General features: G+C 55.8%; 2 protein-coding genes across 9 annotated transcripts; both read right to left on the bottom strand.

Moving 5' to 3' along the window:
• Positions 1-3,831: 3,831 nt before the first annotated feature.
• KIF25 (kinesin family member 25) lies at positions 3,832-23,642 on the bottom strand. The gene is made up of 15 exons (XM_028132909.2): positions 23,536-23,642; positions 22,215-22,280; positions 21,655-21,747; positions 20,802-20,937; positions 20,263-20,366; positions 19,909-19,997; positions 19,689-19,725; positions 14,314-14,381; positions 10,520-10,594; positions 8,559-8,690; positions 7,273-7,449; positions 6,591-6,742; positions 5,140-5,340; positions 4,673-4,828; positions 3,832-4,082 (listed from the first exon to the last, which is right to left on the bottom strand). Exons 1-15 carry the CDS (start codon positions 23,608-23,610, stop codon positions 3,931-3,933), a joined length of 1,713 nt encoding a protein of 570 aa, XP_027988710.2. The 5' UTR covers positions 23,611-23,642; the 3' UTR covers positions 3,832-3,930.
• A 3,266-nt stretch (positions 23,643-26,908) lies between these two features.
• On the bottom strand, positions 26,909-129,681 carry AFDN (afadin, adherens junction formation factor). Of its 8 annotated transcripts, XM_054722575.1 has the most exons (35): positions 129,314-129,681; positions 97,080-97,275; positions 93,871-93,986; positions 92,825-92,988; positions 91,789-91,949; positions 90,032-90,189; positions 89,508-89,619; positions 88,690-88,857; positions 85,536-85,580; positions 81,573-81,667; positions 80,540-80,799; positions 77,999-78,068; positions 71,872-71,987; positions 68,294-68,355; positions 67,983-68,188; positions 65,898-65,918; positions 65,031-65,176; positions 64,631-64,725; positions 63,276-63,541; positions 61,891-62,034; positions 60,530-60,728; positions 59,001-59,104; positions 58,544-58,630; positions 48,333-48,398; positions 48,065-48,138; positions 47,535-47,653; positions 46,038-46,232; positions 45,557-45,648; positions 45,088-45,279; positions 41,484-42,479; positions 39,904-39,939; positions 35,070-35,198; positions 32,177-32,459; positions 29,192-29,276; positions 26,909-28,528 (listed from the first exon to the last, which is right to left on the bottom strand). In XM_054722575.1, exons 1-35 carry the CDS (start codon positions 129,416-129,418, stop codon positions 28,375-28,377), a joined length of 5,517 nt encoding a protein of 1,838 aa, XP_054578550.1. In that variant the 5' UTR covers positions 129,419-129,681; the 3' UTR covers positions 26,909-28,374. The 8 variants fall into 8 exon arrangements, with proteins under 8 accessions (XP_054578550.1, XP_054578552.1, XP_054578551.1 ...); XM_054722577.1 differs by lacking the exon at positions 85,536-85,580 and having other exon boundaries at positions 35,070-35,204; XM_054722576.1 differs by lacking the exon at positions 39,904-39,939 and having other exon boundaries at positions 35,070-35,204; positions 93,871-93,983.
• Positions 129,682-141,931: the final 12,250 nt, after the last annotated feature.

Genomic DNA, 141,931 nt, shown 5'->3' with positions numbered 1-141,931 from the left:
AGCTCACTGATCCCCACAGGAAGCTGGCACAGCGGAGTGGACCCCTGGTCCCCAGAGCTCACTGATCCCCGCAGGAAGCTCGAACAGTGGTGTGGGACTGGTACCCCGAGCTCACTGATCCCCGCAGGAGGCTGGCACAGCGGTGTGGATCCTGGTCCCCCGAGCTCACTGATCCCCGCAGGAAGCTCGAACAGCGGTGTGGGCCCCTGGTACCCCGAGCTCACTGATCCCCGCAGGAGGCTGGCACAGCGGTGTGGATCCTGGTCCCCCGAGCTCACTGATCCCCGCAGGAAGCTCGAACAGCGGTGTGGGCCTGATCCCCAGAGCTCACTGATCCCCACAGGAAGCTCACACAGCGGTGTGGATCCTGGTCCCCCGAGCTCACTGATCCCCACAGGAGGCTGGCACAGCGGTGTGGGCCTGGTCCCCCAGAGCTCACTGATCCCCACAGGAGGTGAGGGCAGGTTTGGGCTGGGGGCGGGGGGAGGGGCGGTGCCGCGAGGCTCATGGGCCGGCCCTCATTCCCTGCTGTGGAAGGACATGAGGACGTACCAGGCAGATGTAGTAAAGATCCAAATACACACGTGTGCGTGCACCAGGCTAGCCTGTGCAGGTGGGCGGGGCCACACCCAGTGTAAACCCATCCACTGGGGCTTCACCCTGGGGGCCGCTGGGTGGACAGAGGGCCGGACAGACCAGCCGGCCCCGCGGAGCTCACATCTGTCTAGGCTGCAGCTCAGCGGCGCATCGTCCCTTAACCAGTGGTGGCGGGTTCGACTCCGGCCAGGGCACAGCCCGGGTGGCAGGCTCCATCCCCAGTGGGGCGTGCAGGAGGCAGCAATGGGTGTTCTCTGCCCCTCCCTCCTCGCTCTGAAGTCAATAAACACGTGTAAGAAACCACCGTCACCGGGCTCCGGCGTGGCCAGCGCTGCGGTGGGGACCCCGGCGGGAGGGCCGGGCAGGGGCCAGGGCTGGAGGTGGCCTCACCCGCCCCGTCTCCCTCATTAAACGGGCATCGCCCGGGGGTCAGTGCTGGCTCAGCGGGTCCTCGATGGCGCGGAGCCGGTCACGGTGTGGCCTGGGCTTCCTGGCTCCAGGCAGTGCCTGGTGCTGCCCCCGGCCCAGGGCCACCGAGGACACAGGCCTGCGGCCAAGAGCAGGAGGGTGCGGGAGCTGGGCAGCCAGGTCAGGGCCCGCTCCCCCACACACACGCAAGCTCACGCACACGCACGCACCGACATGGGGAGCCGGCCCCCACCCGTGCCCCAGCAGCCAGGGGAGCCTGCACCAGGCCCACTGCCTGTTTCCCCGCCTCCCTCGCTGCCACAAGAGGGCGCTGGCGGCACGTGCGAGGCCTGGGCCTGGGCATTTGGGGGCGGGGGGGCGTGGAGACTGGACGTGGGGGGCCTGCTGGCAGCTCAGGGCTGTGTGGTCTCTGACCGGCCTCTGTGGGTGCAGGTCGGAGCCTCACGTGCAGACTGAGCTCCCCCTCATTCCTGACCCAACCCCCCTCGTTGAAGGTGCGGGCGCCAAGGGCCGCGGGGGCGGGGCGGGGCGGGCCCCGGGAGCCACGGGAGCCTATTTCTGTCCGTCCTCTGGCCTGTGGGCGGACGTGGAAATCAGGCCCCTAACCTCCCGGGGCAGCCTCCCTGCCCTCCTCCCCGCACCCCCAGGAGCCAGCCCGGCTCTCAGTCAGGAGGGGGCGGGAGGGGCGGAGGCTCCTTGGAAAAGTCAGAAAGGGAACCTTGCCCAGCCGGGGTGGCTCAGGGGTTGAGCACTGACCTATGACCCAGGAGGTCAGGGTTTGATTCCCGGTCAGGGCATGTGCAGGGATTTGGGCTCGAGCCCCAGTAGGGGGCGTGCAGGAGGCAGCCGATCCATGATTCTCTCTCACCACTGATGTTTCTCTCTCTCTCTCTCTCTCCCTTTCTCTCTGAAATCAATAAAAACATATTTCTTTAAAAAATTAAAAATAAATAAAAGAAAGAGCATCTTTTCCTTTTGTGTCCAAAGGTCTCGTAGGCAAAATGATCTCAAGAAACTGGGTCTGAACCGTGGGGAACGGGTGGTGCGTGAGGGGCAGGTCCGGGCTGGCTCCCTGCCCCCGAGTGGTGACCGCTCCGTGACGAGGCGTGGCCCGCGGGCTGTGGTGCACGTGGCAATGCCCACGCCCTCCCCGCCCCGTGACGAGGCGTGGCCCGCGGGCTGTGGTGCACGTGGCAATGCCCACGCCCTCCCTGCCCCGTGACGAGGCGTGGCCCGCGGGCTGTGGTGCACGTGGCAATGCCCACGCCCTCCCTGTCCTGTGACGAGGCGTGGCCCACGGGCTGTGGTGCACATGGCAATGCCCACGCCCTCCCTGCCCCGTGACGAGGCGTGGCCCACGGGCTGTGGTGCACGTGGCAATGCCCACGCCCTCCCCGTCCTGTGACGAGGTGTGGCCCACGGGCTGTGGTGCACATGGCAATGCCCACGCCCTCCCTGCCCCGTGACGAGGCGTGGCCCGCGGGCTGTGGTGCACGTGGCAATGCCCACGCCCTCCCCGCCCCGTGACGAGGCGTGGCCCGCGGGCTGTGGTGCACGTGGCAATGCCCACGCCCTCCCCGCTCCGTGACGAGGCGTGGCCCGCGGGCTGTGGTGCACGTGGCAATGCCCACGCCCTCCCTGCCCCGTGACGAGGCGTGGCCCGCGGGCTGTGGTGCACGTGGCAATGCCCACGCCCTCCCTGCCCCGTGACGAGGCGTGGCCCGCGGGCTGTGGTGCACGTGGCAATGCCCACGCCCTCCCTGCCCCGTGACGAGGCGTGGCCCGCGGGCTGTGGTGCACGTGGCAATGCCCACGCTCTTCCTCGCTCGTGTCGGTGTGGCTGGAAGGACGGCCACCAGGTCCCTCTAGACGCCCAAGAAGCAGGTGGAGGCTCAGGAAAATGTAGTCAGAAATGACCCACCCCCCCAGCCTGGCTGGCCAGGTTTGGACAGAGATCAGAGGTCAAGCTCGTGGCCCTAGACTTAAGGACCCTCGAGGGCTGGCTCACGCCCACTCCTGGGCAGCCAGCAGGGCTTACTGGGCCTGGGGCTGGTGCTGGGCCTGGGCTCCGGGCGCTGTGTGGCTGCTGACCTGCTGACGTGGGACTTAACAGGGAGCGGGCAGTGTGGTTTGGCAGGAGCTGCCGGCGCAACCTGGGGGAGGGGGGGTCCCCCAGGACACCCCAGTGTCCCAGCCATGGCCCAGGGCCGAGTGCACCGGGGACCAGGCAGTGCGTGTGTGAACTTGCGTCCACGCCTTGGCCTGGGTCACGCAGCCTGACCGGCTCTTAGAGACACTCGGGACAGGACACTTTCCTCCGGAAAAGCGCTCGCTGTGCCTGCCGCCCACCCCGGGGTGAGGTTTGAGAGCGGCGGGTGGAGGACGGGCCTCATCCAGAACTGGGGGGCAGACAGGCCCCGCCCAGCGGCCACGTGTCCCCACAGGGGCCGGGGGACTTGGAGGAGACGGCTCCTCATCCCGCCAGCCTCCCGCCTGCGGGGATCACGCTGTGCAGAGGAGGACACGGACCGGGGGCGTGGAGTTTGTCGGGGACATAGAGCCACCCCAGGGCCCAGGTCGGGTTCCGGACCCCGAGCTCAAACCCGGGAGCTTGGCCCGGTCGGTGCGAGGAGCCGGCTGTGAGGCTCTGCGTGGCCCCCTCTGCCGGGACAGCACCCTCTGCGCCCACTGCCCCCGGACCCGCCTCCCCAGGGGCGCCCGCTGCCTTGGCCGCGTGGCCTGGCTGGTGCGTGGGCTCCTGTCAGGGGTCGTGGCCGTTACCGCAGAGAAACCAGGGCTGTCACGTCGGATGTAAAGGAGTTCATTTCGGGGCGCGAACATCACACGTGCACTCGTGGCAGGAAACAGGAGAGGGAGGACGAAGCCCACAAGCACCCACGCTCCTCACCGGGGACCCCTGGGGGCCGGGCGGCCCCGCCCCCCCTGCCGCTCCACCTGCCGCGCGCGGGCCCCGAAGCCCAGGCTCTGCAGCGTCTCGGCCACGTGCTGCCGGTGGGGGGACACGCAGACGATCACCAGCAGCTTGGCGTCGCCTCCTAAAGAGAGAAGAAAGGCCCGGAGGCAGGCGGCCTGTGGGCGCGGCCAGAGGGGGCTCGGGGCCCAGGGGCCCAGGGGCCACAGCGTCTTCCCGCCAGGCCCTGGTCTGCAGACCGACACCAGTCCCCGGGGGCCCAGCGAGAGCCAAGCGTGAGACCCCTCTGCTGCCCGGGAGGGACGCCAGGCTTCTCCCAGTGGGACTGGCACCTCCTTTGCCTTAAGGACAACAGGGGCGAGCAGTGTGGGGTGGGGGGTGGGGCACAGGGAAGGAGGAGCTGAGGGACCAGGAGGAAGCGCCCGCCGTGAGAGAGGACGTCTCCCATGTCCCCCACTCCTCACCGGGGGCACCGGCCCTGGGGACCAGAGCCCCAGGGTCTCTTAGGCGCAGACGCCCTGAGTGGAACACTGGGAACTGCTGCCCCAGACCGAGGATGAGCTGCGGCTGAGAACGGCCCCTCCCCCGTGTTTGGGTCCTGCCCGCCCTCCCCGCCCCCCAATCCCCAGGTGGACGGCAGAGTGCGGAGCGGGGCGGGCGCACAATGCTGGGAACGTGGGGGAGGGACCCCCGGGAATCTCGGGGACACGTTACCCAGGGCATCCTGCAGCAGGTGGGTGAGCTTGCTGTTGCGGTAGGGGACGTGGTCTCGGCGAGCGGCCAGCGCCCCCAGGACGTCCGCCAGGGCCGCCAGGCTCCGGTTGATGAAGGACGCCTCCCTCAGCGCTGGTCCCCGCGCTCCAGACGCCGCTGGGACGGTCGGAGGCCAGGCACACAGTGAGGGCCGGGCCAAACTCGAGGCAGACACGGCGGCATGACCCGGGAAGGCAATGGGGCCCCGGGCAAGAGGCAGTGGGAGTCCCTCCGGGCAGCAGCGGCCGGGAGACCTCGAGACACCTGTACGGCCACCAACAGGGGGCGCTCTCACGGAGAGCCAAGCCCTTCGCTCCTGGACTGGCCCGGGGGGTGCAGGGGTCAAGGATTTAAAGGTCACCTTGGCTGGGACCCCACACCCCAGCTCACCCAGGGGGACGCCCACCACACAGACGGCGGCCACTCACCTGCACACTCGCTGCCCGCCAGGTCCACCAGCTGCAGCCGGGCACGCACCTGCCCCGCGGGCCGGGCGGGGCTCTCGGGCGGGGCCCCCGGGGACCCGGACGAGGCTCTGCGGGGAGCACGCGGCCTCCTCCCTGTTGCTGGCGGGGACGGTGAGGGGCAGCTGGGCGCCTGGGGCGGTGACGGGCTGGACCGCGGCTCAGCTGCAAGGACAGTGGCACAGGTGTTCTGGAAGCTTCCCTCACCTCCGCCTGCGCCCCGAACTCCACCCCCCAGGGACAGAGCCGGGCCGGCGCGTGACCTCTCCCACGCGGACGAGTGACACCGAGCTGCGCCGGAGACGGCATGGCTTCCCGTGGACAGCCGGTCCCACGAACACGGCTGCGGCGTCTCAGGAAGGGCTGTCGGTGACGAGCTGAACCCACTCAGAAACCCGGCGGCGCGCCTTCCGGGAACAGGCCCCCAGTTCCTGCCGGCCCTCCCGCAGCATCCCCCACGCCCTCCTGCGAGACCGGGTCAGCTCCCTCGCGTGTGGGTTCGGAACCGACGGCACCGCGGAAAACAGAAACGGCACAAGCAGTTCTTACAGGAGCGTGGAGACCGCGCCCTCCGTGAGGACGCTGACTCGGGCGATGGTCAGGGCTCCCCACAGCGGGAGGCCGCACCCCTGCCCGACCCTGGGGCGAGGCCGGCCCTGCCACACAGGGCAGTTCTGGGCTGGCGGGCGGCTCGCGTCCTCGCCCGACCTGGAGGCCTCGTGGCCGCGGCCCGAGGGAGAGGTCCCATCGGTGCTAACCCGAGACCAGGCTGCTGTTTCTTTGGTTAATCCTCACCCGAGGGTAATTTCCCACTGATTGTTGGAGTGGAAAGCGGGGGAGACAGAGAGACATCCATGTGAGAGAGACACATCGATTGGTTGCCTCCCGCACGCACCCAACCTGGGCCGGGGATCCAGCCTGCACCAGGGATGCATGCCCTTGACTGGAATCGAACCCAGGACCCTTCAGTGCTTGGGCCGGTGCGCTATCCACTGAGCCACACCAGCCAGGGCCGGACAGGTTCCTCCTCGGCCGGTGGTGCCCAGCGGCGGAGCTTTCCTGCCAGAACCGCGCGTCGCTTTAAAGCTGAAGTCACATGTGGAGCTTCCTGAGCTGCAGGCCGGTCCCCCCTTCTCCCCCCCACCACCCCCCACTGAAGCTTCGTGCGCCTGGGCCCAGCTGGCCCTGCTCCTTCCCTCCCCGCCGCGTCTCTCTGAGCAAAGCGGGTCCCTCCCCCGCCCCCAAGTCCCCTCCGTCTCGGCCCCGGAGCCCAGTGGCCTCTGGGGTTGGACCCCAGACCCTCTGAGGACGCAGCTGCCGTTCCCTCCCTCGCGGGCCGTGTGAGGCCTCAGACCTGCGGGCGCCTACGTGACCGACGTCGTACGCAAGCCGACCAGGCGCGAAGGGCCACTCACGGGTGCCGTCCCTGGAGGCGGCTGCGGTCAGCGTCACCGTGACGACCAGGTGAGAGCGAGACGAATCCGCGTGCACGGACGTGGCGCGCCGGGCCCTGAGCCGCAGGCCGGCCCCCACGAGCTCCATCAGCTCCCCCGCGCTGCCGACGGGCCTGCGGGGGCGACGGAGCGACCTCGCACCAGAGGAAAGGACAGCAAACGCGTCGCTTCTGCCGACACTGCCCACCCGCCCCCCAAACACGCCGCCCACACCGCGCGAGCCCCTCCGTCCGCACCCCGGCTCCGTCCGCCGCACACGGGCGACCAGGTTTTAGTTTATTGTTAAACACGTTTGTGTTGATTTCAGGGAGGGAGGGAGGGAGGAGAGAGAAACATCCGTGATGAGAGAGAATCACGGACCGGCTGCCTCCTGCACGCCTCACACTGGGGATCAAGCCCACAACCCAGGCCTGTGCCCTGACCGGGAATTGAACCGTGACCTCCTAGTTCATAGGTCAAGGCTCAACCACAGAAGGCGCCAGCCGGGCTGTTTTGTGGTTTTAAAAGGTCATTCTAAGGCACACGGAAACCTGCAGCTAAGCATGAAACCTGCTAAGCATGAAGTCAAGCGAAGGTCTCGTGGACCAAGGGCTGGCTCGGCGACACGGGGCGCGGGGAGGTCGCTCCCCCCGGAGGTACTCACAGGCAGGTCAGCGGGGACACCGCCTTCCGCCCCTCCCTGGTCGTCAGCACCTCGCGCCTGAGCCCGGGCCGCTCTGCGCAGCCGTCTTCGGCCAGAAGGTCGAAAATATCGTTGTTATAAACTTCCACGACGGAGACCTCGACCCGGGGCCTCTCTGAGGGATCTTCTGACAGAAGCCTGGGGGGGGGGGGGGGGAGACACGTGACACAGGGGATAAGCCAGCCAGGGAGCAAAGACGTGGTCAGAGGGCGGCCCGAGGGGACACGCTCGTACTCCCAGAAGCCGCGTGCCCGAGTGCCGGGCCGGGTCACCATCGGCCACGCTGGAGACAATCAGCCTTATTTCTTTTAAAAATATACTGTGATTGATTTCAGAGAGGAAGGGGGAGGGAGAGAGAGAGACAGAGACATCAATGAGAGAGAATCACTGATTGCCTGCCTCCTGCACGCCCCACACTGGGGTTTGAGCCTGCAACCCGGGCCTGTGCCCCGACCCGGAACCCTGATCTCCTGGTTCATAGGTAGATGCTCAACCAGAGCCGCGCCGGCCGGGAGAGAGTAAGGGACCGTCGTGGGAAGACTGAGACCTGACCTCCTGGCTCAGCTCCAGAGGCGCCTGCCACGGCGCCAGGACCTGACGAGCAAAGTTCAAAAACAGGGATGCTGAGCCCTTAGAGACCGCCCCCCCCCCCCCCCCCGCCCGGCCAAGGGCGGGGCGACCACAGCCGGCCCCTCCCTCCCGCCCCCTCGTCCCACGACACTCTGATTCCAGCTCCTGCTCGGTGCACACGAGTGACCAGGACGTGTCTGCGCCAAGGAACACGCCTGGTGCCCCCTCAGGACGGGAGAGCCGGGCCCGGGGCCGTGACGCCCTCGAATGACGAGCGGCTGAGGTGGAAGGAACAGAAGTCAGATTCTCCGGTAAAACGCCGGTCGCCAAAGAGTGTGCATTTCTCGATTCTCAGCGTCGGGGTTGCTGGGGGCCCCAAGGACAGTGAGGACTCAAAGGGAAAACCTGGGAGCCAACCAGGTGGCCGACCCCTCGAGCGCGGGCTGATTCCGCGGAGAGCGCTGGGCAGCGGCCACCTCACCCCGCGGCCACCTCACCCCGCGGCCACCTCACCCCGCGGCCACCTCACCCCGCGGCCACCTCACCCCGCGGCCACCTCACCCCGCGGCCACCTCACCCCGCAGCCACCTCACCCCGCGGCAGCCCCGGCCTCACCCCCAGGCACCCTTAGTCGGCGCCCCGAAGCCGCCCCCAGGCGCCCCAAGTGGCTGAGGTACCGGAAGAGCTCCTCGGCGGCCCTGGGGATGAGGCCCGTGTCGGCCTGCGCAGCGCCCGGGGGCCGCGGGCCCAGCATGGTGTGAGTCTTCCCGCTCCCGGTCTGTCCGTAGGCCATGATGCAGACGTTGTACCTGGAAGTGAACGCGGGCTCAGCGGGAGCCACGCGGCTCCGGGGCCCGCCCCGGAGAGCCTCCCGCACTGCCTGTGCGACGGCCTCGCTCACGGCCCTTCCCGGACCCACAGCCGCCGTTTGCTAAGTGGTCCGGGCTGCCTGGCTGCGCGGCAGGGACTGAGCCCGATCCGTTACACACGCATCCCATCGCCGTGTTTCTCGTGTCCGTGTTTCCTCGTGGGAGCCAGGGCTGGTCCCGACCCCGGCTCTCGGCGCCCTGTGTAGCCCCACCTCCCGAGTCCACTCCCTCCAGCTCCCGGGCAGCACGGGATCCCTGTGGGAACTCGTCTTCCTAAATCCAGGCTTACGATGCCCTGGCCGGGGGTCAGGGGTCAGAGCACCGGCCGCCGCACGGAGGGGGAGGCTGTGGCTCCGGGTCTAGGGCCCGTGCAGGAGGCAGCCGTCCCCGCGTCTCTCTGCCCCCTCCCTTCCACGCTCTAAAAATCCATGGAAAACTATACGTGGGTGGGAATTTACACGCACGCCAGGCCTGCTTTAGTGTGCACGAGTGACAGAAGTTGGCACGTTTTCTTGTGAGGTTCTGAAAACGCACCCCGCGGCCTCGGAGGCCCGCGCTCGGACAAGAGCCCTCGCAAGGCCACACCTCTCCCTACACGCGGCTCTCCCCAGGGACCTGTGAACCAGGAGGCCACGTGCCCTCGGGGGCAGGCGGTCTGTCCCCCACGCTGCTCTTTTGGGGTGCTCCCCGCAGCTCACTTCGCAGAAGGTGAGGAGTCCTGGCGACCCACACTTCCTGCCAGTTGGAGCCCCAATGCCAACGGGGAGACCCCAACATTTGAAAGAATATTTGACACGTTCCTGGCTGTGCAGGCGCAGCCGAGCGGCCCTGGTGCCAGCGGCTGGGCCCGCCCTCAGCGTCACCTGGGCCAGTGAGGGGCCACAGTGCGCGCACCCCACGTCCCACGCCCTCCCTGGCGCGTCTGTGCGTCTGTGTGGGGAAGACCCCCGACTCCCGCAGGTACACGAGCTTTTATTTTTGCAAAATATTTTTATTGATTTCAGAGAGAGAGGAAGGGAGAGGAACACCCATGATGAGAGAGAACCATGGACCGGCCGCCTCCTGCACGCCCCGCACTGGGGATCGAGCCCACGACCGGGCATGTGCCCTGACTGGGAATGGAACCGTGACCTCCTGGTTCCTGGGTCGACGCTCCACCCTGAGCCGCGCCCTTGGGTGTACACAGGCTTTTAAAGGCCTTTCAAACCACCAGGAAGCCCAGGCCAGTGCTCAGGACGCAGCCGCGGCCTCGGATTCGGACGGCAGCTCCAGCGAAGGTCACGTTAACCCCCGGGCCTTGTTGTTTCCGGAACCTGCTCACGAAAGAAAGGCTCCACCAGCCTCTCGCCCTGGCTGGTGTGGCTCAGTGGATGGAGCGTCGGCCTGCAGACTGAAGGGTCCCAGGTTCCATTCCCGGTCAGGGGCACAGGCCCGGGTTGTGGGCTCGATCCCCAGTCGGGGCGTGCAGGAGGCAGTCGATCAATGATTCTCTCATCACTGATGTTTCTATCTCTGTCTCCCTCTCCCTTCCTCTCTGAAATCAATAAAAAACATTAAAAAAAGAGAAAGCTCTCCCGGGTCCTAGTGGAGGGCGCGCCCCGATGGATGTCAGACCCAGGACCCCTGAAGCAGAGGCTCGGGGCGGCAGCGGGTGGCGAGGGGGTGACGTGCAGACCCGCGGCCCCGTGACCTGACCCCGCGGCACCCGAGACATCCACTCGCATTTCCACGGGACTGTGCGGACTGACCGCAACCACGTCCCAACTCACCCGTCCAGCAGAGATGTGAGCAGGGGGCACACGTCGGCAAACACCGCGGCCTGGCCCTCCGCGGGGCCGTAGACCCTGAGGAGCAACGCGGAAGGAAATGGGCATCGTTAGGAGAAAGGGACTCTGGGAAACGCCCCCCCCCCCCCCCCCCCCGTGCTCCCGACCACACCCGACACCGTCCAGACTCAGAGTTCTCATCAATAAAAGATCGCAGCCCAGCCAGTGTGGCTCAGGGGTTGAGTTTCGACCTATGAACCAGGAGGTCATGGTTCAATGCCCGGTCAGGGCACAGGCCCGGGTTGTGGGCTCGATCCCCAGTCGGGGGCGTGCAGGAGGCAGCCGGTCAGTGATTCTCTCCCATCATGGATGTTTCTCTCTCTCTCTCCCTCTCCCCTCCGCTCTGAAATCAATAAAAATAGATTTTAAAGTAAAAGGTTGATTTTTTCACTTTCCAGGCAGCACAGGTGAAGGCGGAGTGGAGGTTCGTTTCCTCGGCTTCAAAAATGTAAGAAGCAGAAGCAAAGGGATGAATGTTTGCGCAGCAGCAAAGAGAAGAAAGAAAGGCGCCACGGCCTTGCGGCCTCACGGCGCCGGGAGTCGGTCCAACAACTCGTCAGCACTGCCCTCTGGGCGGCATCGGTGAGTCTTGTCCAATTTCACGTCCAAGCTCTTCGCCACGCGAGCCGGGTCAGTGCAGGGACGTCAGCGCACAGCGGGACCCACGGCCGCTCCAACAGGGGCCCCCGCAGCCGCGCCCGCCGTGTCCCTGAGACCGGGTGAAGCGACCCGGCAGCAGGCTTAGGCGGACGAGCGACGGGGCACGTGAAACAAGCAGGCGGCTGTGTGTGTGGCGGGAACGTGCTTTCCTGTTAAACGTGTTTCCTGGATCCACGTTTCTGTTTAGCTGCAGCCAGACTGCTCCTGCCGTCGGGCAACACGTGACGGTCGGACCCGGGCCCTGCCCACGGGGCTGCCGGTCCCGCACCCTCCGAGGCCACGCAGAGCGAGCGGGCGGGCGAGGGCGAGGGCGAGGGCAGGCTCCTCGAGCATCTTTGAACCGTCCACCCCAAATCAATCCAAATATTAAAGCAGATGGACAGCGAGCGGCCCCGGGTGCCCGGGCCCACGTGGCCCAGGCCTGTTGGCGACTCAACCGGAACCGCCGTGGCGGCCGCAGCGCCCACCTCAGGTGCCTTCGGAGTCACCGTCCGTCCGTACCTCTGGAGGAGGATGGCGCTTTCAGAAATCACGGCATCACCACGTCACGCTCCTGCCGTGAGCGGTGCCAATGAGTAACCTCAAACCTTGAAGAATCGTTTTTGAGCCGAATCTGTCGGCAAACGGCGGGAGCAGCCCGCCAGGGGGTGAGGTGACGCTCAGAGAAGGGCAGCTCGGCACCTGGTTCACGTGACGGTCAAAGGGGAAGACGCAGGTGGCTCACGGGAAGTCACCGGTGACAGGTGAGCACGGCGGGAGAAAGCAGAGGGAGGGCGGGAGGGGGACTCTGGGTAAAAGTCAAAGGACAGACACACTCCTTCCTACTGAGGTGGGTGCAGGGCGGTTGACACAACGGTTAGCGCTCCAGCAGCCGCGCCGAGGGGCCGGGAAGAGGAACACCCGCGAGTTCCAGGATGTTATCCCGGATGCGAAGGACCAGGCTGTCACGTCAGGACGACCTCCTCAGGGAAGACGCCGGCCGAGGAGGCGGCCACCACCATGAACTCCTCAACGAGGCCTTCCTGCCGCCACCCCGTGCGGACACGCAGGTCTCCGAGCTGTCAGGCCAGCACTGCCCTTCTCGGCCGTGATCCCCGAGCATCGCCCCAAAGGTCAACGACCGCATGTCTCCGTCAGTTTTCCAAAATCCTGACGCAGACCCTGTGCTGGCCGTGAGCACACGGCTGTCCCCCAGGCCTCCACCTGTGAGCACACGGCTGTCCCCGAGGCCTCCACCTGTGAGCACACGGCTGTCCCCGAGGCCTCCATCTGTGAGCACACGGCTGTCCCCAGACCTCCACCTGTGAGCACACGGCTGTCCCCAGACCTCCACCTGTGAGCGCACGGCTGTTCCCCAGGCCCCCATCTGTGAGCGCACGGCTGTCCCCCAGGCCCCCATCTGTGAGCGCACGGCTGTCCCCCAGGCCTCCACCTGTGAGCGCACGGCTGTCCCCAGACCTCCACCTGTGAGCACACGGCTGTCCCCAGACCTCCACCTGTGAGCACGGCTGTCCCCAGGCCTCCACCTGAGAGCACACGGCTGTCACCAGGCCTCCACCTGAGAGCACACGGCTGTCCCCAGGCCTCCACCGTGAGCACACGGCTGTCCCCGAGGCCTCCATCTGTGAGCATACGGCTGTCCCCCAGGCCTCCACCTGTGAGCACACGGCTGTCCCCCAGGCCTCCACCTGAGAGCACACGGCTGTCCCCGAAGCCTCCACCGTGAGCACACGGCTGTCCCCGAGGCCTCCATCTGTGAGCACACGGCTGTCCCCGAGGCCTCCACCTGTGAGCACACGGCTGTCCCCGAGGCCTCCACCTGTGAGCACGGCTGTCCCCGAGGCCTCCACCTGTGAGCACACGGCTGTCCCCAGACCTCCACCTGTGAGCACACGGCTGTCCCCGAGGCCTCCACCTGTGAGCACACGGCTGTCCCCCAGGCCTCCACCTGTGAGCACACGGCTGTCCCCGAGGCCTCCACCGTGAGCACACGGCTGTCCCCAGGCCTCCATCTGGGCAGGGGTGGCAGTGTTTTCCGCACCGAGCGTGTTCCGGGCTCCGTAAGCATCGCAACGAGAAACCCTGCGTCTCTCCAGCCAGCGAGGGAGGGACGGTCCTGCCACCTGCTCCGCGGGCAGCGGCCACGGCCGGCGGCTGGGGATGGAGGAAGCAGCTCACAGCAGAGCCCAGGAGGGGCCGTTCGTAAGATTCAGGAGCAAACGTCTGACGTTCATGCATCGCCAACCAAGTAGGTCGGACGAGACTCAGACGCTCCCAGGCCGGGCAGAGAGGGGTGAGGCCTGGCACCCACCAGCAGGCAGTGCCGCCTCCGTGAGGAGCCTGACGCACCCGCCGGCGCGAGTTACACGCAGAGAACAGAAAGGGCGCCGTGTCCCGGGACGTGGAGGCGCGGCTCCGTGAGGACGTTAGTTTTCCCAAGTTAGTTTATAAGCTCACCTGCCCCCCATGTCACAAAGACCCTCGGGTTTGGGGGGACTAGACAATTTGAATATAAAATTCATAGGAGAACCTTGGGAGAGAACAGCGTGGGGCCTGAGACAGCGCGGTCGGCCACAGGAATCGACAGACACCACGGGACCGGAGAGAGATCTACAAACGGTGTCGTGGCCGCGGGGTGCGCCGCAGGGGACGGACCAACGGGGACAGGATGGAGGGACCCGTCCTCGTGGGGAACACGGATGCACGCCAGGTGGAGCCCAGGCCTCAGGGGAAAACCGTTCCATCTTCCTTCTTCTACGGGTCACGCTTGCGGCGGCGTTTCTGAGAATTCCCTGGTCACCCAGGCCCCGCCTGTGTCCTGATCTCCTGCCCACGTCTTAGGGTTTCATGCTTTCCATTTGGGCCTAGGCTCCCCTTAGTTCTCGCACCGCGTGTGACGTGCAGCTCGAGGCCCGTTCACCGTGCAGGTGGGTGCCCACGTGCTCCGGCCCCAGGCGTTGAAGTGCGTCCCTGTTCCTTCGCCATCAGCCACGAGGGGATGGCTGTACCCTCTTCATCACCCTCACCGACACGCACGTCTGTGCCACTCGCGCTCACGGCCTCCTGACAGCACTTACCTTTCAAAGTGAAACGTCTTGTGAACGGCGTGGTGACCGGGCCGGCTGCACCGCACCAGGACCGTCTCCTAGTGGGCAAGGGTGACAGGCGGTGAGGCCCGGCCAGGCTGCAGCGGCGACCCCGAGCGGAGGCAGCGGTGACCCCCCGCCCCCCTGCAGAGGCCAGCAGAGCCGATCCCACCCTGAGAACAGAGTCCCGGGGACACAGCCCGCCCGCTCCATCGCCATCTGTGCCGCGTTTTCCCCGACTGCACAGCTGAGTGGCTGAGACAGAGACCGTATGGCCCTCAGAGGCGGCAACCCTGGCCCTCGGCCCTTCGGAGGGGCCTGCTGCCCCCATGTGGGGGCGAAAGTCAGGGCCGGGAGGGGTGCCCAGAGCCCCGGCCTGAGAGCTCACGCACACCTGACGTGGAGGGCGGGGCTGTGAGGACCCCAGCTGTTTGCACGCGATTTGCCCACGACAGCCGCGCAGGGAAGCCAAGGCCGTGTCCAGCCAGAAACGCGGCCTCAGCGTAGCTTCCCTTAAAGCAAAACGTCTCCTGAGCCAGTTCCCATTCTAAAGCCAAATGCGAATTCACGGGAAACGGGAGAGGGAAGAATCAGGAAACCGCCCTGGCCGGCGTGGCTCCCTGGCTGGAGCATCCCGGCACCAAGAGGTTGAGGGTCCGATCCCTGGTCGGGTGTGAATGGGAGGGGCTCCGGGTCCTGTCACCCCAGATGCGGGCGAAGGCCCGGCGCTCACCCGGACGGGCGCGGCCTCACGGGAAGGGCAGAGCCCGGGCTCCTGGCTCTGAGCCCGTCTGACCGCGGCCGCCGCCCTCCCTGCGGCTCGGCCTCCTTCTCCTGTTGCCTGGTCTCGTGAATTCCTCTAAAGTCACGCCAAAGCGTCACCCCAGGGCGCCGGGCGAGCGCACAGCAACAGCCCCAAAGGGCTGGGCGTCCCAGACGCCTACACTTCAGTCATAAAGACAAACAAACGAACAACGCAGAGGCTCACATGCCTCCCCGAGGCTCAGCCACACCACCCAGGAGTCTGGAAGCCACAAACCAGCCGGAACCCAAATCCCCGTGGCCGCTCCGCTGTCGCCCACGGGGAGCAGTGGGTGCTAAACGGCATCGGAGAGGATCCCAGAGCCGAGTTCAACCTTCGCCAACAGTTGGAGCCCCTCCTGCCGGCCTCATGAGTCCTCCTCATTCAGACACACGCAGCCCCCATCTCCCCGGGAGACCCCGCTCCTGGGCCAACAGGTTCCTTTTACCTAAACCTGAGAGCTGTCAGCCTGACGACACGCTCCCTCTGGGGCAGGCGCCGCCGGGCTGACCTCCCATGAACACGTGCTCTCAGGGACGCCACGTGCTCCCCATGGACGCCACGTGCTCCCCATGGACGCCACGTGCTCCCGGGGACACCAGCGGTCCCAACCCGGCTCTGGGCCCCGAGAACCTGCCTCGCAGGACGGCTATTTGTTAAGGACCCTGCAAATCTGGATCTCTGAGCACCTCCTCAGGTGCGCCCGATCTTCCCCTCTCTGCCCAGCACCTTCCCAGCGATAGTCTGACCTCGTCTTGACCCTGTGTGAGCGACACCAGAACTCAGTGACCGGGGACTGACCGGCTCAGTAACCCTGAGGATCAGGGCAGCTGGGAGGCCAGCGGGTCAGCGCCGCCGGCAGGAAGCCTGTCGTCAGACACGCCGCTGCGAGTTCCGTGGAAAACACGAACCACCTGACGACCCCAGGCCCAGGCAGCGGCGGACTCTCGGGGCGTATTCACAGGCCGCCTCCCCGACGGTTCACGCTGGCTCGCACTGCGCTCTGACGGGCGCTGCGTCCCCACCCCAGCAAACACGCTCGCCGGCCTCCCGGAGGCCAAGGCGGACACGGAGCCGAGCGGACGGCGTCACCGCACCCGTCGCCTGCTGTCTCCGCACTCTACTGGCGTGAGGCCCTTGAACAAGCAGGTCTGTGCATCAAGAAACCACTTGAATTCTGCTGATTTTTAAAAACAATCCAAACGCCCCAATCCGAAGAATGTCACCTCATCCTGGTGCGTCTTTTTAAAACTTGCCAACGTCTGAGTTGGAAGAGCCGGGGGAGCCGGAGGACGGGAGCAGTGCCGACAGAGTGGCAGAGGAGGACAGCGAGGAGGAGGAGGAGCCCCAGGGCCGGCCAGGCCTCAGATCCTGCGCTCGGGGCCCCTGCGCTCGGCGCCCACAGGCGTGGGAAGTGCAGGGGAGGCCGTGCCTCCAATGTGTTCCGAGGTCTTCGGCCCAAAGGAGGGACTAACAGGAATCTGCATTGAAAGGAGCCCTCGTCCCCCAACAGGGAGCACCTCAGTGCCCCTTCACCCGATTCAGTGATGTTGGTGCGTCAGACCAGAGGTCAAGAGGAAAAACCCCCAAAACAAAACAAGGAATTTGGCGTGTCCCTCGCTGGCTTATAAAGGAGGGCGCCAGCAGCCCGCCCACGGCCCTTTGGGAGGAGCTGCTGCTGGTCCGTCCCCATCACCAGGCCGACCCGACGGCAGTTGTGGGAAAGACGAGGAGCCTTGGAGGGACCCCTGCAACACAGACCCCGAAGGGTCCCTGTACCCCGACGGCGCGGGGCTCAGGGCTTTCGCCGCCGCCTCTGGCCCTTTTGGTGCAAGAAGCTAAGAAACACGTGAGTGTGAGTTCACAGCAGCGTTAACTGAGGAGGCCCCAGACCCAGCGCCTCACTGCCCTGGGGCCTCGGTAACAGGTGAAACACGGGACAGCCCGTCCCCGAAGAGCCAGCCGCTTCACCTGCAGCCAATCAGCGAGCGCCTCTCTCTGCTGCAGCCAATCAGCGAGCGCCTCTCTCTGCTGCAGCCAATCAGCGAGCGCCTCTCTCTGCTGCAGCCAATCAGCGAGCGCCTCTCTCTGCTGCCCCTTCTCTGTGGTCTCCCTCCCCTGGGTGCAGCCCTCCTCACCACCTCAGGGCGGCGCTGCTGGTTGAACTGATGTTTGCTCAGATCAGCTCATAAAACGTCAGCTCTGCCTTCGTTCATCTGATGTGTCCGTTCCGCTTTAACACGGAGTTCACACTTAACCCCACGGCTTCGCATTGGGTTTCTTTTCTTACGCTGCAAACTTCAGGCCGTTCAAGTGCACTGACTCATGTGAAGTGCTGTCCTTGCACAGCCCGCACACACACAGGTGCGCCCACTGCACAGTCCGCACACACACAGGTGCGCCCACTGCACAGGCCCACACACGCACAGGTGCGGCCACTGCACAGCCCGCACACACACAGGTGTGCCCACTGCACAGCCCGCACACACACAGGTGTGCCCACTGCACAGCCCGCACACACACAGGTGCGCCCACTGCACAGGCCCACACACACAGGTGTGCCCACTGCACAGCCCGCACACGCACAGGTGTGCCCACTGCACAGCCCGCACACTCACAGGTGTGCCCACTGCACAGCCCGCACACACACAGGTGTGCCCACTGCACAGCCCGCACACGCACACGTGTGCCCACTGCACAGGCCCCCACATGCACAGGTGCGCCCACTGCACAGCCCGCACACGCACACGTGCGCCCACTGCACAGGCCGCACACACACAGGTGCGCCCACTGCACAGCCCGCACACGCACACGTGCGCACACTGCACAGCCCACACACGCACAGGTGCACCCACTGCACAGTCCGCACACGCACAGGTGCGCCCACTGCACAGGCCCCCACACGCACAGGTGTGCCCACTGCACAGGCCCACACACACACAGGTGTGCCCACTGCACAGCCCGCACACACACAGGTGTGCCCACTGCACAGCCCGCACACACACAGGTGCGCCCACTGCACAGCCCGCACTCGCACACGTGTGCCCACTGCACAGCCCACACACACACACAGGTGTGCCCACTGCACAGCCCGCACACTCACAGGTGTGCCCACTGCACAGGCCCACACACACACAGGTGTGCCCACTGCACAGCCCGCACACACACACACACAGGTGTGCCCACTGCACAGCCCGCACTCGCACACGTGTGCCCACTGCACAGCCCGCACACACACAGGTGCGCCCACTGCACAGCCCGCACACACACAGGTGTGCCCACTGCACAGGCCCCCACATGCACAGGTGCGCCCACTGCACAGGCCCACACACGCACAGGTGCGGCCACTGCACAGCCCGCACACACACAGGTGCGCCCACTGCACAGCCCGCACACACACAGGTGTGCCCACTGCACAGCCCGCACACGCACAGGTGCGCCCACTGCACAGCCCGCACACGCACAGGTGCGCCCACTGCACAGCCCGCACACACACAGGTGCGCCCACTGCACAGCCCGCACACGCACAGGTGCGCCCACTGCACAGCCCGCACACGCACAGGTGCGCCCACTGCACAGGCCCCCACACGCACAGGTGCGCCCACTGCACAGGCCCACACACGCACAGGTGCGCCCACTGCACAGCCCGCACTCGCACACGTGTGCCCACTGCACAGCCCGCACACATACAGGTGTGCCCACTGCACAGCCCGCACACACACAGGTGTGCCCACTGCACAGTCCGCACACACACAGGTGCGCCCACTGCACAGGCCCACACACGCACAGGTGTGCCCACTGCACAGCCCACACACACACACAGGTGTGCCCACTGCACAGCCCGCACACGCACAGGTGCGCCCACTGCACAGGCCCACACACACACAGGTGCGCCCACTGCACAGGCCCACACACGCACAGGTGCGCCCACTGCACAGCCCCCACACGCACAGGTGCGCACACTGCACAGTCCGCACACACACAGGTGCGCCCACTGCACAGCCCCCACACGCACAGGTGCGCACACTGCACAGGCCCACACACGCACAGGTGCGCTCACTGCACAGGCCCACACACACACAGGTGCGCCCACTGCACAGGCCCACACACGCACAGGTGCGCCCACTGCACAGCCCCCCCACACACACAGGTGCGCCCACTGCACAGCCCGCACACGCACAGGTGTGCCCACTGCACAGGCCCACACACACACAGGTGCGCCCACTGCACAGGCCCACACACGCACAGGTGCGCACACTGCACAGCCCCCCCACACACACAGGTGCGCCCACTGCACAGGCCCACACACGCACAGGTGCGCACACTGCACAGGCCCACACACGCACAGGCCCACACACGCACAGGTGTGCAGGTCAGGGCAGGGGGCCACAGGAGGTCAACGGAAACGAAGAAACAAAACCGCCTTCCTCAGCTGAGCCTGCGCGGGACAGAGCAGGAGGTTCGTGGTCACTGCACCTCGGTGGCACCGCGGGGGGCACCTGGGGAACATCTACGCCATCACAGATGGCTCCTCCCAGTTCATTGGTCAGGAAACACCACTCACGTCGTCCACCGCGTGGGCCACGTCTCCGGACGCAGAGCTGCGGGGGGGAACAGCGTGAAAACACGTCACCCAGAGCCCGGGGCCCCTGCTTAGGGACCACGGCTGGGAAATAGCAGGCGTGCGGTTTCACTGCCACGTCTGTTTTCCCCGTAAAACACATGTGCACCATGCATGCACGCACACATACATACATGCATGAACATGTGCACACACAGATTACCTGCTGTGTGACACGGGGTCGGGAGGCTCGGCGGCCGCAGGCATTGCGGGGCGGATCCGACAGTGGACTCTGATGTTCCCCTGCAGCTCCTGCAACAGCACAGCCCTTGCTCCTGAGCCCGCCGCCGCCTCCCCGCTCGGGGCCTTGGGTGGAGATGTGTGCGGGGCCTCCTACCCCCATCCCCCTGCTGAACAGATCCCTACGAGCCACAGCGCCCCGCCCTCTCGCAAGGTCCCCCATTGCCTCTCACACCCTCCACTGCCTGGCGTGCCCGCCCCGGGAGTGAAGCGCCGGCCCCCTGGCTCTCCTCCCTCCCGACGTCCCCGCGGGAACAGGAGGCGCCCGCACGCTCACCACCAGGCGGTTGTGCAGCCGCCGCCGCCTCTGCCTCTCGCGGTGGAAGCGGGCGCTCAGCTCCTGCAGGGACTGCTCCAGGCGCAGGGCCCGGGCTCGCCACGCTGGGAGGGGTGGCTCCCCGTCACAACGAGGTTCGTGGGAGAGAGCCCCCCCTGGCTCCCACCCACCTCCTCCGAGGGCAGGGCATTCAGAAAGACCGGGGCAGCGGGTGCCCAGGGCTGTGGGCTGCGTTAGGGCCGCGGCAGGGGCTGCTGTGCGCTGACCCCGTGACTAACTGGCACAGCGCTCGGCACCGCTGGTGAGGGACCGGACACGTGGCAGCCACGGCCCCAACACCGGAACATTCCACGGAGACCCCGGAGGAGGGGCACGGAGCCTGGCTGCAGGGACAAGCCTGCCTGGACTCCAGGGCAGCCGAGTCCTTACTGACAAGTGGGGACAGGACGTGAGAGCGGAGGGACCAGGGCGGACCGGCGGGTGGACTCCTGGACGCCAGGCCTGCGGGCCCGCTTCCCGGGTGGGAGGGGACCCCTTACATGGCAGCGCCCCGTGGTGCTGCGCGCTCTGCACGGCCGCCAGGATCCGGGAGAGAGAGTCCTGCTGCTGGTCCCGGCAGCTCCCGAGAAGGTCCGCGGAGGCGGCCCGGAGCTCCCGCAGGTCCTGGCGCAGCCGCTGTCACGGCAGAGGGGCCAGTTAGGGTCTCTGGCTGCCACGGCGTCACCGAGATGGTCACCGATGCGTCTATCGAGGAGGACAGCCCGCAGCCGCTGTCACGGGCATCCGTGTGTCATGAACTCAGTCTGCTTAAACCCAAGCGCAGTCACGGCCGCCGCCGCGGTTCCTGCGCCTGCGTTTGAGGTACTGGCGCAATCCAGCGTCCCCAGCGGCCCGGGAAGCCGGCTTCCTGCACGGGGAGGTTGGCCTGTGTGCTGACGTCCTGGGTGCCGGCTCGGTCCCCTGGGACCCGGGAGCCAGCTCTGATCCTCGGCAGACTCCGCCCTAGGACGTGACGACCCCCACAAACTGCTTTTTACTTCGAAGTTTTCATTTTGGACCCCCCTCTGCGGCTCCTTCAGTCCCTGCGTCTGCAAGGCCACCGCGCAGGCCTCCGAGCTGTGGGGCAGCACGTGGCCCCTCCGTCCGCACACTCACAGGTGCTTTCGGGGTGCTCTGTGTGGTCGGTGGGGAGCAGAGCTGCGGTCAGCCCACCGCCTCAGGGCAGGGCAGCGGCCGCCCCGCAAGCAGCTCTGCTCCCCGAATCAAGGCCCCTCTCCGCCCGAGACTGGGCTCCTGGGGCCGCGGGCCTCACACAACTGACCAGAAGTCCAGCACCGAGCGAGTCACCCACAGAGCCGTTCCCTGGGGCAGGGTGCCCGCCCCGGCGCCTACCTGAGCCGCCTGCTGCAGCCGGAGGAGCGAGCGTGTCCGCTGTGGGAGGCCCTCGCGCCACCTCGTCCCCGCCGTCCCCGCCAGCCTTAGGCGCTGAGGTTGTGGAGAAAAACAGGATGGCGGCCTTCCAACCCCGCCTCTGAGCAGGGGCCGCATGTGGGGCGCTTGTGACGGTGGGACTCGGGACAGCATCAGAGGTGCAGGGTGTCTGAAGGCCCAGGAGGGCGGGCGGGTGCCAGGGGCAGGTGCCAGGGGCGGATGCCGGCATCAAAGAGCAGCCCGAGGCACGGGGGCTCCCGTGGGCCTGGGGACGAGGGGACACGCGGGGCGTCTTCAGGGGTTTCTACAGGAGCCCAAGCGGTCACGCGTGGACAGCCCACGCCAGGCTCCCTGGTGACAGAACGTGCTGACGTCTTTGCCCAGCCGGCACCGCTCTCGTGGGGGGTGGGGGGGTGAGAGCAGGGAGCTCGGGCTGCAGATGGGGCGGGCAGGGCCGTGGCAGACTGACCACTGAGGTCCGCCCCGGGCCTCACAGCTCAGCCACGAGACGGGGATGTCACCTGGGCCAGTCTCAGGTGAAGAACAGCGTTTTCCGTTTCCAGCTCAGCGATCCGCTCTTCTTTGGCCTCACCCAAGAGAACGTCCACGTCAGCGTCGAGGGGCACCGTCCCCCCAGGACCGAGTCCGCGGAGAGAGGCAGGCGCCTCCGCACGGGGCTGGGGAAGGAGCCAGCCCCCGCCCCCGAGTCTGTGACCCATTCCCCGTGGCTCCGACCAGCAGCTCCTGGGCGCCCCACCCAGGGGTCAGGCAGGCGCCTGCGTGTCGCGCCCATCCTCGTTCTGACGTGAGGTGGGTTTTCTCGGCGTTTCTCCTTGATGCGTGCCCGTGAGCAATCCCAGAGGCTTTTAAACAGTTTTCACCAGAGTTGCTTGCTTTGCTGGGGCCGACCCTCAGCGGCCTCATTCTGCCTCCCCTCCCGGACGCCCTGCCTGGACGGCCCTCCCGCCGCCGGCCTGCAGGTCGCCCTGCCCACCTTGCTCCACGAAGTGCAATTTTCAAAACACAGATCTCCCGCGCCTTCCCTCTCTCCCACGCCTCGTCAGCAGCCCCTCCTGCCCACAGGACAGGGACGTCCTGCACAGCCCTGCCTGCCCGCCAGGCGCTGACCTCTGGCCTCTCCGCCCCAACCCGCCGCCTACCTGCCCCAGGCTTCCCAGTCCCAGCCCCTTGGCCACGGCCACGGCCACGGCCACACCAGGCTCAGCGTTTCTCCTCCAGGGAGGCCCTCAGCCCACACAGCCCCTCCCAGCTCCTCGCCCTCCCGGCCCAGGCGGCCCTGTGGCTGCACCCCCGCTGGGAGGCTGCACCTGCCTGGGCGGCAGTGACCACGGCCGCCCACGGTGTCCACTCGTCTGGGTGTTTACCCACCATTCCCTGTGCTCCCTCACCCGGAGGGCAGGACCCGAGAGACCAGAGTTATGCCTGGCCCCCCATTCTGGCACTGAGCACAGCACTCAGGGTGGCAGGCGCCTCGGTGGGGGTGCGGGTGGGAGTGAGGCACTGGGTGGAGAGGGGACAGGTGAGCAGGGGGTGGGGGAGGCCCAGGAGGAGAGGAGTGGATGGGGAGGGGGGCAGGTGGGGACAGGAGGTGACCGGGGTAGGCCCCCCCCCTCAGGTGCAGCAGGGGAAGCTCAGTGGTTAGAGGTGATGATGCAGGCCCCACCCATGTGGCGTGCCTGCTCTTTACCTCGGTAGGACCCCCAAACCCACCCCACCGCTTCCAGGCCCTGTGCTCGGGGGGAGGGGGTGTCAGAGGGCAGGGGGTCAGAGGGCAGGGGACAGAGGGCAGGGGGCAGGCTCCCGGAGGTCGCCCCCCCTCACCTGCATTTGCCGCTGCAGCTGCCGGGCCCGCCGCTCAGGGAGGCGCCCCCACCGCCCACCGCGCGCCGCTGGCATCGCCCACTCGTGGGGCGGGGCGGGCACCGGACGTTGGGTCCGGCCGGGTCTCGGCGGGCGGGCGGGCGAGGGGGCGCCGGGTGGGGAGGACGGGGAGGAGCTAAGCGCCGGGACGCTTCCCCCAAACGCCGCGCCCCCAGCCCCGGAAGCCCCGGTCTCCTGGGGCGAAGCACCAACGTTTCTGCTTTTCGCCCCGAGGTCCCGAGGGCGCGACCGCCGCCTTCCCGCGAGGAACGGACCCGCCCGCGGAGGAAGCTCGCGCCCTCGGAACAGACGCCCAGGTGCGCGGAGCCGGCAGGTGGCCGGGCGCAGAGCGCCCTCCCCAGGCCCCTAGGCCCCTCAGGCCCCCCAGGGCCCCAGGCCGCGGACAGGAAGCAGGACGGGGCGGGGGCGCCCCTCTCCCACAGCGTCCAGGTGGCGGCGAAGCCTGGAGCCACAGTCGGGGGAGGGGGGAGGGAGTGCACCCTCGGACCCGCGCCCTCGCCCTCAGCCCGCCCCCCAGCACCGCCCGCGGCCCAGCTCCAGTTCCAGCACCGGCACCGGCACCGGCACCGGCACCGGCTCCGGCACCAGCACCGGCACCGGCACCGGCAGGCGGGGCCGCCTCGGGACAGGAGCTCAGGTCCCCGCGCAGGGCCGGGCCGTGTGAGCTGCTCGCGGGGCCGGAGCGGCGTTTGCAGGGCCGCCGTCGCTCGTGAACCTTTCAGGGCCGCGGCCCGTGGTGCTGTCGGACGTAAAGGCACCAGCGTGGGTCACCGGCCTCCTCTCCGTCCCGGGGCGCTGCGCAGGGGGGAGGGCGTGGCCGGCACTGCGACCGCGGCTTTAGGGTTAGGGCGCGGGCAGTGCGGGGGGGGGGCTGGGGGCGGAGGGGCGGGGCGAGGGGGAAGAGGGGAGGGGCAGACAGGGAGGAGCAGGGGGAGGGGGGTAGAGGGGAGGGGCGGGGTTGGGGGCGGAGCATATAGGAGGAGGGGCGGGGCGAGGGGAAGAGGGTGGGACAGAGGGAGGAGCGGGGGGAGGGGCGGCGGAGATGGGGCAGCCGTCAGCCGGGCCCAGCTCCCTCCCCGGCATCTGCACCTTCATCTTTTCCAAACTTAAAGGCAGCTGCGGACTCACCGGCATTGCTGCCCGCCAGGCCCGAGCCGGGGGACCCCTCATGCCCTGCCCCCCAGACCCTTCTCCCCCTCAGACACCCCCTCTCAGGGAGACCCCCTCTGCCCTGGGGGTCTGTCCTCAGCGATGCCCAGAGCGCCTGCTGCAGGGGCTCCGGAAGCGCTGCTCCCGCCGGTACCGCCCGGCTCTGGTCTCCAACCCGCCGGCGGCCCCTGCCCACCCGGGGAGGCCAGGCCTCGGCTGAGGGCCACAGGGTCCCCCCAGCTTCGCGGGGCTCCCTGCGGGGCGCTGCCCTGACGAGGGTCACCGGTCCCGCCCCCTCCCCCCCCCCCGTTCCCGCCCCCTCTCCCCGTTCCTGCGGGGCGCGGCCCGTGGCAGGGAAGGAACCAGGTGGAGGGAAGCCGGGCAGAGCCGTCTGCTGGGAGCAGGGCTTCCCTGTCACCGGGAGTCAGGGCCTCGGGGCGGAGAATCGCGGGCAGCCACAGGCCCTCCAGGTGCCCGACCTTCCGGCTCCTCGCCCGCGTCTCCAGGAGTGGAGGTTCGATACTTAACAGAAACCAAGACACACGGACGCGGTCCCCCCCTGCTCCCGGGCAGTGTGGCCGGCAGGGCTGGCTTCCTGTGGGGCTGCCCCCTCCAAAGCCACACGCTAACCTGTGCTCCCGCTCCTGTGGGGGGCGCCCTCGATGGCGCATTCGCCTTCACCATCCACGTGGAAGCGGGGCCCGTCACCGTGCAGCCCCACAGCCCCACCAACACGTGAGAAAGCAGGCGACCAGGCGGGAGCACCGCCCGGGGACAGGGGTGGCCCCGAGACACCCCGAGACACGGGGGCTTGTTTAAAGGAAGGCTGCCCCCCGACAGCCCCGCTCTGCCCACCGTCCGTCCCCGGCCACCTGCTGCCAGACCGCGCACACCGCAGAAGGGTGCCATCGCCCAGCACTCCTGCCACGCTTCCCTCAGAAGGACCGGCAGGAAGTGGGAGGAAGGGCGTACCAGGGGTCCCCAGACTTGGTAAACAGGGGCCAGCTCACTGTCCCTCAGACCGTTGGAGGGCCGGACTATAGTTTAAAAAAAACTATGAACAAATTCCTATGCACACGGCACATATCTTATTTTGAAGTAAAAAAACAAAACGGCAAAAACACCCACATGTGGCCCGCGGGCCGTAGTTTGAGGACGCCTGGAACCTTCTGGGCCTCCTGCAGCCGTCCGACCCCACGGCTAGCACCGTCCCTGCCTGGGCTCCAGGCCGGGCCAGGCTCCGGGCTCAGCAGCCTCTCTGCCTCGGCGGGAACCTCCGCCTCAGCAGCCCCTGCTCCCCGAAGGGAAGAATTTCATTTTCCCAAAAAGGCTGCCATCTCCACAACTGGGGAGCCGGCACGGCCTTGGCATGCTCAGCCCCGGGCGCCGTATGTGCCGCGCCAGCTCAGCCAGGTTCAGTGACCCTGAGGGGGCGGTGAAGGATTGGGGACAGATGAGAACGAAGCTGGGGCTGGGTGGGACGCTGTCCTCTGATGGAGAGCTAGCGACAGCGCCACGGACTACAAGCCGTGTCTTTTATAGCCGATGCCACGAGGCACAGTGAGGGCTGGTCAGGATGTTTACAGCATTCTCGTGGGTTTCCATCCTACTCAATTACATGCACCTGAACTCTATCAAGCCCACATCACTCAGGCACGTGGGGCCCGTGTTCGGACCACAGGTTCAAGCTCACAACTACAGCTGTTGGCTATCATGGTGCTGGGAGGGCCCTGCCCTCCACGCTGGGACTTGCACGTGGCCATGAGAGGACTGTGCCCTCTCATCAGTCTGAGGCTTGAACCTGTCCAAACGCTGCAGCCGCTCTCCAATCACGTCACCAGCTGCATGTTTATGTAAACTCTGCATTGTCTCCTGGACCTGCTGTGGGGGGCACGGAACCACTGTCCCCAGTTTCTGGCCGAAGGGCACCTGCCTGCATGAAGACAATGGGCCCCGCGTGAGAGCCTGTGCCCCCGCCCTCCCCCCCGCCCCCCCGCAGTCCCGCTGCATCCGCCTGCTCCACGGGACCACCTGGGAACACTGCCCGAAGGACAGGACACCGGGCTCCTGTTCAGTGAATGACAGGCAGGCAGGAGGGGACGGGGAAGGAGGCTGCTGTTACAAGCACAATCTGGCCAGTGCTATTAAAACCAACAGCAGCAAATGCACTTAAATACGTACAAAGTTTATTAAAAACAGGCTGGGCTGGGTACAGCAGAAGGGAAGCTACAGCAGTTGATGGGCCGCAGTAGTGCAGTCATGGAAGGCCGACCCTGGAGGCAGAGCCGCCGCCTGTGCAGTGTCCGCATGTCGTTCACGTGTGGTGGGCGCGGCCTTTCCACGGGAACAGAACAGCAGTTGGTCCGCAGCATCTCAGGGCAAAGTGGGCTTCGCCCCGTGAGGCTGCAGTGTCTCTCGGTGCCTGGGAGGAGCCTGCTCTCCAGCCGCCAGCGCCGTGCGATCCTTCATAGCCACGCAGGCCCCTCCGCGGACCTCACACACCTCCAGCCAGAGCCCTGGCCGCGAGGACGCTGATCCTACAGCTCTCACCCCCGTGGTTCCCAGGCCGGAAGCCCCTCCCCCTCTATGCGAAGGGTGCGGTTTCTAACAGACACATTTCTGAGAGCAACCTGGTACAGAAAAGCCTCCCGACCCCACCTCAGGGGTTGTCCAGAGGAAATTTGCTCAAATCACAAGTAATTTACCATTTAACATCACACAAGAGAAATCAAAGTGAGGTCCGTCTCCCCGACATCAGCCAGTCACAGCTGAAGAAACACAGTGTAACTAATAATTCAACCAATGGAAATTAAATAATCCTACCAGAGTGCACAGAAATAGCTTGAACTGCCACACAGTCATTCTCAGGACGTAACGAGGGGCCGGGGGCAGAGCCTCCCTGCAGCACGTGGCGTCCCTCTCGGCCGAAGGGAAAATCCCTGAGCAGCGGCGGCTCCCTCGGCTCCCCTCCCCCGCAACTCACATCCAGACACCTGCTCCTTTCCCCGAAACACAGAGCTAGCGGCTCCTCACAGATCCCCTCGGGCATCTGAAACAGTTAACGTCCTAACACTAACTGCCACCTTCAAAATCACCAGTGGTTTAATAGAACTAATCTGGCCTTTATAAAAATAAAATTTCCTAAGCTTAAAGCCTCAAAATGTTCTGTTGAGAAAGTTTTCCCATCAAATAGGTAAGCGGGTCGGGAGGGCTTGCACCTGAGGAGCGGGCGGGGCAGGAGGAGGCTGGACCGCGACCCGCCCCCTCCGCAGGCGGTTCTCCCGGCAGACACACCGGCAGTCTACAGCCAGCTGCCCTCCAGAGCGCACCGTCCCCGGGGTAGTTCAAGCTATTCTCGGAGAGGAAGAGAAACAGGACTCGGTGCTCCTGGGAGAAGGGGAGCGGCCTCAGCATCTCCTGCCCTTCCCCGCACCCCCTCCCCGGCTCGAGAGAGACCCACAGAAGGTCTCGGTGGGAGCAGGTCACTAAGGAGCCCACAGTGTTTCGTGTGCACATGGCCTCGCTGGTGAACAGCAGTTCCCGGGCTGAGCGTCCTGAACCCCAGCCGCTGCCCAGAGGACGCGCCGGGGCCTCGGAGCCGGGGGAAGGCGTGGGGAGCAGGCGCCCTCTTCACTTGGTGTTCAGCTCGTTCTCCAGCTCCGTGAGTTTGCGGGAGGCTTTCACCTTGTTGGACACGTCCTGGCCCTGGGAGAAGAGGCGCTGGCGCTCCCTGAAGGTGAGGTTCTCCGGGGCTCCCGCGCCCCCAGGGACACCTGCCTCGTGGCTGCAGGGGGGCAGGCACAAGGTTACTTGTCACCATGGGAACCAGTCAACAAGGAGTCAGTCTGACATCAGGGGACAGCTCAGTAAGAGAGAGACTCGCTCTCAGTTAAATCCTGCCCTGACGTTCCTAGAATTGAAATCGTGAGTAAATGCTAACTAAGTCAGTGCACGGAGGAGACAGGGCAAAACCTCCTCCTCCTCCTCCAACAGTCACTTCTCCGGTCACAGCCGCGTCTCAGAGCCCGCGGCCAGCAGGCGCTTCCACGTGCCGCTCCCCTAAGGGGCACCTCAAAGCACAGCGTGCGGCGCGCCCTCCCGGCCCGAGGCACCTGCCCACGCGCCTCACTGAGTGGGAAACGGCACCAAGATGCTACCGACTCTGGTTTCACTCAACACCTACGTTTTGAGAGCTGTTTGGGCAACAGCACGTCTGAGGAGAACCTGTGCGGGCTCAGGCGGCAGCCGTGGTTCCCCGTGCGCCTCCGGCGGGCGGGTGCAGTCCCGCGGGCGCCAGGGCCCGTCCCAGAACCCGCAGAGCCGCATGGCACTGCTTCCGAAGTCCTGACTGAGCCCGTGCCCGCGCCCACCCGGCCGGCAGACCGCGGAGTCTGAGGCCAGTGCAGCCTCGTGCCAAAAGGGGGAGGACGTGTCCGGCGCAAATTACCTTCTAGTCAGCTTCTCTCTCGGGTCCCGACAGGCCTCATGAGCACCGGCAAGTGTCCCAGAAGATCCCGTGAACGAGTTTGGTCCTTTCCCGTAAGAGAAAAAGTCAGCGTTAAAGTATCTGCATTATTTCAAAACCTGTGCCCACGGGAAGCACACAGCCCACAGAGGAATCAGACGTTTTAAGCTACGAAAGAAGAAAGCGAAAGCGCTTCAAATCAGACGAAAGCTCCATCAGTGGCCACTCCCTTCTCCCGTGGCCTGAGCCATCCAATCACTGCTCCCGGCGGCTGCCCAGCCCGTTGGGGACAGAGAAGCCAGCACAGGCCGTAGGTGGTAACGATCAAAAGTTCTGATCAGTAAGTTCACAGATCAGAGACCCACGAGAAGAACCCTCAGAAGAGGGCCTTGGGTGGGGGGCTGCAGAACTTTGCAGACACTCCCAACACCAGGAACTTTGCTGCAAGGTCACCGAGTACATGTGACCCACAGACTAAGACGTGATTGCACGACTGAAGTGAATCTTTTCAGGGCAGCTACTGCATTTCCGCCCGAAATAAATGGCTATAATTATTAAACAAAATTTTAAACAAATGGGCTACCAAGGTCCCTGGCGTGGACACTGACGGCAGGCACAAAATCGCCGCCCGCACAAACACAGCGTGAGCAGCACGGGGCCTGGGGCCCACCTGCCCTCTGCGCCAGGGCTGCGAAGACGCAGAGAGGATGCAGACCGAAGCGGAAAGGCTCCGAAGCTCATCTGCCCCAGGACCCATCGTCCGAGTCGTAACACATGACCCGGGCTGCCTTTCTATGTAGGGAGAATCCCACTGAAAACCTGCCCGTGACAAGGCCGGCGCAGCACCGAGAGCAGGGGACTGGACGGGACAGGCCACAGGACTGCTCGTCGCCAGGACGGGGCCTGCCGTCAGAGGCGCTGCCCGCCCGCGGGAGCGGCTCCTCTGGGCCCTGCACCCACTCGCTGCGCAGCGCGGAAGCGTTTCCCGGGATCACGTACAGGAAGTCACCTCAGCACAGACTCAGAAGACCCAACAGGAGCCCACCTCACCCCAGCCAATCACAGCAGGCCTTCGGTAAGCTATCTGCACAGAACTGTTTAGATTTTAATTGTAAGTTTTACTCATCTTGCTTGTTTCCAAAGTGTTGTATCTTTTGAGCTGTGTTAAGAATGGCAATGTTCCTTCCACTGGTAAAAACCAACTTTTCAAAATTTCCAGTGAATCAGATACGTCCAACTGACTACATAGGAACTGGACCATACATGTCAAACACCTTTCAGAGAACGCCGAGTGCACGGCCAGGCTGACCTCTGACCCCGCCCTGTCTGCACGGCGCCCAGTGGAAGGAACGGCAGGAGCGCCCGCTCTGTGCTGTCGGAGGGAGGGGTGTTCAGAGGAGCGGCATAGCGGACCTGCTCCCACGGCGTCAGGCGTGAGATCAGATGGGGTTAGTGGTGCGACTGGAAGCCATGGTGGTTAGAGTGAGACTCGGCTACAATCTCTACTACCCAACCTCCTCCTCAGCTGTCACAGCATTTACAGAACACCTAAGCCAGCTGCTCATGTGCTGTGAGGGGCTGAAGGCATCTCGCTCCACAATGTACCTCCTTCCTGCCCTGGCCGATGGCTGTGGGCTGGAGTGCCGTCCTTGCACCAAAAGGTTGTGGGTTCGATCTACGGTCAGGGCGTGCGGGAGGCAACGGATTGATTTTTCTCTCTCTCTTTCCCTCCCTTCTTCTAAATATATATCCTCAGGGAAGGATTGAGAAAAATCCTTACAAGTCTTAAAGGTATAACCTTCTAGATATTTACAACAGAAATTTGATAAAAAGATTAAATTTTGGTTTGAGTGACTCAATCTACACATTACTCACTGAGCCTTCCAAGTGGCTCAGCGCTGAGAAGGACCTGGCGGGAGCCACGTGTGACACGGGAGCCACGTGACACGAGCGCCACACGTGCACGAGCCACACGTGACACGAGCCACAGGCCCGTGGGTTCTGATGAGTCCGCTCCCTCTGGAACTATCCTGAGTCCAGGGGCTGCCCCGCGGAGGCCACAGAAGACGGCCCTCATTAAAGCTGACGGCGTGGTCTGAGGCTGCGCGGCCCGCACGCCAGTTCTGTGGCAGCACTGGGATGAGCCTGGAACCGAATCCTTAGAACTGTAGTTTAAATTCACTCAGTGCTGCCTCAGCACGTTCCCCGAGTGTGCACCGTGGCCTGGTCCGGCACAGGCGGGTCTGCTGCCAGCGCCGCGGAGCTCGGAGGAGGGAGGGCAATGAGAGGAAGTGACCTGGTCTCGGGCCCGGGCCCTCGGCCACTGCTCGGGTGTCTGCCGCACCCCCACAGGCACGTGGTCCAGAGCAGAGGCCCTGCTTACGTTAGATAGCAGAAAGCTAATGTGCACCATGACTGTTAATAAGAGGAAATTATCTGTAGACACCAAAAGTGGGAAAAGGGCACATGTTCAACCTAACATAGCAATCACTCCAAGAGGCAGAGAATGAGGCCAAGACCAACAGTACTTCACGACTGAGGAGGGAGGAGGCCTGATTGCTGTGGGGTGAAGAGAGGGGTTTCAGAGTGCGAATCACGGGGCGAGAGGAGCAGACACTGCAATCGAGGCAGAGGGAGGTCCCCAGGCTGAGCCCACTGATCAGCTCGATTCAGACGCCCAGCGAGGTGGCCGAGACGGACCATACTCCAGCGCGCAGATGCCAAGGTCCAATCAGCAAGACAGGAGGGAGGACTGGCAGCCCCGCCCTTTACCTCTGGACCTCGAGTGGCCGAGATGGTAGAAGCCTGCTGGCTTTGGAGGGGGCGGGGGCTGGCCTGCTTTGTGGGCAGTACTGTTGGCACTGGCCGAGGGCGGCTGGAATGAGGTGGAGAGAAAGATGCCATCGGAGGCCGGGCGCGGCTTCAGGTGCCTGCGCGACGTCCTGGCGCGGGAGCACTCATCCTGACCTGCGGGGCTCTCCTCCTCCTCCTCCTCGGTGTAGGCAACCAGCTTGGCGGTGTACAGGGAGTCGGGGGACAGGGCCTGCGCCTGCAGGGAGGAGGTGGTGCGCTGCGGTGGGGGGGGTGGCGCACCCGCCGGGGCGGGCAGGGCTGTGGGCTCGTAGCCCCGCGGCAGCGGAGGCCGGCACAGGGCCGGCTCCTCGGGCTCCAGCAGCCTGCGATCCGCCTCATCGTGCAGTCGGCGCCTTTCGGCCTCCAGGCGGCTGTAATACCCTTCTTCCTGTCGCCTCTGCAGGCGGGAACAGAAAAGTGCAAAGGTCAGACAAGGTCAGAGGGGACCACAGCCACCCCACTGGGCCTTGCGGGGCCGCAAAGGCTGATCAGTCCCAGCCCAGGGCCACACTGACGACGAATGAGAGTGTGAAGGAGGAAGAGCCAGGACAGAGACGGGTAGATCGACCGCAGACAGGCATCCCCCGAGTCTCACGCACACCTCCATTCTGCCTGGAGTCACTGGACATAAAACTGCCCCCAGCACAGAAGGAAGAAGCTCCCCGGTGCTCCCGGGCCCTGCCTCCTGCTCCATCCCCGTCCCCGTGACCGTCCAGCCTCTCCTTCTCCTCTGCTGCTCGAGGCCTCTGTCCCTTTCCTGCTTCTGTGGACAGTAACTTACCTGTCACTGCGGCGTTTAGAGACAAACAATCCAGAAAGAGGCCCCCTGCTTCCTACACCTCATGCTCTCACTGCGCCGACTCGAGTCCCGCCCCACAGGGTCTGCCCGGCTCATCTCCGTCCCTGGGGGGGGGGTGGGGGTGGGGGGTCTGCCCGGCTCATCTCCGTCCCTGGGGTGGGGGGGGGAGGGTCTGCCCGGCTCATCTCCGTCCCTGGGGTGGGGGGGGGAGGGTCTGCCCGGCTCATCTCCGTCCCTGGGGGGGGGGTCAGCCCCGCTGCGAGCTGCACTGCTCACGCCCCAGAGCGCCTCTGACACACACGCCCTCCCGTTCTCAGTCTACACTCAGGTCTTCAGCCCCCGACAGACAGGAAAGTAGAGCAACAGCAACAAGATATTCAAATATATTTGGACACGTACATTTTCTGACGGACATCTGCAAAAACTCCAGATGACAGTGTTGAAATTATTAAAACATTAAAGAAGGTAACAGCACAATTTTGTTAGATTGACAGAAGTCTTAGAACACAAGAAAAAGTAAGCAAGAAAGGCAATGAGAGAACAGAATAACCAGCCTTAATGAGAATGGTTAGCGCTACAGAATGGAGTACAACGCTTTTTCACTTCACTCAACCGAAGAACGAATTTTGGGGACCTTGCTGGCGTCAGGATTAACGTTTTTAGTCCCCATTTCAAGTGGTAGTGTCCCCTACTGCCTCCAGACAGACCCCGCACCCACACCGCACACGTGCACACAGCACGCACACAGCGAGGGCACACACACCAGTTGGTCAGAGCCTCGCCTTCGGAGGAGAAAACCAAAAGCCAACGCCAGCCCCGATTTCTCACTCTATCTTCTTAGTCTACATGGAGACATACTAAAGTACAATCTCTTTTTTATTTTCTACACAAAATAGGTGTCCCGTTGGGGTGTGGAATCAGCTCCAGGGGGAGCTCTGGGGCCCCTGGGCCTTGGCGAGCAGCGGGCGCTGTGCCGGGGCCCCAGCACGCCCTCCTGCACAAGGAGCAGGTCTGACTGCAGGGCCCGAAAAGCCTTTGCTCTACCCCACGTCTTCCTGTAACAAAGCAAACCCAGCGATTTTGGACTTTCTGTATAAAAAAGGTTCTTCAGCTCTTCATGCTGCCACTCAAGCACAGAAGCAGTGCTGAAGGGAAGTGTCGGGCGCGATCGGCAGCAGTGGGAGAGCGTGGGCACAGACCTGCCCTCGGCGCCCACACGGAGCGGAGCCTGGTGCCGCCTGGCGCTCGGGCAGGGCGGCGCGTGCTGGGGCAGCATCACACACACAGACGGGGCCCCAGGGCTCCACCTCTGGAACCCAGTTCCTTGGAGACGACCTCTGTGAGCCGTCGCCCCGGGAAGACGCGGGGCCGCACTGGAAGCTCGCCCCGGGACCCGGGCTGTGCAGACACGCGAGCAGGACAGGCTCTGGGAAGGCAAGGCCTACAGAAGGCAGACACCCTCATCGCCTCGACTCGCCTGTCCCTGCAGGAGTCCCCGTCCTGCCCGTCTCCCTCTCAGCTGTTAGGTCCTCCCAGCTCCTGCAAGTCCTTTCTCGGGGTGGGAGGGGCTCTGTGGATACAGGCCCCAGGACGACCAAAGAAGGGAGTGGAATAAAAACACGATTTCCCATCAGAAGTCGTGACACTTGAGCTCCACCTTCACAGAAGGGAAGTGGCGAGGACGGCTGCCCCAGCACGCGGGAGGCCGAGCCCCCTGCACGCCGACAGAAGCAGCACCCGCCCCCGCCACCCCCCCCCCCAACCCAAACAGGCCGAATCCGCCCTCAATTTAAGTTCAGCTGAAAGGACTGCTGGAGTTAAAACAACCCACACGTGGAAACCAAGTGGTGAGTCCGAGTATCTAGCAGGTTACACACTAAGTCCCGTGGCTTTCATAGCCGCCTGCTCTGTACCAGCGAGAAGGGAGCCGTGTCAGGGAAGGATCTCTTAGGAATACGAGTGTTCACAGCTGTCTCGCTATGTCCCTGCTGTTCCCACCGCTCCAACTCGAGGTGAGCCACACTGAGCCTCATCACCTCCACGTAACAGCGGCCCCGTCAGGAACACAGAAGGCAGAGACGCGCAGAGAGCAAGGAGTCTGGAGACAGTTGAGGAGAGGCAGGGCCGGAGCGGGCTGGGTAGTCCAGTGGAGGCTGCGCCAGGCCCTGCTCCGCCCGCACACCTCCGCACGCCCTAGAGGACCATAACCTTTTCTTCGGCGTCCCGCTGGCCCCGCTCCTCCTCCTGCCGCAGCCGCTGGCCCTCCTGCCGGGCGCGCTCCTCCGCCTCCCGCAGCCGCATCTCCTCCAGCTGCTGCTGCCGCCGCCGCTCCTCGTCCTGTAACTGACAACACAGTCACCTTAGCTTCCTGGGGGCTCCTCGCAGACACACAGCACACACCGCGACACGCAGACGCACGCACAGAGCAACACGGACACGGGGTCAAAGCAGGGCTGAGAGACAACTCACACCGAGCGCGACAATTGCACGCGGCCGCCTACAGCCGTCCCCACCCACTGCCCGCCCAGGGACTGCCGTGCAGAGAATGAACTGCGCTCACACATCCCGCTCAGACAAGCACGGTTCTTCTACGCGAGTCCAGTCACGTCGCCCAGCTCATCACTAACAGACGCAAACGACAGACACCCCAAGTCGCGGCTCCGTGGAACACCCTCAGCCAGCCTCGTCCGTGTTCGTTTTAGTTCCCACACGAGTGAGGAGAGAAGCCGGCACCATGGCAGGTGGCGGATAAACGCCGGCCTGTGTGGGGCAGCCCGGGACCCATGAGCACCTGGTCGTGGGGACCACGTTTCTAGCATCTTCCCACACTGGCCCTTGGCCACCAGCTCCCTCTGGACCCGTCGGGGACTCCATGAGCTCCTTCCCTGCCCGGGAGGCTCCCCCCAGGTCCCAGAACCGACGGGAACTGTGGGGGACCCTCTTCCAACTCGCTTCTGCTACATCCGCCAATCACTCTGTGCTGCCTGGACGCCCACGAGGCCACTACCACCACCTCCAGCCACGCATCCTGTTTCCAGGAAACTGCGTGCCACAAGATTCCGTCTCAAACCCATCACCTGCTCGCCATCTCCTCTCTCCTTCGCACCACTCAAACCCTAAGGACCGTCAAACCTCGGACAGACCTTCTGCTGGGTTTCAGCTCCTGTACTCTCCTGGTCGCGTTTCTCTGCGACTCACTGCAGCTGACACACCTTCTCTACAGGAACCCGAGGCTCATCCGCCAGGCGGGCACAGCGCACGGCTCCCCCCACTCGAGGCGCTGCAGCGAGCTGAGCCCAGAGCCACTGAACCGGCCTTCTCTTCACCCACTCTCTCCTGGGGACCCGGCTGGCAGCGCCCACAGCTCACCCCGCCTGCCCCCAGCCGTACCCCTCACAGCAGCGAGCTGAGCCCGAAGCCACCTCGCTCAGTCCAGCCACTGCCGGACCTCACACAACCCCTCAGGTGTGGTGCCATCTGCGGAGCTCGTCACCCCATCGAGTGTTCCCTCGGACGGTGCGTGCATTGTTCTTGACACAAACCCAGCCCTGGCTCTTGTGATCTGGGAGAAGGACACTGTGTCCTGGTGGGGAAGCGACAGGCCCGGCCACCAGGCTGCTTCCTGTCACACACAATGACCATCTTAGAAAGAGATTAAGGTTCCACCCACGGCAGAGCCCTCTAACTTCCTCGTCAGTGCAGGCGGGGTGAGCCCGGGGTGTCAGGGTGCGGCTCTCGGGGAGTTCTGCAGCAGGAACAGGAGCTACGGATAAAGAACGAGGGGGCCCCGAGGAAGAGGAGGCGGGGTACCTGCTCCAGGGGCACCCGGGCCTGTCACCCGGAGCTGCCTGCAGGGAGTGACCAGCACAAAGCACGACAAGAGCACACGGCAAAAATAAAGTGAAACGGCAGCTGATACTGACTATCCGACAGAAAAGTGATTTACGGAAGGAAGTAGCCTGCAGCAGTGCAGCAGAGGCACTTCTCCCCAATCAAAGCACAGACCCGTCCACAGTACACTGTCGGGCCGAACTGAGAACGGTCCTGAGCAGGAACACAGTGCACCTCGAGGAGCCCACCAGCACTCGGGACAGGAGTGTGACGTGAAGGTGTCGGAACAACTACAATTCTCGAAACAGCGTACGAATGGCCCTACAAGCCTACCCGCAGACGTTCTCTTAAAAGCCCTCCCTTCTCCACCGGCGGGAAGGAGCCGGTGTGGTCCGGGGCTGCCACTGTAGAGAAGGCCGGGGTGCCCCCCCCCCCCCCCCCCGTCTGCTACGAGGCTTTACACAGTGTTTTTGTTTCCAAACCCCAGGCGGCTTTTTTCCTCAAAGATGGGCAGCTTTACAACTGTCCCCAAACAACCCCAGTGACAGAAGAAAACCACACAACCCTTCTTTAGGCCAGAGCTCCGGAGCGCAAGTCCCACGGTCAGAGCGGCTGCGGGAAGTCCCCGTTGCAGGAGCACATCTAGCGGTTCCGGCAAGAACCCAGACGGCCCAGACTGCAATGACCTCAGCGAGGAGCCGCTTCGGCTGCGAAGTCACAGCGCGGACACAGCCCGAACCCCGTTAGCTCTGCTGGCCGCCCGACGTCTCACAGGCACCTTCAGGTCGAAGAGGAGGATGTGCAGCTGAGATGTGTGTGTAACTTTATGCCTCAAAAACACATTCCCTGGTACCTTTAATTTACACTCCACGTTGGACATTTTTCCTAAAAAGACAGTCTGTTGATAAGCATTGCCCCCAAAACACCTCTGTCCCCTGCAGCCTTTTGCCATGCATCCCCATCAAGAGCACTCCCCACAGACACCTGCTCGCCTCGGCGCCTGCCGGACCTGGGGCAGGGCGCGCAGCTACCAGCCGAGGGGAGAGGAGAGGACGCTCCTCAGGACAGAGCCACTCCTGGGCAACCTGCACCACAGGACGGGCAGAGGCCATGCCTCTTTGCTTAACACGTAAGAAGTCTTCCACCAGGAGCTGCGGGACTGTGGCTCAGCGGCGGACACCCTCAGCGGCGGAGGTGCGGCAGAAGGACCCGGGCAGGTGGCGCGGCTGAGGGCCCTTTCAGGGAGACTGTTTCATTTCCACAATCACATTAATCTTGTGGTCTGACTCCCACACACACGGAGGGCGTCCTCCTAACTCCCGGAGGAGGCGCCTGCCGGCCCTCGGCCCTTCGGCTCTGAGCTCGGGGCGGGCCAGTTCCCACTTCCCAGGTCCCTCAACCTCACCACGCAGAAGCCAGCCCGCCACGTCCCCTCTGAAGGGGCCGCTCTCGAGGAGGTCCCTGCTCATTCCCGCTTGAAGCTTTTAAATTTTGAGTCAACCCTTCCGTGCCTGGATGCTCGAGGATGCCCATTCCCACAGCTGCACGTAAGACCCGACAGGAAAGCCGCCAGGAGGGTCTCGCTGGGTTGTCCAGGAGGAACCGCAGCGCCCTCATGTCTCTGAAAGATGGAGGGGCGTCAGCGAGGGAACCCTTCACCGGCAACAGGACAAAGCTGGCCTGGCCACGGAGAGCCCGTCAGCCACGTACACTTCTCGCCGAGGGGAGTCCCTGGCAGTCGAGTTTATGAGCAGGCGTCTTTGCGGGCAGAAAGAGCTCCAACAGGAACTCAGAAAAACCTGGTGAGAATCCTGACTGTGTGTTGGGTGGGCTGGCCCATCCTACCCAACGCCCGGGGCTGCTGGGAGGAGGCGTGGCCTCTGGGATCCCGGCATCAGGGAGAAGGGCCAGCTGCCCTGCAGACGTGAGCCACGAGAAACTACAGGGACGTGACCTTCCACCCCGAGACGCCGTGAAGAAGGGCCGACGTGGGCATGGGGCGAGGACAGGACACAGCCCCGGAGGCCGTGGGGACTCGGGATGTCTGATGGCAGGGACGTGCCGGGGCTCTGAGGACTCGGACATGTGACGTGCTTTTCAGGTTCACTGTGGCTGCCGCGTGGAGATCGGCCTGTGAAGGGGACAGAGGTGAAGCAAGGGTTCGGGAAGGGGGCTCCTGCGTCACTCAGACAAGTCACAGGGGCGTGCAGGTGGTCAGATCCTGAGAACGTATCAGCAGAGAGAACCGTGGCTGAGGTCCTACGGGACGGAGCAGCCCGCAGAATCCCTGCCACGGGAGGCGGCGGCGGAGCGGATGGGGGAGGGGACTCCCTCGTGAGCACCCTGAAACCTGGAGGGTCCGTGTGCCCTGGATGGAAGGAGGGTCTGCACTAGAAGTGTGAGTCTCAGCACCAAGGAGAGAGGAAAACGTACCTCCTGAGTCTTGTACAAAAGTGAGGCTCAGAAAACACCCCTTCCAGCCACGGGGGCCTTCGCTGGAGGGACGGACTCCCCGGCTGTCTGCTGGAATCTTGGGAAAGGCAGGCGAGGCGGCCAATTGGTGAAAAGGCCATTCAAGTCAAGCCTGAGCTGTTATCGGACACGGGCCTATCACTGAAAAGCTGGTGAACAAATGCCGACTGAAAGCCGATACGACTGTCTGGCAGATGGCAGACGGGCAGCTACGCATGATGGGCACTGGGTGACCAACGCCAACACCACACCCAAGTCGCACAGAATGGACGCTGACGGCCGGCCCGGAGCCCCCGGGACGGCACTGGGGCAGCCACGCATGCTCACTGGGGTCTCTCACGCCAGCAACCGACAGTCACACCCTAGAGTGACTTCTGAACGGGCAACGTCCACACCGCTCAACTGAGTTTCTAGCAATTCAACATCGAAACCTACTTCTGATGGAACAAGAATGGAATGGATCACGCTTGGCAAACGTTTTTCATCTGCTCATGTGTTTGTGACGAGTAAGAATACACAAAATCAATTTTATGACTAAAACTGAGAAAAGGTCGAAACCATAAACAGTTACACAAAATGAAAGGAGAAAAGCAAAGAAAAACTAAATGTCAGAACAGTCAAAGGCATGCTCAGAGTCCCGACTACAGCTGGTCAGGACCCGACTGCAGCTACTGGAGACACAAACGCCACCGAAGGAGAGGGAACCGGGACAGGAGGGAGGACAGGAACGAGCACATACCAAATCTAGAACAGAGATTGCGGGCACAGCAGTCTGCTGCAGGTGGCAGGGAGAGAGAGAGGAGGGAGAGAGTTAGGTCCGGCTGTCCCACCACCAGCGCGCCTCGCTCTCCTGCTTCCTGCTCCTGAAGGGCCCGTGGGAAGCGAGGGGCTGCGGGCTGATCTCTGGTTTTCAGAAACTAAACACTGCGATTTGTGACTAAGACACACGGTAACTAAAAAGGTAAAAATTCCCTCAGCTCTTGCTTGGAGACCAAGGTCTTAATCTCAATATAAAATCAGTAGTAAATGTGCAGATGCCTCTAAGACCTAAGAAATGTTCCGTATCACAATTCACAGAGGCTCAGAGCTGACAGGCCTTCGATGAAGAAGTCTGTCATTACAGAAACAGTAATGTGCGATTACTGACCCGCCTGCCACGTGTCCACTAGTGACAGTGGCCGGCCGAGGAAAACGCCCCGTGCAGGCGCCCGGCTGGCGAGTTACACCGCAGGCCAGGGCCCTCATGCCCACCGTCACCAGTGCCGTGAGGCAGCACCGATGGCAGAGTCACTCGGAAGGAAACTTGTGCTGACGAGTTGGAAAATGCCAATCAAACAAGGTAATAGTTAGCACCGAGGCCTTCGTTTCGGAAACATTCATGTCACAAGAGGGCTCCACCTGAACTCTGGGCAAAGCTGTATGCACCTCTGGCGAGGGCCTGCGTGCTGTGCGTGTGTGGGAGCGGGCTAGCTCCACTCCACGCCGACTGGGCCGGAGGGGGGTGGACGTCTCACTGAGCCACTGCTTCAGACCATTTGTATGGACAGCACCAAACGAAAGCTGGACTAGAAACAAAATCCAAAAGACAAAAGGACAGGCTCTCGGCTGTCTTTCCTCGGAATAGGCAGTGCACGAAGGAAAACCACTCCAGCCACCAGCCTGAGAGGGCCACCGGCACTCTCTGTGAACCGTACCGATCCAGGCCTCTGCCCGTGGCTGGAGCGGCTAACAAAAATCCTCAGAGCTGGCGTTTGGCAATCTATCGCATGTGACTAACATGCCTTGCTCTTCTCCTCGTGTGTGATGTGAGAGCCACAGTGAGGTGTGCATCTGAAGGAAGGAATAAAAGCCAGCTCTCTCTCAGGCATGGTTACTGCCACTGCCACTCGCTGGCTAACGAACACCTGCTTCAGGCTGTGACTCCCACGGGGAGCCCGCTGCTGGTGACGAAGCGAAACCTGGCTCAGGTGCGGAGTGGTGTCCTGCTGCCCGCCCGTGCTGCCTGCCCGTGAACAGGTCTGGCGGCTCTCAGCCCACTCGCCGCGGAGCCGAGCAGCGAGGCAGTCTGTGGGCCCACAAAGCCCAGCCGCTCACTACCTGCCTAAGAATGAGTCCTGCCAGCCCCTCATCAGCTACTGGCTGTTCCCTTCCTTTCCTCACCAAGTGTCGGAGAAGTAAGTTTGCGTGTTAAAGCGTAAGTCCTACTGGGCTGGCTTCACACTATTCAAAGGGCATGCCTGAGCACTGTCAGCCCGTCCCCTGGTCCACTTCTAGGGGCCTCACTAGCGTCCTCCCCGCCGCCCCGCTGCGCCCCTTTACCCGGGCTCTGCGCTCGGCCTCCAGCCGCTGCGTGAGCAGCATGGTGTCCACGTCCTCCTCCTCCTCCTCGTCGTCCTCGTCCTTCTCCTTGGACTCCTGCAACCGCTTCTGGAACTGCCACTCGAGCAGGAGCTTGCGCAGGCGGTCGCTCTCCTCGGCGCTGCGCTCGGCCTTGCCCTGCAGCTCCTGGATCTCCCGGCTCAGCATGTCCACGATGTGCAGCTGCTGCTGCTTCTCCAGCTTCTCCTTGGCGTCGCGCTTCCAGGGGTCGGGGGACAGGCTGTCCCCTGAGGACAGCTCCTCCTTGCTGACGGTGATGTACTGCAAGTCCCTGCGCTCGATCGTGCGGGGCTGCTGCTGGGGCTGCAGCTCCCGAATGACCGTCTCTTGGGGCCTCTGCAGCGTGGCCGGCTTCTCCGGCTTCATCGGCTGCACAGTCACAGGAGAGAAGGGAGCAGGGTTCAGCGACTGCGAGCGCATCTGGCCCAGCTTCCTCTCCTGCTCCCGGCGCTTCCGCTCCCGCTCCTCCTCCAGCCGCGCCTTCTCCTTCTCGTACCAGCGCTGGTGCTCCTCCCTCTTCTTCCGCTCCGCGGCGGCCACCTGTGCAGACTGAGGTCCCAGCTGGCTGGCAGGGGGCGGTGGGAGAGGCAAGTCCATCGGGATCCCGTCGAATTCGCTGGCATAGTGCATGGGAGGCGGAGGTGGCGGTGGGGGCAGGTCGGTGCGGCCAGGCTGGGGGACAGATGCTGGCGCGGGCTGCCCCGTGGCGGGGGTCTTCCAGCGCCCGGGGCCACTTTTGGTCAGGGTGGATGCAGGAGTGCCCGGCTTGGACGCGTGGTCCAGGTGCTCCTGGCTGGACGCGCTGGAGCCCACCGAGGAGCTCGGGTTCATCCACAGGTCGCTGTCGGACTTGCGGTCCATGGCCGCCTCCACGCGGTGGTGCTCCAGGTGATAAGCTTTGTCTTCCCGAAGCTCCTCTTGGGAACGGGTCACACGCTGGAAAAAGAGGAAGGAAACTGTCAGGTCCCCGCCATTTGTCAGAAGAAAGTACTGGACATTCATGAACTTTTTGTCTCCGGGACACGTTACTGGGCCGGGGAGAGCGCAGAGCGCGGCTAAGCCTGCCCGTGCCAGTGGCCGCCACAGTGGCAGGCGTTCCCGTGAGATGCTCGCCCTGGTGCAAAGCAGCAGCTGTGCCTTCTCTGCATCGCTGGCGGGAAGCGAGAGGCAAGCACTAGGCACCCAGCACGGTGCCCGCCCTCCTCCCCAGCCCACGGCACACGCCCTCCTGGGTGCCAGCCACGGACTGGCTGCAGGGCTGAAGGTGGTTAGCTTGCTTATGGGAACAGCAACAGACATTCCTTCTCGGCAGTAAAACTCTCATTACTACCGGGAGGGTCAGAACCCCACAATGTGGCCTCACATGGCTTCTGAGTCCCAGTGCTGACCCCTGACCAGCAGCCCTGACGGCGGACGCAGGGGCGAGCGCAGGGGAGGCAGGGAGCCGCGGCGGGACAGACAGCCCCTGGGGGTCCGCAGAGCTCACACCTGCCGGCACACACCGCGCAGCAGAGGCAGAAAGAAGTCCTTTCTCAGGACCGGTCTGAGGTCTGAGGTCTGAGGAGCATCATGCCTAGAGCAGTTTAATCCGGGGAAATGCCTCACTCTGTGTCTGAGTCAAACATCCCGTCCTGTCAGTGAGGAGAAACTGAAGATGCAAACCTGGGAAATAAATGTTTTCTTTCCTTAAAAAACAACCCAACAAAATAAGAACTATCTCTTTAAAAAGCAGAAAAATAAGATGTCACTTGAAATAAAAGCCTGGCAGGAAAACGGAACACGGACACCAGCTCGGAAACAGTTCCGTGGGGAGTGGGCGTGCAGGCCCCGCACAGGGCAGGCACTGAGGACGCCGTGGGCGCCGCCTCACATCCCCTGCGGCCTCTCTGGACTGCCTCTCGTGGCTCCGAGTCACTGCTTTGCTGTCTTAGATGCCCTCAGCCCCGGTGCGCCCCCGCTCCCTGCAGGCCCACCATGACCTTAGTCCTTTCCTTGTCCACTGAGAAGCACGTGGAGACCTGCCCTGTCTCCTGACCTCCTCTCTGAATTATCACTCACATGGGAGGCCAGAGCGCACGAGCTGCAAACTGCAAACGTGAGGCTCAGCCACGCCCCTCGCACACGGGTGGAATGTGGGGACTGCTCCACGCACCCCACGCAGGTGTCCCCAGGGCTGACAACAGGCTACAGGAACAGGGCCTAGAACTACTTCTAGTTCGAGGGGACCTTGCAGAGGCCTCGTCTCAGCCGACTCCCAGTGCTCCAGGCTGAGGGGCGGGGGGGGGAGGGGGGACAGGCTGCTGGGGGCACCGCCCACCTAGGAGGAAGGGGGGACGGACCCGGGGACGTGACGAAGCTTGTGAACACGCGTGACCTCTGCTGGGACCACGCCTTGCCCTCAGAAATGGGCCCTCCGCACCTTCCTCACACCATCTCCTGTGACAAACCCTCCCTCCACCTCCTCGTCCTTCTCGGCTCAGCTCAGAGCCCATCTCAACTCTCCAGTAACCCCTGACCCTGACCCAAGAAAGACGCCGTCGAAGCCACTGTCCCAGACACACGTGTTACAGAGCCCAGGCCAGAGATTTCCAACCCTTTTCGTCTCATGGCACACAAATTAATCACTAAATTCTGTGGCACACCAAAAAATACACTTTTGCCAATCTGACAGAAAACACATGTAATTTTGATTCCTTCGCACCGGAAGGCGATCGTGTTGGCTGCTGGAACAGAGGTCAGAGCCCTGACTACATGGTCAGGGACGGCACTTGGTACGAACGCGTGTTGCTCCTGTGAAAACGGCGGCCTAGACCGCACCTGTCGCTGAGCACACAGGTACTTTCCTCTCCCAGTCATCTCAGTGCCATCATCCTCCCACAGAGAAGACACAGCTGATACCGCGCCTCCCTGACCTGTGAGCCACAGCCGTTCTCCACTGAGCTTGTCCCCGAGGTCTCCCATGTGCCTCCAGCTGCTTTTGCAGCCAGAAAAGCCGCCAGCTCTTGACTGCCCTCCCCCCACTCCGGGTTCCTGCACCTCCCTCCCCGAATCCGGGTTCCTGCACCCCCCACTCTGGGTTCCTGCCCCCCCCCCCCCCCCGCCGCCACTCCGGGTTCCTGCCCCCGCCCCCCCCCCCCGCCGCCACTCCGGGTTCCTGCACCCACACTCCCTCCTCCAGGTTCCTGCACCCACACGCCCCCCATCCGGGTTCCTGCACCCACAACCCCCCCCACTCCGGGCTCCTGCACCCACACTCCCCCCACCCCCCCCCGCCACCACTCGGGGCTCCTGCACCCACACCCCCCCCCACTCCGGGCTCCTGCACCCACACCCCCCCCACTCCGGGCTCCTGCACCCACACTCCCCCCCCGCCCCCCGCCGCTGCCATTCCGGGCTCCTGCACCAGCCGCACAGCCAGGAGGAACAGATGCCGCGGGCAGGGCTGCTGGACAGACGGCCCCAGGCCTCAGGTGGCGTCTTCACCACGTGGAGGGTCTGTGTGGGGTCTACCGCGGGGAGCACGTGTGAACCCCTCCCCGCTAACCTGCGCCGCAAGGCTGGGGTGACTGCCGTCCACGTGCACGTGCGGTTCCTCCTCGTACGCGGACCACTGGCCGTGAGGAGGAGGAGGAGGAGCCCGGTCCTGGGCCTTGGAGGCGGGGAAGGTGAAGTACTCCCTGGTGTATGTCTGCGTGGGGATGGGGTAGGCCTCGGGCCGCGGCGGGGGCGTCTGCTCCTGCAAAACGCGATCGAGGAGAGGTGAGTGCTGCGCAGCTTGCGCGTGGGCTCCCATTCCCAGGAGTCACAGAACAGAGTACAGACACTTGGAAAGGGTTCAAGATGAGACGTGCCTGACCCGACACTGAGAGTAAAGGAAAGAAAGCCCTTACTTGGCCCCGACTTGCTAATTCACACTGAGCCTAAGAACGGAGTCCTAGGAGCTACAGGGAGCGCGGATGGGGTCAGGCCGGCTGTGAGGGCGGCCGGGAGAGGCGGGGAGGGTGGGCTCTGACCTCCGCGCACAGGTTCCCCGTGGAGACGGACGTGATCTTCGCTGCCGTCCCAGGGGCGTAGGCGCCTTTCCCTCCAGGACTCGGAGGCTGGTCTGCGGGGAGAGTCAGGACAGAGGTTCCGGCACCTGGACAAGGTGCTGCCCAACCAGAGTGCCTAGGGCGCCCCGGGGCCTGCCCGGCACAGCCGACAGGCCCGGGAGGGACTCCTGCCTCCTGGCCAATCCGAGCCCAGAGCACAGCCCACCAGACCAGGACTGGCACGCGGTCTCACGCTGCTGCTTGTTCCTGTGAACCGCCCGTGACGGGTGAGAGCCACCTGGAGAGACGCTGTCAGTGCCTGCCTAGCGGCACTGAACCAGAGGTCCCCAACTCAGTGATCATTTCACTCCACAGCGAAGGAAGCAGAGCTGCCTCCTCCAACGGGACCCCGAGTGGGCCTGGCGAGGGCTGGCGTGGCCCGGGAAGGCCCGGCGACTCTTACTTGCCACGTTGGGGCTGGAGCGGTGGTCGGCTCTGTTCTTCAGCAGCCGGTCGTCGCCGGGCAGCTTCCTTGGTTCGCTGTACTCCGCCCAGGGCAGCGGGGGGCTCTCGGGCGAGCCGTTGGGAGCGGAATTGTTGTAGAGCTCGAAGCCTTCACTCTTGGGTCGGGGTTTTCCTGAGCCGCGGCGATCTGACACTGAAAGCACAACAGGCGCACAGGGCATCCTCTGCTCAGGGCACTTTCACACCCACTCACTTTTAAAAGGAAGACGAACATACACACATTCAAACTCCACAGGTAACACTTGCTTTTGTGGAAGAAATAAGATGGTTTTTATGTAAGGATAAAATCTTTCTAGAGAATCTTTGAAAGATTTTCAAATAAAGTAACACTTAACTGACGTTAATGGGAAAAGGTACACTTTCAAAGCTTAAGGTACGCTTTCAAAGCTTATTTTCTCATAAACTTGCCTGTTTTAAGTAACGAAACCAAAGTAACAAAATCTGTTTAAAAGTAACTTTTTAAGAAACAAACACACTCCCCCCACTTTTAAAACATTAATTCTTCTAACCGCTCAGGAAGAACATCATCACAGACACCCTTCGATGAGCCGTTCCATCTTTATTTTTCAGTTTTGCTAGCTTCTTGCCTGGTGACCCTGATTTATTATCGGCTTACGTTTCCCCTCTTTGATTTCTAACTCTGCCTAGTTTGCTTCTTTGAAATGACTGTAAACTGAGAAATCGGACAACCAAGGTGTTAAATATGAAAGCAGTAGACAATAGGCTGAGGCAAGGTGTTTAGTCCAGCGCATGGTTTTAAGACCCTCTTTTTGTTCCAGTGAAACAGCAGGTCCAGGCGCTGCTGCCGCGGAGAGAGCCCCGCCCCGGCCAGGCGTGCGGCCACGCAGTTAGCAGGGCGGGTCTGACCGAGGTGTAAAGTACCGATGACTTAAAGCATCGTGTGCTCCATGGTTTTTCCTGTGGTTTCGGAACTAACTCCTTTGATAAAGACCTAAACTGACATTTTTATTCTGAGGTGCTTGATGTAGCTACAAAACCATGGTTTCCACCAACAATTCCTTCTTCAGACACCTGGGCTTTTCTACACCTGACAACACCGTGTCCTGTGTCAGCACGCAGCACTGAGTCGCGGCCCACGCTCAGCACTCCCGAGGGGAGGGGCCTGCCTGCTCTGAGGACCTCAGCCTGTGTCTGCCCGCAGAACTGACCCCCCAGCGCTCACTCGGACTGGGCGGGGCCTGGGAAGGTGGCGGGGCTCTGAGGGGACGGAGCCCGAGGAGTCACACTGTGGCTCGCAGGTCCACATCGGATCCTGGCTCCCGCAAGGCCCATCCCGGTCTCCTTCTCTATAAAACTGGACACTGGACGGAACAGGTCCTGCTCGTAAGGCGCTTGCCCGCGGGAAGCGGCTAGCAAGCCTGCGGTTGGCCATCACCCACAGGAGACACACCCACCCTCCCCAGGCAGTGCTTACGCCTCTGCATCATCGGGGACGGCTGGTTGAGCAGGGTAGCCAGGCCGTGATAGATGGCTCCTTGCTTCGCCACTTCCAGTGTCACCACAGAGCTTGTCCTTGTCATGAGCTCTGCTGCCCTAGGAGGAGAGCGCCGGGGTGAGGAGGAGGCGCACTGCCTGCTGTCCCCAGGCGCCTGGGATCAGAGTGCCCGCAGCCCAGCCGCGGCTGCGCAGTGCCCTCAGCCTCCGCCCCTTTGTAAGGACCTGCACTCCCGCCTCCATTATCCCAGGAGGGATGCAGGAGCATAGAAATCTTAGCAAGTGTTACGAATATTTTTTAAGCTTCACAAAAACTGCTCCAGACTAAAATACATATTTATACTTTGCCAACACATGACATGTCATGTATACTAAGAGTTTTACACTTAAACAGGTGAGGGTAAGGACACAGCTTTTTAGCATTATTTTGCATCTTCCAATTCCAAAATTTAATGTGAACCATCCCTACAAATGTTAGCATTAGGCTGAAAGCAAACACATAAACGATACCTTTCCTGAGAGAGTCCTACCAGACTCCGCCCGTCCACACTGAGGAGCTGGTCTCCCGCGGCCAGCCGCCCGTCCTGTGCGCACCGAGCACCCGTGTCGAGGGGGACAAGGCCGAGGGAGGAAGGGAAGTCAGTGGTAAGTACACTTCCTGTTTGTCGGTTTTCAATAGCAGTTTTTCATGTTTATGACTAAAAATGCCAGTGGACTATCTCTTAACGTTTGTTAGATACGACATATGAAAATTCACATCTTTAAAAGTTATACTAACCACATCCGCAGCACCTCCTTTCACAACGGACTTGACATAGATTCCAAGTTTATCTTGACCAGCACCCTGAGCAAAAACAAGGTAAGAAACACCGCATTGAAAACACGGGAAGAAATGCAATGCTCACTGAAATAAAGCAAACATAAAGCATGCACACAGCCACTCCCAAAGTCCTGGTTCTAGTTTCCACGTGAAAATTAGAACCATAAACTATACCAGTAAGATGAACATTCTACTTGGTAACTAAAAGAAACAGGAAATGTACCTATTGTATATTTCCAACTGAAGAAAAGTTACTCCTAAAAATCCAGTCAATTATGATAAATCAGCTGAAAGGAGACTGAACCAGACTGAACCCCACGAGGAACTAAGGCTGGTGATGGGCAGCCACAGGGCACGGGAACGAAGACCCACTCTCACGACACACAGAGCAACGACCTCCGATCGTCACCCAGGTCCCTTACACCTTCAAAGTCAAACCAGACAACTTCTCACGGCCACGCAGAGGGCCCGGTAAGGGCCGCACAGAACACACGTGGTGGCTCAGTCGAGGGCAGGAGCCGGGCTGCGTGAGACGCAGAAACACGCAGCTGCTCCAGGCGCGCCGCTGTCCTGCTCGGCAGCACGGCCAGGATGAACAACTCGGACGATGCCGGAGCCGAGGGAGCGGCTCCACGTGGAACGGCACGCGGTGCCGGCTGGCACTGGCCTACAGCTGGGCCGCTTCCCAGGCACAACCGCCCCCGGGAAAGGTGTGTCATGAAAGCACAACACAGGACGGCATCACAGGAAGTTATGAAGACGGCCATTTCAACAAATGCCTTCGCTGGACCATCTTGCGACGATGCTCGACGACATGATTTCCACTCGAAACGCCCCCTTTCCCGTTAGGTCGCCGTGCCGGTTGGGAGAGTGCCCAGCAGGTGACTGAAGGCCTCCTGCTCTCCTCGGGGACACCGGCCCGCGGCCCGCCCTGCTGCGACCCTCACACACCCAGGACACGCTGCTCCGGAAAGCAGTGAGAAGGTCTCCCCTTAAGACAGCATTCGGCGTGGGGGTGCAGTGTTTCCGATTCCATGTGTGCACACTGGCCGGCGGTTGAGTCCATAAAAGTTCCTTCCATATAAGCTAAAATCAAGTGCTCCCTCCACCGCTCCGACCCCCGGGTTTCCATCTGCTCACCGCCAACACCTCTGTCTGTCTAGACGTTGACAGCGACCGGCCCCTCCCTGCAGACCTGCCCAGTCCCGGACACCCAGCTGCCCGCTAGACGCCCTCCAAGGCGCGCCCCACTTCTGAGAACACGATAACCAGTGCAACCTGTGGTCCCTGCACGGTGCTTTTGCCATAAAATTAAAAACAAAGAGCAAAATACAAAAAAAAAATCATTTTGATACTTGGCAAACTTGTACTTTTTTGTAAATTTGAAATCTCACCATAAAAAATACATACTAGTAGCAGGCACTTAATAAATGGCAACTTGCTCACTCAGCATGTCACCTAGCAAAAGAGCAATACACACACGTTCCACCTCAATTCACTGCCAATCCCGGGCTCCTCGAGCTCGGGGCGGAGGACACGCCACAGGACAGCACTTGTAAAGCACCGCCTGCTCCCACTGTTCCCTGGGTGTTCCCGCACCTGTAATCTGACTAACTATCTCAAGAAGCACAGCTGTGCCTCCATGGGATCTGTGATTACCTGCGAACACAGCAGCTCAGCAGTTCCACGACGGCCTCACCCCCCCCACACCCACTCTGCACTAAGGCCCACCCTGCCCTCAGCCCCGCGCCTGCACCAATGGGCGAGGACCAAGCACCGGCTCAGGGAGCGCCTGTCTCAGAGGCGGTTCCTCCACGCCGTCAAGGGGGGGGGGCCCCGACAACACCTCCTTCTTTCTCTGTAAATCCCACAGGGCACCTCCTCATAGAAGTCCCCGAGGCCGGCTTTTTAAAAGGTTCTAGAAGCATCCTTTTCCTTCTGCTCCGTTTGACCAACATAAGAGCAATGCTTCCTGAACTTCAGAATACAGAGGTAGTCAACACCCCCCCCTCCCCCCGGAGCTTCGCTTCCTGCAGTTTCTGGCCCCGTATTCAACCAGACTCAAAATACCACATGGAAAGTCCCAGAACTCGACAATGCGGAGGTTTAAATGTGCCCGTTTGAGCTGCCTGCTCCGCCCACCTGGGACGGGACTCATCCCTGCGGCGGGTCTCCGCGCCACCCCACCGCCCTTTCCGCAGCTGCCATGTTCCACACTGGTTGTGAGAGAGACCACATTCACGCGCCTTTCGTTACAACATATCGCTCTATTTTATGACTAGCTACGGCTGTTACTCTCTTCCTGTGCCGAACATAAACCCAACGTCATCACAGGTGTGCGTCCAGGAACACACAGCCTGGAGAGCCTCGCACGGCGCTCGGCCAGGCGTCCCGGGGCCTGGGATGTGCCTTTGACAAGCAGCAGCAACCGCACCGGGGTCAGGTCAACGGGCCTCACCTGCTCTTCGCACAGCCTGCTGCTTGGTAACGTGACCTGTCCTTGTAATTTAGATAAAAACAGTGAGCAAGCTCTCCTTCACTCCCTATTTCTGACACTTTATAAGACTATTAATAAAGAATAAAATCTCATTCACTTGGACAAACTATAACAACAGAACTCTTTCTTTTCGCATAATACAGGCTGTCCCCCCAAAATGTATGCACACTCTAACAGGTGCGAGCTCGATTTTTAAAATGAAATGTATTTTGATAAACATTCCTTTATAATGAACTATTCAGTGTTGTATACATTTTGGGGGCGACCCTGGAGCATGGTGTACGGCAATGAGAACAACGCCCTGATACACTGCTGGCCTGCACCCACGCTTTAGCTGCCTGTAGCTGCCCTCGCCCCCCAGCTCCCTCGGGAAGAGGTCTGCGCCCCACCACCGCCAGCTGTGGCTGCCGGGATCATGCCCTTCCCTCGCAGCCGCGTCTCTCCGGTCAGGAACCTCACACCTGAGGGTAACTATGAGGCTCGACTGTTTATAACCACTCTACGCTTTACACAACTTAATACATTACCTTAGATTGAGCCGGCTCCATATTTCAATAACCGAAAATCCTGTAACATTTCTGAGCAGGTAATTTGTCAAACTACATGCATGTGGAACTTAATAAGCCAAGTTCAACCTTCAGGTAAAACTGACCGTGTGACACAGACACCTGACAGCATCCTCCCAGCCCGCCCTTCAGCAGGCAGAAGCTGACAGTATACATTTCGGAAAGTTCTGGCAAAACGTGGCCACTCTCCTGCTGATGGAGCTGCTGGTCTGAGGAATGCCCCCTCCCCCCCCTCCCCCCCCCGCGAGCGCACTCCCACAGTGCGCGGCACCACCACCCCGGCCGCCTCCGCCCCCACGCTCCTGAACCCACGGTCAGGCACAAGCTCTCCCTGGAACACCGTGCTTGATCCAGACCAGGCTTTGTGTCCCCATGCATTCCTGTTTCCATGTTTTCTTCACACAAAACCTCTTTCGGATGTCATGGGTCTGCCCAGATCCCCTCAGCATCGGTTCCCAGGCTCACCTGCCACCACCTGCCCACCCACTCACCTTTCCCACGTCAGACAAGAGCTCCTGTTCCCCGGCTCTCGGCCTCTGCCCTGCCCTCCGGCGGCCTGCAGCTCCCGGAGCCTCTGCCTGTGGGCTCACCAGAAGGCGCTCCAGGCCTTACTTGGCACACAGCCCTGTTGTGAGGAAGCCCAGAGCTGAGCGGAACACACGAGCGGGTTAGGAAGCAGCTGCTCTGTTCATTATGTGCACTGGTAACGTCACACTGATAACACTGTAAAAAGTTAGTTTAAACGGTTAGAAATTCTAGCCCGGCTGGCGTGGCTCAGTGGTTGAGTGTCGACCTATGAACCAGAAGGTCACGGTTCAATTCCCAGTGAGGGCACAGGCCCGGGTTGTGGGCTCCATCCCCAGTGTGGGGTGTGCAGGAGGCAGCCGATCCGTGATTCTCTCTCATAATTGATGTTTCTCTCTCTCCCTTCCTCTCTGAAATCAATTTTTTTTAAAGAAAATTTATTGAAGTAATTCTATTAGTTCCTACTTATACATACACACAATTAAATTTCATCTTATGGTAATCCTACTCCTTTTCTAATTAAGAAAGTTACAACATTTTGCTGTTACATGTCCACGTATCATCTGCCACGAGCCAAAGGGACATGTGAGCTCCGTGAGCACCGGCCGTGCCGACCGGGAATGCCCTGCAGCAGCTTTCAGACGCCGCCGAGACCCTATCAGACTGCCGCCCGTGCCGGAGCCACCAGGCCACCTGTCCGCCTGAATTGTATGAGCAGTAAAAGATACGCCCCGATCTCAGACTCAGTGTGGAAAAAAGAATCTAAACTAGCTTCTTAATGCACATTCACTACGTGGAAACCCTAACATTTGGACATAATGCGTAACATAAAACATTGCAAAATGAATTTCCCAGTTTCTTTTTTTTTTAAAGATGGTAACAGAAACCGTCATGACCTGTTGCTCATTTCCATGTCCACGGCCAGGCTGCTCTACAGCTGCCGCTAAGCAGGACCACGGCGCCGCTGGGTGAGCAGGACCTCACCACGGCACAGCACTTTCCGGCAAGACACCCCTGATTTCCAAACCCGGGAAGAGAAACCAGTCATTACAACTGGGAACACAACACAAAACACACACAAAGGCTACATAATTTTAAAAATTACTTGCCTGAAGCTATCTAAAGTGGGGTTTGAAAACCTTGTTGTATTTTTGGTGCATTTATTTATAAAAGTGAAAGAATAAGCACAGTTCCTCAAGTCCAACTCCCTTTTTAGGAAGGGTCTCCTGGAAAGCAGTCCCACATCGGAAGGCCCAGGAGTGACGAGGTTCTCGCCATACCATTCTGCACCAGGAGGGAGCCTGGTGTGAGGGTGCCGGGCAGGCGGTGTGCCCTGCCGAGTGGTCTGCCCTGCCCCACCTCAGACGGCCAGAGCGCAGAACCCAGCACGCTACCAGGCAGTGCAAACACCTGGTCCCCATCCTTAAGAAAAGCAACTAAAACGAGATAACCAAGACTCCTGCGTGTGAGCATGGTATCAAGCACACGATGCATGTTGCCACTGCGTTTCCTTCCTTTAAAGGTGAAGGAAGGGGTCTGAGAAGCAGAGAATGTGAGAGGAGGGAGGACTAGGAGGCAGTGAGGGAGGAGGTGAAGCCAGAAGGAAGGGAGAGGATGGCAGTCAGTTACCGAGAAAAGGTTCCCAAACAGAACGACGAGAGCCCAAGTGGCAGCTCGGGGCTGTGCCTCACGCTTCCCTGGACCAGGGAGGAGACCCACCTACCCGACTGCCTGCTGTCCGACGGGAAACACTCCGAGGAAAGGCTGCTCCTCACCTCTGGGAAGACTTCACAGCTCAGGCCTCCCTCCCACACAGCGAGACTCAAAGGGAGGGGACCCAGGCGGCCAACATTCCAGGGCGGACTCCAAGGGAGTGTGGGCGTGGGAGATGACGAACACATCACAACATCATGAAAACACGGTAAGGAAAGCAGCAGCAGGAGGAAGGAAGGCTGCGGCCGGAGCAGCACGAGCTCAGCCCTATTGTCTCGGAGGTGGAAATGCCGGGTTAGAACAGCGAGTGGGGGGGCGACCCGAGCACAGGGCACCTGCACTCGGCAGGCGGTCAGAGCTCTGCCCACCGCTCCCTCCTCCATGTCTGAGCGGAACTTCTCGTCGGACCGACAGTTCTGATTCATCAGCTGTTCCAATTCAGACTTGAGGTTAAAAACACTGTCTGACCCCCTCTCCAGTAGGAATTGCCTTAATTCTAAAATCGTCAGTTTCAGAACTCATCTCGGTACACTCCGCCCAGCATGGGAGGTGCGTGGGAGGCGCTCCGACGGGTGCAAAGCCGGGCAGGCCGGAGCCTGATGCCTGTGGCTGGGCTGCAGGCCCAGCTCCTTCATGTTGACTCCCGGCATCTGTTACGAAACAGAAGGCATTGCCACATCACCCTCTCCGTCTCCATGAGGCGAAGGACCTGGACGAGACAGCAGACTCCTAGGCTGGGTCCTGAAGAGGGGCCGCAGGTGCGCGGACCCCTGAAAACGAGGCCAGCTGCTGTGGGGGCGTCACCAGGGCGAAGGCCCAGTCTCCCAGGTTCTCAACGCGACCTGAGGACCAAAGGGGCCGACACCACGCAGGCCCGCCGGCCGAGCGCTCACCCCGAGCCTCGGCTGAGGGCGGAGCGAGGCTAGAGCGGTCGGAAGGCTCCCTTCGGACGGACCCTACAGGCAGCGCGGCGTTCCGAGGCCACGTGTGGACGCTGGCTCGGCCTCAGCGCACCCTCAGCCCGTCACGCTCCTGTTCTGAGACCGGCTGACTCCACACTTCAGCCCACCTAGCAATGAGCTCCGAGGCCATGACCATAAAACGGCAAAAACTTACTCTGGTGTAACCTGCTATTCCGCTTTTAGAACTAAAATATAAAATGTCGTGTTCAGACTCATGAGCAACAGTCCTGCAGGCGCCCGTCAGCGCGCAGCCCCAGCCGCTCCCTCTGGGCCCCGGAGAAGCCAGCAGCCAGCACACCCGGGCTGGAAGGAACCGGTTTCCTGACTTCACTCTGAGAGGCTCAGCCACGTGGCCACAGCAAGGACAGCAGGACCAGAGAGCGGGTCCTCAGAGCACGCCGTCCCCGTGGGTGCTTCCGCGAAGAGGCTGCTCGCCCGACAGCCCCCTCTTCTGTAAGGGCAGGAACCCCACTTGGCGTTTTGAGATAACTAAGTGAGACTTAAAAATTTGAACTCAGTCTATAGTCTAAAAGCACAAACTAAAACTATCTGTAAGACACTGTTCAGTTAGCCATTTATTTTTAAATAAAATAGTAAAATGTTCCAAGTACGTTTAAGATTGTCCTTTTTATGTTTAAGAGAAAATGGTTTTAGAGAAAGCCTACAGCAAACCCCACCTCCTGTAGCTAACCCAGTACGTCCTGGGCACCTGCACAGGGCCCGGCAGGCTATGTGGCTGGAGTCACCATGACCTCAAGCATGTTCACCATGTGACAGAGCCGGCAGGACTAATTACTTTTTCTTGTATAAAAAGCACGTAAGAGCCTGATATTTTTATGACCTTAAGGACTTGCAGCATTAAAACCAAAGGCAGCCAACACCTGGGTGTGCAGTTACACGCCACATCACACGGCTGCCCCATGAGAGCTAATGAGTGACAGGTCTGAACAAGCCGCACTGGGAGAAGCCCTTCTGTGGGGGCACAGTTCCAGCTGCCGGGGAACCCCCCGCCCCCCCCCCCCCCCCAGAACACTCACCACTGGGCCCGCTCTCCCGACAACAGAGAACCACATTCTGGTCGCGGACTGAACGTCTCCGCGGGCAGCTGCTCCCTTCTCTCCGCTCCAGCAGCAGCCGCCCCGCGGGGCTGGTGAGACGGGTCACCGCTCGCCGAGCTGGACGCAGTGACACGGCGGCGTTTATCGCCACGACATCCAGACTCTTACGTAACCATCGGCTCTGACTTTGCTTACTTTGTACTTCATTAACTTTAAAAAGAGCCGGACAAATAAAAAGGATGGACTTGTTTGTATTTTAAAATCCAAACAGGAAGCACCGTGCTGTCCCACAGAGGAGCTGGCAGCAGCGTCTCAGAGCCAGCTGCAACTCCCGGTCCACATCATCTGGGTTTCATAAAACGGAACCGCAGCGTGCAAGGGGCGCCAGGGAATGCACAGCAAACAATGTCCCGGCTCACAGCAGCCACGCCACACGCTAATGAGGAAAAAATAAAGGAGGCCTGGGCCGAAGACAAAGACCGCACGGCTTACGAGGAAAACAAAACACGGTGGGGGGGGGGGGGGGGCCGGCAGGGGAGAGGGCGCACAGCAGTGAGAGAGACACCAGGGACAGAAGCCGGTAGCACGAGCACCCGCCAGGGCAGGCGTCGCTGGCATGGCGTACTGGGGCCTAAGGGGTTTGCCCAGGGCTCCGAGCTCCCAGGCAGGGCCGCCGAGGCGTCCTGTCACCAGGCCCGTGCTGAGCGACTCCCTCCACAGCCTCTGGAAGCCGCCGGCCTTTGGCTCTCACCTCCGAGTGCCAGCCACACGTCTGACTCCGCTCGGTAACATGCTCCTCAATAGCCTGACCGCACCCCACATCTCAAGCGAACACGTTCAAACTGAGCTCGACCTCGTGCCGGCGTGGGCGGCGTGCCTCAGTGAGAACCACGTCCCGATGCCCAGGAGCAGGCGCCAGAACCGGGCTCCACTTTCACACGACAAGACACCCCACGTCGTCTTCTGGAAGAGACATCACTGCAGCACTGGCTGCTGCATTCACCGCACACGTCCTCCAACCTGAGCACAGGGCACAGGAGACCTCGTCTTCACACGACCCGAACGAGGCCACCCGCGTACCAAAAGGCACGAGGCGAGTGGGAAGCGGCAAGGGTCCCAGAGCCGCCCGCTTTCACGACAGAATGACTTTCCCCGACTCCCGGGGAGACCGCCCTCCTGCCACGCCTCCTGGTGGAATGAACATGAAGGCCACACGCAGCAGCTCGGGAGCGTCCGGCCGCGTGGCAGAGGAGCAGGCGCAGGGCCGGGGGCGAGGCGGCCACGTGCAGGAACGGTGCGTGGCCAGTCGCCACAGGTGGGCAAATGGCAAGTGGAGGCAGTTCCCTCGGCTTGGGTTTGGTGAGGGCTGAGAAGCTGCCCTCCCATGCAGACGGGCACAGCTGGCGTGGACTCGGCCTGCGCCCCCGGCCAGTAATGCTCGCTGGTCCTCAGACCTGCATTCCTGGGCCAGGCCTCCAGGCAGACCTCGGGTGGGGCCTCACTTGGGACGCTGTGCCCACTGCCTCACCCTGTCACTCCCCTCCCTGCTGCTCCACCTGCCGCCGCGGTGTGCATGAACCTGTGACTCTGAGTGGGCACCGTCCTAACTGCCCACTGATGCCCGCAGCCAGCGGGACAGGAGAACCAGCGAGGAGAGGCAGGAGTGCCCAAGGGGACTCCTGGCAGGCGATGCCCGTGCTTCCTGCCTCGGACACGGGGCACAGAGGCGGCTCGGGGCCGGCACCTACATCCGAGGGGATGTGCAGGGACTTGGACGTTTCCTACCGAAAAACGGGTTTTGACCTGGGAACGACGGGCGGTGGATGGCAGCCCCCACATCGCTCCTGGCGAGCATTTCCAACGTCAGGCGGGCGAGTACTGAAGTAAGTTTACGACGTGGATATCGGAACGCGTGGAGATGAAGCCCTTCCTGTGTGTCTGAGGGAGGTGGGATTTTTTATCCGGGTCCTTTTTCCCTTTCAAAGGGGCATTTGACTCAGCTTGTTAAGCAAAGAGCCAAACAGTCTTTGGCCGAGACTGTTCGTCCACGTCTCTGAGCTGTGGTCCGTGATACCCCCACGGCCAGGGACTAAGCCGTGGCAGGCCCGCCAGGAGGAAGCAGGTCCGGCCTGAGCGCTGCCCCCTGTGGGGGGCCCCGTGACTCAGTGCTTCAGACCAAACCACTTCGCCCCAGATGGCAGCTCCCAGCCGATTCCAACACGAATGCCACTCAGTCCAGATGCTTCTCATTCATCCCACACCCACCGCCCCCCACGGCGCCTGGCATGTCAGCTTCATGGTGCCCTCCCCTTCTTCCACCGCCCACTTTTCTGCGGTGCCCACGAGACCAAGTGCCCGCTCCGCAGCCCGTCCGTCACGGTCCGGAAGCACCGCTCTCCTTCCTCGGCTCCCCTCAGTGCAGGTCCGGCCCACAGGCACGCACACGCCTCTGTCCTCGCTCGTCACACCCGTCCTGTTCACTCAGACTCCAGGGCTGCGGAACGCCGCCTCCCGCACGACGCCCTCCACAGGAGGCCGTCAGCAGCACAGTGCCAGGAGGACAGGGTGGTCCCCTAGGCCCTGCACCCCGGCCCGGGCGGCGGGTGCCCCGATCCCGTGACTGAGCAGCAGCTCTCCCGAGCCTCTGCCCTGACCGAGCCCTCTGAGTAGGACCTGCTCCACCTCCAGGCGCACGCGCTCTGGCTCCTCTTTCCGAGGGGAGACCACCCCTCAGCTGGCGGGCTCCAAGCACAGCGTTCCAGCACAGATGGGCACCTTGGCACCCACAGGATGCAGCACCCCACGCCATCTGCCTCGCCCCTCCCCCTCGTGCCGCCTGCCGGCCTACCTTTGCCGCGACGATGCTGAGGCCCATTCCGTTCTGCTTCTTCAGGGTCACGGTGATGATCTCGGGCTCCTTCCGCAGAGGCTGAGCCTGAGGATGAACACGGTTTGTTTTAATGTGACGCAGGGTGGCGGGCACACGGTGCCATGTACGGACCTTGGTACCTAGAAACCACACACCTGACACTGTATGTTCACGTTGACCCACGTCCTACCAATCAATTATAGCTGAGGGTATAGAAACATTCATTTTTAAAAAAAGCACCATTTGTTTACAGACATGGCCTGGAATAAAAACTTTACATATAAGTCGTGGGTCTAAGCCTTATTTAAGATTTTTAAATAAAATTGGTATTTACAGGTGACTTTAAGATGTTCCCTGTAAGCAAGGAAGGAATCCACAGCCCCTTCTCCAAGCGCCAGGCCCACGTCCTTCCCGCCCACCTCAGCGCGGGACTTGCCAGTTCCGTGTTCTCACGCAGAAGGTGGCTTTCATAGTCGGCGCCCTCGAAGTGGATGGTCCAGGTGCCCGGGGAGCGTGCGTGAGGGACCAGCCTGCAGAAGCCTGGGGGCAGAGAAGCAAATGGCAGGACTGAAAGGCACACCACGCCCGACACAACCGTAACCCTCACACATCAAGTGACGATATCCGTGTTCCTGTCTACACCTTTGCACACGCACTGCGGGAGGGAGGGAGGGCTGTGGGAAGGAGGGAGGGCTGTGGGAGGGAGGGAGGGAGGGAGGGCTGCGGGAGGGAGGGAGGGAGGGCTGTGGGAAGGAGGGAGGGCTGTGGGAGGGAGGGAGGGAGGGAGGGCTGCGGGAGGGAGGGAGGGAGGCGAGCTGTGGGCGGTGCTGCAGGCACAGCAGGTCCGGGACTCCAGGCCGACAGGAGAGGGAGAGCCAGAGACCAGCCAGGTGGGAGGTGTGGAGGCGGGAGGGATGGGAGAACTGGGCAGGCAGCAGGGCCTGGGCTGCTGCCCCGTCACACCTGTGCGCTGTGGGAAGGGGGTGAGGGTGTGGGTCCGACGCGAGGTGCGGGGCAGCAGAGGGACACGGGCCCACCTCCGACACGCTCGGTGCCAGCCCAGCTCGGGGCCCTCCCGCCGGCGCCACTCGCACTCCCACTGCCCGCCTTTCTCAGAGGAGCACCGCGGCCTGGGCCTCTCCCTCTCCCTCCACAGGCCACACGCCAGCTCCCACCCTCCCGGAGGGCCACAGCCACGCACTGGCATCCCCAGAGGCAGCCTGGCCAACGTTCTCAACTGTCAAAATCTGAGGACGTGAAACTCTGTGGTGAGTGAAGCAGTCGCTGGAGTCAAACCCCACCCTCTCTGAACGCAAGTACCTGTGGGCACAGAACCCGACTCTCCTATTCCTTTTGCTTAAACCCCTACAGCCTGGGTCTGCTTTGTCCTCGTCTGAGCTCCGCGTTACAGAAGAGCAGCAGACCGGGCCGAGCCCATCTAAGAAAAGCTTCTGCCTCCGGTATAACCGAGCCCTCGCACCCACACACGCAGGAGAACACGTGAGAGACGTAGTGACACGGGGGAGCTGAGCTGCACTGAGAGACGGCGGAGCCGGGCCTCAGCACAGACCACGTGCGAGCGCGGCACTTAGAGACCCGTGGGCCGGTTCCCAGGGCTCCTCGCTACCGTCCACACCCCCCTCCACGAGAGAAACTGGGGGGAAGGGCTGGGACCAGGACTCGGGCGTCGGTCCGAAGCCTGTGCTGCTCGGCTGGCACTGCCGTCAAACGTCAGCTCCGAGGCCGTATCCAGCACCCGCCCGTCCACACCGAGCAGCCAGGGGTCACAGGAGGGGTCAGACCGCCCACGGCACTGTGTGTCTGCACGTCAGTGACCCGTGTCACGGGGAAACACTTCCCTCCGAGTCCCCGGAACAGTGCCTTCGTCAGAAGCACCCACACGAGTGGAGCGCACGTAGACAGACTCGGGCGGGGTCCGATTTCAGGCTCCGCAACAATACCTACCCCGCTGGCACAGGGGGTCCAGGAACTCCTGCAGGCCGCTGGGGAGGTTCCTGACGACGTCGCAGGAGTAGCCGTCCTCCGGCAGCAGGAAGGGCAGCTGCAGGTCGGGGTCCTCCTCCAGCTGCACCTCCCGCCCGTCGCTGCGCGCCAGCTCGTCGGCCGTGTTCTCGGCCACAGCCACGACGTTCTCTATCAGGTCCTGGGCAGAGAAATGCAAAATTCGAACGATCTGCTACGTGACTGGAGCAGCTGAGCAGCAATGATCCACGCGTCTGTTCAGGCCACGCGGGGGTACAACGTGACAACAGGTTCAGAATCAGCCTGCGACGCAGCAAAACACCAGCAAAGCACACACTAAGTAAATGAACCAAGATACTAATTATTCATCTCAAATAACGTGCAGCTTCAATGAGAAGAAACTGTCCAATCACAAGAATATGGGTTTTCCCTCTTTTCAAAAGTAATCATTTTTTCCTTGCACAATTCTTCAACACCCAATGGGAACAGCCCTATTTTTGTAGAACGCTGAATGACGTGGGAAAGAGCTCACTCAATGTGAAATGTAAAAACTCAAGATAAAATACCCACGCCCAGGTCACACAGACGTTCTTTCTGAATGACGGGTGTGAGTGATCTCGTCTGACACGTTTTCGTTGAGACAGGTCCACACCCCGGAAAGGCCGCAGCACAGGAAGTGGGCCTCCTGCAGTCACTGCGACCCAGGCTCCCACCTCCAGAGCCTCCGCTGTTCTCGAGTCAGAGGACGGAGCACGCTTTACCCTGCATCTGACTCCTGCACGGCTACGTCCTGACATCCATCCCAGCCGCCTGTGCTCCAAGTCCTTCTTGTTCGCTCGGAGCTGTGCTCCCTTAACGACACGGGCGCGCACGGCGTCGCTGGTGGACGGCTCTGCTGGAGGAGCCCTCTCAGGCATGAACGCAGCGCGGGAGGCCGGGAGACCGTCTCAGGCTCTGGTTCCCAGGTGCCTGCGGACGCCCCAGGCTGTACACAGCCAGCTTGGCAGACCCGGGCGGAGACGAACAGCAGCACGCCTGCCTCCAGGTGTTTCCAATGAGGAGTGGGATCAGCAATCAGGTGCCCTGCACCCCTCCCTGCCGGCCTCCCCATGATTTTCCAAGGGCCGAGCCAGAGTTAAAACCCTTTCTACTTAAATGCTTATGTAGCTTCTACTTCTTACACTGAACCCGAACTCATACACCAACAGCAGGCTGACCGTGAAGATTGGTCAAGTAGATAAGCTTGTTTTTAAAGTGAAAGGAAACGGTTAATGAGTTTTCCTTTGCTTCCACCCCCACGCCCTGTGCACGCGTGTTCCACGTGGGGCGGGCGCTGCCCTTACCGTGGGGATGAAGGGCTCATCGGGCGCGCAGTGGTAGTTCTGCAGCAAGGCTTGCAGCTGCAGTGAGTTCAGCTTGAAGCAGGTGCTGTTTATGTTGGGAACGTCCTCGGGCGCGTACTTATCCATCGTCAGCAAGGTGGTGGCCTGTGTGAGGGAATCGGGACGCTGTGACGCAGCGCGTTCCACAGTCCCCGTGTGTAAGGCTCAGCTGCGGCCGCGGCCGGCTGGTTCTGGGAGTTTCCCATCACGGACGGGCCCAGGAACCAAAGGGAAAGGGCGGCCTCAGAAAGGTGGCCGAGGGCCTCACGTTGCTGACACAGGCGCACAATGAACTCCGCTGTCATGTCCGCAGAGCATTTGCAAGTTCCCTTAGGAACTTCAACCACGTCCACAGCCACTCGGATGGCTGTTGCCGGGTCCGAGAGACACCTCGCAGAGATGGCTCAGCCCCACAGAGCAGGAGGGCGGAGCCTCTGCCCACGCTCACTCCTCAGAACAAATGAAGCAGCTGAGGAAATAAATACAACACAACACGCTGCGGTGACAGCAGCCGCTGCCGAGTTCTGAGGCTGACACTCGCCTCCACACTCGAGCTCCGGGCCGCACGGCGCGAGGACACCGGGGTGAGGGCCTCAGGTCCCTCCGGTGACCTCCCCGTGACCTCAGGGCTCCCGGAGGGGTGGCTCCGGCCCCTCCTCACCTCTGTGTCTAGTCCTGTACAGTTACGCTTCCTTTCCTTGCTCTTCGTCTTTGTGAATCTATTACGGCACAGTTTCTGCTCTGTGGTCTCCTGGTTCTGTGTTCTTAGGAGTTAACTACTGTCCGTTATTAAGTAACAATTTCTCTCTCGGTGTGGAGCTCTATAAAATAAACGCGCCTCACTAACCTCAACACAAAGACCCCTGACGGACAGTCACCTGCCGGCCCCACCCGCTATGGGCGGCAGTGTACTCCCCGAGTCCCATGGTGAAGCCCTACCCCGGGCACCTCGGGAAGAGGCCTGGGCGCCGGGTCTGGGCGGAATCACCAAGGGGAAACGAGGCCAGCACCTCCTCTGACTCTGTCCTCAGAAAGGGGACATGCGCACACAGACATGTGCACAGGGACTGCCCCGTGGAGAGGAGGACAGACCCAGGTGCTCTACAGCCAGGACCCAAGATGCCAGCCAACGCCCAGAGCCGAGAGGCTGAGGCAGACCCGCCCTCGGGCCCGAGGAGGCAGCCCCGTCTCCCCGATCTCTGCCGCGAGGCCCCAGCGCACGGCCCTTGGTAAGTGACCCAGGGAAACGACACACCAGGGTCTCGGGATCCGCCCCAGGGAAGCCTCAGCGGGACGGCATCAGAGGCGTGGCGACACGCGCGTCCCGGGGCGGGAGTGGCACCCACCTGCACGATTCTGCTGAGGTGGCAGTCGGCGGCCAGCTCCAGCCCCTGCTTCTCCGCCCACGCCTCCACGTGGCCCAGCTGCTGGCGGATGATGGCGCCCCAGTAGTGCGAGCACAGCCCTGACTCGGGGTCGGTGACCAGCCTGTTGAACAGCCACATGTTGACGAAGTGGAAGAGCTGGGAGAAGAGCTGGATGGTGAGGGCCGCGTTGACCCGGCAGCGCCGCAGCAGCGCCATCGCCCCCGAGAGCGTGTGCAGGACGTCGTCTGCAGAGACAGGCGAGGGCACCGGTCACGCGGGAGTCCTGAACTGGCGGTAAATTTAGTAAAAAGTCACAGCACGCCCTGACCGGTGTGGCTCAGTGGACAGAGCGTCGGCCTGCGGACGGAGGGGTCCCGGGTTCGATTCCGGTCGAGGGCATGTGCCTTGGTTGCGGGCACATCCCCATTGGGGGGGGGGGGGGTGTGCAGGAGGCAGCTGATCGGTGTTTCTAGCTCTCTCTCCCTCCCCCTTCCTCTCTGTAAAAAAATGAATAAAAAATATTTTTTAAAAAAGCAGAAAAAAAAAAAGTCACAGCATGCCTGCCCGGAGCACTTTGAAAATGCTACTCGTCCAAAGAGGAAGGAGTGATGTGTTTTAAACATTTACAGGCCTTGACTGTACTTACTAACATTGGGGTTCACCCTGAGGCTTCCTGAAAAAGCACAACCAGCATGAAACACCCACATAAGAACTCTTCTTAAACAACACTTACTGCTGGTGGTAGTTAAAACTTGTTCTTTAACAAAAATGCCAAACCCAATACCTTGTTTATTTTCAAAATACCTCCCTCTTACAAATATGAAACATTAAAATGAAGTTAAACAAGAGGGAGGGAAGAAGGGAGGGAGGGAAGAGGGAAGGAGGGAGAGAGGGGGGAGGGAAGGAAGAAGGAGGGAGAGGAGGGAGAGGAGGGGGAGGGGAGAAGGAGGGAGGAGGGAGAGGGGGGGGGGGAGAAGGAGGGAGGGGGAGGGAGGAGGGAAGGAAGGGGGAGGGGAGGGGGGAGGGGGGAGGAGGGGGGGAGGGAAGGGAGGGACGGAGGGGGGAGGGAAGGAGAGAGGGGGAGGGTGGAAGGAGGGAGGAGGAGGAGGAAGGAGGAGGGAGGGGGAGGGAAGGAGAGGAGGGAGAGAAGAGGGGGAGGGGGGAAGGAGGGAGGAGGAGGGAGGGAGGGGGAATGGAAGGGGGGAGGGGGAAGGAGGGGGGGGAGGGAGGGACAGAGGGGGGAGGGAAGGAGAGAGGGGGAGGGTGGAAGGAGGGAGGAGGAGGGAGGAGGGAGGGAGGGGGGAGGGAAGGGGGGGAGGAATGACTGTCCTGACCTATCTTCGGTCTTTGCAGACTGTTCTCCTCGGGGTCGTCCAGGAAGGCCGGCATGTAGTTGTTCAGTTCTGACTGCAGACAGTGGACCAGGAACCTGAAAGCACGCACGGTGTCATGATGTCAGCGTGAGGAGCTGCTGTCAGACATGGCACATGCAGAACGGCCTGCACTGCTCAGAAATACTGCATTAAAAATACAACAGCTTCCCTCTCAGGGTTCAAGAAACACAGCTCACTGAATTCAATTTATTAAGTCAACACGTTTTGCACAGTTATTTACGCTTCTTGATATTGTTCAAACAAGGTAATTAAGAACCTTTAAAATTCGTTTTGAAAGTTTAAGAGAACATATGACTTTAATCTTTATAGAACAGTGTCCCTCCCCAGACGGGTCCCTTACTTAAAGGCCATCTGAACCAGGTGCGCCAGCACATCCTGGGCGTCCAGCGTGACCCGGCTCAGGTCCCGGTCCTGCTTGATGAAGTTGAGGAGCTCAGACGCGTTGGCCATCCAGAAAGCAAGCGCCCCTGCGATGTTCTTCTGTTTCTGGGGGCAGAACACACGCCTGAGCCGCCACAGGAGCGACAGAAACCACAACCACCAAGGATGCTCCTGAAAGCTGCCGAGGATAGACCAGTACCGTCCCGTCCCACCAGCACATTTGCCACAGATACCAGATACTCGCCAAGGAATTTGGGTCCACGCCCAGCAGTGGGAACCAGTCACCACCGTGCTTCCTGGGCTCACGGAGACACGTGGGTCTAATTGGCTACCGTTTATGAATCAATGGAGAAATTGGAGGAATGGGACATGGAGGAATCCAGCACCAAATCAGAGGTTGTGCATTATCTGGTAATCTGCGTGTACACACACGTGTCCATGGTTACCCACAGCCACCCGGATACTCGCAGCCACTGGCTTGGCCGCCAAGCAACCCAGTATCCAGTACTGATCTATCGCATCCTCTCCGACCACATGTGCAGGCCAGGCAACCTCAGGTGTGATCCAAAGGATAGGGACCGAGGATGGACGACGAGGAGAAACAGAACTGTTGTCATTTCATGTCCACACGGAAGTGCATTAAGCAGAAGTTATGAAATGCTGGTAAGGCTGCACAGTCAAAAGGGGTTTAGTACTGCGTGTTTCAGCTGCCGGATGAGTGTTATGGACGCTCGGTCCAGTCTGAGCACTGTGTTTTGACATGGAAGCAGCATGAGAAACTCAGCTAAGCCAACAGAGCCAGGCTCAGTCCCACAGTAGGTCCTACCTGTTCAACCTGGTCTACTTCCTGGAGAAAAACAGACGAGGGGGATCAAGCAGAACAAGAGAAAGAAACTTGTAAACAATCATGATCGTTTAAAAAAATCAAAACACTAAAATGAAGGCACGACACTGAGCTCTGTTCTCCCCAGGCTAACCTATCCATCCCTGCCCTGACGCAGCTCCCGCGGGGCGTGGCACGGAGGCGTTCTGTGCGCCTGACACTGGCTGGTGACACTAAGTGAGGGCCCAGAGAATCGGTGAGAAGGGACAGTGAACCCCTGACCCCGGACCTGAGGTCTCAGGGACACCGGGAGCTGGGAGCTTCACGGTCTGTCTGTGAAAGCAGTCTCTTCCCCGTTAATCAGGAGGAAAACAAGAGACGGCAAAGACCCACAAACAATAAATGTAAATGCTCAACACCTTGAGAATCTGAAGACAGAGAAAAACTTAAATCTAAAACATGAGTAAACTGGTTTTTGAACTTGGGCTTTTACAAATTAAAAATTTTTAATTATTCACTACCATAGTTTGTTTCTACAACATTAACCCTTTGCACTCGCTTGCTTTTTTCTCGATTCCTGCTACCGATGCTAACAGTGTCGAGTCACACTCGACATCCGAGTGCAAAAGGTTAAGACTCCTCCGATCATACCCTAAACCTGCATCTGAAAGTCAAGACAGGTTTCAATCCTGGTGATCCCAGTGAAGTTCAAATTCAATAAGGAAAAGTCTATCGAAGTCGTGATGGCAAGAGTCGCATAACCTGAAACAGGGTTTACAAGCCCAAACGTGGTGGCAGACAGACAGTGGCTCTGAGTGACAACTGGACAGGAAATCACATTTGTCTATAAAATAATGGGAGTGACAACAAGGTGTCCGAATAAACTGACTTCCTGTTTAACCTCTGTCCTCTCTGGGATAAAGGAAGAGCCCCATCCAATCCACATGCCAATCACTCAAACATAAAAGAAACATGTCTCTCAAAACATGGCCTCTGAGGGAATTAAAGATGAGTTGGCTCTGGCTGGTGTGGCTCAGTGGATAGAGCGTTGGACTGCAGACTGAAGGGTCCCAGTTTTGATTCCCAGTCAGGGCACATGCCTGCGTTGCAGGCTCGATCCCCAGTAGGGGATGTGCAGGGGGCAGCCGAGCCATGATTCTCATCATTGATGTTTCTCTCTCTCTCCCTTTCTCCCTGAAATCAATACAAATGTATTTTTAAAAAATAAAATAAAAGATGAGTTTGCCTCACACATTCCCGACAGGAGACAAACCACCTAGCCATCTAGGCGGGTTACTTACGGGACATACCTGAGCTCTAGAGCCGAGCAACAGCACGGCCACGCGACTCGGAAACATGTTTGCAAATCTCTCCGTGTACTTAGCCCATCTCCTCTGCTACCGAGAGCACCGCCCACCAAGAGGACACCTTGCTTCCGGCCATTGTCAGAGCCGACTCAGGGCAGAGCCTGCGCCGCGTGTCCTGGTGAGAAAGGCCAGGCTGCCACTATGCCCACACGTGGGCCGGAAGCTCCGGACATTCACCACAGCGTCTCAGAGGCTCGGCAAGGGCGAGTGCCCCTTCGGCATTAAAGACTTGAAGGTGGGTTGCCGGGGCCGGAAGAAGGGAAACGAGACCCACTCAGGGGGCTGGGCTGGAGTGAGGGAATGTTCCGGACCAGGCAGAGCTGGTGGCTCACAGCGCTGGGAATGTGCTAAATGCTACTGAATTTTCACTTTAAAATGGTTAATGAATTTCATCTCAATACGTTATTATTTTTAATTCTAAGAAACCCACATCAAGTCTCAATACTTTCTCACAACTACTATTCTAATTTTAAGGGTCTTTTTCATAATTATGTGACCATGTACAATTTACCTTCCCTTATTCTCAAGTTTGTGGGAAAGAAATAGAAAAGACTTTACATTTCTTTTCAACTTTTAAAGCTACACAGTTTCAATACAACATATAACTTTCATTTTAGAAAAAATTCTTAAGATGAAGTCAATATGAAGCCAAGTCTGAAACATTAAAGAACTGGCTTCACTGGTTCACAGCTGGACTGGCCTTCAGGCCACACGGGCTTACCTGGATCACGCCGTCCATCATGCTCACCATCTTGTTGACGATGGCGATCACCTTGTGGGTGCGCTCGGGGGGACTGGCTTCCGGTCTGTACTGGCTCGACAATACGTACCGGCAGGCCATGTAGAGCACGTATGTAGGAGACAACTTAAAGTGGACGGTGGAGCTGTTCGTGTAATTTATAATAGCAGATAAAAACGAGTCTTCAGCTGTGACAAGATTTCCAAAAAAAGAACCAAAGAAAGAAAACATGAAAATCAGAGGGAGAAAACGGACCAGAACAAACTCAGACAGTGGAAGGCGACGTCACTCACCACTCTCCCGGAACTCAATGCTGGCAGGCAGCACCAGCTCGGGCCCCGGAGCATCCTGCGTCCTGCAAGAAGAACGGGCCTCTTAAAGCCAGGCCGTCCTGACAGCCTGCGGAGGGAGAGCTCTGAACTGTTAACACACCTCTGTACAGTTCTGGAGATAAGGAGCCCACTGCCTCCTTTTCACGTGACGTGTGCAAATATTCAAGTGAGCAAACTGACAGCTGTCACATCCCGCTCGGCACAGGCCAGCCCTCCGAGTACCTGCTTTCATGGGGACGGCAGGCCCGCCCTGACTCCATTATTCACGAGGCTTCACGCCCGCGCAGACCCAGGCCGCTAGGCACCTGCTGCGGCGATGGCTCAGGTGACAGTGAGGAGACACTGCTGGGGACACAGACCATCTAAGCCACCCCGAGCTCCACTCAGGAAAGGGAGGACGCCCCCGGCTGCACATGGCCTTTCCTCCAGCCGAGGTCAGACAGGAGGCCGGGCAGAGCCCTGCAGCCGCGCGGTCAGCGTTCTCGACGCTCAGCGACGCGTGCCTCAGAACACATCCCACTCACTCACATTTCTTCTCAAAGTCACATAATTCGAGGCACTTTTCATCACTTATCCTGACACTACAAAAATAAGGCACTGCCTAAAATATAAACTAAGAGAAACTATAATTTGGGAACATTCCTAATAACTAGCACTGTGCTAATGTTTATATATTTCTAGGTATTCAAGACCAGATTAACTCAGAGGTTAGGTCATTTGTATTAGTTCTTCACTTGTGGGACGCCCTGCCCCTCGGGCAGGCTATACGGTGGGCAGTGTTACAGTAAGTTCTTCTTTCAGTCACAAATGGGAATATCTACCCGTCGGTGTGTCCACCGGGCATATGTAAACATGTGATACTGTGTTGTACACTCATCAAAAAACAGCTGAAAGCCATTAATAAGCAAAGACTTTTTAAAATGTGTTTTGCCTTTCTGCAAAGATAACTGAAAACTAAATAGTGGGGATTATAAGGACTTACACTGAAATGAAAACATCCGTTTTTAAATATTGGCTTAAACCAAACTTAGGTCAAGATGGATTCAAATGAATCTTCTCAGCAACATTTAAGTCTAATACTCTCAGACGATGGTACGAACTGGACAGGTGTAAGTATTTGGAGTCATTGGCATGTCTCCTTATAAGTTAGTTCAAACAATAAAGACTCCTCAACAATGAGAGAAACCAGCACCATGATGACCACAGGCCCCCAGCTACAGGCTGACAACGAAGCCGCCGCCGCCTTCCCACAGCCCAGCTCCCGTCCTCCCCTCTCCCCCCGCACCCAGGGCGAGGGAGGAGAAATACATGTGAGTGAGCGCCAGAGAGGAGTCACACAGGTAAACCAAAAGCATCTTCATCACCTTATATGCTTCACCGTTTATGCCGCCTATGACTTAATAACTTAGACTTAACTCAACAATTTATGTGTAAAAATGCTCTTATACACACAATGTAACTTAAGTGCTCAACATTAGTAAGTCTTTCTTACACTGCCCTATTGATGGACATCTAAAATTGCAGGTAAGTAGTTATTTTCATTCAATAATGGCCCTGGGTAAACTTTACAAATTATTTGTTTCATCAATTTAACAAATCTAGTAAACAGAGAGAATTTAAATTCTCATAGAAAAAAATAAAGTGTCAGCGATAATTTAGTCAATCCCATCATTTGGAAAGATTTTTCTTTGACTAAAATTAGTATTTTCAATATGCTCATTAAAGCAGCTTAGATTTTTATAAATGCATCAATTGAGCACCGCTATACCAACACTGCGTGTGAGAGACACAGACTGGAAATGGGTAATCTCCTGTTTCTATCACTGTCTTAATATCAACACACATTATAGTTCAGATAAAGCCTTTAATAAATCTTTTGCAAAGCAATCTGACCTTGAAAAAGGTCACTTACTATGTATGTCCACAGGATAGAGTAATGTATGACATATAATTAACCATCATCTGGCTATTTGAACACCATTATCTTACTACCTTCCCTGTATTAATTACGTAGACTTCCTGGCTGTGCATATGCTAAGAGCATTATGCTAATCGATCTTCCCTCTCTCAGGTCTTGCTTCACTCACTCAAATATTCATAGGCTCAGGATACGTACCTCTTGATCACCTTATAAATAAAGAGAGGTACTTACTCCTTATAATACAAATATACCATTCTACCTATCTTATTCTAGACTACACCACCAAAAACAAGCACAGACACAGACCTGGGCAGACGATTACTATTACGTCTAAAGAACAAAGCCAGCAAACTAACGTAGGAACCAAAAGCCCAGATCACAACCCAGGTGCAGACCCGAGTCCCACATGAATCTACACGTTTAGTTCCTGTGATGGAACCTCGTGACTACAGTGTCCTCTGCTGGGGGATGGGGAAGGGACGGCCTGGACCTGTGGCCCGTCACCGCATGGGTGAGTGACCGCCAGCCTCAGCTAGCGCCTCAGCTACTGGACTGAGAGGGAGCAGTCAGAATGGTGCCCTGAACTCTGACGAGCACCCAGAGATGAGGGCGCCCCAGCGGGGCTGCTGCTGCGAGCGGCGGAGCGTCCCGCTGCATCCCAGCTCTGGCGGAGCCGAGAGCCCGGCACACTCACACCAGCAGCTGCAGGTCAGACCGCCCGCCACTGGACACACCGCCCGCTCGTTAACCGCACGCTGGAGGCACTGCCGTGCCCACCATCTCAGAGATGCCAAGGAAGTAAAACTCCGGTTTACCGAGGCGACATGGAATCTAAAAGCCGCGAGAAAAGGAAGTAACAAAGGCAGTGCTCTCTTCAAAGCACTGGCAGCACCGATGCAGGAAGAAAGCCAACTCCTCCCCCAGTCTCGGCCGGAGACCACCCCGCGGAGCGGAGCGGAGCGGCGGGAAGCGGCCGAGCGCCTCAGGCTAACGCTCCTGCCACACCACCTTGGCTCTGTGCGTTTTAACCGCGCGGGAATGTCTCTAAGAATGGGTGAAATGATGAGTTTCATGTAAATACAGAAATTATCCAATATTCAAGTCCTATCTCGAAAAAGTCTCTCATTGGCCCTAACCGGTTTGGCTCAGTGGATAGAGCGTCGGCCTGCAGACTCAAGGGTCCCAGGTTCGATTCTGGTCAGGGGCATGTACCTTGGTTGCGGGCACATACCCAGTGGGGAGTGTGCAGGAGGCAGCTAATCGATGTTTCTCTCTCATCGATGTTTCTAACTCTCTATCCCTCTCCCTTCCTCTCTGTAAAAAAAAATCAATAAAATATATTTAAAAAAAGAAAAAAAAAAGAAAAAGTCTCTCAGGTTCAGAGTAGCACACACAACACAGACACATGTAAGCCAACAGGCGTCCCGTCCTCTCTGACCCGGACACGCAGCGGCAAACAGGACACAACTACGGAGCATCGCCCCCGTCGACAGCACGAGAGGAAACTCACTCTTCGTTACCGCTGACGCCCTGACGCCAGCTCCACCTCCGCAGACGCGGTAACGTTACCGGCTCTGGGCAACCTCCCCTCCTTCCGGGATGGAAAGCGACCTCTCACCTGCTCTCCGGCCAGCGGCACTCGGGCTGCTCCAGGCGGACCATCGGCTTCACCATCCCCCGCTCGGCTGTGCTGCAGGCAGACGACACCCTGTCGCTGTCCAGTCGAGTGGAGCTCTGGCCAAGGGAAACACGGCGCTGATCAACACCAGGTGGGGCGTGGTGAGCTGCCAAGCAGGAGCCGACAGCGTGCGAGGAGCCCAGCCAGAATCCCAGGGCATTCCACGCCCCAGAACACACCACCCCTGAAGACTAATGAGACACAGCCACGCCCCCCAAAGCCAGCAGCTGGCTCCACGCCCCACGCACACAGACGTCGTCCCAGGTGCCCCCAGAGCATGGTAACAACAGGGGCTTTGTTCCAAGAAGTCTCTGAGATCAGGACAGTGCTGACGGGATACGTACAACATGGAGAGTTAGGTCCTTCTGTGGTCTGTTAGTTTTAAGAAAGGATTTTAAAATCTGCTCATCGTGGCTCAACACCTAATAAAGAATTGCGTACAGAAACTGGTGTGTTTCTTGTCCCAAATCACCACGGGGGAGCGTGTACAGCAACCAATGCCGTACGTTTAACCTTCCACCCAGTGCCCATTCCTAACCAACCACAACAGGCACACAGGGTGAGCTCCCCCCGTTAGGAAAACCGTCAGCACAGAAGCAGTGGCTTCCAGGGAGAACGCCTGCAACAACGCTTCCCGTGCGAGTTCTCACTCCTACCGACGCAGAAACTGAGCAGACGATACACATCACCTTATCTTTCCTCCGACAGAGGACTCTGTGCTGTAGGTATCTTTGCAATTTTCCGTGAGAGTATACTACTTTATATTAAAAATTACTTTTTCTGTCATGTTATAAACATCTAACGATATTTTTATGTTACAAAATCCTATGTCTGTATAAATTTTGTTGTCTATTCATCAAAATTCATTAAACCAATCCTTTATGTTGTTTAAAATGCTCATCAGTATAGGGTGCCATGACAACGAGTCTGTAAATATATACATTCATACACAAAAATTACTTCCATAAGATACATTGATAGAAACAAAACTGGTCAGTGAATGGCAATACTTAGACTGCAAAAATTTTATTTTAAATGAATACTCAGGCGATAAATTATGGCAAGTTTACTAGGTGTACCAGTTAATAATGAGGATTTTTTTCAATAGATGGAGTTACACGTATGTTGATATATATGTGATTTGGTACGTATGCTATTTTGTTGTATTGAAGGTGTTAACATCATAGATATTTTTACACTTAAAAATGTCAAATTTCGTGCCAAAACAAAGAGCATCTGTGGGAAGTTTTCATTCATTACTTATTTTGAAGAAAAGTGCTGCTGAATACTTCAGGAAGCTTATGGTGAACATGCTCCATCTCAAGATACTTGTGAATGCTGGTTTAAACGCTTTAAAAGTGGTGATTTCAATGTGAAAGACAAAGAACGTCCAGGTCAACCGAAAAAGTTTGAAGACCAACAATTACAAGCATTATTGGATGAAGATGCATGTCAAACTGAAAAACAACTTGCAGAAAGATTAAACATTGCTCAGCAAACAATTTCCGATGGTTTACAAGCAATGGGAAGGATTTTAAAGGAAGGAAAATGGGTGCCACATCAACTGAATGAAAGACAAATGGAAAACCGAAAAGTCATCAGTAAAATGTTGCTTCAATGGCACGAAAGAAAGTCTTTTTTGCATCGAATTGTGACTGGCGATGGAAAGTGGATTTATTTTGAGAATCCCAAATGCACAAAATCATGGGTTGATCCAGGTCAACCATCAACATCGACTGCAAGGCCAAATCGCTTCAGAAAGAAGACAATGCTCTGTGTTTGGTGGGATCAGGAAGGTGTGGTGTATTATGAGCTTCTAAAACCAGGTGAAATCATTAATACTGATCGCTACCGACAACAAAGAATCAATTTGAACTAAGCTTTGATTGTGAAACGACCAGAACGTGCCAGAAGACACGGCAAAGTAATTTTGCTTCGTGATGACGCACCATCACACACTTCAAAACCAGTTAAAGACACGTTAAAAGATGTTGCCTGGAAAGTATTCACCCACCCGCCATATTCACCAGACCTTGCTCCTTCAGATGACCACTAGTTCCGATCGATGGCACATGCACTTTCTGAGCAGCACTTCAGAACATACGAAGAAGTGGAAAATTGGGTCTCTGAATGGTTTGCCTCAAAACAAGAAAAGTTCTATTGGGACGGTATCCACAAATTACCTGAAAGACGGGGGAAATGCGTAGCTAGCGATGGACATTCCTTTGAATAAAGCACTTTTAATGTTTCTCTTGAAATGATCGTGTTTTCTTTGATTACAAAATCCGCATTATTAACCGGTACACCTAGTATATGTTACCATATTATGGTACAATCCAGCTTGTTTTCAAGTGATTTTCAAAGGAAATACTCACAAAACAACAGCCAAAGGAAGTAGGACAGAAAGGAGTGCGTATGTGTGTGTGTGGGGCGGGAGGGGGGGGCGGGGGGGGAGGTGCGCAGGGGGGAGACAGAGATTTAAGTATGTTAAAATGTATAAACAAACACAGACACACATCAAGAGTTCAACAAAGGACCCATCAACATGTTGTCAACAGCCAACTTATAAACTGAACGAACAGTTTTCATGCTTTTACGTTTTTCAATTTACGATTTTCTACGCTGACTACACATTTTATAAAAAGCTAAAGCTTTTATATTTGTATTTGGTTCCTGAGACTCGCTCACGCACCACACGCTGCTGAGCCCAGAGCACAGAGGAGCTCACGAGGGAGAGCTCCTTCCAGAGCCTGCTGTCCACCCACAGACCAGGCAAGGCCGGCAGAACCAAGACCGCACGGCAGCAGCTGCTGGTGCTGGTGCGTGAGGAACAGGTCTTCCAGGAAGTGACCTGCGCGCGCGGAGGTCTGAGGACAGAAGGGGAGCCACGTGGACGCACGGGTGGTCAGGGAGCAGCCAGGCGCCGGCGTGCAGGGACGGAGCCGTGGCCAGCCCGTGCTTGGCTGGAGGCAGGTCCCAGGGAGCCGTGTAACCGGCTGAGGACAGTGCTGTATCTGGGATAAGGAAGTCCGGGCCTTGGAACCAGGGGCAGTCACAAGACTGAACTTCCATTCGGGAACATGGGCCTGGCTGCAGGGAGAGGGCCGGGCAGCACGAGAGAGGCTGCTACTGAGGGGCGATGTGCGCTGCTCTGTGACGACCGAATGGGGGTGGAAAAGGCGGACAGGGGGACCTCTCCCAGGTGGAGCGGAGAGAACGGGCCGATGGCTGGATGTGGAGGCTTCGAGAAGGAAAAGCAGGAGGAGCGCTGGCCTGCAGTGAGGAGGCCCCGTTTACTGAGACGGGGAGGCCAGACAGAGAGAACCGTGTTCAGCTGAGTTCACCCTGGGGTACCTGTCAGCATCCCCCTGGACGTGTCGACCAGCCTTCGGAGCAGGGAGAGGTCAGGGCCAAGGTCAGACTCAGGAGTAATTAACACACAGCTGGTTTTCTAATTCCAGCAACTGTGCCAGGTCACCCAGGAACACAGATCGACAGAAGGGCTCCAGGTCTGATGCCCCAAAACTTTAGATGTGACGCAGGAGAGGAACCAACAGATCAGAGTGAGGAGGAAGGAGAACCCACGTGGCAAGGCACGGAGGGGGACACCCTGGGCGGTGACCCAGCCAAGACAGATGGAAACAAGCAGCAGCCATGGCAACCTGGAGGACTCAGTGCCCGTGGCAGACAGTCCCCGTGAAGGAGCAGGAGCCAATGAGAGCCGAGGAATGAAGGGGGTCGCAGGAAGAGTTGTTTCTTCGAGAAAGCATGCTGTACGCAGGAGCAGACAGCGGGCAGGCGCCGGGGACAGCAGGTTCTTCCCAGACGCTGGTGAGAATGCCCAGGCCTGGAGTCTGCTGCGAGCGGCCCCAGGACGCCCCAGCCTGGGCAGAGCCTGTGCTCTGCTTCACCCACAGGCCCGTGGAGGAGCCATGCCCTGCCAGCCGCCCCCCCGCCCCCGCCCGCCCACTGAGCCTTCAGGAGACCTGCAAACCCCGTGGCTCCTGGGAGGCCCCAGGACGTCTGGCTGCCATGGAGAGACGACAGGGCGAGGTCCCACGGAGAGAAGCTGAGATGACAGGGAGATGGGAGGCCCAGCAGGCCCCGTGTCCCAGCACAGCCTGGCCACCAACTAACCCACTCGCTGAACGCGGCCACACCAGGAACCATCAGCAAGACCAGCACCTCACTGCCCAGGTCCAAACCACCTGCACGACTGTAAGCAGGAGCCTGCTGTTTCAGTCCAGAGTTTCGGGATATCTGTTTCCCAGCAACAAATAACCAGAGTGAGGAGAGAAAAAACTGATCACACAAGATAAGCCACGGGCCGAGGAGGTAGGCTGACAAGTGGGAGCTAGGACCAAGGAGAGAGCTAAGGAGAGCGGGAGGCCATTGTCTTCAGGATCACCTGACCGAGAAGGGCTGGGCACACACAGCACCAAAGAGAAAGCACAGCCCTTTCTGCTCAGGGAAACACACAGCCTGCCCCCTCCCCTGCCCTCCGCGTCCCTGAGAGAGACAGCCCACAGCTAACTGCATCGCTGGGAGGAGACAGCCCACAGCTAACTGCATCGCTGGGAGGAGACAGCACACGGCTAACTGCATCGCTGAGAGGAGACAGCCCACAGCTAACTGCATCGCTGAGAGGAGACAGCCCACAGCTAACTGCATCGCTGGGAGGAGACAGCACACGGCTAGCTGCATCACTGAGAGGAGAGAGCACACAGCTAACTGCATCGCTGAGAGGAGACAGCCCACAGCTAACTGCATCGCTGAGAGGAGACAGCCCACAGCTAACTGCATCGCTGAGAGGAGAGAGCACACGGCTAACTGCATCGCTGGGAGGAGACAGCACACGGCTAACTGCATCGCTGAGAGGAGACAGCCCACAGCTAACTGCATCGCTGAGAGGAGACAGCCCACAGCTAACTGCATCGCTGAGAGGAGACAGCCCACAGCTAACTGCATCGCTGGGAGGAGACAGCACACGGCTAACTGCATCGCTGAGAGGAGACAGCCCACAGCTAACTGCATCGCTGGGAGGAGACAGCCCACAGCTAACTGCATCGCTGAGAGGAGACAGCCCACAGCTAACTGCATCGCTGAGAGGAGACAGCCCACAGCTAACTGCATCGCTGGGAGGAGACAGCACACGGCTAACTGCATCGCTGAGAGGAGACAGCCCACAGCTAACTGCATCGCTGAGAGGAGACAGCCCACAGCTAACTGCATCGCTGAGAGGAGACAGCCCACAGCTAACTGCATTGCTGAGAGAGGAGACGGCACACAGCTAGCTGCATCGCTGAGAGGAGACGGCACACAGCTAGCTGCATCGCTGAGAGGAGACAGCCCACGGCTAACTGCATCGCTGAGAGGAGAGAGCACACGGCTAGCTGCATCACTGAGAGGAGAGAGCACACAGCTAGCTGCATCGCTGAGAGGAGAGAGCACAGAGCTAGCTGCATCGCTGAGAGGAGAGAGCACACGGCTAACTGCATCGCTGAGAGGAGAGAGCACACGGCTAACTGCATCGCTGAGAGAGGAGACAGCACACAGCTAGCTGCATCGCTGAGAGGAGAGAGCACACAGCTAGCTGCATCGCTGAGAGGAGAGAGCACACAGCTAGCTGCATCGCTGAGAGGAGAGAGCACACGGCTAGCTGCATCGCTGAGAGGAGACAGCCCACGGCTAACTGCATCGCTGAGAGAGGAGACAGCACACGGCTAGCTGCATCGCTGAGAGAGGAGACAGCACACAGCTAACTGCATCGCTGAGAGAGGAGACAGCACACGGCTAACTGCATCGCTGAGAGAGGAGACAGCACACAGCTAACTGCATCGCTGAGAGGAGACAGCACACAACTAACTGCATCGCTGAGAGAGGAGACAGCACACGGCTAGCTGCATCGCTGAGAGTGGAGACAGCACACAGCTAGCTGCATGGCTGAGAGAGATGCTAGGACCCCTGTGGAGTCTGCACAGCAGTGGGTCGGGGCCACAATAACTCGCCCACGGTGTCCTGTCACATTAAACCAACACGTCCTGTCAGGTAAGATGCCATCCCCTACCTTGCTTGTGGGCAACGCTGTTCCACTGTGAATGTCGCCTCCTAAGTCAAAAGTTGTCTCCTGAACAATTCTGCAAGATAAAAAGAAAAGACAGAATGAAGATTCAAACAATCAGGCAGAGCCTCGTCCTAGTGATACAAAAGGAGCGGTTAGAGCAGTGGTCGGCAAACCACGGCTCGCGAGCCACATGCGGCTCTTTGGCCCCTTGAGTGTTCTAACGCCACTTCTTCAAAATAGACTCGTCCAGGCCAAAAACCGACTTCTGCGCATGGGCCACAAAGTTTCAATCGCACTGTACGTGCGCGCCCGCACGTGGTATTTTGTGGAAGAGCCACACTCAAGGGGCCAAAGAGCCGCATGTGGCTCGCGAGCCGTGGTTTGCCGACCACTGGGTTAGAGGCACACCCAATGCGCAAAGATCTTCAGGAAGTGGCTTTCCAGCACGTTTCCCTGGTGCGGAGGAGCAGAGCCTGCAGAGGGGGCTCTGTGGGTCACACACCCCAAAGCGGCCTGGGCCCCCTCTTCCCAGGTGTGGATGCCACGGCCTTCCTGTAACAGGACGCCCTCCACAGGAAAACAAAGCAAAAACATTTCTCACTGACACTAAGTACTCTCAGGGTATTCTTTAAAACCATGTTTAAAAACAATAAACGGAAAGGAACCCTAAAGAAAAAAGCAAGAGTCCCATCCTGTAAGCCGCTAGGCCGCAAACGGCACAGAAAGAAAGCAGACGCCTCAGATGCCAGGAGCCGCCTGCGGCTCAGGCCCCGGGCAGGCGGCACAGAGCTGGCTGCCGCCGGCTGAGGCCGTGTGATGACTTTTATGGATCCCGCTACTTGGGCTACAAAGAAGGAAACGGAGACATTTTGAACACGTTAGCAATCAGAGCAAGAGCTAGTCTTGTTTAATCAATTTATCAAGACTTTTAAACCATCCTCATGAAAACCAATTCAGAATATAAACAAACTCTCATTCTAAACAGGCAATAACCTGGGCACAGGTGGAGGGGGAGGGGTCCCGGTCCCGCCGGGCAGAGGCCCAGCCAGCGGGGAACAGAGCCCAGACCTGGGACCCCGACGGCGGGAGCCAGCGTTTCCATCCCTGGGCGTCACTGGAGAATCTAAATTCTCCCCTTTTTACGATGCTTAGAAAGTACCCGAAAAGCAGAAATACGGAAGCGAACTGAAATGCTCTTCGGGTGCCTGGGCTCTGAGAGGAAGCCTCGGTAGGCAAGGTCCCGGGGAGGCAGCCGGCACCCCCCGGAGAACACCTCCCCGGTGCGGCTGTGGAGACACGTCCTGGAAGAAGCAGGAAGGAGGACACCAAGCAGGTGAACTCCCGCCAGGAGGTGTGGTGCCGAAAGCAGGAAGCTGACGATGAAAATACAGCAAAGGGCACTGGGGCAGGACTGTGCTGCCGCCAGGAGGCGGGGAAGGCGGGGCGAGAGGCCCAAGGGGGACGGGTGATAAAAGCAGAGCCTGAGGAGGAAAGCCGGGTCCTCCCGGCGCAGGGCAGGGCGCGCTTACACACGGCTCCTGTCGAGCTGGAGCAGAGCCGGGCACCTTGAGGAGACAGCAAGGCGCTGCAGGTTTCCGTGGGAACGGAGAGCCTGGTCCTTTGCAGAAGCTGGAGCTCAAGGGGAGAGGCTAGAAACAGACCCTCCCAGCCCACGGAACCCCAGCACCCCATGTGCCCACGCGTGTGTGTGCCATCACGTTCCTCCCGGAGGGGACAGGTGGTCTGTCCTTCGCCAGGATTCATCCTGGACAAAGAACGGGCAGGGGCAGAGCCCAACCCGTTTACAGCAACAACCAAATTGAAAACGCCGACAAACTGTGCAAGACCAACAGGAAAAACCCCCAATGTTCACACCCGCTCAAGTCCAGGCTCCGGGGGAGGGGGTTTGAGCAGAGGGAGGTCAGGAGGGAGCAAGGAGGGGAGGGCGCACGAGAGCCCGCACAGCTCTCCAGGCTCTGCTCCCCGCACGCTTTCCCTTCATGCACATCCGGATCTCTGAGCAACGTGAGACCACGCCCACTATCGTGAGAAAGCACACCCCAACCCGACACCCACGGCTAGACCTCACCCCAACAGGAGGCCTTCCGGTTTCCAGGAGCAGCCCCGCTGCAAGTCCTCAGACAGGCGCTAGGTGGCGCCCAAGGACAAAAGACAGAGCCTTCCTTGAGGTCTTCCCGTTCCCTCATGGGAGACAGGAAAACGAACCTCAACACAAAACCCCCTTACAGAGGACCTTACGTCCAACACCATGATTCTTCACAGGAGAGCGAAGCAAGTGTTGTTTTAAAGGATCAAACAAATAACAACAGATTTTAAAGTAATTTAAAAACTAGCCACAACCCCGTTAGGATGAAGACCTTTCTTTTCTTCTTCTTCCCTCTGAAACCAACCAAATAAACAAGAACCGGAACCACAAACCCACTTGGAATTAAAATTAAAGTCACGTGACCTACGCCTGACGTGGCATGTCTCCGCCCAATGGAGAAACCCCGTGCCCCTCGGGGCAGCGTCTCGGTGCATTACCCGGGTTTGTGTCTGGGGCCCTTCGCGGGCAGGCCGTCCACGGGCCTCTTCACCAGGGCGTGGTCCTGGCTGGGGTCCACGAACTTGAACACATGCTGGGCTCCGAACTGCACACTCATCCCGCTCTGCAGCATGGTCGTCTCCGAGATGCGCTGCCCCTCCACATAGGTCTCCGCGTCCATGCTCCTGGGCGTGACGGTGACCACTCCGTCCATGTTCGTGAGGTCGCAGTGATGGGGCTGAATCCCTGAACCAAACAACTGCAAACAGGAGAAGATGAAAGACACTGCCACCACACAGAACACAGAATTTAAAGCTGCGAGCCCCCCTGACGGTGCATGCAGTCTAGTAAGCTCTGGACTGCTACGCTCTGCAGAAAGGGGGTCCATCCGCAGTGTAAAACACGTCAACGCTGTCCAGCAGCGGCACGTCCCGTTTTAGCAGCCAGCGCCCTGATGTGGGCCGGCTGTGCTGTGTGTGAAACAGCCTGTGGTCGTGTAAAGACCGGGTGAGTGGGTGGGTCAGTCTGCACAGAGGTGAGGCCACGGCTCCCGTGTGTCTGCGTGCTGCTGTGCCGAGGAAAAGATGTCAGAGCCGAGCCCAACGTCAGCAGCTGCCGTCGTTACGACGAGCCCACCGGGCGCAGCGATGCCGACGGTGCTGCGCACAGAGCACGCTGAGCTCGGGGAGACCACGCCCAGACGACGCCTGCGCGGCGAGCACTGAAGGCCTGCGACCCCGGGGTCGGCCCGATGCCGGGCACCGTCTCCCGGAAGCAGCCCCAGGAAAGCACCGCCATCACGCGGAGACAAGCGACAGCCTCAGAGGAACGCCACGCCACCCACGTTCCCAGACGGGAGTGTGGACGTGGACTCACTCTGCCCTTTTCCCGCCGAAGCAAAGGCCAGTGACCCAGAGTGAACAAGCTCCGCACGTTCAGACCGTCTTTGGTTTTCACCCTTCACTCATGCGCTCCCACAGGCTACCTCCTACTGAAACGCGAGCATCACACACGGAAGCTGCGCGTGCGCACCTGGATGGAGCTGTCGTCAAACTTGTCTGTCCCGACCTCCGTCACACTGAGCTGCAGGCGGTAGAGCTTGGGCTTGTCTCGGGAGTCGGAGCCATCTGTGAGAAGCAAGTACAAGGTCACCTTGGAAGCGACACCACTTCTCCCAAAGTCACAGCACGCGGCTGAACCGGACACAGAAAACGCCAACGACACACAAACAGTCAGCTTCTGTTTACTGTCACTCAAGGTGCCAACCCTGTCATTCCCACCGACACTTTCTCATCAGATAGCAGCACTGCTGTCACCCCCGCCCCCGCCCTGGGTTGTGCTGGTGACTCTGAGGAGCGATCCTTCCTATCAGCCAGCCAGGGCGTCACAGACCGAGGGCCTTCCGAGACCAGGTCCCTTGGGCACTGAACCCGCCCTCTACCCGCACCGGCCCCGCGGCTGTGGGCCGGCTGGATCCCCGAGGCAGGTTTTCCAAGTGCAGCCTCGGGGCTCACCCAGACCTCCTGGACCAAACCCTGGGGGAGGAGACCCAAACCTGCGCCTCTGGACCCTATCCCCCGGGGCTCTGATGTCATCGCTGGCAGCCAGTGCTCCGCTCGCTCGGGGAGTAGAGCTGTGGGCAGACAGGGCCCTGGCTTGCTGGTGTCACATGACCCTCCATGAATGTTGGAACGTGCATGTCCCTGAGCCAGAATTCCCGGAGGGAGATGCTCGGGCAGAGCAGGGCCAGGGCAGCCCCTCGTCCCCTCTCCTGTGGAATGGCACCCGTCCAGGACCTGTTCTGATTTCAGAGCTGCCAGTGCAGGAGGGAACATGCCCCAAAGGACCAGCGGGTCCCGGCGGAGCTGGCCGTGGAGGCAGCCCAGTCTGCATCCATCCGCTACGCAGTCTCCCTAGCAGGCCCGGGAGCCGCTCGACTGACTGCACCAACACCCGAGCAACCTCAGGCCTCTTCCTAAGTCGCCAGCTCAGATCTCTAGGTGCTGGATCGGGGAGGCCAGCTGCGAGGGCGTCTGGAGTTAAACATCTGGAGTGTACACTGGTTTTAGGCTGTGGTGTGGTCTCAGCTCTTGGACACAAGACGCCGGGCCTATACCAGCCCTGTGAGAAGCGCTGTGACTTTGGAGCGTGCACAGAAACACCCCAATAGAACCTGCATCTCTGAAGCAGAGCAGAGGTCTGAAATCCGGGCAAGGCAGGAGACGCTGGAGCAGCACCCGAGACCCAGGTCTAAAGTGCGCTAGGAACCGGGCGTCTGTGCTTGCTCACGGCGGGGCCACCCTCACCTGACGTGGTGGCAGCTCCAAGTCCTGATCCAAAAGGAGGCATCAGCACCACCTGGGCTTTCCCTGGACCGGCACCCCCTCCAGCCCCGCTGAGTCCAGCGCCCCCACACGCCTATGACCCTGCTTGCTGCAGACACCAGGTGCCGGGTCCCCGTCCCTCCCTCCTTCCTACTGCCTCGCCTCCCAGCTCTGAGCTCCCTGGTGGCTAGCTCTTTGGAGAAACCTCTCTATCCTGGCGCTCAGCAGTGTCTGGTCCACAGTACGCATTTAATGAAGATTTAATGTTCACAGTTGGTAATTATTAACTAAAAATGAAAAAACAGAATAATGCAACATGGCCACACAGCAATTATAAAATAAAGAAAACAAAAGAAAATAACTGATCAACAATTATTTCAATACAAAGTGAAAAAAACAGAACATGAAAAACGCGCCTACTTAGGGGTGACAGACGCCTGACGTGCTCTCGAAGGGCATCGCGTGAGCTAATGGCCATCTCCCCTGCTGCACGGCCACTTCCCATGAGCAGTCAGAGCTACAGAGAAAGGGAACAAACTCTTCTCCCAGCCGCTCCTTCCTGACCACTTTGCGGTAACAACAGGAAACACCTCCACAGACAGATTCTGAGCCCCCGAAACGGTGGCCACGGGCTCCGAGCTACATGGGGTGGTGCGTGCGGGGAGGGAGGAAGAAAGGGAGACGGAGGCACGAAAGCTCGGGTAGTGCACCTTTCCTCCTGGAACAGCACGGCCGTCTCCTTGCTCAAGGGTGACGACCCTCACACGGCAGCCGCACACGCTGTCCTCGCACGGAGTCCTCAGCGCCCCCCGCCCCTGGCCCTCCACGCTGTGCCCTCGGCAAAGGCGGAGTCCCTTTCCAGTGAAAACCCTCTGAGAGCCTGCCACACAGCAGGGCTTGTCCCAGGACGTCTGAGATCTGCTCACTTATAATTCTGTCTTGAGAACAGGTGGTACGTGCACGTGGTTCCAATGTGAAGGGCACAGGCGGCGCCCAGTGAGTGCCCTGCCTCCACCCGCCTCTCCCGGAGCCAGGCTTCCTTCCACAAGCAGTTTCATGCATCTGTCATTCAACAGAGGAAACGGGTTCCTCTTTCTCCTTTTTTGGGGGCAGCAGAAACGTTAGAATACGATTTAGGGTTGTCAAATGACATACATGACATCCAGTCACATGTGCAATATCTGAGATAAACTGACACTAAAAAACTGCTGTTTTACCTGAAATCCAGATTTATCTGGGTGTCGGAGTTTTATTTGCCAACCTGAGGTCCCTGAATTACTGCCACACGGGCTGCGCCGTCTGTAGCGGGAAGTCCTCGTTAGCGTGCTGCCTCTTAAGGGGGAGCCCATCACGGGCAGACAGGGGCACGTGTGCAGGCACGTGTTTCCATCCATGTCTCGGCCCTCAGTGGTGTCCAGAGGAGCCTCTGGGAAGTAGCGTGTGGTGCGAAGTGTGGACGCGGGCGAAGAGCCGCCTGCGTCGCGGGCACTGTGCTGGGTGTGGCAGGGGGCCCGGGAGAAAGCGAGCAGAGCTCACATCTCTGAGCCAACGCGGCCGCTGAGGCACTTCCGAGGGCTGTGGAGCCGCTGGAAGAAACCTCCCACGGCTCCTCCCAGCTCCGCGGGGAAAAGGGCCTCCTCGAGGAGCGCGCGGCTGAAGCTGCGGACGCCCCCACGCACGGGTGTGCGAGCAGGGGCGGAAAGGCCTCCTGCCGCGCCCTCCCTCACTCCAGAGCATGACGTTAACAAACACGTGGAATCGTTCCAGAACCGCTGAGGAGTAAGAGAACAAAAACACGCCTGAGCCTCCTCTTTATGTACACACAAATACCAAAATAGGTAAAAAGAACACCACCTGTTTACATTTTTAAAAACACACAACAAAACCCAAACTCCAAGTTTGGCTAATATCTAATGACAATCTGTATGATCAGTTTGGAGAAAATTAAACTAAAATAAGATGGTAAAAGGTAAATAAACTTCACCAAGCACGGAAAGTATTTGACTGTTAGATTTAACACGTAAGAAATATTGGAAGTAGAAAAGCAGATAAAAACGAAGTATTTCCATAGAACCCACAACGAGCTGCAGCATTTGAGATGACAGAGCCCGAGACACTCAAACCTGAGCAGCACATTCCAGGTGAGAGGCACCGCTGGCCGACAAGGAGAGGAGAGGGCGCCTCGGCCGCAGTGACAGGTCCCAGCGCACGGCCGGCCTCCCCTGCAGCCCCCCAGAGTCTCGGACACACGGCCTCTGACCCGAGACGCTCCCCCACCAGCACTGCACCCCAGGTCGCGGACAGGGCTGACAAAGCACTCCTCCCTCCTGCCTGCTGCCTCTCATCCCTCACCCTGTCTCTTTCTCCCCCTCACTATTCTCATGCTCTCCTGCCCCGCCCGCCTCTTCCCCCTTATTCTTGGGGGGCTGGAGGGGAGAAGAACAGGAAAACCACTCTCTCCCTTCTTTAATTCTCACTTAGGTCAGTCTAGCAAAGGAAGTGGACGTTTTTGCAAAGTAAGTTTCCATTATTTTTAACGAAGTCTGCATGTGGAATGCTTATTAATGACAGCACGTAAAGCGTCTTAAAGGACGTCATTCATACCAACGCGACACCAACACGCACACACACGAGGCTGTGGGCGCTCGTGCTGAGCAGGAGCACGGGTTACCTTCGTGAGCGTGAGAGCTGCAGTAGGCAAAGTGGTTCCTTCTCCCTGGGGTGCGCATGCAGAGGACCCAGGTGAAGGCAGCAGCGCGAGGCCATGCGGGCATGTGAAGAGGGAGAGACAGAGAGGTGAGCTGCGGTGAGAGCCTCGCCCGGGGGAAGGGTCCCCCACCACCGTCAGGATGAGGACGGACGACAGGCCCCGCAGGCTGCGTGTGAGAGACACGGACGGTGAAGACCGCGAGGACAGGTGAGTCACCGCCAGGAGGAGGAGGGAGGGAGGCCTGTGGAGTCCGCGCCCCCGCAGTCTTCTGTTGAAAGAACACAGTCAAACCCAGAAAGCCTACAGGAACTCGTGAGCCCCATTCGCCAGAAGACAGTGCAAGCTACACCCGCACCTCACACACCTCAGGCACTCAGCCGGCCGACAGGCCCGTGTGATGGCGTGTCCGGGGGAAACATGTCCTTATCCATCCATGACAAGTCAACACGGATAAACGGCTTGCGTGGCCATGGAAACCCTCCCATTTCACTCAGCATGCTGCCTCTTAGAGTGAAAACTTAGAGACGCAGGGGCTCCTGGGAAGAGCCAGGTTTCCGTAAGACCTGGCCCAGCATGCAGGTCGGCCACCACTTGCTCGCCCTGACACAGTGGTCGCACATCTGAGCATCGGGCATTTGTCAGACAATAAGGCCACCCAACAGGAGGGACGTCAGACCAACGCACGCACGGGACTCACCACACTGCCTCACGAGCAGCTCTCGGGAGCCATCACTCGACGGCAGGAGCAGCCTATCACCTCGGAAAGCCCTGCTCAGCCTGAAGCATTAGCTCGGTGAACGTGACCAAGGCAGCAGGCGGCCACAGACAGGACACGCAGTCATCGGCAGGCAGCACGTGGGGTTGCCAGTATTTGTTTAAAAGCAGCATGGAAGTAATAGTTACCTAGTCTCTACCACTTCCCACACCTACAAAAATGGTGTGTATTTTCATCACCGGGGAGACGATACACATGAAATAAGCCGTCAACCAGCAATTCTCACCAGGATGTAAGTTCCTGAAATCAGTTTAATCTGTGTTGTCGGGGCTCTGTTTCCAAGGCCCAGACGATGACATATAATAAGGGTTCAGTAACTATTAGTCCAATCAGTGAGTGAATGCGTTCTCAGCCTGTCTCTGCTACCACCCAAATCAGCTTTCCATTACTCATTTGAAAATACTCTACGTCGACTGTTATTTATCAATTCTCTCTGAACTAATACTTCTAAGTCCTCAAAATAATCATTAATTTCTAGCATGTAATACAAAACTTTAAAGAACAGACCCAATGCTCCAAGATCCTAACTAAAACATGTGAAGTTCAGAAATAAATGGCCGTCCCACAGTTGCTAGCCACTGCCCCCAACTCCAGGCGCCACACCCTCACACCCCAACTCCAGGCACACCCCAACTCCAGGCACACCCCAAATACAGAAACACCCCAACTACAGAAACACCCCAACTCCAGGCACACCCCGACTCCAGGCACACCCCAAATACAGAAACACCCCAACTACAGAAACACCCCAACTCCAGGCACACCCCAACTCCAGGCACACCCCAAATACAGAAACACCCCAACTCCAGGCACACCCCAACTCCAGGCACACCCCGACTCCAGGCACACCCCAACTCCAGGCACACCCCAAATACAGAAACACACCCCGACTCCAGGCACACCCCGACTCCAGGCACACCCCGACTCCAGGAACACCCCAACTACAGAAACACACCCCGACTCCAGGAACACCCCAACTACAGAAACACACCCCAACTCCAGGCACACCCCAACTCCAGACACACCCCGACTACAGAAACACCCCAACTCCAGGCACACCCCAACTCCAGGCACACCCCAACTCCAGGCACACCCCAACTACAGGCACACCCCAACTACAGACACACCCCGACTCCAGGCACACCCCAACTCCAGGCACACCCCAACTACAGGCACACCCCAACTACAGAAACACACCGATACTGGGACGTGTCCAAACCACAGCGAGCAACCAACATTTACGCAAACTTTCCAGCCAGAGAACTGAGGGACAAAGTAACACTAACCCATTCCTCACAAGCAGCTGATGGAGTAAAAACCCTCAAACATCGTCAGCATAAACCAGGACCTGCGGCAAACTGCCACCGAGCGTCGCCTGCTAGTACCCGGCAAAGCAACGCCATTTCTCCTGCATCGATGCAGCCTGGCTGTGCCGTCCGACTGCCGGACTACCGCACCGTATCTAACCAGCAGCCGTAACCTTGCAAGCAAACAAACACGCAAGAATCAAGGAGAGAAGGACAGAAAACCTGCCCAGAGAACCAGGCTGCCTGTGTGACTGGCCTGGCTCCCACCTCCCTTTTCCTGTGCTTGCTAATGGCCCGCAGTCCTGGGGGAGGGAGCAACAGGCTGTCTCGCACAGCACATTAGAACACAGGCCACACGCGTCCCTGAGCCACATCAACGCGGATGGTGTCGTTTATCTAAGTAATAAACATGCCATGTGTATCACATATGCAAACATATACGACATAGGGATATGTATGTAAAACGTTTAAGAACATCGATGTATCTCTCTACCTGATGGCTCACTTACAACAGCTTTGGCTTAAGAGAGCTCTCTAAACAAATATTTTCAAGCCTAACAGGAAAATAAACTTAGTCTACTCTCATTTTGCAACCAGACACCCTCCCTCTCACAGACGATTTCTCCACTCACTGTTCAGTTTAAGGACCTTCTTTTCAGACCCGTTCACACATCAAGCAGCCCTGAGCACCGCCGGCCCTTCCTGAGCCGGCCTCGGAGGAGCGCACCCAGGCTGTCGGCTGGAGGAAGGACTTCACAAGGTCATTTTGAACAAAAAAAAAATTTAATGGAGATCAATTAAACCTTCCCTTCATTCTCTACTGTCACTATTTTAACTTTTGGGTTTCAACACCACCATGTGAACTTTATTTTTATGCATGAAAAGTACATACCTTAGGACCTTAAGGTTTGTGTGTTTTTTTAAAGTAAATGTCATCTTATGTGGTTATTTTTTAGAAAAATAAATGGATTGAAACAGGCTGTCAGGCAAGAGAAAGACTCCTTTACAAAATGAACAGTTCTCTGCGCCTCACCTGGGCTCAGCTCCACGAGGTAGGGCAGCTTCTCGGGCGGCAGTGCGGAGCCGTAGCCCGCCCCGTCGGCTCTCTCCTTGCCCTTCGCGGGCCGCCCGTCTGGGTGCTTCTTGGTTTTCCTGGGAACATAGTCTGGGGGCCTCCTCTTCAACTGAAAGACTAAAACCCCTGGAACAGAAGCAATGCCAGTCATGAACCAGATGCACGGGAGTGCAGGCGGCCAGCTGACGAAAGATTTATCCAGAAAACGTCACCTGTGACATCTCCCCAGGCAAGCTGCGTGAAAGCTTACCCACGTACGCTGCTACTCAACAGAGACAATAACAGTCTCTGGATGTGTTCTGAGAAACTCTAGCAACCAAGCTGCAACGGTTATTTCACATTAACAACTACCCAAGCACATTGCATCCTTGAAAAACAACACATCGGTTTAAGAATGAATGAATGTATTGGTAAACAACCCTATGAGCAATAAATACATTCACACACACATATAACACATGCACACACAAATGTACACACACAAACATCTGTTTAGTTGACCTGATTTTTATTTCGTTTAACTGACTTAACTCAGAATTCAAAGAAATTTAACTTGAATAAAGTTTACCTTTATACTGTCTAGAAAAAGTATTAAGCAAGTGTACTTTTAAAACTACCAACATTCAGGCACTGACAGGGCTGACCGGCAATAAATCCTTATGTATTTATTAAGGCGAAGACCATCTACACCGCAGTCAGCGTATAACGTGAACTGAGAGCAAGAAAACGTGCTCCGTCAAAGCACAGGGGCTCCTTCCCTGCTCGGGGGAACTCACCGCGGTCGCTGGGCCACTCCCGGAAGATCTGCAGGGGACACTCGTCATCGTCCAGGACCACCTCCTTAGCACCTTTCTCGTCAGAATGCTGGGCTCCGGGAGGGAGCATAACCTGAAACAAAGCCGTCCACTGTGACTGCCCCTCAAAGGTAAGTGAGCAGGCATTTAAAGAGAGGTCACTGTCTGGGGGTACACAGAAGTCCCTGTGAGAGCCAACTGGCCAAACACTACACCTGTGTAGGCAAAGGATCCATTGGAAGGACATACAGCAAACGTTAACGGTTGCTACCAACCGACAGAACTATGGGTGACCTTTATTTCCAATTCGCCTTCTTATACTCTCCTCACTTCACCCAGGAGCATGGATTACTTGGGTAATGGGAGAGAGAAGGTTCTCTTATGGCTTTAACACATGGTTTTTCAGATTCTAAATTATACCGTGGGAAGGAATCAGCCCAGGGGCAAGTCCACTGAAGGCCAAGTTCTCCTGATACCACTGGGCGGCGCTGCCGGCAGCCACTCACCCGGGCGATGCAGTAGTCCTTCGGGTTTTCCTTCTCCAGGCCGTACTTCTCCAAAGCTTCGGCCACCGCGAAGCCCGCAGGGTCCGTGGTGGACAGCAGGATCGTCTTGTAGGGGATATTTGGTCGTAAACTATCCGCATAAATCCTCAGCGTTCCACCTGGAAAACATCAGACGTCTCTGAGCACAACGTCACTCCAATAACAGGCAGCGGGCGTTCGCAATCACGTAAGACAAGGGCGCCCCAGTTCTCGCTGCAATGGGTGCACAGACGGAACGGACGCAATTCCATCTTCATCTCCTACTGGAGGGCACACACCACCTAGCGACTCTGCCTCAGCAAGCGTCCTGTGGGACAGAGCCCTCCCGGCCTCGCCTCCGGCCAGCGGGTTTTCATGACGGTGAACGATTCCTGCGAGGATAAGGGACGGAGCAAGGAGGAAGCGAGTCCACAGCCCTGCTGTTTCCTCAAGGGCTATCCCAGGTCCTCACCTACCCACAGTCATCCATCATCCCCCGTTGTCTCTATCTTCTCACCATCAACCCGAGACAAATTAAAAACCCAGATAAAGTGAATATGAACCCCACTGAACACACCATTTTAAGACTGAACCAGACGCCAGGAGACGTCCGTGTTTCAGAAGGGACCTGCCACCGAAGCACGGGCCTGGCGTGTACCCCCAGGACTCACAGCAGGCATCCTGTCCAGCTGGGAACTAGCCTGGGAGGGAAAAGCAGCACGGGCAGAGCACGTGATCTCCTGAGGTTTTCGCGGTTGTTTGTGCATTTTTAATGGAATTGTACGGAGATCTACTCTGGGTGTCAGTGTGCGTCCTACTTAGGATCAAACTGCCATGTGTCAAGTTGACGCACAGTAAAAACACTCGGTCTTTACAGAAACCGCACTGTCCTGGACCACAGACCGGCTGGCTCAGGCTGTCAACACGTGTGGCCATGCACACCCACGCCGATCCCGGGCCCCACTGCCCCAAGGCTGAGACCACGCGATCAACAGGTGAGTGTGCTTGCCTCGCATTCCAGTTGTGAGGAGGTGCTGGGGAGGGTGGCCAACACGAAAACAAGTAATGTGACACAGTGGTGCATGCCGTGAAGAGCACAAGCACGCGGTGAGGGAGAGCGACTGCGGCCGTCCAAGCTCCGGGACTGGTAAAGGCCCCTCTGCAGAGTCCACGCTGGTCAGGAGCCCAGAGACCAGGCCTCCGAGCGGCCGCCTCCACAGGACGTGCCACCACGTCCTCTCTCCACTCTGTGTCCACACCAGTTGCTCTGGATTTGAAGCTTAAGGGACATTAGAAGCTTCTGAATCCCGTTTACACTCTTCAGCAGCTCATCATCATACCCTACGACAGAGTCCCTTTAGGTCTGGAACGTGGTTCGCACACGGCAGATGTAAAGGAGCGTTCCTCTTGCCCTTTTAAAAACGTTTTACCACCTTCCTTTTCCTTTTTTTTTTGTTAATCCTCACCTGAGGATATTTCTCCATTATCTTTAGAGAGAGTGGAAGGGAGGGGGAAGGAAGGAAGGAGGGAGAGACACATGGATTGGCTGGCCCTGCAGGGAACAAAGCTCTCTGTGAACAGAGCTCTCACGCGGGAGCCCACACTGAGTCAGGGCCAGACACGACATGCCCTTGTGAACAGGCCACGTCCCCGTTAACTCCGCTTCGCAAGGTCTCTGCATCCAGACGGTGTGGTTACTAACTCGGTTACAACCGCGGCGGGAAACCGGGAAGCCTGACCTGAGTCTGGCCGCCCGTCCGAGCTGCGGAACTCCTGCATCCTCTTCTCCAGCTTCTGCTGCCGCCGCCGCTTCATGACCACCTCGGGGTTCGAGATGGTGCGGGTGAAGCTGGTTTCGGGCATGTCTTTGTAAACCTCAGCAGCCAGGCGAGAGTTCTCACTGTCAGGAAAAAGGACACCAACACCATTTACAACTTCTGTGTCAGGAACTGTTACACTGTGACCATGCAACACTTGGAATGGCAGCTGGGTGCGGGCTGCCCGGCACTGCCCACCACGCAGCCACAGCTAATGCGGATAGAGTGCACTTTCTCAGTACAAACTACTAGACCAAACTAAGACTGAGCAGACACTTACAATTCAAATCCTATAGTGAGTTTACACCGTTTAATTATTGTGTCTTAACAAAGCTCAAAGGAAAATGTATAAATTATACATCTCAGCAATTTTCATCCATGTTACCCTAAAACAGACCAAATGAGTGACACAACATCCTAACCCCAAGAAATAAGATGGACTATACATTTTTAACAACTAAAAGGTTGACCAACGTTCACTTTCTTAAAGCTACACTGAGTGGCCAGATTATTATGATCTCTGAACGCATAATAATCTGGCCACTCAGTGTGTGTGTGTGTGTGTGTGTGTGTGTGTGTGTGTGTGTGTGTCGGTGCACGTGGCCCTTTAAGGGACCGGGGCTGCTCTCACTGCTCGTGACAACTCTGAGCGTGTGGTAAGCGTATCTGAGGTACATAAGAAACTGCTGTTGCCTAAAGGACCCCACAAGCAGAAATGAAAGGAAGGCCGGGTGAAGGTGAAGAGAAGACGTGGACAGCCATGGTCCATCAGGAAAAACAGCAGTGAGCCGGCCGGCTTGCTCCTGAGCACACTCAGTGAGCAACAGGTGTTGTCAGCAAGCAGCTCAATGCAGAAGAGCCACCGCTCGCCCACAGTAACCTCTGACCTGACAGCCCGCTGCATTCAAACACCTGGCTTAGAACACGAAGAAACGCGAGTGTTTCCCACGTAACTCACACGTCATCCCCTCGGAAAGGTCCGTCCTCTTTGTCGGGTGCCTGTCTCAGCGCCTCTTTTTCTCGCTTCTTTTTCTCCTTCTTTTCTTTCTTCGAGAGAGTCCGCTTGAAGTTCTGGATAACGCCTTCTTTTTCCTGCTTTTCAGGTCCATTGCTCTGAGCCTTCTGACAGAAGGGACATGATCACTACGCCGGCTACGACAGAACCACGTCAAGCTCACCTGGGGCTGAACCCAGCTCCTCCACGCGCCGCGGCACAGCCACGGCCAGGGAGTGCTCTCCAGTTCCACTGGGCTGACCGCTCCGAGGGCAGTCATCAAATCTTAATGAATTACACGCTCACTGTCTGCATTTCACTGTGTGTAAACTTTACTACAACTCAGAACTGCTAAGCAAACAAGCAGGCAGATCCAGCAGGAAAACTGTGGTGAGAATCATGAAATCTGATTTTCAATAAATAAAAATACAAATAATTTACATAGAGTAATTTGAATAAAAGAAACCCAATAAAAATATAGAAATAGGCCGAAACCGGTTTGGCTCAGTGGGTAGAGCGTCGGCCTGTGGACTGAAGGTCCCGGGTTCGATTCCGGTCAAGGGCACGTACCTTGGTTGTGGGCACATCCCCAGTGGGGGGCGTGCAGGAGGCAGCTGATCGATGTTTCTCTCTCATCGATGTTTCTAACTCTCTATCTCTCTCCCTTCCTCTCTGTAAAAAATCAATAAAATACATTTTAAAAATATATATATAGAAATAACTAAGCATTTAAGTCATTATCTACTTTACAGTGTTTCTAACTTCAAAAGAAGCAGCTGTAATAAGTTGGCTTTTAGTAAAGCAAAGTTGTAAAGATAGTTTGAGCAAAAACTTCCAATTTCTTTTCTAGATCTTGTCAATCTGCTTGTTCATTCTTACTTTACAGCCTGGCCTGCCAGCGGGGCGGTGACGTGTCTATATGACGTCACAGGGTGACAGCAGGTCGCCCAGGAAGAGAGCGCGGATGGCGACGTGCTGGGAGCGGCCGCCTGCCCGGAGGAGCGGCCTACCTTGGGAGGAGCGGCGTCGTTCTCGTTCTTCAGGACGAACCGGCCCTCGCGGTCATCTTTATTCCAGTTCAGCTGCACCACCAGGGGCTTCTCGTCCACATCCAATCTTCTTTCTTCTTCACAACATGAGGCGAGGAAGGGAAGCCATGGTTACCTGACGGCCGTGCTAACCCGACATCTGCCGTGCATTTAATTCTACAGACATCAAGTGTCCCCGCCAGCGAGGCCTCCGGACACACTGGAATGCAGTGCAAATGCTCAGAGAGCTTTACTGCCTGACTCAGTGTCTGTGCCCGTCTGCACCCACCAAGCATCCAGCGCACACCGGCCAGAGAACGTCCTCTCAACACGCAGAACGTAACCGGGAAAACAAGACACACACGAGCCAGGGAGGAAACACACCGTTCCTAGAACCTGCCAGACACGCCTGTTTCTGGAAATGGAAGTATCCCAGGGCAACAGGAAGGAAGTGCTAACACACACAAGTCCCACCGGTTCTTAGGCGCTTCCTCTCGCATCAGCGTTGTGCTTCAGGAAATGGCACGACCCCCACGCACCTTCAGGCGTGGAAGTGGTTGCTCTTCTTCCTCGCTCTGTACCTCTGACCCTCGTCTCCAAACCCCACCACCCTCACCCCTCAGATCCGCTTCCGCCACAAGCTACCACCTCCTTTTCTTTGTCGGGATCAAGTGCTCAGTTCAGTGTCCGTCTGTCTTCCTCCTTGAGAACCCAGCGAGCATCGGGCTCACTGAGCAGGGAGAAGGCAGCCACTGAGGCCTCTGGAGAGGCCACCAGCCTGGCCACCCAACAGGAGCCTCCAGGTGGCTCAGGCCAACAGGCAACTGAGCACAGGTGTGCTCCAATGAGGCAGCAAAGAGGGAGGCGGACCTACTGTGGTCAAGGCAGCACAAACGTAAAACATAAGCAGACCTACAGAGGCACTTAGCAAACAGGGTATGCACGCGGTAATGTAGCACAGCTAATTCTAAGTTATTGTTTTATCAACTGAAAACACGAGAAATAAAAAAGAGTGATAGAGCAGTAATTGGATGAAGTCTGAAATTCCTGCTACAAACTGAAATTACCCTGATGTTGTTGTGAAGTTTGCACTAAATAAAAACCCTTCACACTGCATGTTTAGAGACTAACATTAAGAACAATCACGTCTAAACCATAAAAGCAAACAGATCCCAGGGTGAGGGGCCCGAGCGCACACGTGCCCTGCCGCCCGCTGAGTGCACACGTATGTCCTCACTGTCAGGCAGCTCCTGCCTTCGAGGTTTCCATACTCCCTAGAAACTGCAGAATCCCTTTTCTTTCTCCAGAGGAAAGTAACTGTGACTAAGAATGGAATGAGTTTAATTTTCCTTCAGTTCATGCATATTACTTCTTCACACAGCCACAAAGTTGTCAGAGAGTAAACACTAATTTGTCTAAATCCAGCTACTCGATAAAATAGGGTGTTAGGCATTACACCTTAGGGTTACTACCCTTTATCTCTTTGCACACAATATGCCACAATTGCCTAATCCTCACAGCTTCCAACTACATGGTGACATTTAGTCTAGTCGGCAAACTCATTAGTCAACAGAGCGGCAAACCGAGGCTAGCGAGCCGAGGTTTGCCGACCACTGCCTTAGGCCAAGGGGTGCCATTAAAAACTGCCTGACCCTCTTCCCCCCGCCAGGCTCCGTGACCTGGGGAGACTGAGGTCTGCCCAGAGGCCCCCTCCGCCTGAGGCCCAGGTGGGGCCCTCAGCTCTGAGCACCAAGGGGTGGGAGGACAGGGCCGACTGTCCTGGCTGCTCACTCGCCTCAGGGCTGGGGAGAGACCATTTCCTTTTCTTTTTACACCTCTGTGGTTTTCACTTCCTTACAAGTAATACATTTTACTTTTTTATTAAAAGCAAATCTAATTTTAAAAATCTAAAGGAAAACGGTTCTTTTAAAAAAAATCCAATTTAAAAAAATTCTGCTTTAAGATCTCCAATTCCCATCTTGCATCCTATGATCGCCAAGACTCCACCTGGCGGCTTCCGTGGACCCACCGGTGCCGGCAGACACGGAGAAGCAGAGAGGCTGGCTTCCCTCCGCTCCCCCTCGGACACCCAGCCACACTGCGGCTGTCCTACTTCACACTCAGGGCTGGCATTACTTACGCAGGCGAGACCCTCGTAACCTTAAAGAAGTAATAAACAGCCGGCTGGTGTAGCTCAGTGAGCGTCGACCTCTGAACCAGGAGGTCAGGGTTCGATTTTGTCAGGGCACAGGCCCAGGTTGCGGGCTCCATCCCCAGGGTGGGGTGTGCCAGAGGCAGCCGATCCATGATTCTCTCTCATCACTGATGTTTCTCTCTCTCCCTCTCCCTTCCTCTCTGAAATCAATAAAAATTTATTTTTTAAAAAAGTAATAAACAACAATGGCCTACATCCCATACCACTTGGGGGGAAATGTTTGGCCATACTTGAATTCCACACGTTACAAAAAATTTTGCCCAATTTCAAATCTACAAAGAAAGCTGTATTTTTTGAAGTAAAAACAAACAAAAAATTAAAAAGGATTTGTGGATAGAACTTATTCAAATTAGGTTTGTGTTATATGCAATCCTTTATTTGCTGCATTAATTACATTTTTTACAGATGACTGAACATTTCTAAAACATTCAAATTTGTAAATTTCTACACTTCTAATCGATCCAATTTAAACTGTTACTTGATATAGATCTATGGAGTATTTTCAGATTTTTCAAATATTAAAACAAAGAGAAATTACTAGAGCTTCCTCAAGTTGCCCTGACTTCCCCAAACAGCGATGCAAACGTGCTGTTCCCATCACAGACCCTACAGGAAGGCTGATGGCCCATCGCACACCTTAGCCGGGTTATCGTTAGCTGGTCATCGTTAGCTGGTTATCGTTAGCTGGTTATCGTTAGCTGGTTATCGTTAGCTGTGCTGTACAGTCCACGCAGAGAGTTACGCGAACTCTTTCTCCAGAAGCAAGCAGCACACCGTCATCGCTGTCTGTGACCCCAGATTCATTCCGACTCCCAACAAACATGTGCTGGGGACGCACAGAGCCTTTCCCCCCCCACACAGAAGCTCTGCCGCCGCCCCCGGCTCCCTGGGCCTCTCGGGGGGGGGGGAGGGGGGGCGGGGGCAGCGCTGGGGTCGCAGCGCCGGCCGCATGCCTGGCAGGGACGGGGACACTGACCTCCGCTGACGTGCACCTCGTAGAGCGAGTACTTGGGGGAGGACAGCATGCGCATGTCGGGCCGGAACTTCTCGGCCAGCGTCTCCACGACGTCCTGCGTGGTGGCCGTGCTGGAGACCCGGATACATTTCGTTGCAAAGTTCCCAGCAGCTTTATCTTGAAAATAAAACCTCATCACTCCATGGAACTCCAAATCCTAAAGGAAAACAAAACCATACATTTGTTGAAAAACAGCATTCTGAAAAGATCCACTTTCTATAACACTGATAAATGAAAAAGACAATTCACAACCTTTTTTTTAATCCTCAACAGAAAAGATGTTTTCATTGATTTTAGAGAGAGAGGAAGGGAGAAGGGGCGGGGGGGGGGGGGGGGGGGGGGGAGGTAGAGCGGGGGAGGGAGGAAGACACGGTTGCCTCCCATGCACGCCCCACTGGGGATCAAACCGGCAACCTAGCTATGTGCCCTGACCAGGAATCGAACCCACAACCTTCTGGTGTATGGGATGACCCTCCAACCAACTGAGCCACCAGCCAGAGCAATTCACCACTTTCTAAAATGTTTCATTCCCCTAAACATCCGAGACAGAAAGTAAGAGACAGGGGATCTGTCTTCAGAAGTAATTAGTGACTTGGGACGAGTTATGTACAATTGCTCTTTGCCTCACTCGTCTCATGGGGAAGATAATGGCTGCAGCGTCGCTGCCGTTAGTAACAGCCAACATTTATTGATTCTTCAGCAAGTGCCAGGTCCACTGGGCGTGCACTGATCTAATACGTCTTTACAACAACCCAGTTCAGTAGGTACTATTCAACCCTATTTTCAACATCTGGTCATTAAAACGCACACAGTTTATGTGACAAATCCAGCTCTAAATGCAGGCCCACTGAGTGCCAGTCCCTGCCTGTCTGTCCGAGTCCGTCCAGCCGAGGTCATGGAGACGACTCCAGCAGCACGGGGGATGCAGCCTTTCCTGCCGTGCATGTGAGTAAACGACACTGCAGGATGCACTGTAACTAGCTTCCAGTATAAACCACGTGCCCACATTCAGCCATCTGGTCCCGTAGACTGTTCTCAAAACCTTCCTCCAGAGAAAACGACACTGCACCCAGCCAGCAGAGGGCGCTGTGCAGCAGGCACTGTGGGATGCTCTTCCCACACGTCTCTTTCCTTTTTAATCACTAGGCCAGTTACGTGGGTGACACGCACATGCGTGGCAGGCCCTGCTGTAGAACCCAGGGCTCTGGGAGCATCGCATCCCACAGCTCTGTCTGCGGCCACACATCGTCTGCGACGCGGCAGGGCCCTCTACTGGGGTCAGTCTGGGCTCCAGCACTAATGCGGATCCCGCTGCTGGGCAGGAGTCCTCCTCCCCCCTCTCCCCCCTCCCACTCCCAAGACCCAGTCATCCCATCTCCACACACACCCAGACCCATCCGAGCCCGTTACAGCCACGTCAGGCCGTGTCCTTCCTCGGCTGCGGTGGCCTCCTACGCTCAGATGCCACGCCTTTGCCCAGCAGAGGCTCAAAGCCCACCCGTGAGCTCCCCTCGACTTTGCCAATCCACCGCTACTCCGCACTGATCACCAGGACGGGGCAGTACTGACTGGAAGAGAAGGATGAAGTGGGACATCAGAATGGGGTGAACTGTATAAACGACCGGAAGCTGCACCAGAAAGTGAGACAACAGGCACATGGCTACCCCGCTCCGCTCTGTCTGACCACGAGGCAGGAGACCCTCCCGTCCCCACGGGCCCGAGAAGCCAAAGCCAAGGTCACGCGTGTTAGGAAAGAGCACGGAGCCACCGGTTCTGGGTGGAGGGAGGGCAAATGGGAGCTGCATGGCGGGTCCGCTCTGGGCACCCCACCTCACACAGCGGCCTCTCCAGCCAGCTCTGTACACGTCCCCTCTCCCAGCTCCGCGTCACGCTGGCGACCCTGAACCTTCACACGGAACAACACGCGTGGAAGCGGCTCCTGAACCACGGAACTGTGTGTGCGCTCGCACTCTCTGCACCAAGCACTCCCTGCGCCCCGATTCCGCTCCCTCACCCCAGCCTCGCCCCCACGGCCCACGCTCTGAGCCCAGTCCGGTTCTTCCTTCCTGCCTCACTCTCCACCAGTGCCTCTCCGGAGGCCCCGAAATACTTTAGGAAAAACCCCTCCGACGTTCAGTTATACACATTCAAGTTTTCATCACGGGAGTCAGTTCTGTCCCAGGACTCGGAGACAGTCACCACACCGGCATCACCGCAGATCTCCCGTCAGTCTGTGTTCATCGCCAAACACCGGCTCCGGCCAAGGCTCACCGACAACCCGTCAGACCAGAACGGCAGGAACCTCCAGGGGACGCCAGCGTTTTGCTAAAAGACTAGTTTTATGTCATTCGTGATGAGAATGAAACAGCTACATGTATACATACCTACGGGTCCCCAAAATACGGAAGCACCAGTTTCTCCGAGAATCATCAAAAAACAATTCCAAACTACCGAACAGTCCAGAAACAGACACAGCCCGGGTCTGGGAGGGATGCCCCCTGAGCAAGATCACGAGGACTCAGGAAACGCAAGGCCACCTGGAAAGCAGAGCCATGTTCCTCCTTCATCCTATGGGGCACCCCCGGCAGGTCACTCACCCCCCAGGGCAGGTCACTCCGCCCCCACCGCAGGTCACTCACCCCCATCCCACAGGTCACTCCCCCCCACCCCACAGGTCACTCCCCCCCCCCAGAGCAGGTCACTCCCCCCCAGGCAGGTCACTCACCCCCCAGGGCAGGTCACTCCCCCCCCCCCCCCAGAGCAGGTCACTCACCCCCACCCCACAGGTCACTCCCCCCCCAGAGCAGGTCACTCCCCCCCAGGCAGGTCACTCCCCCCCAGGCAGGTCACTCACCCCCGAGGCAGGTCACTGCCCCCGCCCAAGTAGACTCCCTCCCCCCACCCAGGCAGAGGAGACTGCAAACACACAGTCCCAGCGTGAATGTGCTTCAGCTACGAAGCGTACAGAGTGGAGATAAATGGGAAAAAAGAGGCACCCTAAGGACAGAGCGTCCGCAGCAGCAGCTCTCCTGTCCAGGGAAGGACAGCTCTCCTCTGTGCTCTCAGCCCTAATAGTGCCATCAAACTCTGTGATATGGCTCCGTTTGCACTAAGTAAGTGTTAATAAATAACAATTTAGTTTGCCTGGTTACCTTAACGTCACACAGAAATAGCTGAGTACAGTTGTTACTAGAATATTCCCTTGAAAAGTACTTTAGTATTCTGTTCATGTATTCAGTGGATTGTAAGTTTGGCTGCTGTGATTTTATCAAGTCTGAGAAGACGGGTGAAATCCAGTTCCTGAACCTCAACACTGGGAGCGCAGTCCGAACTATGCCTGCCGTGCACACACCGAGACCGGCTCCCAGGCCCGCTGCGGGTGGGGCCAGGTCACCTGCCTGCGGGGGAGGCCAGGTCCGCCATCACAGCTGGCCACGCAGCAGGCCCCCAGGCCGCCAGCATCCCGGCCCAGAACCTGGGCTCGGACCTCCATGCTTGCTGTCCCGCCAGCAGTCTCTCGTCACCTGCAGGGAGTGTGATCTGACACGATCTTCTCCTCTTCTTCAGACTAGGTCCCGGGGATTCCAGAAGTAGGTGATGGATGAGTAAGGAGTCTGGAGTTGAGAGAAGTCCATGACCTGCCCTGACCGCCTGCCTGTCCCCCCGGCACAGGGGGAGCCCCGGGGGCCGTAGCAGGGCAGCAGCTGGCCTTTCACTTAACAGCTTTGAGGGAGTTTATGAGCACGTGAGTGAAGTTTCCTCAAATAAGCTTGTCTGGGAGAGCGAACAAACCACATGCAGCACCAGCCACCACCGCCTGGCCCCCGTGCTGCCCCTCCCCCCCGCTGTGGGAGCTCCCGACACGAGGCCGCACACACACAGAAAAGCATTCCAGTAACAACACCCCACGCCCCCGTGGCTGTTCCACCTGATAAGCCCTCTTGGAAACAAACCTTTACATCCCTGAGGAACAGCCATGAAGCCTCGATGACAGGGCTAATCTATATATATAAAAGGCTAACATGCTAAGTGTCCGGCCGGTCGCTATGACGTGCACTGACCAGCAGGGGGCAGACGCTCAACACAGGAGCTGCTGAGCTGCAGTGACTTGGCAGCAGTGGTTCTCGGGTGACGCACCCCAAAACCAGAAAGGAGGGAGCCTGAATCCTCGCGGGGCCGCTCGTTTCCACCTTCGGCCGTGGGTTATGTGTTGCTGGGGCACTGTCGCCCCAAATCTGGTTTACTGCACACTTGCGTTTGCGTTCCACACCCTGTACGACAGCAACTTGGCAGAGTGCCCTCTTGCACTCCGGGATCCCTCAGGGGATGTCGGAGAGCCAGTTTTGGCCTGATCCCCGCTGGCCAGGCTGAGGGACCCCACCTGCCAGAGGGACCCCGCTCACTCCATAGACGCCAGAGAGGGACCACGGGGGGTTGGCTCCGGGGCGTGTCTGGCCCATCTCGCCCAGTCCTGCCCCGCTGGCCACCTTCTAATTAATTTCCTTTCAATGTGCACGAATCCATGCACCAGGTCACTAGTATTCTGATCATGTTGTAGCCAGTAATTGTAATTTACAAAGACAGATGTTCCCATTAAAAAAGCACTCACTCCTCAGTGTTGGCTACACAAACCACCCAAGAAAACCACGTAAAGTAAAATCACAGTCGCAGGTCCTCCGCTATGTCAGTGAAGTGCTGCTTTCAGGAAGGAAGGTGTGGAGCAGGTAGGACAGGACCTGCCTGCACCTCTGCTGGCACCGCTGGTGCCCAGCGTCCTGTGTGCTTCCTGCAGCCATTTAACTCGGGAGCAGAGGCCATGCAGCAATCTCCTGCTCCCTCCCTTCGTGTGCATTCTCTGGCCCACGTTAAAACTGCTGCAGAGTCACGCCACAGGACACAGAACCAACACCTTGTCAGTGTGGTGTGATCACGTGCTCATCGTTCCCTGAACACTGCTTCCTAGCAGGGACTCCTGGGCTTAAATATGTAGACTGTAGCTATAGATACGTATTACTTATTTAGGTGAGCAAAATTATTAGTGTTTTTTCCAACATATGGCCTATCCACTTAAGCTTGTTAAAAATAACAGTGAATTAACAACAAAAAATAACCTGTTAATTTAATAAGCAAATCCTGGTTAAAAGCATTTTAAAATTAACAGGGTGTTCATTTTCACATATGACATACAGACCAGAAATTTTGTCCATTAAATCTGAAGTTCGTTAAATCGAGGTCCGCAAAATCAATGGAACACGTGCTTGGAATTGATTCAATGACAACTTTTAATGTTTAATATTACTAAATTACTAGAGAGCCAATGCAAGAAGCAAAAAATTAAAGAAGGAGATTTCCTCTTGAGTATTTTATCGGTGTCTCAGGAATCAGTGGAATTGGCCGTCACGGGCCTTCGCGCCTCTCTAGCAGGGACTCCCCAGGCAGCGCCGTCTCCTTTAGAACCACCGGTTCTGATCTTCAGCAGGCCACCGCGCCCGTCCCTTTTCTTCTCACCGTGGTCAGCATCGATCCGAAACCCCTTTCCTGGCCTGTGACAGCCGATGCCAGCTTCGCACAGCTGGGCACCATGCCCTCCCCGGGAGCAAACGGCTGCCGCAGGACCGACCGACCACTCCGTCACAAACACACACGCTCCTCGTACAGAAAACCACCAACCAGACAACAGCCACTGACTCACTTTTACAAAAACAGTAACAACACGTGAGTATTAACAGTCTAGGTGGAGGATAGAAGAAATACTTGAATATGGGTTTTTTGAATCTTGTATAAACACTTTTTTAAATGCTAGGACTTGAAGAATACTCTTTAACATTAAGTGCATTTCATTATATAAAATTGTACAGGAAAAATAATACTTCTGAAAGCTTAAAAGAAATAATAACTGTAAAATATCTTCACAGGCTAAGGCTTACTCTTCCCACAAGCAGATCTCCCCTTTTATGAACTTGAACAAAAATTCATCCAGTATCCAACCCCTAAACATTGTAAGTAAGGCCAAAAACCTGTGCCAGAAAGCACAGCCTGCTGCGAAAACCAATGAGCCAACGTATTTTCTAAAATGCCTGTTGTAACTGCCAACATTACCTACTTAACGACTGACTGCTCACATCCGCTAACCATTTGTTGATGAGACAAGCTAAATCTGTGCTTTGCTGCTAGACTCCAATGGAATTAGAAATCTCCGCAGCCTCTCGGCCGGCAGTGTGGGAGGTCAGAGAGGAAGTTTCCACCCAGCACTCTCAACGTGGTTTAATCTCTGTATGTGAATAACTACCATGCAAATGTATCTTGGGGATTTGAAAGACGATCAATTAAAGAATACATTAAACCCGTAGAACAAAATGACCACACTCATGATTAAAGAACGTAACATGTCTGTATTTCTGACGTGATCTTAAATACCACATTTGTACAAATATACACACAAAACAACCCTAAAGCCACCTGTGTGGTCCAGAGGGCACAACCGATTTGGCCACAGCCCCTGTGGAAGTCTGGTGAAGCTTATAGCCTGTTCGCACCATAAAGTACAAAGCATTACAACGGGAACAACGCCACTAAAGCAGTTATTACAGTACTAAAACCTGCGCCATCTCTGTACATAAAAGGCTAATGTGCTAAGTGTCCCTCCGACAGGTCGCTATGACGCGCACTGACCACCAGGGGGCCTGCTGTGACGCGCACTAGCCATTTGGAGAGAAACGGCACCGAGGACCCGGTACCACGGACCTGGCGCCAACAAAGCAACACTCGGCTTCCCCCAAGTGGGACACGGCCCCACCACTATCCCGGAGTGACAGCCCATCAAACTGCAGCCGACACTGCCAAGACCCCAGGGCACAAAAGCAGCCCGCAGCCCTGCCAGGCCGGCAAACGGTGGCTGTGGGCACCAGGTGATGAGGCACGTTTTTGTTGACATTCTGAAGCCGGCATCGTCGACAGGATGTGTCTGAAGACCAGCTATTGGCACAAGGTGCCTCTGAGGCCAAAAGAGAGTGACGTTGTCGACAGAGTGTGTCTGAAGAACAGCCACTGACAAGTACTACCAACATGTAGGAACTGCCTCCACAGCGAAAATGAGGTCAATGAGGATGCAGTTATCGAACACAGTTGTGGTGGAATGACTGTTACATGTCAATTTTGCCTATCCCTAAATTTCTCCGATGAAAAACCATCTGATGGAAAATATACTCCATGTTGTAGCAAAGGCAAAGTTTCTCCAAATGATATCAATTTTCCAGAATACCCAGCATATTTGAAAAAATTAATGGTTAACAAATTGATTTGTCCCCGTCTGACACTGGCCTCCCATTTAGATTGATTCAAAGACAGTTTCCCGTGAGGCCGGCATTGGTGACGACCATTAATAAATCACCAGGACAAACTCTAGACAGAGTAGGAATATTCCTACCTGAACCCGTTTTCGGACAGGGTCAGTTATATGTTGCTTTCTCTCCAGTTTGAAGAGCGTGTGATGTTAAAGTTGTAAATACTTCATCACACGGGACATTAGTCAAGCACTCTGAGAGTGTTTTTACTCTAATGTGGTGTACGGGGAGACATTAGAATAAGGTTAATCACTTTATCAGTCATTGTTTTTATCAGTGTTGTTTTTATATCATGTCTTTGTTATTGTTATATCATGTTGTTATTGTTTGTTGTTAATCAATTTATATATTATTTTCATGTACATTTTACTAACTTTTTTCACCTCTGACACTTCTATTATAAAGGGTGAACACCGATATTAAAATATTTCTTCTAATTAATTTCCTTTCAATGTGCACGAATCCATGCACCGGGCCACTAGTAGTAATATAAGTATCTAGAGTTGGTTCATACAACTCTAATGTTGAGGTAGGTATGAGTATAAACTTCTAAGTGATAAAAATGCTAAATTTCAATTAGAAGTTAGTAAAAGTTTATTTACTGAAAATAAGGATGTAATTACTTTCTCATCCATGTTCAAAGACCCCACAAAATCTACTAGCAGACCTCGAGTTAGGAAGCCCTGCCCACCACGTCACGTGGAGCTCACTGCCTAGCTGAGCAAGGTAGCCTTTCTTCCCGCAGCTCAGCACCTAGAAAGCACGCCTCACACAAAAGCACAGCTCATTCACCCAGCTTTAAAGACCGGGCTTACTGTTACCCTTTGGTATCATTCAGACCTCCATTCAAACTGTGGTTTATGATCATTTTTCCAAGTTATTAATGAAATGGAGTAGAGTGCAACAGACTTCTGCTAGGTGCAGTGCAGCCTGGGTAAGGAAACAGGACGAGAACTGGCTGGTGAAATCAGAGTCCGTGCACGTGAAAATTACTTCTGCATACATACTCCCTGAGCCACAAGGCAGAGGCCGTCCTTTCCTTCCTACGGCTCTGGTTCAGACTGAGCAGCGTCACCCTCGGCACTGATCCCTGGACTGGGCAACTCTCGGCTGTGGGGCCGCGGGCACCGTGGGATGCCGAGAACATCCCTGGCCTCTGTACGCTAGAGGCCCCAGCACCCACCCAGGTGTGTCCATCTGGGACACTGGAGAGCACGGTTTACAAGCCCAGCACCTCTCCAGATGGCATTCCCTCTCCAGTCCATTCCTTCAGCTGCGCTCCTCCCCGGAGCACACTTCAATCCAGCTGCTATTTTGTTCTCCTCTCTCCCGAACACACTTCTGTTCTGGCCTCCTAGCCTGAGACAGTTTCCGGAATTGATCACAAAAACCCACCTGTCTGATCAGCTGCAAGTCTACTGCTGATTCTAATACTATACCTGTAATTAATGCCATTTAAAATTGCATTAGCTTTTTGGTGACCACCTAATATTGTTGATTCAAATTAGGTTTCAGTAAAATTAAAATTCTTGAGTCATTTGCATGTTAGTCTAGCAAATAGTAACATTTGTCAGCTTGGCACTAATTTGTTAAACAGTCCTTAAACACAAGAATACGATGAAAGATATTGTTGAATTCCTTGATAAAGTCCAAATACATTATAGCTAATCCACTTCCTTGAGCTATAAACCTGGTATCCCTCTCTCTCACAGACACACAAAATGACATTCCCCTATCTACTGAGCCATGCTGGTTGCTATGAATGGAATTACACAGCCTCCAACCCCAAGCCAGGTTCCTTTTCAGTCTTCCCAACATCAGAGAACATTTCCATGAAAAGCCTGAAGTTCACCGTGTAGCAGTGCAGTACGAACAGGTCACGCGCTGCTCCTAACACCAGGGGACTTCACGCGGGCGCGGGCGGTGCAGGCGGTCACGCCCCGCCTCCTGCTGGGCTCCTAATCCACGCCACGGGGAACACGCCTCACACTTAGGCAGCATCCCGGTCCAACAGCTGCACCTGCATCCAATCAAGGCTTTAAAGCCACCAAAACAAGTCAGACACCTCCCCCACCGCGGGGAAAACGCAAGCCCAGAACGGGGCACTCAGGAGAAGCCAGCCAGCTTTCTCCAGCACGTCTGTGACACCAAACAAAAAGGGGGCGGAGAGGGGCGACAATGCTCTGATTGAAAGAGAGGTAAGAGAACAAAATACAATGTGCGGACCTTGTTTGAATTCTGATTCAAATACATTAATTGCAAAAACACATTTTGAAAGAGACCAGGAGCTCTGAGTAAGGCTACATATTAGAAGATAGTAAGAATTATGGTTAATTTGTTGTAGGATTACTGCATTCTTGTTAGATTTTTTTGAGATGCACAGCAAGATAGAGAAGAAATAACATGTTAGTTTTTAGCTTTTGCTTTAAAATAGTTTAGCTAAAAAAAAACCCCACAAAAAATAATAAATTAAGAATCACAAAACTTTGAAAATGGTAATATCTGGGGGATGGATATAAACAAGTTTCATCTATGTTTGGAAATTTTGTTAAAATGTTTAAAATGAACATAAGTTATAATTACAAACTAAATGTTATTAAATACAAAATAAACCTATTTTTATAAAAATTCCAGGAACGCGATGTTAGCAGGAGCAGCTGGCGGGCGGTGCTGGTGGAAGTGAGGCGGAGGCGGGGCCTGGGAGGGGCCAGAATTCACTTCGCTCTCCCGTGGCTCCAGGCAAGGCCCCAGGGCTCGCACTCCCTGCTCTAAGATGAGGCTCTTTCATTCACAGGCGGGTGATACGGGCACTGCGCTGCCTCTGTCTCTAAGAGCAGCGGCCACACTAGGCGCTGGGGATCAAGGCCACTTCCCGCCCCACGGTGCAGTCCGGTCTCTAGTAAAACAACACAAAAGCAACAACAACACAGCACACACTGAAGGCCCAGGCACTCACACGGGTGGAAAACGCAAAAGATCCAGTTTTGTAGAAAAATAACACATTGAAAATTCTTCTTTTGAAATACAAGGTCCAAAAGTTCAAAGCATTTCCTCTGCTCTGACTGACCAAATCAAGATGTATGCAATTCTGAAATGCCCCCTCTTTTAACCCTCTCTCAAGCAGTGAGGCTATGTTTTCCATTCAGTCTTTACAGAGAGAGCCGAAGGGATGGGGAGGAGGAGAGAGAGAAACATCAATGTGAGACACATGGATTGGCTGCCTCCCACGTGCACCCTGCACCATGAATGGGGTTCGAACCTGCAACCCAGGTATGCATCCTTGACCCGAAATGGACCCCACCCTCCAGTGCACAAGCCGATGACGCTCTCACCCGAGCCATGCCGGCAAGGGCTCAAAGAAAACAACCATGTTCCTGAACCAGCCCCAACCTTAAGATATTCAAAAAAATCCAAGATAAATGAGAAAACTGGCTTTTATAACCTGCTTTTAAATCGGCACTGAGATTATTCTTTAAGTGTGTGAAATACTAAAAAGACGTTTCTAAAAAAAGTTTCTGGACTTGAACAAGGGTAATGTGCCATAGATTCTATGCACAAATTGGGACTGCCATTTTCTGTATTTAAAGTAACTTTCACATCCAAGTAAATGCTTAAACTATGTCAACTGATTCAAAGAAGCTTCCTAGAAATAAAATGCTTCCATTTATATTCTTCAGCATGCCAAAAACAGAATTCACAGTACTCAAACCTATTTTGATTTAAAAAAAAAAAAACTTCAAGGAACGTACCTAAATTAAAAATATCTTCACATTTCTACTGTAGTCCTGCATTAGCAAACAAACAAGTGGATTTTAAAACAGGCAGTGTTCTAGCACTCCCATACCCTAAGGCTTTTCATGTCTCACACGTGAGAGGGGGTTGGGGCAGAGGTGGAAAGAACAAATTAGAAACAAAGTTTCTGGACAGAGGGTGCCATAGCTGTGATATTTTCCGAACTAAATAAAGCACCGTTTTGCCCTGGCCGGGTGGCTCAGTTGGTTGGAGCTTCGTCCCCGTACAACCAATAGGTTGGAGGTTTGATTCCTGGTCAGGACACATACCTAGGTTTCAGGTTTGCTCCCTGGTGGGGGCGAGTACAGGAGGCAACCCATTGATGTTTCCCTCACATCTCTATTTCTCTCTCTCCCCCCACCCCCTTCTTCTCTCTCTAAAAATCAATAGAAACATATCCTCAGGTGAGGATTTGAAAAACAAACACTGTTCTCTCCCCGAGTACCACAAGCGAGCTTGGAGGGCACACCCGACGACACTTCGGGTTTCACTTTCTGCATCCTCCAAGGCCAGAGCCGACGGGAGTGCCACTTAGGCCAGAGAAAGACGAAAAGGTAAGCTGCATAAACCAGCACGGGGACTCTGGACCAGAGTCCTGTTGTTCAGGGGGCTGTACCAGCACTGATTCAGAAAGGGACACACAACATCTAGGCAGGGGCAAGTGAGACTGATGAGATGGCTCACTGTCCACTGGAAAAGTTTTCTTAATGTAACTGCAAGAGACAATTATGAGAAGAGGCAACGACTGAAGTCGATTGTCATCTAATGTTATTGAAACACTAAGGCCCGGTGCACAGATTCGGGCACCAGTGGTGTCCCTCGGCCTGGCCTGCACCCTCTCAATCCGGGACCCCTCAGGGGATGTTGGACTGCCGGTTTCGGCCCAATCCCCGCAGGCCAGGCTGAGGGACCCCACTGGTGCACGAATCCGTGCGCCAGGCCTCTAGTATGCATATAAAATCTTTGGTTAATCTCTTCCCGCCCTCCCTCCTTCCCTCTGAGATTCATCAGTCTGTTCCATGTTTCCATGCCTGTGCGTTGAGCGTCTGCCCCCTGGTGGTCAGTGCATGTCATAGTTACCAGTCAAACGGTCACTTAGGCTTTTATATATATACTAGAGGCCCAGTGCACAAAACTGTGCACAGACCAGGGGGGTGGGGGTCCCTCAGCCTGGCCTGTGCCCTTTTTCAGTCTGGGAGCCCTCAGGGGATGTCCGACTGATGGCTTAGTCTTTTGAACTTCTAAGCCAGCAACTGGACATCCTTAGCTCTGCTGTGGAGGCAGGAGAGGGTCCCGCCACTGCTGGTGTGCTCGGCAGCCATGAGCCCAGCTTCTGGCTGAGCTGTGCTCCCCCTGTGGGAGTGCACTGACCACCAGGATGCAGCTCCTGCATTGTCTGCCCCCTGGTGGTCAGTGCATGTCAAAGCGACCAGTCATCCCACCTTCAGGTGATTTGCATATTAGCCTTTTATTATATAGGATACATAGATTCTGTTCACTAGATAATACTTTCAAGCCCTATTCAAGAATCTTCCACACTGTTAAATAAATGTCCTAAGCTAACACATACATATATGGACTAAAAAAGTACATTCCGGAATAAATTTTTTAGATAATTAATGGAATACCTACATCATAGACAGGAACTCAAGGACAAAGATACAGAAATTGATAAGATTAGGTTCCATGAAATGAAAACCTCAAAGTCAATGATGCTGTTTTTATATATAAAGTTACTATTATTCATAGTCTCACTTAAGTATGCTTTTGAAGTTATTACTATTTCTAGATATAATTGCACACAAAATAAGAAACAGCAACAAATAAGATTTTTTTCAATTTAAGATATGGACTGCAGAATCAACCTAAAGCACACAATACTAAACCTAAACCTACTGCTGAAAATCTCCCTTCCCCCACAAGTGACATCAACTAATACAAGGGTAAGCAGGTGGTTATAAATTTTTGTCCTGACATGAACAAGCAAGGTGTTCTGCTATGGCAAACAAAACAAGGGAAAGAAAGAAAAAACAAATGATGATGATAACAACACAAATAGCAAGATTATCTAACATACTCGGTTCACTGTGCTGAGTGATTTTTATGCATCATCTACTTCAAATCTAACAACCCTATGAGGCAAGTGCTATTATTTTCCGTGAAGGTGAAGACGTGGGCCTTAGGAAGGTCAAGTCGCCACCATCACAAAGCTGACCCCCGGGGGACGGAACCATTGAACAGCACCTCCTCTTACCCCGGTGACAAACACAGGCGGTACCGCTGCCAGTTCCAGCAACGTGGTCATATGGCGGGCTAAACCATCAGTGACCCTTCTACTGCATGGCAGATGACAAAGACAAACACTTGCTTAAATACTGCTAAGCTTATATGAGAAAAGAGACTCCGGAGGGAGCCCGGGGAGCAAGTATCTGGGATGGGCCCCTCAGGACTGGCCCTTGGGGCGTCAGGCTGTACAGGGGACGAAGGCAGGTGCTACCATATTAAAAGCATTTGGACTAAATATCTAAGTATGAAAAGTCAAACTGTAAAACTTCCAAAATAAAACATGGAACATAGCCATCAAACAAGAGAAAAAAACTGATGAACCAACCACATTCCAAAAGTCTTAAAACCTGTGTGACAAGACACTGTAAAAAGTAAAACAAAAAAAAAGAACAAAAACACATCTGCAAAATACATAATATACAAAAGTCTAGTAATCAAAATGATAATAATTCCTACAAGTTAACTAGAAAAAGACAATAATTTTTCCCAACAAAATCACTGGAAAAAAGATGGACAAAATATATACTAATAAATAGGCAATTCAAAGATAAAATCAGAATGACCATAAACATAAGAAAACATGTTCACTCACTGAGATCAGGATAATATAAATAATTATTACTCTGCATATTCCAGCTTATAAAAAATGAATGTATTGAGGATGTGGGAAATTCTCAAGTTTGAAATGTAAGTTGGTATGACCATCTCAATGATCCATTTGGGAGGACCTGGTAAAACAGAATCTGTGCATGGCCCATGACCAAGAAATTACACTTGCAGGCATCCATCCTAACCTCTTCACGAGTGCAGAAGGGACGAAGGACGGGGTGTCCATTAAGTCCACACTTGGAACAGTGGGAAAACACTAACGACCCGGTCATCCCCCAGGTAAGAGTCGAGATAACTAACTGGACAACAGGTACTACAGGGCCATTAAAATAGGTCAGCCATTACTTACCAACTTCAAGTTAGTAATTATTTCCTGAGAGGAGACGGGGAGGAGGAAGGGAAGGCAGAAGAGCCTTTGGCTCACTATGTCTGTAACTGTTCATTCCTTAACTTTCTGGCCTGCTCCCACGGAAGGAAATGTAGATAATTACACATCTTTTGCTGACCTGGAATTAAATGAAATGACAGACTGGTTGCAGCACTTGAGTCACAGAGAGATGTGACCTGAGAGTTACGCAAACTCGGAGGCAGCCTGCACACGGCTGCCGGCGAGCTCCCTCCCAAGGTGCCCCCCAATCAAAGCTCCCACGCGGCTGCGGAAACCAGGCCGAGTTCGGGGACAAAGGTCCTCCACGTTTCCCAGTAACAATCCTCAAGAGAAGGAAAGGAAGGAAAGGGAGAGAACTGGCCACGAGGCGTGAAAAACAAAAGCCAACCCCACAGGTCAGACGTCCCAAGCGAGGACGCCCATCAGTTCAGACAGAGCTCACTGCACAGCGATGCTTTTGAATTGTATTAGAAATTTAAACATTCAGGAATATGGGAATTACAATCTATAATAAATGTTTTAAAAATGAATGAATTAAAAAAAGAAATGAAAACTGTAATTTAGTAACCAAAGAAGACACAGTCCACATTAAGCCTCAGGGATGGAACATTTTTATTCCCAATTAAATCACCACCAGCATCCCTCCTCATCCCCAACTCTAGGCAACGGGGAACAATAATGAACGAAATAGTGCCTGTTCTCATGGCACTGATCATCTGGCGGGAGGAGACACCAGTAATGACAGATGGTCAGACCCAAGAATTGAACAGCAGAGGGTCCCAAAGTCCCTGCGGCACAGAAGTGGGAGGGACTTCCTGGACAAAGCCCTTTCTACAGGAAGGGCCTCCTCCACGCAGGGGGGCGTGTGGAGACCCCACGGCGGGGCCTGGCGGGCAGTCTGAGAACTCAAGACCACTGTGGCGGAGCAGGAAGAAGGGGGAAATGGCATCAGACTTCCTAGGGAAAGGGCGTCCTTCTGGCTTGAGCAGGAAAAGTATGTTATTTACCTTAAGGTTTGGACGTGTACCTCCGCGTGAGAAACACTGCAGAGGGCAAATGTAGGCGCCGGGGGACCAGGTAAGAGGTCACTCCAACAGTCCAGGTGAGAGCCTGGCGCGGCCAGCGGCGAGGAGGGGAGACGTGGAGAAGCGGTTAGCTCATGAAAATGTTTTGAAGGGAGAGCTGCCAGAACCGGCTGACAGATTAGATATGAGAGGGAGAAATGAGTCCTGAGTGAATAATGGCGAGGCTGTGGGCACAACCACTGATAACACTGAAATGCCAGATGCTTGCTAAGATAGAGAGCACTGCAGGGAAGCAGAGTCCAGTTGTGGACACGTTGCATGCAGGGCGATGGCCACGCCAAGAGATAGGCATCTGGAACATATCAGCACTTAACACCATAGAGAGAGATTTCACCGAGGGAGGGAGGGAGGGAGGGAGCGTGGAGGGAAGGAGAGCGGGCGGCAGTGGAGGAGGCCTGGAGAGGTGGGGACTGCTGGTGTCCCTGTGAGAGGGAAGAGATAATGACGTGGACAGGAGGGCTTTAGTGAAGTCAAAAGTCAGGCCCCTTGGGGCAAAAGCAACGCAAAAGTTCTAAAATGTAACTTTTGTCTTTAAAATTAAACTACTTAAACCGAGAGCAGAGTATAGCTGTACCTCACTGTGTTTTTTTCGTCTTTTATAAGTGACAGGCTCACATCAACCAAATAACCAAACAGAAAAAATAATCATATAATAACTGATTGTCTTAACAATGCAGAATCAGTTGGCAGAGTATGTTAAACAGTATGTAGTTTATACTTCATCCGTTCTATTTATGACTTTTACAATGAGTAATTCCCCTGAAAATGCCATTTACTAGGCTTCCAATAGTCCACCTTTCCCCAAATCACATGGAAGATTCTGTAACAGCGGTCGCCAACCGGTGGTCCGTGAGGTCGCAAGGTTGGCGACCTCTGTTCTGTAAGATACACCAGGAAACAAAAACCCGTGTTTTTTTCATGCTAAGCATCCTTTTTAACCTAATTTATTTTCCTCACTGTGATCTTCATAGAAATAACAAATTGAAGATAATACACATCCTATCACTATAACAAATATCAAATAAATTAGAAGGAAGTTTTAAGTAGTCAGATAACCTTAACTGTTTATAGCTATTAATAGGCTGGTTTCTACAAAGCTCATGACTTATTTTGGAACTTTTAAAAAAGTTCATGCTCTGATTTTTTAGGGAAGGTCTTAAGTTCCTTCATTGCAATATTATTTCCCTATAGTTCATTTTGAGAATCTTCTCAATGAATAAAATTATTTAAGTAAAATTTAGCATTTTTATAGCCATATTGAAAATTGGGGACTTTAAAGCAAAGTATCCAAATTAGTCAACGATGGAAGATCTCAGAAACAAACCTATCTACATGCACACCTCTTTCTGATAGCATAAGTCTAGTGCTAGAGAGTTTAATAGATTGGAGCCTGATTTAAGACTGTTCAAACTCTGGTGACAAATGAGGTAATTACTGAATGTAAAAGTAATAAGAAAAAGGTACGAACTGCCAGCTATCCCTCAGTTAAGGTATTTCAGGTTTTAGAAGTGCTCTCTTGGCTTTTTAATTAGTACCTTAAAAATAAAGAAACAAATGAACCAATAAAATATACCCACTTGTAGCATACAATTAAAAGACCAAAATGACTAGGAGAAAACAGTTATAAACACAGGATCTGATGTTTATTAAACGCATTTTCACATATCGATAAAATTTTTAAAGATATTCCAGCAGGAAAACAGATCCTTCCCATAAAAGGAAGTATAATGACAGCCGGACGTTCCTGAAAGATGCTCCACATCAATGATGAGCAAGGAAATGTGAATTCTGAAACCGATGGCTTTTCACCTGCTGGACTGAGAAAGTTTAGCTTGCAATATCCAGTGTTAGGTTAAAGGCCATACCCATGACAGTGGGTATAAATTGTAACAGGCTTTCTAAATAACACCTGGTAGTCTAGCACAGATTTTCAGTCTGAGCCTCCTGACTCAATCCCACTTCTAGAAACCGCTCGTGGAAGTAGGTCAGTGCAGGAAGACAGGCCTGCGACGTGCCCACAGCCACATCCTGAAGCAGGACACGCGGGAGTTACGGCACGCCTGGGTAGTGCGTAAGGACACGGTTAGGACATGGGGCATTACACAGCTACTGAAAGTAAGACAGGATTTTACATATATACACACACATACACACATATGGAAGAATTTCTTGAATAAAACATGTAAAAAGTACACATCATATGGTCCCATTTTTATAACATAAAATTCAAAAATAGACACATTCATTTCTAAGAGTACAGAATAAAATTTTAAAGATCTTTTCTAAAAATTCTTAGCAGTGGCTACACCTCTGGATAGCTGGAAAGGGAAGGGGAGGAGATACTCTATGGGCTCCGTTCGAAACACATGAACTAAGTTTTAATCCACATAAATCTTAGCAAAATACAGGTTTTTCCGTATCGCCTCTTCTAAAACTTATCTTTAGCCTCCTTCTGAGTAAAAATAGGTCAGTTACTACTCATCTGGAAAAGCTTACCTTATTGTTCAGTCAAGTATCCCCTCTCCCAAGTAGATTTTTCTCCTACGTTAGCAGATACGGAAATGTGAGCACAAAGGCTCTCGTCGCCCAGCAGACCATAGTGCCAGGTGAACAGCAGCGGCACCTTGCACCATGAGCTACCAAGTCATCTCGTCGGCAATGAGCTATACTCATTTAATAACATTTTGCTTTAAAATAAGACTCTCAATTTCTAAAATGTAGGGCCAGACTTCTGAAGCCTTAGCGAGAGATTTCAAATGCACCCTAAGTGTAATAGAATAGCCCTGACCTCACTGATCAACTTTCATTAGTTTCTTCATATACATAATCATCAATTACCTGCTGCATATCCTATCCTCCTCTGGTAGACGCAAAATGCAAAAAGAACGACACAGCCTGTCCCTGTCCCCGCGAGCTCCAGGTTCAGGCACGAGCCCAGGGTGGACAGTCCCCTTCGGCCCCGACTCCTCCTTCAATCTGGCCGATAACAAGGTTCTCTTCTCATCACCATGCCCTTGACTTCAGGCAGCTCTGCCTTCCCAAACAGCAGGGAGGAGAGGTCAGGAAAGCTTGGGAGAATTCGCAGGACCTTTCAGTACAGAATAGACTGGGAACGAAGAGATCTATCAAGGCCATGATCAGCAGGCCGAATGGGTTCCCACAGGCCACTCTGAGAGAGGATGCTGGCGCTCTAAACCATCTCCACGCTAAGCCAGCTACCAAGCGCTCACTTCCTACGGGCCTCCCTCCCGTTTATCTTCGTTCCTCGCCTGGGCTACTGCGCGTTTCGTATTCTAGTTCCTGAATCCCTCCCCTCCCAGACTGGCCACCAAACTCAAACACGGCGTGGGCTTTGTTTGTAGGCCAGGTGTGAAAGCACTACTGGAGAGGGCTGAAGACCATCAAGGCAGAGGACTGAGCGCCAGGAAAGCCCAGCGTTCCCCGAGGAACACTCACCAACTGGCTGCCAGCCTAACCGCAGGGGCAATACCAGATCATCAATCACCTAGATCACCTGGCCTAGAACATATACGGTGCAGAGTCGGTGATGACAGCAATACACATCAATACAGTGAGAGGGAACCAATGTTCGAAGTCCAGGCAGACCTCCCGGCAAAGGAGAAAGCAAAGAGGATGACAGCAAGCAGCCACCAGAAACCAGGCCCTCCCTCCACTAACCCTCTGGCAGAGCATCCTGCATCTAAATGAGCCTGTTAATTACGTACACCGTGTCAGCTACAGTCATATCAATTTGCCTCCTTGAGCTCAGGATAATGGCCCCACACTTAATTCAGGCACTTTTTATTGAAAAAAAATAAAAATAAAAGTAAAAACCAGTTGAGGACTGACTCCCACATTAAATATGCACGTACTTAAACTGCCCAGAGAGGTGAGCACAACCGAGCCCACAAGGAGGTGAGGGAAGGACAGAAACAGACTAAACCATCACAGAGGAAAAGGCCCTACCATGGGCAGCTGGTTTTGGCAATTAGAAAACCAAGGCTCCTTCCAAGAAAGGCGTTTAGTAGGGCAGGGACTGGAAGCAAGGAAGGCTGGGATGAAAGGAGTTAGGTGTCAGAGCAGAGCACTCAGCAGGTGGCACTTTCTCTTTAACCTTTTGCACTCGGATGTCGAGATTGAAATTACTCTTTGAATGTATCAATAATTTGAAATATAAAAAAATCCAAATAAATAAGTTTGTATGAATAGAAACTCCAGTTTTTTATTCTACTGCCGTGCTTTGTAAAATCTGGGGTATTTAAAAAATTAAATCCCGAGTAGAATAAAGGAATCGAGGAAAAAAGCAAGCGAGTGCAAAGGGTTAACCCTCCCTCCAGATCTGGAAAGCAGCAATGCTCCCACCCCCACCCCCGTTTTACTTCTATGCCTCTCCCTCCCTCTCAGCATGCCTACCCTGCATCCAAACACAGCATTTCCCACTGTCGACGCGTCCTTCAATCTGTCTTACATACTAGAACGGGGGCTGTTTGAAAAAAGGCCCGTGTCCATTACATGTTGCATGCCCAGCACTACACAGTGACGGGCATGTAGCAGGCGATTATCCAAGGAGTGACCTTGGAAATGGGGACAGAGAGGAGGGCCAAGGTTCAACCTCAGCCTGCCCTTGGCCTCCTCGGCTCTCTTCTGGCGGCACAATGGGCCCATTATCGCGGTAAGTCTGCTTCACGGCCGTCCTGGAGATCCCAGACTCCTTCATGCTTTCACGACTGTAGGCCCAGTCCCTAACAAAGCCTCACACACACCACCCACTCAACAAATATTAGTGAATGAAAGAATACTGCATTGGCTTACGATAAATGTCAAGTTCTAACAGGGCTAAGCCACCAAAAGACAAACAAAACCAAATATGCAACAGAAGCTATTTCTCATACCACTGAGCCCAAGATACGGGTGCTGAACTATTTTCAAAACTTGTGCTCACAGACAGAAGTTCATAGAAGCAAACAATAATTATCATTGCATTAATGTAAAATTGACAATGTTTCCCAAGAATCAAGCTGGTGACACCAATCACATGCGTTTGTGGTCACAAACTAAAGGTAAAAGGTCTAAAAATGTCATTACACTAATGAAATGCATCCGGAGGCATCAGAAGCTCACGCAGAAGCTGTGCAAATCACAAACACTAACATTTGGTGGTTTGGGTGCCACTTGGTAAAAAAAGATAACTTTTTAAATTCTATTTTATGCTAGAATACGAGCCATAAGAACGTACAGGCATGTGCTACACCAAGCTGATAGAAGTGAGGAGCACAGGGTGAAAACGGAAGGTACACGCTTCTACTGCCCTACCCCGTCCTGCACCCCGTCCTGCACCCCGTCCTGCACCTCGCAGTGAGCACCGGGTCCCCGGCACCACACACAGGCTGTGCTAACACGCAGCTCCACACCCAGAGTCAGGGCTCTGATTCTTAACTTCCCACCTGGAAACCTCCTCCAGGCTTCACTGTTCTTACAAGAGGAAACACAGACTCATGACCAGAGGAGTGAACCTGTATAATCTTAGAAGGTCTACTAGGCCAGCCGTCGCCAACCTTTCGGACCTCACGAACCACCAGGGGTCAGCGGACCACTGGTTGGCGACCGCTGTAATAGGGTGTTCCCTAAAACTGCCATTTTGTCTAAAAATCCCCCTTTTTGTTTGGGAATGGCAAATGTTTGCTCGACAGATGTTAAGGAACTGTCAGTAACAATCAAGGAATTATCTGCTGAAATTCAAACATTACCTGGGGAAAGTCACAGCTAACATGTAAGCAAAACTTTATGAAACTTGCCCAACCGGTGTGGCTCAGCGGTTGAACATCGATCTATGAACCAACCAGGAATTCACGGTTGATTCCCGGTCAGGGCACAGGTTGTGGGCTCGATCCCCACTAGGGGATGTGCAGGAGGCAGCCGATGAATAATTCTTTCTCATCATTGATGTTTCTCTCTCTCCCTCCCTCCCTCTCCCTTCCTCTCTGAAATCAATAAAAGTGTATCTTTTTTAAAAACTTTATGGAATTAAATTAAGTGAGCCCTAGAAGTGATGAGAATAAGTTAAGTTGTTGAATTTTTAAGGGCTACAACCCGACAGGGAAAAGGACTCGATGAAATGGTCCCTTGGTTAGACACAAGGCCTGCACTCCACAACTCCAAATCAGAGCCATGCCATCAGAAAGGGCACAGCCCCCAGTCCAGCACCTGGAGCGGTCCTGCCTACTTATTTGTCTCGGGCACTGGACAGCTGCAGGGAGCCACCAAGCACCCCTCCGACCCTTCACTCCTATGCCAACTTCTGGCTGCCACAGCGTGCATGGTCGGAAACTAAAACAGAGCATGCACCATGCTGCCGGAGAACCAGACCACCTTCTCAGAGGTGAAAGGTGGAGTTACAACAACAGGTCAGGATGGAAATGAGCCCTTCATGAACAGATGCACGCACAAGATCTACACATACGTGCACACGGTATGTGGTATAAACGTACCTGGACAGGCCCCACGACGCTTACATTGCACCTGATCTCAGTCCAAAGGCCAAGAAGTGATCCCCATCACTCTTATCATGCTGTGGTTCTTCCTGAAAATTACGCTCTGAATTACTCTATAAACTTTTCCCCATAAAACTTCCACTGCAGTGGTTTTACGTTTTCTGATTCTACAAACGCAGTGGCTTAGGAGAAAGCTGCAGTCGGACTGCCTGTTCCCCAGCTCAAGAACACCCTCCAGCAAGTTATGTGCCTCCTTGTGCCTTGGTTTCTTCTTCCAAAACTGAGAACAGCACAGTAGCCAGCCTCCCAGGATCGCTACGAGAACTAACAGCTAATGCACACGACGTATTCACACTGGCATCACATGCAGGTAGTACAGACGCACTAACAGCTACTGCACACCACGTATTCACACTGGCATCACATGCAGGTAGTACAGACGCACTAACAGCTACTGCACACCACGTATTCACACTGGCATCACATGCAGGTAGTACGGACGCACTCACAGCTACTGCACACCACGTATTCACACTGGCATCACATGCAGGTAGTACGTACACACTCACAGCTAGTGCACACCACGTATTCACACTGGCATCACATGCAGGTAGTCCGGATGCACTCACAGCTAATGCACACCACGTATTCACACTGGCATCACATGCAGGTAGTACGGACGCACTCACAGCTAATGCACACCATGTATTCACACTGGCATCACATGCAGGTAGTACGTACACACTAACAGCTAATGCACACGACGTAGTCACACTGGCATCACATGCAGGTAGTACGGACGCACTCACAGCTACTGCACACCACGTATTCACACTGGCATCACATGCAGGTAGTACGGATGCACTAACACTAGTGCACACCACGTATTCACACTAGCATCACATGCAGGTAGTACGTACACAAACAGCTACTGCACACGACGTACTCACACTGGCATCACATGCAGGTAGTACGGACGCACTCACAAGATGTTAAGTATGGAAATTATTATCAGAATAACCTGAGTAGCTTTTATATTTTTTAAACATTTTTATAAATTTTTATTGATTTTAGAGAGGGAAGGAGAGATAAAAGCATTAATGATGAGAGAGAATCATTGATTGGCTGCCTCCTACACGTCCCCTACTGAGGATTGGGCCCGAAACTTGGGCATATGCCCTGACCAGGAATCGAACCATGATCTCCTGGTTCATAGGTCAACACACAACCACTGAGCTACACCAGCCAGGCAGAATAACCTAAGTAGCTTTTAAAAACGATGACATGACAGATGTAACTCAGTAGTGGTTAAAAGCACAAATAATTAACCACAAGATACAACTAAACATACATGCACACTTCAAGCATTTTCCAAATATTCTAAAACAAGCACACCTATATATATAAAAGCCTAAGCGACCGGCCAACATGACGCACAATGACCACCAGGGGGCAGACGCTCAACACAGGAGCTGCCGAGAGAAGGCAACTTTGCAGAGTGCCCTCTCGTACTCTAGAACCCCTCAGGGATGTTAGACTGCCTGTTTCGGCCTGATCTCTGCAGGCCAGGCCACGGGACCCCACCTGCTGGAAGGACCCCACTCACTCCGTAGAAGCCCTTCGAGCCCCGGCGCTGCCCCAGGTGTGGCTGGCCGAGGAGGGACTGTGGGAGGTTGGCTCCAGGGCATGTCTGGCCCATCTCGCCCAGTCCTGCCCCACTGGCCACCTTCTAATTAATTTCCTTTCAATGTGCACAAATCCGTGCACTGGGCCTCTAGTTATTTTTATAATCGAAAAAAATAAATTTTTACATATATAATCTTGCTACAGTGAAGTAAACATTGTTTTTCATGCTTCTCCAGATTTACTGACCTTAATTCTATTGTCCTTGACATTCCCAAAGTAGTAATTTCAAAATGGTAATAATGAAAATAATTTTTTAAAATGGAAATCAGCAAGTTTGGCATAAAACGTATTAACAGTACCATGAACTCAACATGGTTACCTTTGCCAAACTTAAATTAAAAACACATTTTAAAATAGTCGAGACCTAAACATTCAATGTGGTAGAAACCCTGTCCATGGTACTCCTGGCCGGCTCCTCGTCCAGAAAAAGCAGAAGCTTAGCTGGCCTACAGAGGAATGAGTCCTCTATCAATTCACTGGTTCAGCAAGTAAGATTTCTCATCTGTGTCTCATTATCCTGATAAATTAAAACAATATGTTTATTAATAAACACATTTCACTAAGTGACTGAAATCACCAAAATAATTGAGTAATGTTATCTATAAAAGGAAATGATCACCAAAAATTCAAAATGAACTTGCACCTAGCCATGAATTAATAGCACATTTGTTGCAAAACAAGTTGCCATTGAGTAGCTAAATTAATCTGAAGATTTGTTCATCTTAAACATAAACTCATTATTCTAACATTTTGTTTTTACTACATGCATTTTAAAAACATATTCATGTATTATTTTGAAGCATTAAAAGTCTGTCTTATACATGGCAGATTTTAGAGCATAAAGACTGTGGTTATAGGTCTATCTTTCTCTCAGGAAATATAATAAAGCTAAGGAAAAATATAACCAAAAACAACATAAAAAAGACACCCTTACACAGTGAGAGTTGGCAAAATCCAGAGCTTACACTGGAAGGGGACGAAAGGACAGGCAAGTGCCAGTCACAGCCCACATCTAACAGCACACCCGCCTACCACCCACTGGGGTGCACGGGACACCATTGTTCTCAGACTAGAATTGACCCATGAGTAGGAGTGGCCTACGTTATATGCTGAGTCGGTCAGAGCAGCAAAATTGCCTGGTCACCACTTTCACTAGGTTGTGACCAATATTCTTCAATAATAAAATGTAAATGCTTGATTATTAAAAATTAAAATAGGTACTTATAAATGTAAAAAACAATCAAATATGTAACAATATGTGAAATACCAAATTAATAATATTGAAATCTACCTTTCCTCATAATACGTTAGCTTCATACCCTAGGTGGAAAGCATCATAAAATATAGACTCTAATATCTACATTAGAATATTTGTTTTCAATCTGCTCAACCCAAAATTCTTAAACTCCACGGCTAAGGATTCTGGGCAGCAGCTCACAAACTGTAGCCCAGGAATCCTTGGGTTCCCGTGGACCCTCAGGTCAACTGTGAGGTTAACTTCCCACACTGATGCCGACAGCACTGGCTCTCCTGCTGGGCGGGCCTTAGTACCGACGGGCAGGGTAATGATGGGTGGGACTGACAGCACATTAATTAGCACAGGTCAAGGCAGCAGCATCAACCTGTACTAGCAACGTTTCTCACGGCCATGCATGCACACTGTCACCTAAGAGTATCTCTGATGAAACAAATACATGAGTATTTTTTTCTCCTTTCAATCATGAGTATGTGTTCAATATGCTACATGTCCACGTGGGGAATATATATCATGAACTTCTATTTGAGCTACATACCAAGTTCTAGGACATCTCAAGAAAAAGCACACGAGCATCTCCAACTTGTGGGTGAATGAGCACGCACCCGTGGATCCCACGTTTACCTGAGAGTAGCTGAGAAATGTATTCAGATAATAATATCAATATCCACCTAAAAACAACACATTTGAAAGACAACTTCCCAACGTAGAGCCCTGACACTAAGCACGCATATACGGTAGCCGGTGTGCATTTTCAGAACACAATGGTTCTTAAATACCGGGCGTGGCGAACAGTGGTCGGACGAGCGCCCGTTTCCTGTCCTCCTAACACAGGGGACTGGACGCAGAGCAGTCTGCAGTCTCGGTACCAAACGCCGGTAACAGTGGCATAAACAGAAATTGTAACGTAGAAATCGTATCGGTTCTCCTGTGAAAGGTCAGGAAATAGAGTGATGTGTAGGTCGCCATGGAGAGTACCACCAGCAGAAACAAGGATAAAGAGGAAGTGCATTTTGGGAAGGAACAACTGGTTTAAATTGCCAAGAGCAGATTCTCCTTTCCACAGAACATGGACAGAGAACTCTAAGCTATGCTTCTGAATAACAAGCCAACTGGACTGCTCTCAGCCGACAGAAATACCCCCACAACGGCAACTGATGAGCATTTTTTCACGGGTCCTAATTTGGGGGGCCACGCTTTTACTATGAAACCAATGACACCTTCAGGTGGCGTTTGTGACGCAGGAAGGAACCTCATTTGGAAACAACCTGTCACACCATCTCCCCATGGATGGTGGCAGAGCGCGCCTCAACAGCGACGCCTCCTCACGGAAGACGGCCTTAAAACAGAGGGAAATGCCTGACACCCGGGAGGATGGTCCTGTCCAGTCCGCCTAAGCCCCTGGGCACGAGCGGCACCAGTCACCTAAGGAAGTCCAAACTCCAGAAACAGAAAAGAACAACCGTTTACCAGCTCCCTGCTCACACCTGGAGGCTGGAGACACTCCCGTGCGCGCCTCGCGTCCTGCAGACGCACTACTCCATCCATCCGGTGGCCCTCGCTATCATGACAACATTTAGAAAACCAGGCATGCTGGGTACTGAGCCTACAAACATCACCACGCCAATGAGCACAGCAAAAGCTCCTGTCTTACCTTCTGTAAGCAACACAACTTAACCTTCTCAACATTAATGTCACAGAAATGTCTTCTGAGTAAAAGTACAGGAATTGTGGCTGTTTTCCAGTCAGAGTCAACTGTTCACCCTCAGCTCCTCCAGATACGTTCATTCAGGACACATGCAGCGTGCAGGTGTGCAACCTCCGCTCGTCCCCGCCTGTGGGAACCCACCTTCCCGGGAACACACTTCCCTGGTTTACAAACCATCAGCCTCTGCACTTGCTCCCTCTTGCCTGATCAAATCACCGCTTTCTAAGTTAAACCACAATGGCTTTGGTCAGTCCCGCATGCCAAGACAGGAGGGCGGTGTTCTATTTTCACGGTGCGGGAACAAAACCTCGCCCAGAAGACTGAGCCAGCAGACCGCCACCCTCCCAGCTCTCCGGCCTGCTCAGTCAGTCACCGTACAGGACTAGAAATGCTCAGGAAAAGCTTCTGCTCGTGCATAAAGATGGTCCAGCTTTGACAACATGCCTGGCCTGCTGTCCCCTCCTACCTGGGACTAGACACCCACCCATGGCTGCCAGGCCCTGCCAGAGGGTCAGTTCAGCCCCCAGGCGGGGCGAGCTCAGGCCTGGTCACAGGGTCTGCAGGGCTGGGCACACTGCTCATTATCGAACTTACAAGTGTAAATGCAGGTCAAGCAAGTTTCCGCCCCGTCCTGGGCATCTTCAAGATGAATGCCCACTTCCTGACAAAATTCATCAAGACAAAACCAACACTCTACCTAACCTGGAAATAACTTTCAAGTAAGAGGTCAGTTTAATTTTATGTTCCACACACATTATTTGCATAGCCATTTTATTTATAATAAAGGTAAACAGGTTTATATCAAAATAATTGCTATAATACTTGCTAGCATTTTCTGACATTATGCCAGAGTTCAAGTCTGGTAAAACCATTTGTAAACAAATTAACCACCAACACTGAGTAATAATGTTTTACACGCTACCATTGCTCAATTAAATCCCCAAGAACAAAACCAGAAACCCTTTTTTCTTACGGTTCCTGCCCATTTGGTACCATATCCTGAGCTTCTGTGGTTCCTATTTTTTCAGAAACGTGAAAAGACTGTTTCCACTAGTATTCCGCCATTAACCACATTCAAAATGTAATGGCTCTAGAAAAGCCTCTAGTTACAGCCTGTCCATGCCAGGAAGTCTGTAAGCTGCACCAAGTGAAGTTATTCACTGGCAGGAAGATAGCAAATTGAAGCTAGTCTAGATAGAGTTTTAGTTTAAGATAACTAAACAATGTTAGACAAGGTCTCTACCTCAGATTCAGCACACACCCATACAAATATAAACCTTAACCAGTTATTCCAGGAAATAAAGTCTGTAATCGCAGGTTACAAGTTATAAAAACAAACAAAAAAAGGAACAGATATGCCTATAAATACTAAAAACACACCATTGGCAACTATCTCAATATACATTAATCATCAGAAAAAAAAAAGACCTTCCGAAGTACTAATGTATAATAATAATACAGCTCTTGTTTTTAAATAGTTTCAAATCTAGGTAAGTCGTATGATCACGAAGAGCTGCCACCTAAGACTGGTCTGGAACACAGGCTGAGCCTAAGTTATGCAATTGATCACTCCTTCACCCAGAGCCTTCACGCCCCCTCTGCTGACAAGCCAGGAGTTATTTTTTACACACTCCTCTGGGAGATACGAACCACCACCACATTACGTCTCAAGATCAACCAGAGTATTAAAACAACTAATTATTCTTAAAAGTATTAATAAAAAGTAAATATTTTCCCAAGTATTAAAAAACTATTAAAATATTCACCTTTGGTAAAGTATATGTAATTCTAGGTTATTTTTCTCATCAGTGAAAAAAGAAGGCAGTGACCTCAAGAAACAATAAACAAAAGAAATGACTTTAAGAAATATCTCATGAAGCAAAGTGGACAACTAGCTAGCATAGCTTTTGCATTTAATTTAATCTTTATACAAAAGAATGAGACTTGAAAACATGGTCTTTAATACCTAATAACCTAACAGACAATTTCACTGTTTTCTAAAAGCATATAGCCCACGTCTTAGCACACAAAGAAAGCGATATTCAATATTCTTTCCACAATATATTTATTGGGCACCTACCATATGACAGACATAAGAATATTTTTTAAAACAGCACTCTAAGCTCTTGCCTTCATAGATGACCAGGGACAGAGACAGAGGGGGCCGTGGCTCTAACGACAGAACAGGTCCAAGTTAAGCAACAGACACCACAGGACAGGAGGCCTGAGGGTGCTCTCAGAGGCCCCTGAGGATGCTGGGAAGTGAGGACCGGCAAGAAGCACTCGCCCACAGGAAGTCATCAGAAACCCCCAACAGAAGTGACACCTTAACGTCACTAACAGAAAAGGGCGGACTAACAGCTTCAAGAAGCTTGTGTTATGAGCCATCATGTTCCACAATAACCAAGACATTAATTCAGCTTAAAATCACTCTCCCGGTGATAATATGTCAACACCGAGTTTAGTCATCAATTCATTGAAAATTCCAAAAGAATCTAGGATCCAACTGAGGAGGGACTGAAAAATATACATCCAAATACGAATGTGAAGGAAAAAGCAAACATAACCAGGTGGATTTTAAAGCATATTCTGATTTTCTTAAAAAGTGAATGTAATCCAAAAGCCAAGCTTATCATCATCCTAAACAGAAACCGCAGGATTATCAGCGGTTATCGAGGCTGCCTGAAACCACCAACGGTAAATGATCAATGCAGTTGTAGGAGTTGATAATAGATACTGATCACTGTACCTCCCCAAAAAGGAAACAAACCACCATACACATACACAAGAAGATTACACAAACATAAACATAAGGCCTACATCTCATTCCTACAAATCAAATTCTACAGTGAATTTGTTCAACGCTAGCAGAGCGCCAGAGACTTGTAGAAAACTAAGAAACATGATTTGTGATGGCCCAAGAGAAAAACTGGTCAAGACGGTAAAAAATTCCAGGCATTTAAAGCCAACTGAAAGTGAAATAGTGACTTATGAATTAACATAACATACGTGTACCTGGATCATAATGAAAGCTACAACACATTAAATGCAGAGCTTAACTTCCAAACCAGAATAAGCGTAATGGTATGCAAAGCTGCTCTAGAAAACGCAACAGAAGTGAGACCTAGATACCAGACAATGAGAAAACTAAGAAAACAGCGTATGGGCATTCAAAAACAACCCACTTCATCATGAAAAGCCTTCTAATAAAATCCTGGAGATCATTCCTAAAAACAGAACTGTTCAGGTACAAGGGGGGAGGAAGGAAAACCTACAAAATGAAAAAGTTCTTCAACGTTTGTTTTGCTTCAACAAAACAAACACGTAGGCACAGCCTTTCACCTGCAGAGTAACCACCAAAACAGTGGCTCTCCCACTGACAGGCCAGCGTCCCTGCAACCAACGCCCACGTGGACGGAAACAGGGACTTTCAACCCGGCGCTTACAAACAGAACTTGGTGAAATCAGTGAACTATCATCTGTTCTGATTTAGGATTTTTTAAAGCACCAACTCCATTTAAAATTCCAAAGAGTAAACTTCATTAAGTACCTATTACTAAACTGAAAAAATATTCCTTTTCTCAACCAGACATGGTAAATCTCCCGAAAAACAATGATAAATGGACCCATTCAGGCAGAAAAACAACTCTGTGCCAAGATAATATTTTACGTCCGAATTTTTTAAACCAGAGACAAGAAAAATGAACTCATTCTTCTGAAAGACAACATGACCCTGACAGCTCAATTACTGCCTGCCACCTTCCCAAAGACACGCTGGTAAGTCCAGACACACATGCTAACTTCCTCACGGGCAGCTAACTCATAAAATCACGAGAAGACGAGTGGTCAGTCCGGAGTAACTTAACACATCAGTGTTCAACTTGGCCACCTGAACCCCAAAATCTACACAGATGCTCGCTCGCCTTACAATGGGGTTACGGCCTATTAAACCCATCCTTTGTGAAAATATCGTCAATCGAAAATGCATTGAATAGACCTCGCCTACCGAACACCACAGCTGAGCCTCGCCTACCTTCAACAGGCTGGGAACACAACAAAAACAACAGCGCACCCCGAGTCAGAGTTCTCTGCCATGGTGGGGTGCCAGCACCCCAGGGGTACAGCACCGGGCACAGCTGGGGAAGAGCAGCATCTGAGGTGCAGTTCCCACGGGGCGCGGGGCTTCGCACCACCGTGAAGTCCAAACACGAGTGCAGAGTGGGCAGTGGCTCCTCCCCGGCGGAGGGCTGGGGGCTCGGCCCGCAGGCGGAGCCCTGGGTTCCAGAGGGACCGCCGTCCTCGCCGGCGATCAGAGGGATCACAGCTCAGGAGAAGGTTCCGGTGCCGCCTGCGGCGGGTGCTCAGGGGCTGGTCCTTCCACAGGAACAGGAACGCTGCTCCAGGGACTCCCAGGAGGCACAGCCCGCGGACGGCAGGGGTTCACGCTGCTCAAGGTGCTGCACCCACCTCCGCGCACGAGGGAACCAGCCACACGTTTGGGTTAAGAACCGACCCCCCGGTCCCTCTCCCCCAGCCCCGCTCGGGACGGGCCCACCCGCTTCTCAGAAACCTGCCGGACGCTTTCGGCGGCTCGGCCACCAGCAGCCTCCATTGTCCCCGGCCGGCGTGCGGCTTCCTCCTGAGCTCGGGGCGCCCGGGACTGGCCGCCCCGCCGCCAGGCGAACCGCGCGGCCCGGGCTGGGAGCGACCGGGCCCCTTCCTCCCTCGACCCGGCCCCTCCCCGGAGCCCTCTCTCCCCGGCCCGGCCCCCCGGCCCGGCCCCCGCGGCCCGGCCGCCGCCGGAGGAGGGGCGCCCTGCCTTCGACCTGAGCCGCGGGCAGGAATGGGGGTTCCACCCCGGCCGCCTTATCAGCAGAGCCGCACGATCACAGCAACTTTCCCGACCCCTGCGCTCCGCTCGCCGCCGGCGCCCCAGGTTTCCCACCCCCGAAGCAAAGCGCCGCGCGTCACATGCTCGCCGGTGACAAAGGTCCCGGCGGCCCCAGCCGCGCGCCGCGAACCCCGGGCCGCGGTCGGGGAGACGGATACAACCACGTCCGACCACGCCCTCCCCCCGCAGGCCGAGGGGCCTCGCCGCGGCCCCGGCCCGCCACCCCGCCCGGGCCCAGACCCCCGCCCCGGCCCAGACCCCCGCCCCGGCCCAGACCCCCGCCCCGGCCCAGACCCCCGCCCCGGGCCCGCCACCCCGCCCGGGCCCAGACCCCCGCCCCGGGCCCGCCACCCCGACCCGGGCCCACCCCCGCCCCGGGGCCACACCCCGACCCGGGCCCAGACCCCCGACCCGGGCCCGAGACCCCGCCCCCGGCCCCCGCCCTGGGCCCCCACGGGGGCCGCGACCCCGTACCCGGCCCGCGACCCCCACCTCCGATCCAGACCCCGCTGGGCCCGAAACCCCGCCCCCGGCCCCGGGCACAGGTGACCGCTCCCCCCGCGCCGGCCCGCGGCCACCCCGGGGCGCGGGGCGGGGGTCCCGGGAGGCGGCCCGGGGCGGGGGTCCCCGCGGGGGAGGGGCGGAGGCCGGCGCGGCGCACCTCGGTGGGCTGGCTGATCTCGAACAGGTCCAGCCGGTTGGCGTTCCAGTGGTGGATGATGTCGGCCAGCTTCCGCCGCTCCTCCTCGCGGCCGCCCGCCGACATCCTCGCGGCCGCGCTCCTCCGCCGGGCGCCGCGGGGGTCGGGGCCGGGGGCGCGGACGCGGGTGGGGCCCGGCCGGACCGCGCGCCCACGGGTCCGCGGGCCCGGCTCCCCGCGCGCTCGGCCGCCTCCCTGCCGCCCCGCGCTCCGCGGGCTCCGCGGGCTCCTCGGCTCCACGCGCTCCCGCTCCCGGCTCCGCGGCGCCTCAGCCGACCCGCCGCCTCCGACTCCGCGAAGCCTCAGCCTCCGGAGCCGCCTCAGCCCGCCCGCCTCAGCCGCCGGCCGGTGTGCGCCCTGCGCGCCCGCACGCGCCGCCCGCCCCGCCCGCCGTGCGCGCCCCCGCCCCGCGCACGCGCCCCCGCCCCGCGCACGCGCACGCGCACCTCGGCGCCTCCGCTAGGTGCTGCTGCGCGCGCCGCCTCGCACCCCGCGCCTCCCGCCCGCGCCGCCGCTGCACCGGGCCCGGCGCGGGGGTGCCGGTTCCCACGGCAGCACCTCGGGCCGGCGGGCGGGTCCCAGAGGTGCTGGTCCCGAAGGTGCTGGGGTCCGGCTGCGGGCGGGCGAGACAGACCCGGTGCGGGGACCCGCGTCCGTGCGTGGGGAGGCCGCGCCGGCCGCCGCAGGAGGCCCGCGCTCCCCGCCCTCCCTCCCGCCGGCCGCGGCGTCCCCGGGCCGTCGGCGTGTCCCTCGGGGCGACTCCCTGGCTGCGGGTCAGACCGCAGCCCACCCTCCCGGCGGCCTTGCTCCCGGACGGTCAAGCCCCGCTCTGGGGTCCGCGGTCACGTTTTGAAATCCTCCCGGCTCCCGCCAGGCCTCCAGGTGCGCGCCCAGCGCCCAGCGCCGCCGGGTTCCTGGTGCCCGGAACACAGCTTCCCGGGTCCGGTCCGCGAGGCTGCACGGACAGACCCCGGGCCGCGACGCTCAGAAATAGCCAATACTGGGGGAGGGGCGGCGTCGTTTATGCTGCAGGACAGCCTCTAGGTCCCCCGGGGCTTGGCACTCCCAAGGTTCATTTCACAGCATGGTCTGTAAATGTTAGAGATGTTTCTGTGGATGTTTTTCGGGTTTTTAAAATAATTTTATTGATTGACTTGAGAGAGAGAGAAACATTGATGTGTTGCTCCACTGAGTCATGCATGCATTTATTGGTTGAGTCTTGTGTGTGCCCTGACCAGGGATGGAACCTGCAAGCCTGGCGTATCCAGACGAGGCTCTCACCAACTGAGCTACCCGGCCAGGGCCTCTTTGGGTGTTTTCAGTTGCTCCCTCTCCACGCTCCCCCCCCCCCACCCCCCCAAAAAAAGAAACTGGCTGCAGAACCTATTCCTGCAGAATAGTCCCCATGCAGCAGCAGCGCTCATGCAGGTACCGGGCCTCTCACCCTGCCCAGCCTGTGTTGTAGCAAAAAGCCTGCATCTTTGAAATGCCCAGAGCGAAGGAATGGAAACAGGGAGCTGCGTGGGACAAAGCCTCTTTATTTCCGTCATTACTTTGTTCCAGCCCGGAGATAATTTCTCTCCAGCCGTTGGGATTCTGTGCTCCTGCTGGGCTTTGTCCCCAGCCTGCTCTTTCTGCTGCACAGCGCAGCGCTGCATAAGGAGGCTTTTCAGCCGGAGCCTGAGGTGTTGAACCAGTGCCATGGGGACGGAGTCTTCAATGGACCTCTATCTAGTCTCCTTTCTCAAAATTAAAGTGCGGCGACTTGCGGAAAGGCGTCTGTAGGAATGGCATCCTCGTGTGCTGGCGTTCTGTCCCTTTATGCTTCCTGAGAGACTCGAGTAGCTGTGTGTTGTTCTGGTTCGTGGCGAGCACCCTGACGTCCATACGGCAGGCAGGCGCTGTCTCGGCTAGGTTTCACACGAGCCACGCGGGTCATCAGACCCAGTTTCAGCTGAATTTTAACAGAAAGAGCTTTATTCCTGGTGATGCTGTTACCAGGAACGACTTGGCTCCGAGAGGAAGAAATTAGTTTGTAAAGCTGGCAGTTACGTTGCTGGTGTCTTTGCTGGAGAGGAAGGGCAGCATTTCGAGACCATAAGGGTGGGCTCCTGCAGGGCTTTTGTGATGCAAGATGATGGCACACGAGCGTGCACCACCCAGAGACGGCTACGTATCAGTGTGAACTATTAGTGTTTTTCTGACTCATTAAAAACCCCATTTATAGTATGTGTAAGTGGTGTATTAATGCCCAAGCTACAATTCCTAGTCCCAACCCACTGTGGCTTATTGATAAAGTTTTAAAAGCAGCCTGGCATCCATAGAGTACCTGCTGAGTTCTGATACATTTAAGAAATTGTGTTTAAGTGCTCAAGGAATGCTGTATAAAAATAAAATCCCGTGGGATTTATTATCAACCCCACCTTACAGACAGAGAGACTGAGGTGTGAGAGGAAAGACTACAAGACTGCATCAGGTGAGGTTGGAAAAGATTAATTTTTTAAAAATATGAGTTTTTAAATTTTATTTTCCACTTTATATTTAACTTTTGGTTTTATTTTTTAAAGTATGTTATTTTTAGTTACACTATTTTTTAAAAAGTAAGAGTTCCACTTAAATCAGCCCTAATCTACAAATATTTCTAAATACCTCTAAAACTTAAATCTATTTAAAACCTTAAAATATCATATAATGGGAATATACACTGAGTGGTCAGATTGTTATGATCTCTGAATGCATAATAATCTGGCCACTCAGTGTATATCCTATATAATAAAAGGCTAATATGCAAATTGTCCCCTCGACCAGGAGTTTGACCAGCAGGCAGGCCGGCCAACCGCCCATGTCCCCTCCCCCTGGCCAGGCTGGCTGGACCCCACCCATGCATGAATTCATGCACCGGGCCTCTAAAAATATATATATATATGTGTGTATACACACACATACACTGAGTGGCCAGATTACTATGCGTTCAGAGATCCTAATAATCTGGCCACTCTGTGTATGTGTATATATATATATATATATATATATATATAGTATCCCATAAAAGTATACAAACACTTTGAATAATTATAAAGGCAGTATTTGTTAAAATACATTTCCTTGTGAAAATTGAACTATCTGCTGTTAAAGTATGTATACACTTTTTTTGAGACACCCTGTATATATGACACTATGATATTTTTTAAAGTTTTGGTTAAACTTTGAACATTAAAAATTTTTTGGAAATATTTTGAAAACCAGGGTCTAAGACCAACCAAACATAGTAAACCTATTCCTGCCCCAGTGTTCACCAGCTCCAGAAAACAGGAAATGACAGGGGAGATATTAGGATCTGAACCCATCTTGGAGGAACAAATTATGCAAATATACCAACCCACTTAATGACCTATAGAACATTTAATTTTCTAACCACCAATAATTTACATATTTCAGTATAATAATCAAACTAGAGGCCCAGTGCATGAAATTCATGCGGGGAGGGGGGGCCCCTCAGCCCAACCTGCACCCTCTGGTCCCAGGAGCCTGCAGCCGTGGCTTGGCGCCTGTCCTGGGACCCAGGCCACTTGGCGCCTGTGTATGCAAATTATCCGCCATCTTTGTTGGGTTAATTTGCATACTCGCTCCTGATTGGCTGGTGGGTGTTGCGGAGGTACAGTCAGTTTGCATCTTCCTCTTTTATTAGTGTAGATTTAAAATAGTTTAATCTGATAATTGTACAAATCAGCTTATAAGCCTTTTTACTAGATATATCAATTCAAAGGATGGTCTTTAAACAAAAATGAACGGGACATAATAAAGGTACAAATGGCAGAATTGCGAGGTAGACTACCTTTCACAGTAGCCTATGCGTGTGACAGATAATCTAGGTCATCTAGGAAGTGAAATAACTAAACTCCTCCTTCGCCCATGGCTAGAAATGTCAGTGTTCATTTAGTTTTTAAAAAGAGAGAATTCCAAAGGATTAAGTATCCAGAAGTAGGTAGGGTATGTGCTACTTTACTTGAAATATGGATAAATGTATCTTCAAACTCTTCTTTCTGTGTTACAGTCCCACGTTTATGATATTTAGTTGAATTTTAGGTTACCTAATAGAATTTTCAGGAAACAAGTTTTCACAAAGAAAGTAGATATAAAAAGCCCTTAAATAGGAACTTAAACTTACACACTTAAAACAACTTAATCTTACCAACTCAGAAAGACATCTGTGGTTAAATGTATTTCTTCCCTAGCATTTTACAACCTCACCTAATAATGCAAAGAAAACAAAGCCATGAACTTATATGCATATATGGTTAACCCGTGGACAGACAACACTGCGGGGGGTGGGAGCGGGGTGGAGGGGATCAATGGGAGAAGAAAGGGGGACATCTGTAATACTTTCAACAATAAAGATAGACTTTTTTAAAAAATAGTAACATTATTTAACTAGGATTTGTTTCAAATGAGCATTAAGGGAAGCAAGTTGGATTTAAAGAATCTTAGCAATTGAGAGGTATTGTCTTAGTGGAGGTGTATCTCCTCAAAAAAAAAAAAAAACACACAAATAAACAGACAGAAAAAGAAAAAGAAAAAAAGCCAAATCTTGACTAGATAAAATATTTATACTGAGTGCAAAGAAAATAGACGTGTGTGTGTGTGTGTGTGTGTGTGTGTGTGTGTAAGGTGTTGGGGGAGAATTATACGTTGTGAACATCAGTCACTTACCTTTTAATGTGTTGGGGAATTGCTCTATGTTACCTTATTTTTAAAAATATGCTTTTATTGATTTTAGAGAGAGATGGGGGGAGAGAAAGAGAAACACCGATAGGCTGCCTCCTGCACTCCCCCTACTGGGGATCAAGCCTACAACCCTGGCATGTGCCCCGACAGGGAATCGAACTGGCGATCTCGGTGCACAGGACCACACCCAGCCAACTGAGCCACACAGGCCAGGGCTGTGTTCCCTTATTCGGCTCTACGGCCCCTTGGTGAGCGGGACCTTTCTGGCGGGTTTCTGATTCTGTCTCCCACTGAGCACAGCTCAGTGCTTGCACACCACGGTGTCCGATCATCGCCGACTAGGGTGCAGACGCTGCTGTGGGGCCGGCACCGCGTCATAGCCGCTAGCCCACTCCCAGCAGCCTTCACGCCGGAGAGGTCTTTCCGAGGGGAGAGATTCCGCACGTGGAGGCCTTGGGCGGCTTCCATCAGCCTCTCTCTCTCTCTCTCTCTCTCTCTCTCTCTCTCTCTCTCTCTCTCTCTCTCCTGCTTTCATATTTTAACTTTTGATAAAGGAGCAGCTTTACCTGGCTCTCAGCTGCCGTCACGGACACAACAAAAGCAAAAGGAAGGTAGAGGACGTAGGAAAACAGGTGCGAAGATGAGCTCAGTGTGATCAACCGGCCTCCTGCCCCAGTTTTCACAGGAAGTATCAGGAAAAGGATTAGCAACTTCCTAGACCCAAGAAGGACATATGATACAAGTACATTGACTACCATGCCCTTTTCTGCCAGAAAATGCCTATTACATGTGTATATAAATACATTTTTATAATATAGATAATTTATAAATATGTAATACATATGATTATATTATTTACAGGAATACATTAAAATTATATAATATATACTATGGTGATATACAGGATATACATAATTTTGCTGGAAAATTGATAACTTTTTCATTCAAACTCCCTCTAGCTGTTATTTGAACAAAAACACCCAATGAAGGGAGTGGGTACTGTTAGATGCTCTTCCAGCAGTAAAACGAGAGGAACCAAGAGAAGCGAGTGTGAGGTGCCCCAGGACCTCCCCTCCCCACGCGGGCCTCTCTTCACCTGCAGGCACCCCGGAATCCAGCGGGCCTGGTCACAGGTGTCTGCTCTAGGGATGCGTGCAGCTTGAACCTCTTAAAAAGTACCGTTGACCTTTGAGTCACCCTGCGACCTGTGAGCCTTGGCCCAAGGCTCCTGCTGAGCAGGTCCGTCCTCTGGAGCCTCCGCGCCACACGAAGGTCATCACCCCAAGGAGAGGCGAAGGGTCGGAGGTCATCACCCCAAGGAGAGGCGAAGGGTCAAGCAGGCAGAGAGAGAGAGAGAGAGAGAGAGAGAGAGAGAGAGAATCCCCGCCTCCCGGGAGCCCACACGCCACAGGCTCCACTCCACACGCACAATCCAAATGCTACAGGCCATCCAACAGCAGCCTGACGATGAGCCGCCTCCAGACCAAACCCAACGGCAGAGCGTTCTGGAAAGAGCGTTCGGTCCATGGTCAGGAACCTCGAAAAAGGAGATGAGGGGACAGGGTAAGAAATTACGAACTGGCAGAACGCAAACGAGACGGTATTTTAGAAGAACCCATTAGAAACCCTGGAAATGATCAATCTAGTGACGGACGTAAAAACACGACAGACAAAAGGAAAGGGCTGAACGCGTGGAAAGCGGAAGGGAAGAAAGATGTTTTACAACAAGCCTCCCAGGGAGCGATGGGACCTGATGGGAACGCCCGGGAGCGGCGGGCAGAGGCGTGCAAGGAAGGCAACAACAGCGGGGCTCCGGCTGCGAGGCTCCAGTGACGTGTGCCTGCGAGCGCCACGCGGGACGAGCCGGCAGCCAGGCCCGGCGCCCTGGGCACCGTGTGCAACGCGTGGGTGAGCCGGCGTTCTCTGCGGGAGAACACGCGCCTTGTCCTCTCCCCAGGAGGGAGCACCTCGCTCTCAGAGATGCGGGGGGTCGGGGGGGGCTGCTGCCGATCGCACACGCCCCTTCCTCCAGCCGCCCCCCCCCGCTCCCGTCCTGGGCGCCTGGCGAAGGGGCCTGTCCTCTTCCTTCTGCGCTTCCACGCCCCCGGCCTCCCCCCCCCCCCCCGGGACTCCCTCACAGGCCCTCCCGTGCGCCCTTGCTGCCTCTCCCCGAGGCGGCTCTGCTCCTGGCATACCCGTGTCCACCTCATAAAACCCTCGCGTCCACGTCGGCGCAGCCCCGTGCACGGTTTGAGCTGAGCCCCGTTTTCCTTGCGGGGGGACGAGAGGTGGGCCGGGGGGTGCAGGTGCCTAAGTCACGCAGCGGCCTCGGCCACCTGCAGGGCCGGGGTCCCTCGTGGGTGTGACGCACTGAGATTTGGGGTTGCCTGTGGCCGTGGGGCCAGTGTGGCCTGGCTTCAGAGCCGCCGCCCTCCAGGCCGGGCCCCTCCATGCTGAGAGGTAACAGCTCCAACACTGAGCTCGAGGCCGCGGTGCCAGCAGCAGCTCCTCGCCAGACCGCAGTCCCGGAAGCAGGCGTTCTCGCAGTGAAGACTCGACGGAACTCGCCTCGTCTTGTCGAAACCAAAAGACCTCCATTTCTCGTCTTCTCCGGGGGGGGGGCGGGGGGTGACAGCCCCCAGGAGTGTTTCAGCGCCAAGTGAGATTCCCAAGGCTTCCCCTGGCGAACCAGAAGCGCGGGGTCGGATGTTCGCAATCGTAACTCATTCCGCACGTCCAGCCGCCGTGGAGTCCCCGAAGCCGCTGGGGGTTTCCCGTCGGGATGGAAGGACGAGCCGGATGAGGTGCCTAGAAGCATCTCTCAGTCCACACCTGCGGCCCCTTCGGGTGAAACCGACCATGATCGTTAACGGAGTGCCGCGTGCTTTGGGGGAAGCCCGGGGCGTGGCTGAGGGTCCTCGGCGGGTGCGGGCGGGAGGGGCCTTTCCTGGGAGCAAGGACGGAGGGGCCTGCCCCTGCCCGGGTGTCGGCCTTCAGGCGGGAGGCGGCCGCCCGGCATCACGGGGTCCCCTCCCCATCTTGTTTCCCGAGCCCTTCCTTCCCCAGAGGCCAGGCAGCTACTGCCCAATGCTGGCTCCCCGCTGAGCCACTGAGAGGTCAGACAGAGGCCGAAAACCAGGACCACAGGCTCCATGAGAGGAGAAGGGCCTGCCGGGCTGCCTCGCAGGGGAGAGCACACGTGCAGAGGGAAACACGCCTTCTGAGGGGAGGGATGGGAAGGGACGGGGCTTAGGGCACTCGGCGGGCGCTGACGGGTGGTTTCCTATAAGGCACATGATTAGGCACTTAGGGACTTAGGAATCGAGGGCTTAGGGTATCTGGCAGGTGCCGATTGGCGGTTCAATGTACAGTCCATATAAGGTGCCTGGTTAGGTGCTCGGGAAGGTCCAGGCCGCAGGTGCAGGTTACGTAAGGATCTATCAGCCACATCCCTCGCTTTTCTCTTAATACCATACGACCAGGTTATTTTTAACGTTTACATTCAACACACATAAGTGAGCGGCTCAATGAACACGGCACGAACCCACCAGATTAACCACCAGCCAGGGGAGCACTAACCACACCCCTTCTCCGCGCTCCGACTGCTAACCTCACGCGCTCATTTGAGTAGTTTATCTTCCCCACGCAGCGCTGTCACCTCTCCCCTCGCCCCTCCATCTTGTTTTTTTGTTGCTGTTAATCCTCACCCCAGGATATTTTCCTTTTGGTTTTTAGAGAGAGCGGAAGAGAGAGGGAAAGAGAGAGAGACATCGATGTGAGAGAAACACATGGATTGGTTGCCTCCTGCAGGAGCCCTGACAGGGCCCGGGCGGGCGGGTGGCGGAGGAGCCTGCCACCAAGGTACAATCCAAGCCGGGACCCTTCGGTCCGCAGGCCGACGCTCTGCCCACTGAGCCACACCGGCGAGGGCCTGACCGACTGGCAATTCAAGGCTCAGCGGAGGCGATTTCAAACCTCCTGGTTTTCACCGCCATCTCAGAGAGGCTTCACCATTTCACTATGGAATACGCTTTCAAACGTCCGTCCTTTTAACTTCTAGGGAGTTCCATTCTGTTCCCGGCTCTAAAACAACACCCCTGGCTAGTCCTCTCTGCTGAGAGCTTTTCTTTTTAAATCATAAGTGGATTTAAATTCTTTCAAACGCGTTTTCTTTATCAGCTGCATGATGATGTAATTTTCCTCTTTTCTTATGTTAATGCTCGGCTCCCAGGAATGAGCCCACAGCAGGGCCCTGTGCTAACGCTTTGCTGTGTGTGAGGGGCTAACCTCTTAGTTCTGCATTTCCCATCCAGGTGCGTGTGTAAGCTGGGCCACCGTGCTGCTTCTCAGAGTCTCCTTGTTAGAGTTGGGTCCCGGAGGTATGCCGATCTCACAAAAATTACTGGGAAGGTTCTCTCTTTCTTATTTCTGACCTTCTCCAGCCCCTTACACATTTGAAAGAATTTCCTTGAGCCTGGAGTTTTGTTTTGTGAGTGGGGGGAATTTTAAGCATAGGTACAATTCCTTTGATAGTTAATAGAATTATTCAAAGTTTACATTTCTTCTTGTGTCAGCATTTTAAGTTTAATTTTTCTAAAGTTATGTTTAATTCATCTAAATTTTCCAATTTATTTGCATGGAGTTGTTTATAATATCTTCTTTTTTGTTTGTTGTTGTCGTTAATCCTCACCCGAGGGCATTTTTTTCCATTGATGTTTAAAGAGAGTGGAAGGGAGAGACAGAGAAACATCCATGGGAGAGACACGGGGATTGGTTCCTCCGGCTCCCGCCCTGACCCAGGCCAGGGATGGAGCCTGCAACCAAAGTCCGTGCCCTTGACCGGGCTGAACCCGCGGTCCTTCAGTGCGAGGGTGACGCTCTATCCACTGAGCAAACCGGCTGGGGCTATACCATCCCCTTAACATTACCCCGATGTGTGTGGGGTCTGGAGCGACATCGCTTTTCGGTCTGATGTTGATGATTTGCACCGTGAGATGAGCCCGATTCCGTGGTCATTGAAAAGGTCCATGTCTTGGATTCATCATTAGCATCAGCCATGGGAGGGCCGTGGGGGGAGGGCAGCGTGAGCATGTGGGTGCGGATGGAGAGACCCACATCGCTAGAGCAGGAGGTGAGCTCTGTGGATTCCTTTAAGGGAATTCCACCGCTTTTGTAAAATAATCGCTTTATTGAGATATAATTCACACACCGTGAAATTCACCCGTAAAGGTGTGAAATGCAGTGTTTCTGGTAGATTCACGCGTGTGCAGCCACCGCCACTAATTTACGAACATTTTCTTGCCCCACACGGAACCGCTACTGAGTCGCTTCTCTTCTGCCCCAACCGGCCCAGCCAGGGGAACCAGGCCTCTCCGCTCCGCCTTTTATGTCTTCCCAGACGCCCCCCAGGACAGGCGTCCGTCGCGCAGTCGGTGGTCTTTGGGGCTGTTTCTTTCACTTAGCGTTTTCCAGGTCCATCCATGTTATTGAACAACTTTGTTTTAAAATGAAAACCGTCACCATACGAATTCCACAGTACGGTCACAGAAAAGCCACGGCCATTGCACAAGACGGGACACCGGAGACGCGGTCCCCCCTCCCCGGTGTGCCTCACCAGGGGTTAGCGTTCACACTGAATTCCATACATTACAGCATCCTCACGTTCGCTCATTTGGCTGAAAGGAAAAAATACAAGTCATATTTCTAAATGCGTTCTTAATCGATGGAAACATTGTTTCTAAATTATTAAACATAATTTCACAAGCCAGACACTGTATCTTGTAGGATATGATTATTACATGGCAAAGCTTTAGGTAAAAGGAGAGTGTAATCTACCTTGATATTTTATACCAATTAAAAATGTAAAAGTTGGCAGCTGTCCAGCCAGCGTGGCTCAGTGGTTGAGTGTCGACCTATGAACCAGGAGGTCATGGTTCGATTCCCGGTCTGATTCCCAGTCAGGGCACATGCCTGGGTTGCGGGCTCGATCTCTAGTGTGGGGCGTGCAGGAGGCAGCCGATTGATGTCTCTGTCTCTCTCTCCCACGTCTTTCCTCTCTGAAATCAATAAAAATGTATTTTGAAGAAACAGCTAATCCAAGGAGCTTTAATTTGGAAACATTTATCTTGAGTTTTCATGAGATGTCAAGGGTCTACTCGGGTCTGGAAGAAAATATTTGCAAACCATGTGTGTGGGGGGGGAGAGGGGAGAGGGCAGGGCCCAGGAGGACGCTGACGGGGCGCCGGCGTGGGCCCTCCACCAGGACCCTTTGCACACGTGTACTTGTATGTTACTCAGACCTCGGAAAGCCGGGAGACCCGCCCTCTGCGGCTCCAATCACGTCCATCTACAGAAAGGGCCGCGCTCGGCCCGGCGGTTTCCTGTTGTGGTTTCCACTTCCTGAGGCGGTTAAACTTCGGCAGAAGTCGGGCAACTTTTTTTTTTCTTTCTGATCCTTTGGTAGACATTGAACTTCAGCAATCTCGCGTCTCTGTTTTCTTAATGGGCTCACGGAGCACACACATTTGAGAAGTGACTCAGCAATCGGCACTGGGAGTAAAGTCACACCGTTCGTCGGTGTCAGATCTTTCTCCGTGTCTAGAAGTTGAATTACAATCTTTACGTCTAAGATAAAGGAGTGTTTCCTGCAGCAAGACACACATAACAGTGACTAAGAAAACTTGTTCAGAAATAAATCTTAAAATACATTATCAGCATTTACGAAGATAAAGCATTCTACCGGCTTTGCAAGAAAAAACACTGCGCTGTTTGCCCACACCCAGGAGCCGCACACAGTAACATTAGAAGCCGCTGGCCTCAGGGGTGATGGGTCAGGGGACGGAGGGGTCCCTGGGTCTCTGTGTTCCAGAGTCAGACCAGCAGTAAGGACGCAGCCTGTCCGTGCTCGGGCCGATTCCTCTGCACGTTTGTTTTGTATTACTTTTGTTAACGAAAACAACCATTGAAACCTGTAAAGAATTTTAGTGAGTTTATTTGAGCCAAACTGTCGACATATGCCAGGAAGCAGAACCTCAATGAATTGAGATAATGCTCCTGAGAATGCAGGGTTACATCTGTATTTATACATTGCCATCAAAGGAGGGACATAGGTGGGCTACATGAAACTCATTGGTGACGGATTGAGGAGGTGGGATAAAGTCAAACGGTGGGAAACACCTGGGATTGGATAAAAAGCAAAATGATGGACACATACTTAGGTGGGTACAGGAACAATTAACATGATAATGAAGGAATTTGAAGTATCTGTCCTGGCGCCCACCACATCTGGTTGTGCCCCAGGGGCTCCAGCAAAAGAGGAAGTTACAAGTTACCCAGACATCTCACAGATATGTTATCTTAGAGGCAAAAAGGCAAATGGGCTCAGGAAAGATCTAAGTTGATCTTTGTCAGGGAAGATATCGGCCTAGGACATGACTGCCCACTATAACCTGTTTGTAGTTAAATATTTAATTTTCAGACCATCCTTTGTGGTTATTTCAGGTCTCTGAGTTTTCAAGACTGCCACGCAGGCCTCCCCTGAGCTTGTCAGGTTAGGAGGTGGCTTCTTTCGTTCACACTTTAAAAAAATATTTTTATTGATTTCAGAGAGAGGCGGGAGAGAGAAAGAGATGGAAACATCCATGATGAGAGAGAATCACGGATCGGCTGCCTCCTGCAGGCCTTACTCTAGGGATGGAGCCCATAACCCGGGCATGTGCCTGACCGGGAATCGAACTGTGACCTCCTGGTTCATAGGTCGACGCTCAGCCATTGTTTACGTGTGAAGAATGAGGACTGGGAGGCATGGTCACAGGACTGATGGCAGAGCGGGCACTGAAAGTTGTAAACATCGCC

This window comes from Eptesicus fuscus, chromosome 10 (genome assembly GCF_027574615.1).
Source record: "Eptesicus fuscus isolate TK198812 chromosome 10, DD_ASM_mEF_20220401, whole genome shotgun sequence".
In the NCBI taxonomy this organism is placed as follows: domain Eukaryota; kingdom Metazoa; phylum Chordata; class Mammalia; order Chiroptera; family Vespertilionidae; genus Eptesicus; species Eptesicus fuscus.
Note: the sequence above shows the minus strand (reverse complement) of the source record. Positions and strands in the feature narration are given on the sequence as shown.

Coding starts and splice junctions, on each gene's coding strand:
- KIF25 (XM_028132909.2), bottom strand. CDS start 23,610: ATGCCAGCGGCGCGCGGTGGGCGGTGGGGGCGCCTCCCTGAGCGGCGG. Junction 10,595..14,313: donor AAGACGTTTCACTTTGAAAG/GTAAGTGCTGTC, acceptor GTTGCTCCTCAG/GGTCTACGGCCCCGCGGAGG. Junction 7,450..8,558: donor GCCGCCGAGGAGCTCTTCCG/GTACCTCAGCCA, acceptor CCCCCCCCCCAG/GCTTCTGTCAGAAGATCCCT.
- AFDN (XM_054722575.1), bottom strand. CDS start 129,418: ATGTCGGCGGGCGGCCGCGAGGAGGAGCGGCGGAAGCTGGCCGACATC. Junction 89,620..90,031: donor AGGACTACTGCATCGCCCGG/GTGAGTGGCTGC, acceptor GCTTTGTTTCAG/GTTATGCTCCCTCCCGGAGC. Junction 65,919..67,982: donor TGATGGACGGCGTGATCCAG/GTAAGCCCGTGT, acceptor GTTTTTCTCCAG/GAAGTAGACCAGGTTGAACA.